The sequence below is a fragment of the Hylobates moloch genome, unplaced genomic scaffold, assembly GCF_009828535.3.
Source record: "Hylobates moloch isolate HMO894 unplaced genomic scaffold, HMol_V3 SCAFFOLD_45, whole genome shotgun sequence".
Taxonomy (NCBI): Eukaryota; Metazoa; Chordata; class Mammalia; order Primates; family Hylobatidae; genus Hylobates; species Hylobates moloch.
The window spans coordinates 1-136,718 of record NW_026652320.1 but is presented as its reverse complement, the minus strand read 5'-3'; the positions used below and the strand labels follow the sequence as shown (position 1 = coordinate 136,718).

The 136,718-nt window shown below is 41.8% G+C and overlaps 2 protein-coding genes and 1 pseudogene across 2 annotated transcripts; all 3 read right to left on the bottom strand.

The window, feature by feature from the left end:
* Positions 1 to 5,623: 5,623 nt before the first annotated feature.
* Positions 5,624 to 16,387, bottom strand: LOC116463619 (DNA-directed RNA polymerase II subunit GRINL1A-like). The gene is made up of 4 exons (XM_032146797.2): positions 16,146 to 16,387; positions 13,756 to 14,400; positions 10,948 to 11,152; positions 5,624 to 8,644 (listed from the first exon to the last, which is right to left on the bottom strand). The coding sequence occupies exons 1-4, from the start codon at positions 16,256 to 16,258 to the stop codon at positions 8,501 to 8,503; spliced, it is 1,107 nt and encodes a 368-aa protein (XP_032002688.1). The 5' UTR covers positions 16,259 to 16,387; the 3' UTR covers positions 5,624 to 8,500.
* A 16,527-nt stretch (positions 16,388 to 32,914) lies between these two features.
* Positions 32,915 to 126,929, bottom strand: LOC116463620 (myocardial zonula adherens protein-like). The gene is made up of 13 exons (XM_032146798.2): positions 126,749 to 126,929; positions 114,205 to 114,291; positions 100,339 to 100,494; positions 96,837 to 96,929; positions 92,655 to 92,768; positions 88,702 to 88,854; positions 85,990 to 86,115; positions 84,810 to 84,938; positions 80,563 to 80,642; positions 78,794 to 78,899; positions 56,646 to 56,729; positions 43,139 to 43,239; positions 32,915 to 33,551 (listed from the first exon to the last, which is right to left on the bottom strand). The coding sequence occupies exons 1-13, from the start codon at positions 126,821 to 126,823 to the stop codon at positions 33,455 to 33,457; spliced, it is 1,401 nt and encodes a 466-aa protein (XP_032002689.1). The 5' UTR covers positions 126,824 to 126,929; the 3' UTR covers positions 32,915 to 33,454.
* On the bottom strand, positions 49,671 to 49,727 carry LOC116463635 (U7 small nuclear RNA; annotated as a pseudogene).
* Positions 126,930 to 136,718: the final 9,789 nt, after the last annotated feature.

Sequence of the window (136,718 nt, the reverse complement as noted above, 5' to 3'; positions counted from 1 at the left end):
TTTCACCATGTTGGCCAGGCTGGTCTCGAACTCCTGACCTCAGGTGATCTGCCCGCCTCAGCCTCCCAAAGTGCTGGGATTACAGGCATGAGCCACCGTGCCCGGCCAGCTTAATCATTTCTAGCTTTTGATTTAAAGTGAGAGACGTGCAACTCTTCCTCTCACTTGAACACTTAGAGGCCATTGTAGGGTTATTAATTGGCCTACATTCAGTATTGTTGTGTCTCAGGGAATAGGAAGACCCATGGAGAGGGAAAGAGTTGGGGGAATGGCCAGTGGGTGGGGCAGTCAGAACATACACATGTATTTATTTCTCAATTAAATTCCCTATCTGATAGGGGAATGGTTCATGGCACCTCAAAACAATTACAAAGGTAACATCAAAGATCATGGACAGACATAATGATAATAATGAAAACATTTGAAATATTGCAAGAATTACCAAAATGTGACAATGTGACACAGATACATGAAGTGAGCACATGTTGTTGGAAGAACTGGTGCCAATGTACTTGCTCGACCCAGGGTTGCCACAAACCTTCAATTGGTTTAAAAAAAAAAAAGCCTTATCTGAGAAGCACAATCAAGGGAAGTACAATAAAATGAAAGTATGCCTGTACCTCCCAGAAGTGGTTTTCCAGAAACCAGGGAAAAAAAAATGTTTCATGGAAGAGGGGGATATCACCTACACCAAAAACTGCTGAAGGGTTAAGAAAAATGACTGGAAATTGATTATTGAACTTAGCGGCATGAAGGTCACTGGTGACCTTGACAAAAGCTTTTTCAGGAAAATGTTTGGAGCAAATACTTAAAATTTAAGTAGATGAGAGAGAAAATGGGAAGGGAGGAGCTGACAGTGTGATAGACAACTCTTCCAAATTATGCTTTCTTGCTACCCTTTGGCCGTTCAGGGCCCCTCCAGGCTGCTTCCTATCCTTGTCCTTCTCCTCTTTCATTTTCCATTTTCTCTCTTCTCTCCTACCAACCTCCAACCCGCAAAAAACTTGCCTGTTCCATTTACCATTGCTTTAAGCCCTACCTTCCTTCAGGAAAAAAATCATCTAATAAACTGATATGCACCGAGATATTGCTAAGAGTTGATTGATGCTAATTAGCCAGCTATACTGTTCAGACCCCAAGACTCTTGTTACCCTTGGATGCTGATAAAAGACTAAGACGTCTCAGAAGGACGGGTGAGAAGTTTCTGTAGGCTGATGGAAGCAGAACTGCCGAAGACGGAAAGGAAGAGGTGTGAAAATGGGCACATTCGAAACAGACCAAGCCAGGAAGTGAAAAGGAAAAATGGGGTCATGCTTATAAATAATGGGCAGCACATTACCCATGTTGAAGAAAATTGTAGTACCGGACCTAGATGCAATGGTTATGACTATCTTTAAAAACATCTATAGTTTTAAAATTAGAAACTAGATTTCTGGCACTGCGCTTTTTCAGTCATTTTGTAAACATGTGTTAATTAATTATGAGATGACTCCATATTAATCAAAGAGCATTGAACTAGGAAAGAAAAAAATTGGCTGGTCGGAACCAGCTGCCCAACCATAGCAAGTCTCCGTGCTTCTCTGTGCCTCAGTTTCTTCACTTACAGGGTTTGGAACAAATAACTAAGTTTCCTTCCTTCCCTAAAAACTGAAGATGTTAATTCAATGTAAGATTTGTTTTCTGTTGCCAGTTACAGTGTTTCTAATGGTGCTTCATTTTTACCCCACTAAGAGTAACTAAAGGGGAGAAAAAAATCTTTTTTATTAAAAATCTAAATATCGACAGAAGATAGGCTTTCATTTTTACAACACAATCACTAGAAAAGCTATTTAATTCAATACAAATATATGTGGTACTGATTAGGAGAACGGATATATTTACTAGCAATATTTTCAGTCAAAATTTATAAGCACTGAGCTGAGTCTCCCTCTTTTAAGGAGTATTTCTGTATGCTCTAAATAAGGACTTGATTTACGACTCTAATTCTTTTGCCTTAATAATGTGAAATTTTTCCATATGAAGTCGGATCTCTCCTTAGCTCAATGTCCTAATTTCCCCTTGTCAAAATAGCTTTTTTAGGGAGTCCCTATTGTTCTCAGTTAATTTTAACACTAAATTAAAAGTTTCATATGGTGGTGATTTTAAAACATTTTACTTCATATGGCCAAATGTACCTTCTAAACTACTTCAATCATAATTGTTACCATCGTTACAATAAGGTTTTCATATAGAATCTCTTTTAGACCTCAAAATGCTCTATAAAGACCACACTTTGAAATTTTGTTCTCTTAAAACATACCTCATACATTAGATAAGGGGTCACTGACCTCATCTTACAGACTTAATAGTCATGAGAGTACATAACTTCCCACTGGATTCAAAGGAAATAGTGGTATTTAAATCCTAAATCTAATAATCTAATGCTATTCCAGTGGCTTACCTTCTTTTTTAAATTTTTTTGCCTTTTTTAAATTCCAAGTTTTCTAAAACCATCTGGGAAGTAATAGATCATATTTAATTGTTCAGGCTTTTATGCTGTACTTTCAGAATCGCGTCTGATTTGTGGTCTGGCTCTGGTTCAGTATTATCCAACGCTAGGTTTATTTCATCAGCCCAGTATCAAAGCTTCCTCACTTTAGCCAGAAATTAAAATAATAGCTTTAAGAAACTCCTCCACTCCACCCCCCTTTAGCAAGCAGCTAGCCAATAATGTGATTTGCCATATTTTTTAAATGACTATATGCTCCCCATAAAAGCTGGATATATAAACCTTTTATTTGGCACAGGCATTCCCAACTTTTTTTGTGCAAAGACAGAATTATTTTTGTCCTAACAACTTTAGTGTTACAAACTATGTCATTAAGCCTGGGAAGGCTAAGCTGCCAGATGGACCTGGTCCTCTGAGTAAAGCCTATGACACTTTACTTTTCCTTATATCTCTTCTCCTGAAAAGTTTTATGCAGCTGACCATCAAGTAAGGAGGGAGAAGTGAAGATTCCGGCAGAGACTGAAATGATCACACAGCCGTAAGATGATTAAAAACAAAACACTGCAAATAAAAAAAATCATCAGAAGCAAAAAGCTCTCTTGTAGAATGTCACGGAGACCTGACAAACACCCCCAGAGTAATTTGAGCTCTTGTCTGGCGTTAGCACGTGTTAACACCTGAATGCAGCCTTGATTTGTGGTATTCACCTGCAAGGCCATGCAGTCAAGGGCCTAAAACCTTGAGTGCTGGGTTCTTTTCTTGGCTGCCTCTGAGCGACCTTGAACAAATCACCTCAATCTCCCAGTTATAGGAAATGGAGATAATCCCACAAACTACCTTCCACATTAGCTCACAGCCTGGCTCCCCAGAGAATGCGATGTGGATTAGAGACAGGTCCTGTGAAAATGAAGAATTATCACTCCTATAGATAACTATTATATAATGAGATTAATCCTCATAACATCTTCCATGATTTAGATTAAGCCCCAAGCTTTAGCGCTTCCTTCCTTCCCTGGACATAGTCACTTGAAAATTGAAGGCAAGAGTTCACAACTACTGCATTCATTCCATTTTCCCAGTTTAAACCTAAATGTGACTTTTTAAAAAATCCTTTCTCTTCCGTTTTTCCTCAGTCAAAACTACACAATACTTCAGGTAGTCACACTAAAACAGCATTCTGAATTTTCTATTTAACTCAAAGCAACTAAAAATAGTCATCGGCATAGAAAGAGTAAGTCTAATGTACTTTAGTCAAGGGCAAAGTTCCAAATCCCCATCTCCTAAATTTCAATATATAGATTGTTAGAAAAGTTAATCAATGACAGAATATCAAACATATTTTTGAAAATGAATGAGAAAGAATTTGCACTACACCAAGGATTTTGTATGGAACATGACAAGCTGATTCTAAAATCTATATGAAAATCCAAAGGGCCAAAAATTCCCAAAGCACTTTGAAGAATAAGATGGCAGGCCTTGATCCAGCCTTATCATTAAGCTATCATAAACAAGGCAATGGAATATAAGCACAAATGGGTTAATGGAACTGAAGAATCCAGAAGGTAACGCAGACATATACAGATGCTTGATCTATGGCAGGAGTGCACGGAGGAGCAGCTGGGAATGACTGCGTTTGCACTCCGTAATGCTAGCACCAGGGCTGTCCAGAAGGACCCCTCCCTCACACACTCATGAATATCTTCCAGGTGGAATCAAAGACCTAACGTGAAAGGCAACATTATAAACCATTTTTTAATTATAAAGATTTTTAAAGATAAAAGATTATCTTCATGACTTCAGGAGAGGAAAAGTCCTTAAAACAAGCCACAAAAGGCACTAAACGTAAAAGATAGATTTGCCATTAAAATTAAGAATTTATCAATCATCAAGAAGAGAATGAGGGCTGGATGTGGTGGATCATGCCTGTAATCTCAGCACTTTAGGAGGCTGAGGTGGATCACTTGAGCTCAGGAGTTTAAGACCAGCCTGAGCAATATAGTGAGACCCCATCTCTGAAAAAAAAAAAGAGAATGAAAAATAATCCCCCAAAAGGAGAGGATATTTCCAACAAATATAGCCAACCAAATACCAATCTGATTGAATACCGAGGATCAGTCTCCAGAATATATCCTAAAAATCGGTGAGAAAAAAAACAGCTGACACAATTGAAAAAGAAAAAACTCGTATGGAGTCCAGTGCAATGGTTCCTGCCTGTAAGGTCAGCTACCCAGGAGGCTGAGGCAGAAGTATCCCTTGAGCCTAGGAGTTAGAGGTTGCAGTCAGCTGTGATCATGCCACTGCATTCCAGCCCAGACCGGGCAACAGAACAACTCTGTCTCTTTAAAAAAAAAAAAAGACTTGAGTGAGCACTTTTCAAAAGAAGAAATCCAGTGCCCAATAAACATAAAAAAATGCTCATATGCCATTTCTAATCAGGGAAAGGCAAAATAAAACCACAATGAGGCCGGGTGTGGTGGTACACACTTGTAAGCCCAGTACTTTGGGAGGCTGAGGCAGGCGGATCATGAGGTCAGGAGATTGAGACCATCCTGGCTAACACGGTGAAACCCCGTCTCTACTAAAAATACAAAAAATTAGCTGGACGTGGTGGCATGCACCTGTAGTCCCAGCTACTCGGGAGGCTGAGGTAGGAGAATCGTTTGAACACAGGAGGCGGAGGTTGCAGTGAGCCAAGATCACACCACTGAGCTCCAGCCTGGGTGACAGAGTGAGACTCCATCTCAGAAGACAGAGAAAAAAAAAAAAAAAAAAAAAAACCACACACACACACAATGAACATCTACTATATAAACATCATATTGGCTAAAATTAAAATCTGGCCATACCAAGTGTTGATGAATAAGCACTCTCATACATCATGGAAGCAGATGTGGGAATATAAAATTTTAAAGGTGTGCATACAACTGAGCAATTCCACTCCTAGGTACACATCGTATGGAAACATGTTTATGTACACAAAGATGCTCACTGAAGCATTACTTACAATAGCCAAAAAGTGAAAATCTCAAAGTACTCATCAAAGTGGAGTAATAGCAGTATTAATGAAATGGCACACTATACAGCAATGAATATGAATGAAACACACCAATGTTGAAAGACACCAAACACAACATATAGTATTATTCTATTTTTATGTAAGTCAAAAGTGAGCAAAACGTAAACCATATTGTTATACACATAACTGGTAAAATAATTATTAAAAGGACAGAGGGAGAATTACCATTAAGTCAGGATAGTTACCTGTGGGGGAAACAGAGTGTCAAGAGGGGACACACAGAGATTTTGGAGTGCTGGCAAGACCTCCTCTGCATCTAGTTTATGATTACACAGCTGTTGCTTTACCCATTAAACTCTGTTTTAAGTACTTATTTGTAAGTTATATTTCACAAAATTTAAAAGAACAAGGGAGAACCTGTGTACTACCAAATATTAACACCAATTAAAGCGGTAATTATTGACAGTGTGGAAAAAACCCAGAAGGCCCAGAAATTGGCCTAAGACACAAAAGACACATAAGAATTTAATATTCTATAAAAATAGCATTACGAATCAGAGGGGAAATAGTTTCCCATACTGAACCAATTGGTAAACTCTTTGAAATAAAATCAAATCTCTACCTTATATAATATACCCAAATACATTTGAGATGGATTAAAAATTTCCTTTTCACCCCACACTTGTATTGATTTAGTTAATGTATATAAATAAAATTTAAATTCCTTTTAAAGACAGGTGTAAAAGTGAAATAAGAAAATACTAGAAGAAAATAAGGACATTTATCCATTCTTGGATTACAAAAATAGTTTCAAGCACATACACAAAGGTAGACTCCTAAAGAAAACAACTTCTACACTGAAATATCACAAACTATGTTAAATGACAAGGCTAAAAAAAGTTACAATATATGACAAAGGACGGACATTCTTAAGAACTTATAAGCCACAAAAAGAGCAAATTCTCTAAGCAAGTAACAGAAAAAATATGAATAAGCAATTCTCAAAAGAATGAATATAGCATGGCCAATAAACATGAAAAAAAACACAACCTTCACTAAGTAATAAAAACAAATACAAATTTTAAATGTAGTCCTTTTCTGTAATTATTCAACTTGCAAAGATTTTAAGTAGTAATTTTCAATTCTGAGCGTTGGATATATTGCTAATGGGAATGTAAATGAACATGATCTCTGCAGTAATATATATAAAGATTCTGAAAAACACTTTCACCTAACAATTTCATTTCTAGAGTGGTATCTTCTGGAAATAAGTCATTTTGTACAGATGTGATTAAGATGTTAATCATATCACCATTTACAGATTACATTATAATAAATAATCAAATTGCTGAATAGGAAATCAATCTTAAAGTTATGGTATACCCATGAAATAAAATATCCTACAGCTGTCTAAAAAGCAAAATATTTAATATGGGAACATGTTGACAATATATAGAGCAGACTACAAAGCAATGTACATTACGATTTCATTTTTGAGAATATAAATGTATAACTATGCATAGAAAAATACGCAAAAACACAACATCAAAATGTTAACAGAGGTTATCTCCCTAGATGGTAGGATTACAGGGAACTGTGTGTCCAGGCACATGAACTCTTCCATATCACCCAGCTTTCCAGAAATAACATCAAATTTTACGCTGTGAAATCATTTACTATTCGTTTTAAGAACTAAAATTAATGAGAATCTTAGGTCAGTATACTTTTCACATTTGCTTGAGGGGGGTAAGGAATGAAAGCAATAACTACACCTGGAAGCAAATGTGAACAGTCTTTTTCAAAAAGAAAAAGTTGTATTTAATTAAGTCCCGGTAAAACACCACCTTACCATTTGAAGTTGTTCTAATTAGTATTTTATTCTTCAACACTTTTAAAGACTCCAATATATTAGGCAAAGAATTTTTTGATAATGTAAGTTAATTTCTCTGGAGACAACCATATAATCCTCTAAAATGACATGAACGTTTATATATGAGACTGAAGTTTCTGCAGTCTATATATGCCTCTTTGGGGGGAAAAAGTAAAGTACTGACAATTCAATTGTAACAAAAAAAAAAAATGCTTTCCTTACCAAACATTAATGTTCTGTACATGAACCTATCATCCGTGACAGCAAGGAACTCAAGCCAGGTGATGCACAAGCCTTCACCCAGCTCAGTTAGCTTGGGCTTCTCCTGTACCAGATTTGCCTGAAGTAACATGAGGTTATTTAAAAAGACCTCCACCTAGGTTGCAGTGAGCCGAGATCGTGCACTGCACTCCAGCCTGGACGACAGAGCAAGACTCCGTCTCAAAAAAAAAACAAAAAAACACAAAACCAAACAAACAAACCAACAAAAAAAACCTCCACCTTCCAGCATCTACTCAAAAGGGAAGTCCTTCCTAATCAGAAGAGAGATAACATTCTTTCTCAGGGAAGACAGAAAAAGGAGAAGAGCATTTGTTAAGCATTCTCCATGCATGTCTTCCTAGGTATTTCACATCCAATGTCTCAATAACCCCATGCAAACATACACACAATTCTTTAGACTGCTCCCTTCATTACCCAAAAAAGAAGGGAACTATGTCTTCCTAATTGATTTTAGGTGCCTGGAACAACTAAGTATTTCACTGAAAGACATGTAATAAATGCTATTTGATAGGTAAGAATAAGGAAAAAAGCAAAGTTACCTCTTTTCATTTGGCTTAAAGAAAAAAAGTATGTTCTACTATATACTAAAATATCAGACCAATACACAATATATTGCAAAATTTTAATACCATGTGGTTAAACACATTACTCAAATATTAAACTTTTCAAGCACATGACAGTCATCTTCTGAAAGACAAACTGGGCTTTTTTTTTTTTATAACTACCTTTGTGTAACTTTATAAAATTACTTCCCTCAACAATATCTGACACTGATCTTGATACTAGTTAGAAAGTCTGATGTAAGATGATGACATCTCAACGTCAGTGATTTAGGAGATTATCTTCAGAATTCATCAGAGGACCAATCGTCATCTTCATCCCTTACTTCTCGGTATCTCCCTGAAGACTTCCCTTCTGGATTATAATTCCGCATTTTAATATTCAGTCTTTCAGCTAATTTTTGCGCTGCGAGCTTTGCTTGCATCTCCTTTAAAACAAAGAGCAAAGCAAAAAGTTACACGTTCACATCTCTTCCTTACAATTTTTCAATGGGAAGTTACCTAGAATCAGCAACAAGAGGGGTCACTGAGTGCTCCCTTGGGCAATACGAGCCTGATGGCTGTGCCCTATCAGATACAACTGGGTAATGCTTCTGACAGCCACCAGCCTGCTACAGTTGAAGCTACTGAACTCCATTAATATACAACACTGCACTGAAATACACTCCTCTATATAAGAAACTGAGTAATGAGCTTAGCACTACAATACTTATAAATACAGATGCATTAAATATGTGGGCACATGCACATGTATACACACTCACATAAAATTTGACCTATCAAATGTCAAAAATGACTAATGCTGGGGCCAGGCACGGTGGCTCACGCCTGTAATCCCAGCACTTTGGGAGGCTGAGGCAGGCGGATCACGAGGTCAGGAGATTGAGACCATCCTGGCTAACATGGTGAAACGTCTCTACTAAAAATACAAAAAATTAGCCGGGCGTGGTGGCGGGTGCCTGTAGTCCCAGCTACTCGGGAGGCTGAGGCAGGAGAATGGCATGAACCCGGGAGGCGGAGCTTGCAGTGAGCCGAGATTGCGCCACTGCACTCCAGCCTGGGTGACAGAATGAGACTCCGTCTCAAAAAAAAAAAAAAAAAAAAAAAAATGACTAATGCTGTCTAGATTTCTACAACTGACAGAACCTTCTTCCCTAATAACAATCATGACTTCCAGACTTGGGAATTACATTTCAATTGCAAAATGAAAATCAAGAAATTAATACTAAAAAGCTGACTAGTCCTCTCCAAATAAAGTCCTACAGCAACTAGTATCCAATAAAAAGTCCAAGTAAATTTCAGACACCGGCAATGTATTTAAAAACTCCCAAGGACTTTACCACCAACTGATGGTAGGTGGCAATGTCATTCCTAATTCAGTTCTTCCCTTTTCTCATGCTTTCTTGAACTTCTTGATGTCCTCCTCTTCAAGCAATGAATATGGGTCAGTAAAAGTGGGAGCTATTACCACTACAACTTCTCTGCCAAAAAAAAAAATTTTTAAATGAAGGGTTTAATTCAACCTAAAAATATCTTAGGACGGGCATTTAAGAGCTCAGAGACAATAAACACTTCCTCAATGCCACAGTCATAACTAGACAGTAATTTTAATGCACTGAGAGAAAGAAAAATGGTTTTTTCAAAAAAAGCACCTTGAAAATGCCAATCCATGCCAAGGCTTTTATGAAAAGCCAAGGCAGATTAACGGCCTGTTTTGTTGTTTTTTTTGAGACAGGGTCTCACTCTGTCACCCAGGTTATATAGAGTGCAGTGGTGCGACTGCAGCTCACTGCAGCCTCGACCTCCTGAGCTCAAGCAATCCTCCTACCTCAGCCCCACGGGTAGCTGAGACCACAGGTGCATGCCCAATGCCCGGCTAATTTTTTGGTAAAGATGGAGTCTAGCTATGTTGCCCAGGCTGGTCTCGAACTCCTGAACAGCCTGGTGTTATACTAGTTGGTACACTAGTACCTGACTAAAATCTAGCTAATCAATACATAGGAAGTGAGACAGGATACTGTTCTCCTGGAGGCTAAAATTATTACTAAATACTTCTAAACTTTTCTATTCCCCTATGGTCCTTCACACTTATTTTCTCCCATCCCATTATTCTGTATACAAACTCTCAACATACATGTTTAAAGTTCAATGCAAAACACATGGAAACAAGTGCTATGCAAAATTGATTAAGTTGCCAAAAGCAGGAGATATTTCTCTCTTCACATGGGCCTGCAGATTATGCTCTGAAGCAGTGTCTCACTGTCTGCTGGCTACACAACATTATCCTCCCACTCCTATGCTCTCCCCTGTACTGCAGGAGATGGAAGCCTGGGAACTACATTCTCCTCATTCTCTAACAAGGGGTCTGGGTTAGAGTCCACCACTGAGAAGCTGTCACATGAGTTTTACAAGGTGAAAGGGAGATGCGATGCTACTACTATCCTAACAGGAACAGGCAGGTACATGAGCTTTAAGACATGAAATTCTACAAGTCTCCCCACATTTCCTGGCAAATCACCACTTTAATGTTGAAGGTAGCTGTGATCATCTCTAGCTACTTCCTGCAGTTCTAGCAACTTTGTGACTCTCTGAAAACTAGTGGCATAGATCTGAGCTCATGGAAGCACCTAATCCCCTCTATTCCATTCCTTCCTCCTTGAACCTGGAGTAAATTCTAGCTTACGTAAGCAGCACACAACAAACAGACAAGAAAAGAAAATACTCTAAATACCTCATAATTCTGTTTCTGCTGTTTCTGAAGTGCCAAGGATTCTTCTATGGAGAGCAGCTGCGTGGGCATATGGTGAAGTGGTAGAAGCCGAGCTGCTGTGATGTCATCAAGATGCTGCTTATCCCTGCGCCGCCGCTCTTCTGAGGAAATAGGAGACCCGCTCTTCTGACAATGACTAGATGAATCATTTTGTCGAGAAGGTAACCTGATGAAAGGAAAACTTGTGTTATACAATCAGACTATTTCATCTGTAGACACATTTAAAACATTCACACAAATGGCCTTTACCTTATCAATTAATTCTCCTCCAAAGGTAATAGTAAGTAATTTACCAGTATTCATTGCTCTAACAAATACGGGTGTGTTTGTGTGCATACAGGCTCTTTGCCTTTTCCTTCCTTATTCAAATCTTGTATTTCATCTGGAGTTTTTTTTTTTTTTTCATTTATTCAAAGAACATTCACAAGAGGGCTTATTGCCCAGTAGAAAGAAATACACACGTAAAGTTTCAGTGCAATATAATACCAAAGGTACTGTGGCAGATAGCTCAACAAGATACACTGGAATATAAGGAAATGGCCAGTTCTAGTGGGAGACAGGGAGACTGTAAGAAAAGCTTCGAAAAAGCTTTGAACAGTCTTGGAATAATAACTGCTTACCATGTAAATAAGGACAGAAGTGCATCCCAGCAAGGGGAGTGAGAGAAAGTACAGAAGGTAGACAGACTCAGCTTTTCTGGCTACACAGAAAAGACAGCTAGAAAGAGGGCTGGGAAGTAGGCTGGGCCCAGACTGCAATGAAGAGTTCTCCGTAACAAGTTCAGATTTCCATCTTACAAATTTCACTCTGGCAGCAGTGGAGATAGACTGGTAGTTAAGACTAGAGGTAGAAGGGGCCACAATTACAGCCCGAGAGAGATGACAGTTTTCACTTCGACAGCAGATGAAGAACAATTATAGAGATGAAGATCAAAGAAATAAGTAGGTCTTCATGGCTAGCAGATATGGAGATGAGAAAAATGGAAGACACCTTAGGGGAAGAAAACCACGAAGGTGGTGACACTATTAGGGAATATGGAAATTACCTTGGAAAGAAACAGCAGTTCCACTTTGTACATGATTAAGCTGAGGTACCTGGGAACACCCAAGTGATCAAGTTTCATGGTTAACTGGCTATGCAAACCTAAAGTTCTGGGAAGATGTGGGATAGAGGTGGACAGGGGTCAGCCTCCAGCATCCAGGTGATACATGAAGCCAGAAGAGTATGCAGAAGGAAGAGCAGAAAGGACCCAAAGGACACTACCTGACCCCACCTTCCAACCTCCAAGCCACTTCTCACATGGAACCCTCTCAATCCCTATCTGTCTATGGCCTAAGAACTCCTCAAAGCCCTGCCTTTCCTGTTCTCCTCTAACTTATACAGGAGGTTCCCTGTCTCTTAAACTTCCTGAATTCTTGGTAGCCCTCATCACTATTCCCTTACCTCTCTCCCACTCCCAGCTAAATGAACATAATACAGAACTGAGATTAATGTATTCTTTGTTTTATTTATTGACTAGATGATGGTTCTAGTTTTCTAAAATGTCATCCTGGAAGTGAAGAAAGATACCCCACTGTACACAAGAGATTACTTGATCACATTAGTGTAGTATAATCCTGATTTTCTATACAGCAGAAATAAAATGTTTTGAGGTTAAAATGAATGCTGGGGTAGAATTAAAGTCTAACAAAAAAGAAGCATGTTTTAGGTACTTTTCACTAGAGGTTTTCTGTTTTTCAAAGAAAGGTAGTAGTGATTTAACTTTGATGTTACATACTTGTAAATACAGTATAGGAAGGTACCAGTTACCTGAGTTGAATGTTACATTTGCTGGATGTAAATAGCAATTATTTTCAAAAAGATTTTACTTTTCCTGAAATTTCAGAAACAAATTTATGGCAAGGAACTGGTAAGCAGAGTTTTTGCCTATCCTGCCTGAATCTATTTTCACAGTTTTTCAAACCTCTTCTCAGCTTCCTTCCCCCTGAAACTGTTATTATTATGTAGCTTAACTCTTTTCCAAGTGTGTAAACCTTGGGTCCTCATCTAGCTCTTAAACTCCTTGAAGAACATGGTATTGTATTACATTATATGTATACATTACAGTCATTTTTTAAACTTGAGATTTAACATCAAAAAGGCAAAGGAGTTTAAGAATCTTGACTTAATTGTGTCCCCACAACACCTACTGCCTGCTTACATACAGTGAGCATGCAAATAATTTTTGCTGGAAACTCATCAGCTCCTACAATTGCTTTACCCTTACTTCACAGACTAATCAGAGAGAGTACACTTTAATAGTACACTGTACACTAAAAAATGGTTCTGAAAAAAAGAAGTCATAATAAATTCTCTCCAACTCTGCTTATTATGAAATATTGGCTAAGCATCCTGAAATTTAATACTCCCCCATGCGCTATTTAAGATCTTGTCGATTATTTGGTTTCAAAACTAAATATTTTTCAACATGAATCTTCTACTCCAGCCAGGCTGGTCTCAGTGTTTCCACAACATGTTCTTTCCTAACTACAAGTAGTTCTCATACAAAGCCCACAGAACTTAGAGCATTCTCCTGACTTATTTAAGAGAAAAGGTCTTATTATATTGCCCAAGCTGGTCTACAACTCCTGGACTCAAGCTGTCTTCCCACCTCAGCCTCCTGAGTAGCCTGGGACTACAGGCAAGCACCACCACACTCAGTTTCTCATAACTTTTTGAGTTTAACAAATATCATGTTCCTGTTACAGGCCTGTTTCCGATGGTACTTACACATTGGTTTTAAATTTATGCAGCTGGGGCACTGGGTTTTTGGCTCGCATTTCTAGCACTTCCATGTAATGAGGTTTCTTCTGAGTCCCACTAGAAAGGCCTGTCAAGTTCTTAGTACTTGAGTTTTCTTCTGACTGTTGTTCACCTTGGTCTGCAATGGTGATCCTCTGTAACCTGTCAATAAACAGGTTGTCAAAGCTGCTGGAGGTATCTTCTGCTTGACTTGAAACACGATGCTGCGGGTGATGCTTACTAGCTTCAGATGAAGGTGGTACCCTGTCTCTGCTGCTGGAAGCTGGGCGCTTATTCACTGTGTACTCAACCTCTGAAGTCTCTTCATCACCTTCAAGAGCAGGACGTCCAAGTCCCTGGTTTTGTGAGGTTTGAGATGACTTGATGTTATCTACAGAGGAACACCCAGGAACTAGTGATGAAGTATCAAGTATCGGGTCAGAATTCTGGGCCTTATCTGTACCCACATGAACTTCTGCAATTGCTTTTTGCCTTAGCTTACAGTCTAAACTAACAGGATGGAACAGTTCACTTTTTCTTCTAACTTCTTCACATTCTGCAATGGCAGCTTTCAGTTTGGCAAAAGAGTCAAAGATCTTTTTACCTTTGTCGGGCAATTTGCAAATGAATTTTCTGTCAAATGGAAAAGAATACTATTACATTACAGCCATTTTTTTAACTTGAAATATAACATTAAAAAGACAAAGCATTGTCTTCAAAGAAAAGCTGATTTTTAAGTCAAATATCTGATTTCTAACTGCACCAAAATAGGAATAAAACAAATAAAATGGTCATTATCCAAATAGCCCAAAAAACAAGGCAAATGCAGGAAGAATAGGGAATATATGCCTCATTTGTCTCAGCAAATTAGAATTTCGGCAAAAGTATTTTAAGCATATAATAATCACATAAGACATTCCAAGAACCAGAGTCATTAAAGTGCAATCTCCAAAATTTGGGAATGGGGTGGAGTGTGGGGATGGGCCTATTAGGTCAAAACTACTTTCATAATAATATTAAGATGTTATTTCCCTCTCATTTTCTCACATGGGTACAGTGGAGTTTTCCAGAGGCTACATGACATGTGATAACATCATTGTTCTAGAATAGAATGTGTGCTTGTGTATGCTTATGTTTTAAAGACTTCAGCTGTATTTCTGATAAGTAAATACATTTTGCTAGATAAAACACATAAAATAGCTCTTTGGGATGTCAATAATTCTTAAAGTACAAAGGAGTCCTGAGACCAAAAAGTTAATTCACTGCTATACATTCAAAACCTGTTCTCACAAGGTCAAAACACGTGTCTTCATCTCAACCAATTATTTATTTGTCCCTTTTGCTGGATGACAGAGTTCCTTTTCTGATTCCCTTTTCTTTAACTATACAATAAATGGAGAGAAAAAATTACACCTTACGTCCTGTTTTTTGACACTACATTCATCCCCACAATTTCAACTATTAACAACACTCTACAGCTGAAATTCCTGTTTTCCATATTTTTCCAGGGTTCTCTCTTTCTTGAGCCTCATGACTACTTCTCCAGCTTTTAAGTGTTTGGTTTTCGATTAACCAAATGTCTGTCCTGCTCTCAACTCTGCACACCCTAAGTAAAATCAACCTTGGATCTATTCTTCTCCCTGAATTTTCCTATTTTTGCTAGTGGTCTTCCATATAGATTGGAAACTTCAGCCATCTCTGTCAACTACATTTAAATTAGTCCATGATTAAAAATTCTCCCAATCCCTTCCTAGCTCACTTTCTTATAACTGTCTCGTGGGGAGCCTCTCTGAAAATATCCTTCTACTGTCTTCTGCTTTTTATTCCTTCAAACCATCTTTTGCAACAAGCTGCTGAACAAAGCTGCCTAAAAAACAAAATCACTTTTATCACGTGGCTCCCTTGCTAAAATCCGTTAAATCAGCCAGCTGAATAAAGGTCGAACTTTCCCGGCCTAATAAACCCCTCTTCATATCCCACTCTTCCCATTTCCTACGGTGCCTGTAAGCATAGGACCCAGAGATGAAGCTGACAATTTGTTATGGGTTAGGGGTGCGGGCGACAAAAGGGTTTAGAATGCAGACTCATGGAACCACCACAGTCCCCGGGTAAATAAAACCAACGAGGGGCTACTAACTCCCTGCAACGTTAGGTAGCCGTTCAGTCCGAGCCATCCTCGCAGGCATACGTGACTGGCCAGGAAGAGGCACAGCTCTGCGGCAGCAAGCCCTCCGTCCACTCGCCCGCAGGACTGAAGCGAATATGACTGAGTCAAGGTCACCTTCCAGGGAAGGGAACAGAGTGCGGGAGGGGAGGGGAGCGCCCAGGGAGCTCGAGCTGAAGGAGCCTGGCGGAGACTCCGCGGGACGCCAGCTTACTCGTTGCGCAAAAGTCTCTCCTGGCGCTTCAACATTTCCCGCAGCTCCACCAAACTCCGCTGCCCCAAGTCCTCGGGAGCTTGGGGCTCGAAGCCGCGGGGCAGCGAGGACATTCTGCGCGGGCTGAGGCTGGCGCGGCGGCGGGCACTCGGCTTCCTCGGCAGGCCTCGCTGCTAGCGCCGGATCCGCGGACGGCGGTGACTCCGGGGCACGAGCGGGAGTCGCCATTTTCCCGGAAGAACGAGGTCTTCTTCGAGCCGAATCGAGCTTTATTGAAATACCGGAAACAAACACGGACAGGGAGAAGGGGGAGTCCGCAGGAGCGCTAAAGGACGGAAGTTACGTCAGATGACGCCGGCGCCTCGGGTTGGCGCCTTTTCTCCTTGTGTGAGCATTCATGCGGTCATCTGCTGTTCATCGGTTTATACACAGTGTTCAGGGCCGGCGTGACTTCACCAAGCACTATGTGTTAGTCAACAAATAGCCACGTCCTCTGATATACTTGGGGTTTACAGAGTTGGCGGGGGGACGGGGGGAGGGAGAATCAAATTATAATATAATAGTAACGTTGGGATGGGCACCTGGGAAGGTATCTCTGAGAAGTGAAATTCAAGTCGAAACTTGAAAGATGAGTTGGCCATTAATAAGGTAGAGGAGAGTGTGGGACAGGATTTGGTAGACTCTGGCCTGTGCGTGGTGCCTTCTAACTCAGCTTAGCGATGTCCTGAAATTGTTAAAGTTGGAAGATTCCTTAGAATCAGCTATTCTTCTTGGGGCTCAATGCATTTGGAGAAGGACCTCATTTGTGGCACTGCCTCAAGCATTGTTAAGACATTTGGTGTTTCTGGCTTCTGCCTGCTTGGTGCTATGGCACTCCCAAGTCATTGCAACGATCCAAAATGTCTCCTCCAACATAACATTTCCAAAGGCCCACAAGAGGTGATGAGGGAGTGGGAGCAGCTGTACAAACTGGTTGAGGACCTTTTCTAATTTTCTACTTTGCCTATAGAAAAACAGAGGCATGAAAACTGAAATAAATATTCCCAGCACACAAAACCAGTAAGTGACAGCACCAGATTTCAAACCCAAAAGCCCAGCCCCTTTGCCAACACACCAATTTGAAAATCCCCTTCTTCACTTTAGGCCTATTTCCAAATGTGTAAAATTGTTGAAAAGACTTCCCCCTTCCTCCCCCAGCTGTTGAGAAGAAGGCAGCTTAATAGGTATTGGACACAGCTTTTACCTTCTTGTTATAGTTCAGCTACCAGAGGTGCATCCCAATGGAAAGAGTAGGAAGACATGCAGTCACAGCAGATGTCACTTGGGAGGTTTGAACACCCCCATAACCTCCAAAACCACCGCCCTCCCTCGATTTTTTGATATAGGAAATTGAAGTTGTCTCAATCCTGTGTAAGATGCTATATAAACACAAGCAGCTCTGTCCCAAAGAGACAGAAGATCTAGGTAAACTCCAAAGCTATTCCAGGGAGCACAATTGCAACCATTTATCTATCCCCCCAATCTGGTCCATTCTGATCAGATTCATTAATATATCAAAATAAGTTTTCTCTGTATAAGACTTGCTTTCAAGGATGTTAATAACCCTCTCCAGCATTGGCTGAATGAGAAATAGGTAAGGTCCTCGAGTCAGGTGGTTGTCTGTGGTACTGACAAAAAAAAAAGACTCCGTAAAATGTTGAAGAGATGTATACTGTGCCAAATATGAGTGACCATGGCCCATGACACAGCCCTCAGGAGATCCTGAGAACACGTGCCTAAGGTGGTCGGTGCACAGCTTGGTTTTATACATTTTAGGGAGACATGAGAAATCAATCAAATACATTTAAGATAAACATTGGCTTAATCCAGAAAGGTGGGACAACTCAAAGCAGAGCGGGTATGGGGCAAGATGGGCTCCCAAGTTATAGGTAAATTTAATTTTTTTTCTGATTGGCAATTGATTTAAAGGAATGTCTAGGTTACCATAAGGAGTTGTGGAGACCGAAGTTTTATCATGCAGATGAAGCCTCCAATTAGCAGGCTTCAGAGAAAAGAAGCTGTAAGTGTTTATTATCAGACTCAAGGTATGTGTTGATATTAAATGCTATGCAGCTTTTCCTGGACTCTAAAAGAAAGAAGGGCATAATGAGGCATGTCTGACCTCCCCTTCCCATGATGGCCTAAGCCAGTCTTTTAGGTTAAATTTGGAGGACCCTGGACTAGAGGAGGAAGTCCAGCTCATCATGTTCAAATAACAAAAAAAGGCAATGTGGAAGGCTGGGGCTAGATCTAGCAGGGCTTTGTAGACCAGGATATGGAGTTTGGATTTTACCCTAAAAGAAATGGGAAGGCACACGTGGTAGACAGCCTCTAGGATGGCCCCCAGTGTCCCACTCCAATGTAATCCTCTCCCATGGAATGTTGACTGGACTTAACTGACTCACTTCTAATAAATATGGTAGAAGTGATGAGCACCGCTTCCCAGATTAGGGAATAAAAGATTTGAAAAGACAGTTTGCCAAAGAAGATATATAAGTGAAAAATAAGCACATGAAAGAGGACCAGTGTTATTAGCCATTAGGAAAATGCAAATTAAAAACACATGGAGAAGCTGGGCATGGTGGTTCATGCCTGTAATCCCAGTTACTCAGGAGGCTGAGGTGGGAGGATTGCTTCTGCCCAGAAGTTCAAGACCAGCCTGGGCACCAAAGCAAGGTTCTACATCCAAGAAAAAAGAAATAATAAAATCACAATGAGATATTAGTACATGCCTACCAGAAAGACTGACCATTCCAAGTGTTGTAAAGGATGTAGAGCAACTGGAACTTTGATACACTGCTAATGGGAATGCAAAATAGTACAACCTCTTTGGAAACCAGTTTGGCAGTTTCTTAAAATATACCATTTGACCCAGCCATTCTTCTGCTAGGTATTTACCTAAGAGAAACAGGTAAATGAAAGCATATATTAATAGAAAGGCTTGCACATAAGTGTCATTACAGCTTTATTTGTAATAGCCCAAAACTTGACACAATCCATTAGTAGGTAAATGGATAAACACGTTGTAGTCTGTCTATATAATTGAATACTCTGGTACATGCAACAACTCTGATGAATCTCAATTATACTGAGAAAGAGGCCAAGAAAAAATTACATGCTGTATGACTCCATTTATATAAAATTGTAAAAAATACTAACTCATCTATAGTGACAGAAAGCAGATCAGTGATTATCGGATGTTGTGAGGTGGCAGGGATAGGCTGGGAGGAAGGATGACAAAGAGGCAGGAGGAAACATTTGGGAGTGACAGGGATGCTCAGTACCTTAATTGTGGTGATGGTTATATGGGTGTATTCATTTGATAAGTCAAAACTTACTTCTAGAGATAAAAAGAGAAAATTTAAAAAACTTATTGCACTGTATACTTTAAATATGTCCAGTGTATGGCATGTCAGTTATACCCCAATAAAGCAGTTAAAAGCTGCCCCTAGCTTCCACCTGCCTTCTTTTTTCAGACATACGCTTCCTAAAAGAATTGTCCACATTCTCTGACTCCATTTCTTCACCATCTTGCAAGCACCATGGATCCCTTCATGGCTGTCAGATTCAAGGAATATGTCTTAGTCCTTCCCCTTCTCACAGCATCTGACCCTGTTGAGAACTTTCTCCTTCTTAAAACTCTCTCTTACCATAAATTCCAAGGTACCAATCTCTCCAGGCTTTTAAGCACAGGAGTCTTTTGGGGTTTTGCTCTGGGACTAGAATTAGAGTTGGGGTAAAGGCCTTACCACCTGAATGTCTCAAAGGTTTCTCAGTCTCAACCTGTCCAAAACTGAATTTGTATTTCTCTCCTTCAACCCTCTCTTCCTCTCTTAAATTCTGACCTTTTTTTTCTTTTTTGAGACGGGTCTTGCTCTGTTGCACAGGCTGGAGTGCAGTGGTATGATGTCGGCACACTGTAACCTCAGCCTTCTTGGCTCAAACAATCCTTCCACCTCAGCCTCCATCCCAGGTAGCTGGGACTACAGGTGTGTGTCCCACACCCTGCTAAATTTTTTTAAAATTTTTTTGTAGGGACAGGGTTTTGCCACGTTGCCGATGCTAGTCTTGAACTCCTGGGTTCAAGCGATCCGCCCGCCTCGGCCTCCCAAACTGTTGAGATTACAGGCATGAGCCACCACGCCCAGCCTTTTTTTCTTTAAGAAATTTAATTTTGCTTCCTTCACTTGGATTACTAATGTGGGAGACATTAGTGTCAATGTACAAAGTCTGAAAGTGTTCAACTTCACACTTGTTGGGCCTCTCAGCATGAGAGATGGCCTGACCCCCCACATGGGGATTGCTGGAGGATGAGGGGGTGGGGCTGTTATGGGGCAATGCAGAAGCATGTCCAGCCTCTATGCCTAGACTTGGCCATAGTGACAGTGGGCCAAGTGGGGGGTATGCAGGCAGCAGAGTGATGATTAGTGGGGAGTTAGTACCAAAAGGGCATTTAAAGGAGAGGCTACCCAGAGATTTGGACCATATGAAGTCAGTGGGAATAAAGATCACCAACAAGGGAGCCCAACAGCATCATTCTTTTGGAAAAACTAAGACTTCATTGATGACCAGACTTTAGGGTTACAGAGCTGACTGAGGAGGGGAGGAAGCTAGCTTTTGCTTTGGCCCTACTGTGTGCCTGGCCTTTTAATTACATTTTATTAATTTTATATAATTGTTGCAACAAATGGACCAATAGAACAAAATACAGAACACCAAAATAGACCCATGCATGTATGGGAACTTGATTTAAGATTTAAGATTAGTGAGGAAAGAGTGAATTTTCATAAATAGTGCTAGAGAGATTGGTTGTGTATATGGGAAAAAGTATTAATATAAATAGTTTCCTACTTCCAACAGACATGAGGATTAATTCGAGAGGAATTAACTACTATTTAAAATTGAAAAATAATGTTTACAGAAAAACATTTTAATGATCACAAGTTTAGGAAGGATTTCTTAAGACACATTTTACAAACTTTACAGGAAATAATTTGTAAATTAACTACATTAAGGCAAAAACTTCTGTAGTGTAGAAGGGTAAAGGCTATTATACATATAAACAGCAAGCTGGCATCCAGAATACAAAAACTCACACTTTACAAAAAGAATTCTTAAACATCAATAAGCAAAACAAGTCAGAAAAAAAAAAGGAAAAATACAAATAGTTCACAGAAGAGGAAACTGGAAAAACCAGAAAACATGCTTTACAAAAGGAACCTCAACTTCAGGGAAATGCAAAGTAAAAAAATCTAAAAAATTCCAAACTCTTTCTGATTGGAGAAACAGGAGCTCATGTGTTACAGAGACTGAACTGGCAGAAACACTTAGGAAAGATATGCAGTCACATCTAGTAAATTGGAAGACGTGCCTACTCTGCAATCCAACACACAGCCTTTATGTACTAGCCTTCCTAAGGAAACTCTGTGTATGTACCAAAGAAGACGTGTGTCAGAACATTCATTGCCACATTGTTTATAGTGGTAGCAAAAATTGAAAACTATATCAACTAAAATGAAGGAACAAAACCTACAGATATCAACAAGGTTTAATCTCCAAAACTTAAGGCTAAGTGAAAAAAGCAAGTTGCAGAACAATACCATTTATTTTAAGATGAATAACATGCAAATTGATACTGTATATTTCTTTTCTTTGTCAGATTTATTGATACAGTTTACATGTAGTAAAATCCCCCTTTTTTAGTGTACAGGTCTGAGTTTCGACAAATGCATACAGTTCTGCGACGACCACCATAATCATGATATAGAACAGTTCTATCATCCCCCGCAAAATGTAGTCAGCCTCTCCACTGAACCCCTATCCCTGGCAACTACTGGTTTGCCCTCTGTCCTAGAGTTTTGCCTTTTCCAGAATGTCATATAAGTAGAATCATACAGTAGCCTTTTGAATCTGGCTTCTTTCACTTAGCATAATGGTTTTGAGATTCATCTATGCCACTGCAGGTATCAGTAACCTGATCCTTTTTATTGCTAAGTAGTGTTGTATTCTATAGGTGCAGTACTCCATTATAGGGGTTTGTTTATACATTAAACAGTTGAAGGGTATTTTAGTTGCTTTAAGTTATTGCTGATTATGAATCAAGTCACTATAAACTTTGTGTATAGATTTTTGCATGAACATAAGCTTCCGTTTCACTTGGGAGTGGGATAACTAGGTCATAGGGTAAATGAATGTTTCTAAGAATCTACCAAATTGTTTACAAAGTATCTATACCATTTTGCACTCCACCAGCAATGTCTGAGGGTTCCAGTTGCTCAACATCTTCATTGACACTTGGGTTTTGTTTTTGTTCTTTGCATTTTTTTTTTTTTTTTTTTTTTTTTTTTTTGAGATGTAGTCTTGCTCTGTCACCCAGTCTGGAGTGCAGTGGCATGATCTTGGCTCACTGCAACCTCCACTTCCTGGGTTTAAGTGATTGTCCTGCCTCAGCCTCCCGAGTAGCTAGGACTATAGGTGCGCACCACCACCGCCGGCTAATTTTTTGTAATTTTAGTAGAGACAGGGTTTTGCCATGTTGGCCAGGCTGGTCTTAAACTCCTGGCCTCAAGGGATCTGCCCACCTCATCCTCCCAGAGTGCTGGGATTACAGGTGTGATCCACCACGCCCAGCCTGTTTTTGGTTTTGTTATGTTTTGTTTAATTTTAGCCACCAGCCTTGTTGCTCAAGTGCTCAGGCTGGGCTATTTAAGAAAGATTACAGAACTTGCACCAAACATTTTTTATGGTATCAATCATGTTTGTAAAGGAGTGTGGAGAACATTTTCTCCATGAACAAGTGATATGATCTATGAGAGTTGAGAGGAGTTGGCTGGAAAGGAAGAGATGGGAACCAAGGGTCATAAAGAAGTATGAAGCAAATTCTATTTTCTTTCATGATTTTTCTTGGAAGCATCCATTTGAGAATGGGACACACTGATTTTTTTCTCTTTTTTGAGACAGAGTCTCCCTCTGTCACCCAGGCTGAAGTGCAGTGGCACGATCATAGCTCACTGCAGTCTCAAACTCCTGGGCTCAAAGGTTACTCCTGCTTCAACCTCCCAAGTAGCTGGGACTACTGGTGTGCACCACCATGCCCGGCTGATTTGTGTGTGTGTGTGTAGAGAGAGATGGGGTCTGGCTATGTCGCCCAGGGCTGGTCTGGAACTCCTGGGCTCATATGATCCTCCCATCTTGGCCTCCCAAAGTGCTGAGATGACAGATGTAAGCCTCCATGCCTAGTCACATTCTGAATTTTTAAACAAACCAAAACAATGGCTATAGCTAATGAAAAATTACTTATGAATGGTACACAGAGGACTTTATTGAACAATAATGGCTGACATCTGTGTGTCATTTTACAAAACCATCTCTTCTAATCAGTCCCCCAAACTGCCTTCTCACACTTTGCAGGGGAAGAGACAAGAGCTAGGGCCTCCTGACTTGTTTGCCTAGGGGCTACATTCACCACACTACCCCATGTGCCCCTCAGTGCAGAGCTTCACAGAGAAGTGACAGGAGCCTGGCTGGTGAGGAATGAGGAACCAAGGGAAGGAACCGGAATTGGGTATGAGAAAAACAGTGAAAAAAAGGAAAGAGAAAGGAATTGGTAAAGAGGGAGACGAAAAAGCGGAAGGGGCAATAAGAGGAATCACGTTTCTCTGCACAGAAATCAGAAACATAAAGCTGTAAACATAAGTCCTTAGGAAGTCACAGATACATTTTTTGTTTCCCTTCCAGCTCTAAAATTCTATACTTCTACAAAATGCCACATTTCCCCTCTTTATATTTCACTGTGATCCCATGGCAACAAAAGATTTTCCTCAGTTACCCAAGGATTTAGGCCGTAAAGTGCCTGCACTCCACACTAAAAGTAAATTCTTGCATTAGTTATCCAAGTTGTTTGAAATGAGGAACCAAATTTTCAGCTCGTATCTCCCTTTTTATCAGCAAATAGTAATTTAAAGCCATTTGCCTGGGCTATGGTTCCCGGGTGACAGACTATGGCCTATTAAAATTAATCCTGACAGAAGATCCTTGCTGCTTTCTCCAAGCCCATTCAGGCCATTGGTTTATGAACAGGATGAACAGACGGCCCATCCCAGAGGGCTTGAGGGAGGAAGCACGTTAAAATGGCTGCCTGCATCTTTGTTTGCTCAGCTGCCTGGAAAAACTAGGACTAAGGGAAATGGGATTAATCAAGGGGGCAGTTGCCCATGGGAAAAAAAAAAATACAAAGACTGTGGTGAGAAAATCTCAGCCAAGTAAGGTTCAAGTTGGTGGAAAAGAACCCTTTTCTGTTAATACCGTCACATGGCTGAAGTGTTTTTTAGTGACGAATCTCCCATTTCAGGCCACCACTGTGTTTTATGATCTTGATAGTGTGGGAAGACATAGTTTTATAAATTATTAAATGTTTGGTACTCTGAAATTTCATGTAAGTTTACTTTTTAATGAATAAATTTAATGAAGATTGCTGGTTAGATATGTGACCAACTGAAATTTGATTAATAAAACTTTGTAAGATTTTTAAATATGAAAAAACTCACAAATTGGGAAAAAAAATCCTTGAAAGAGCACATGATCTTTGACACAGACTATATAGACATTGTAGCTAAGGCCCCTCCTCTCAGTTAAAGACATAAAATCTTAAACAAGATTAAAAATATCTTCCCCTCTCCTTGACTTATTTTCCTTCCCTTTGACACATTGAGTGAAATTCCACCAATAAGAAGATTATATGGTGAACAAAGATCTTCCTTTGAGAACATGAATGATCTATTAGTCATTTACTTGTGAGTATTGTTTAGTTCCAAAAGGCTTCCTCATAACAGCCTAGCTGAGGTGATGACCTACACTCAAACAGTGAAATTTGTTCAGAAGGGAAAGGGAGAAAATGGAGAGAATTTTGAGTAATCTGAGAAGAACACACCAGACAGACTATTACATCAGTGAGTTTAGGATAATAGGAAGACCCCAGAGTACTCATCTCTAGGATTTGGAGAGTATGTAGGGCAGGAACGTAGGAGGATATCAAAGCCAAACTTTGCTTAGAATTGGTTCAAATTCTATGCTGGAGGGCAGAGTGTCCTACACTTAAGTGGGCCTCACTGAATGTAAGTCTGGCTATAAAAATTATTTAATTCATAAAATATCAGATAAACTATGTTTACACTTCCTTTGTGGTTGAAGAAAGATAGTCTGCACATATATTTATAAGAAAACAGAAAAGGAGGAGTGAGGTAATTTGCAAAGTCACTATAGGATGAGATTTCATAAGATCCTTTCAGGTTTCACCAAGGAGGTAGTTGTATTTTTAGTGGATGGAAAGAACCGATTTCTGCTACAGTGTCAGCACACCATGGCTCTCACTATTTGGAGTCTGATGTACATCAGAGGCCATGAAATAAATAAACCAGTGATCAGCAGCAAGCTAGAGTTAGAGAAAACCAACTAACCCCTCTCCTCTCACTAGACCTGGCCAAAGGCAGTGTCTGGTCACCTTTAATTTCCATCTTACATGAGAAAGAACACAGCTCTGAAAATCATCAACATTGGGGATATGGAGAGGAGTAAGGGATGCCCATGAAATATATAGAAGAATTATTCAGGAAAAAAAAATCCTCAGTAATTTTCTTCTTGAAAATTGGGAGGAGATAATAGTCAAGCATAGTGTATAGGACAATAAAAGCAATCCAGATGAGAGAATAGAGGTGGTGGTAGTAAAATTTGTCAACCCTCAACAATGTTTTTATGGGGCAGGGTTTGTGGACCACTAACTTTGTGGCAAGTCAGTTAACTCTTCTGAACCTCAGCTTCCTCCTATTTAAAATGAGAGTATTGAACCAAAGTCCAAAATGCCTCTCAACACTTAAGTTATATGATTCTAGGATGATGAATGTTATAATACATTCTCTGGCAACATCTGCATCTATTTAAGCTCATAAATGTTGAGAAGAAATATTTGGTATGCAGTCAAACCAGGAAGCAAGTAGCTGCCTTTAAATAAATGCTCACCCAACATTGCTGGAGCCCCAGGCTTATCAGCCTTTGCTGGACTCCCATAGTTGTGCATGTCTTGCAGCCCTGGATAATGTTTCCCATCACCTAGAATTCTTGGGCTCCATTTAATTTTTATATCTAATGGATGGCAGCTCTGAGTAATTTAAAATTGTTTATAAGGTTAAAAAAGTGAAGTTGTCAAAATAGTAGAAGACAGGCAAACTATTGTGAATGATGTGGAAGGGCATCACCTCAAGCAGACTGAAGAAAGTTAGTATGAAGGAATAAATATCCTCTTCATAATATACAGAAAGAAAAACATTAGATAATGCAAGTCAGGGGTGGCAAATTGTGGGTCTTTGGCCACATTCAAACTACAGATGGGTGTGTTTGGCAGCACAGTGTTTTTCAGACTTAGCAATTTGAGTGACTTTAGGATAGGCATGTTCTTATAGCCCAGGGAAGCATCCTCCCCTGCTCACATCAGCTACTGGCCCCATTATCCTACCCTTCTCACCTGTAGGCAAACTTCTTGGGTACCAGGGCATTTGAATTTGGGTGCAGGAGGCAAGTGTAAATAAAACACTTAGCCCAACTCTTTTATTTTCTGAGGCTGCAATTAATACCATAGAAACTTCTTAGATTACTAGTAGAAGATACATACTTGTTACAGGAAAGCATTCTTTACTTCTCTATCTCAAAGTTTTTATAAGGCCTTCTGTGTTTTAAGAATCCTCGCAAAAAATAAAAACTTTCACATTTAAAGCAATTTTAAAAAGAATCCTCACAAATGGTTCTCAGATAATTCATGGAATTAATGTTCCTCCAGATTATAAACATCATCAAGATTACAACTTTTTTTTAGAATCAACTGTAAAAATTGAATTTTTTTTTTATTTCTACCTTAGCATGCCCTTCTGTGAGGACTCAGTCTTTTTGGAGGAAATAATTCCTTTGTTTTATAGTCAGAGATTCTCTAGTCAAAAGATATAATCCTGTCATTTGGAACAATTCCTAAAGAATTGTTTGCAACCATCTCAAACCACATATAGGCATAGTTTTCAAAGCTTGATTAAACACTTTTATCTATTTTTAAAAAGCCATTTTAAAAACATCAAAGAAAATTATGAATCTTTATGATTATCATAGAAAAATTAGCATCTTTACAGCTACATTTTATGCTCTAAATTTCATATTGGGGATTTTGTAACAAAAAAAGGATCAACTTAAGACAGCTCTATTTTCCTTCCCTTTAACACCCCAAAAATGTTTACATAAATTTGTGGGCACCATAAAGATATTTTGTTTTAAGGTTGGGCTACAAAGTGATCAGTTAAGTTTTTTTTGTTGTTGTTTTTTGTTTTTCAGTCTGAGTGTGCTTTGTTTAGGAGGTAGCAAGTTAAGAGGAAAGGGGAGAATTAAAATATTTGCAAGATGTCATTAATCTCCAGCAAGAGCCTAGAGTTGTTTTTTTTCCCCCCACTTCATTTCAGAACTAATCCAGCTTTCTGTTATTTGGCTCAGAAAAGTCTTAAATCTGTAACAAGAGAGTAACTTCCTGTTCTCAAGAGTATGGCTGCCAAAGAAAACATTTACAAGAAAAGTCCCAGGGCCAAAAAATTGCCTACTAATTATTTCTCAACCCCCCTCCCATCCCTAAATCAGGAAGGTGAATCCTGTAAATGCTCTATGTTAAAACTTGAAAAATTAAGAGAAAACCGTCAAGAACCGTTTGCCATTTATTTATAATTTATTGCATTCAGATTACATCAAGTTTATGGCCCTTGGGCACAAATGAATGTTTCTTATAATATTTTGTTTGGAATCCCACAAAGATTATACTATACCTTTACCAAAATACACTATGGAGGTTTTTCCCAGTCCCTTTAAAGCTAAGGAAGAGAAGAGCAGTCGCTGACATCCAGGAGCCAACCTAGTGCTCCCAGCTTGGGCTGCAGTGTTGCTAGGAGCTGGCCTGACACAGCAAGGGCTTGATGTTATCCTTGGTGACCTGTCTATTCAATGCAGTCCCAAGGAAAATCCCAACAGCCCTTTTGTAGAAATTGACAGACTGTAAAATTCATATAGAAATGCAAAGGACCTAGAATAGCCCAATCAACTTAGAAAAACATAATTAGAGAGCCTATGCTACCTGACTTCATGGCCGATGATAAAGCTACAGCAAACAAGACAGCACAGTATTAGTGTCAAGATAAGCAACTAGATCCCAATATAACAGTATAGAGAGTACAGAAATAGATTTATGCATATATGGCCAATTTATTTTCAACAATGGTACAAGGGCAATTCAGTGGAAAATGGGTAGTCTTTTCAACAAACAGTGCTAAAACAATTAGATATCTGCATGCAAAAACAAAAGGCAACTATATTTTTCACACCATGTATTAGGTATCTAATCCTGCCTAACGAATTACCCCAAGCTTTAGCAGCACTCACCTTCTGGTCTCTTTGCTTCTGTTCTCTCTTTTTTAGCAACACATCTTTAGTCTCCCTTTTAGGCCTTTCTTTCCCTGACAAAGTAAAATAGATTATTCTTAAATTCACATCTAAACGAAAGGAAATACAGTTTATTTAACCTCCTGCTTATCCAGTGGCATTTCCCTCACTCCTGTTGGTCTTCTGCACAATTCCATTCGCTAGTATTCATTAAATCTCTGTGTCCAATAAGAAGAAATCCTTGGGTTTGCAAATATTCTTGGTGCAATACTGGCTTCCCAATAATTACTAGTAATAGTAGCAGGGATCAATTATTGGCATGTCTCTGATGAACTGCTAGGAAATTTGTCAATGCTATCCCATGATCTGTGCAGCAAGCCTGGGTGGGGGATGCAATTCCATTTACTTCATCGAAAAGGCTGCATCCTGGGGCACGGAGCCGCAGAGTGCTATAGTGACCTGACCAAGGAGGTATTGTGATTTAATGGCAGACCTGGGATTGACTCCAGGCCTCCCACCTGTGTTCTGAAATCAGACAAGTCTGAGTGGTTTCAGACAATTTTCACATCTTTTTGAGTTTCAATTTCCTTATCCATGAAATGGTGGTGATAACATCTTCCAGGCAGGACTGTTGTAAAGACTCAGTGTATGTGTGCTGTGTCCAGCTCAGTAACTCCTGGTATTCTTTACTTCCCCAAAGCCGAGGCTTTTTCTGGAATACTACTCATTTGTAGGTTTCTTCATGCTTATCAAGGTTTACAATGGCTTCCCTCCAAATGACTAGTGTACCCCTTATGGGACATGGCCCCTGAGGAGTTTATGTCACTGGAGAGATAATAAATGTACACAAAGATTGGTCATGAGATGTAAAATTAAAGAAGGGGCTGAAAATAAGTTCCCCTGGGATTCAGAGATGGGGAAGATCAGGAGGGCCTGGACTTGCTGGAAAAGATTTTGGAGACAGCAAGGGTCTCGAGGTGCATGTCTTTGTCTTCCAAGCACCTGGCATGTGCTGGGTGAACTGGACTGGCCCTCTCAGTCTGGCTGTCAAGAAGAGCACCATGGCCCAGTGGGGCCTGAGCCAGGACCCATTCCTGTCACCCCCACTTCTTGCCCTGGTGACCACCCTAGAGTTCCTGGAGTAGGCAGATGGCATTCACTGGGAAGAAAGTGGGTGCTCAGAGTGGACACATGGACCGGCTCAGGAGTCAGCCTTGGTTGGTGCACCCTCCAAGCACTTCCCAAATGTTGATCCTCTCTCCCAGGCTATCCCTGAAATAGGGGGCATGCCCCACTCAGAGTCAAACTGCATCTTAGGCATGTGGCCTGAGTGACAGGCTCTTGATGCTGGCTCACTAAGTGGCAGGCCTTCTCTGATTCCTCGATCCTGAGAACACTTGCTCCTTCTGAGTCCATCCAGTTTCCTGTCGGCTGCCCAGGCACTCTCTGGGCCCTAGGGACACCTCCAGGTCCACAGCTCACACCTGCATGTCCCTGAGTTCTGATACCCACAGGCAGTATGCTGAAGGAACTTTGTTCACCACCTGTTTAGGGGGCAGATCTGCCTAAAGAAAGCCATGTTATACACTCTGTTTCTCATTCATGTTGGCAAAAGAGTCAGGAAGTCACATTCTCAGCCTGTTAGTGAGAATTTCAATGAATTCAAATTTCCATAGGCCATACTGGGCCATATGCACCAAAAGACTTAAAGTGTGCACACCTTTTGACCAGACAATTCCTCTAGGAATTGATCCTGAGAAAATAATCAGGCAAGTGTGCAAAAACGTGTGCACAAGATGGTTCATCAGAGGACTGCTGAAGAAAAGTAAAGACAACATCCAAAATTCCAACACTAAGGGATGGGTCAAATAAGTTATGGCACATCAAAAAATGGAATCCAATTACCTATAAGAAGCAATGGTGTAGATTATATATATAGTATATATATACTTTTTGCTTACTTTATGTATATGTGTATATTTCTATGTATAATACATATATATACTTTTTGCTTACTTTATATGTGTATATATATACTTTATACATATACATATAGTATATATACATATACATATATATACACATATATACATATATATGTGTATATATAAAGTAAGCAAACTTGCTATATATATAAAGTAAGCAAACTTACTATATATAAAGTATATATATAAAGTAAGCAAACACTATATATATAAAGTATATATATAAAGCAAACTATATAAAATGTGTGTATATATTTGTATATATATTTATATATATATATATATAAAGTAAGCAAAAAGTGGCTACAAAAGTATGTAATGATAATGGGTAGCATATATTAAGTGCTTATCATGTGCCAAGCACTATTCTAAGAACCATGCAGGCATTAACTCATTTACTCTTCACACCAACCCCATTAGGAAAGAACTCTCACAGTTCCAATTTTACAGGCCCTCACACAGGTTTGTGACTTACTCACATGCACACTAGTGACTAAGCTCAGGTAGCTGACTCGAGTGTTCCCACGTGCTTAAAAATCACACGATTCCGCTTCTCAGTATAGGGTTATATTTATTTTAAAAATAAAATGGGGGGGGTGTGTTTTAAAAGTCTGGAAGCACTGGAATGAAAATATTAATTGGAAGATTATAGGATGTTGTTTTTATTTTTTAAAAACCCTTTACATACACTGCTGCTTTCCATTTCAGGGAGATAAATTTACTATGAAATGTTAGAGTTCATTCTCCCAATTTTATGTAATACCCCTGCTCATGAAGAGGTTGATGAATGTCAGTCCTTTAGATGGAGGGTTGGGGGGCACTAGAGTTAATGTTAACAAAGGATCTGGAAGGATTATCTCTCAGTTTCTTTCAGTTTCAGTCTGTACAATTTAGGAACTCTCTTTAATAGTCTTCCTGAGTAGTTCAAATCATGTTTAGAGTTTTCCATATGTTGAAGATATATTTTAAAATACAAAGGCCCGAGCTGTAGAATGGTCCCTGGTATTCTTTAAATTTAAAATTACTAAGTTTTTCTTTTCCTTGCTTGTTTTAAGAGAGAGAGAAAGAAGTGAATGTGGAAGTATTGGCAGAGTAGTTTTCATTTCTACCTTGGTCTCATTAAAATTGACATTTTTTAAGTCATTGCATTTCACTTAGAAACTACTTCCAGACCAGTTTCTCCAGGGGGATGGGCTCCCAGAACCCTCTGCCTCTCTCTGAGTCCAGCTTCCCTATCTCCTGGTCCTAAGGACAGCTTTTTCTCTAAGTGCTCCTCCTTGGTGGCTGCCACAGAGCATGGTTTTTTGCTGCTAGAATACCTCCAGTGGTGAGACTCAACCAGCAATCAGCAGTGCTCTAAAACCTCCAGAATGACAGCAATCACTGCCTATGTGCCTGGCAGTGCCCAGTCCCTGTGTGGGAATGACCTCATGTGGCACTCACATCAGCCTATCAAGTAGGTGTGATGATCCGAGGTTTTTAAAGGATGAAACTAACATTCAGAGAGTTTTGATGACTTGCCCAAGGTCCCACAGACAGTGTTTAAATACAAATTTGGCTCCCAAATGCACATTTTCCTCTTGGCATGATTCTGACTCACAGTGATTTATCTAACTGAGTTGCTTTGCTTTCTTACTTTTTTATTTCTTTGGTTTTTTGGAAGAGGAGACAGTAAGGGGTGGGAGGTGTGAGGAAAGGTTTAAAAGTAAAATCTATTTTTGTACTTTGTGATCATTAATGTACCTTGCTTTTTCCACATGATGTATTAACTAAATTTCAGGAATTAAAAGGACAGGCCCCCCGCCCTCCCCGTGACACACAGAGTCAATCTTATGGCTTACAGATGCTTGTATGGATTATACTGTCTGGAAGATCATGTGATCTGACTTTGACACTCATTCCAGAGCCTGATCTGCTCTCTGCCCCTTCTACATGGTCATGGATGAAACACAGAGACAACATTAGTAGAACAAAATATATGGTATTTATTAAACACATGTGACATAGGTTATAATATCAAAGTAGAGCATGCATGAACAGATGATTCATTCGTTTAACAAAAACACCAATTGATACTGAAATCATTAAATGATTAAATTTCCATGACATATAAAATTCTCTTTAAGTTAAAGTGAGAAAGAAAAAAAAAATCGCAAGTTGAATAAATACAGTGATTTCAGCTGGTCCAATGAAAGCATAAGGCACAAATTAAACCAAGGGACTAGCGCATTGGAATGAAGCTTGTCTGGCCCACACAAGTCTCTCACTGTGGCTCCCACGACCCTGCACAGATGCTTGGGACCAAGAGGAAAGAGCACCTGCAGGCTGGGAACCCTCCCTTCCAGGTTCAAGTTTTGGCTGGGTGCCCATGCTCCTTGTGGACAGGCCTCTCTGTACTAGAGAAACGCTGCCTCTAATACTTTTACGGGTAAACAAAACCTTCATGCTCTATCAAACGATCCTGGCATGAATAACATGAAACTTCAAATTAATGTCCTTTTCCCTCCCAACCAACATCTAGCAAATAAAATACATTGTGAGGGAATCCTCCTGATAGGATTTCAGTGTCTACAAAGAAAACAAATGATGACGCAGTACAGCAGGGTATGCCGGGTGGGTGTCTGAAATATGACCTTGTATATCCCTCTCTTACCTGCTCACTCCGCCTTCACTTTCCTTCCTGTCTTAGAAGTGGATCAGAGCCTCAGCGATTTCCATTCCGGCTTACACTGTGTATAGGGGAAACAACAGTCACCCTTCCCAAAGGATTTGAAGCCACAGGGTTCCAGAGCTTTTGTCCATCTGTAAAAAGTATATGCCTCTGAGTGCCTAAGTCAGAGTTTTCTTCATGGTTAACTCCAGGACTCTTGTGTATGGGGTGTAGTTCCTAGAAGGCATCACAGTTTCACGAGTCCTGCCTGTTTGGCTGAGAAATGAGAAAAGACAGGTCAGCAAAATGAAACAAAACCCCCCATATGCTTCACATGGTAAGACAACTCTAGAAAATGGTGTTTAAGTGCTTAAAAATAAAAAGACAGGCCGGGCGCGGTGGCTCACGCTTGTAATCCCAGCACTATGGGAGGCCGAGGCGGGCGGATCACGAGGTCAGGAGATCGAGACCACGGTGAAACCCCGTCTCTACTAAAAAAATACAAAAAATTAGCTGGGCGTGGTGGCGGGCGCCTGTAGTCCCAGCTACTCGGAGAGGCTGAGACAGGAGAATGGCATGAACCCGGGAGGCGGAGCTTGCAGTGAGCCGAGATTGCGCCACTGCACTCCAGCCTGGGCGACAGAGCGAGACTCCGTCTCAAAAAAATAAAATAAAATAAAATAAAATAAAATAAAATAAAAAAATAAAAAGACAATAATGCAGCTTAATATTTCATTTAAATATTACAAACAGGCCCGGCAATGGACTTTATGTTTTCCCAAATTCATATTTTGAAATCCTAACCTCTAAGGTGATGTATTAGGAGGTGGGGCCTTTGGGAGGTGATTAGGTCATGAGGGTGGAGCCCTCATGAATGGGATTAGTGGCCTTATAAGAGAGGCCCCAGGCCCAGCGTGGTGGCTCACGCCTGTAATCCCAGCACTTTGGAAGGCCGAGGCAGGGGGATCAACTGAAGTCGGGAATTCATGACCAGCCTGACCAACATGGAGAAACCCTGTCTCTACTAAAAATACAACATTAGCCGGGCATGGTGGCACATGCCTGTAATCCCAGCTACTCAGGAGGCTGAGGCAGAAGAATCGCTTGAACCCGGGAGGCAGAGTTTGCAGTGAGCCAAGTTCATGCCACTGCACTCCAGCCTGGGCAACAAGAGCTAAATTCCGTCTCAAAAAAAAAAAAAAAAAGAAAAGGAGAGAGGCCCCAGAAATATTCATCATCATCTCTTCTGCTATGTGAGGACATAGCAAGAAGATACTATACATGAACCAGAAAGCAAGTCCTCGCCAGACACTGGATCTGCTGGCACCTTGGTCTTAGACATCCCAGCCTTCGGAACTGTGAGAAATAAATTTCTGTTGTTTATAAGCTAACTAGTTTATGGTACTTTGTTATGGCAGCTGGAACAGACTACAACAGGTTAAAAATAAAAAAGTTATTTTTAACAACCTGTAAAGGTTGTACTAGGCATCCATCGTTCAGAAAAATATGAAACATGCATTCAAGGGACTTGTCACCTGGTGGGAAAGATATGTACATAAAAAATTTTCACGTACTGTGTTAGGAACTATAACAGAGACATAACAGCTGTGCTGGGCATTCTTCTTTTGTCATTCAGCCTTTCTCTCCCCCTTCTCCACCCTACTCTGTGGCCCGGAAAGGTCAGCATCAAGGGGCTCCCTTGCCCTTCAAATTCAGTTCCTTTTGGCCTACTGCAAGGTGGTAGCAGGGCATCAGGGAATGAGAGGACAAAGAGGTCAGGACATTTTCCCCTTCCCAGCCAGGCTGCAGCTTGGTAGTTGGCGGCATCCCTCTACCAGGGCCCATAGCTACAGCTCCCCAACTTGTTCTCTTCCCCAGCTTTCTCCCGTGCCTCCTCAGGCAAGGGTGGTAACAGCTTCCACTGTCGCTAGCTCCAGAGCTTACCACTGTCCCTTGTTTATTTCCCTTAAAGTTGCTCAAACATCCACAACAGTCCCTTCATCTAACTCTCAAGCCTCCCTTCCTGCCATGACCTGAACAAAATAAGCATAAACACATGGTGGGAAAATTGAGGGCAGAACAATTTAGCACCACCAGGAAATTCACATCGGGAAATTCACACAGAGAAGGTGAATCTTGAAGGATGCCTAGCATTCATCAAGTGGACAAAGCGGGGATGGGAACTCCAGGAAGAAGGGGCAGTATGTGTAAGGCAGAGATGGGTGAGCACACAGTTTGTGGATGTGGAACTGCAAACCGTGTGCTCCTTTGGAACGACTGGAAAAAAGAGTTCACAATGGAGAGTGGCAGAAGATGAGGCCTGGTGGAGAAGGGTTCCATGTCCCTGGCTAAGGAGTTCAGAAGGGGACAGGGAACTACAGCATGTTTTTAAGGAGGGCCATGATCTGCTCATATTTTTATTCTAGCAAGATTCCTCTGGTACTATCGAGGGTTGACTAGGGAAGGATTATTCTGAAAGCAGGTCAGTTAGAAAATTCTTACTCTTCAGGAGGTGAAAGAGAGATCATGAGAACTTGAATTCTGATGGAAGCACTTGATGGGAAGTGGCAGGGAGATTTTAGGGAGACATTTGGGAGTTATAGTTAACAGGATTGGGTGACTAAGACATCCCATTTCTTTTTCCTCCTGGACACATAACTCAACTACATTTCCCAGCTTCTCTTGCCATTAGGTGGACCATGTGGCTAAACAGGCAGAAATGACTTCTACTACTTCCAGATTTAACCCATAAAAATCTACATAATCCCCCATGCTGTCTTTCTCTGTCTTCCCTTTTATGTAGAGCATACAGTTGGAGAATCCAGGAGGACTCCAAAGCTCAGGCAGGGTCGCTAGATGGAGGAATTCCTGGGCTCCTGAAAGACTGTGTGGAGTGAAACGTATACCAAACGGCCTTAAACTGTGACATGGGAAATTAATCTTTACCATGCTAAGCCACCAAGATCTATGGGTTCTTTCAAATATCTACATTCCTTATCCCAATCAACACAATGACAAAATGTGTACATGAAGCCTAAGAGTCGAATCTCTTTCCCCTAACTTCCCATATCCAGTCATTCACCAGGTGATAGAGGATGTATTAAAAGGGTGGCAGGGGGTGTATTTTAAACTTTCCATGTCTCCCCCCGGGAGATTCTCCATATTCTCCACCCAATCCCCATATACACCTTGTACATCACTATTATAGAGGCTTCTGACACCTCCATAGCTTTTTTTTTTTTTTGAGACCAAATCTCTCTCTCTTGCCCAGGCTGGAGTGCAATGGCATGATCTCAGCTCATTGCAACCTCTGCCTCCCAGGCTCAAGCAATTCTCCTGCCTCAGCCTCCCAAGTAGCTGGGATTACAGGCGTGTGCCATGACCACCGGGCTAATTTTTGTATTTTTAGTAGAGACACAGTTTCACCATGTTGGCCAGTCTGGTCTTGAACTCCTGGCCTCAAATGATCCACCCAACTAGGCCTCCCAAAGTGCTGGGATTACAGGCGTGAGCCATTGCACCAAGCCTCTATAGCATCTTACTGCACTTATTGGTCTACACATTTGTGTCCACTGCTAGGTATAATTTCTTTAAGAGTGAAAGCCACATCTCCATCATCTCCATGAATCCAGCAGCTCACAGAAGCCAGCCACAGAGCTATTACCCCACATATGAATTACAAAGGAAACCAAAGGTTGGAGGAGTTTCAAGAAGTGGTCCCAGTGTCACCTGCCACAGAGAGCAATCCATGAGACCTGGTGATCCAGGAAGCCCCAGTGACCTGACCAGGCAGTTTACTAGAGTGCCAGGGGCAGAAGCCAGATGGCTATTTGTGCCAACTCCTATGAAAATTCCACATAACAGAAACAGTCTCCAGTGACGATATCCTGAAACCCCATAAAATGCAGAAATATTTATAAAGGTGAACCTTCTAGGGTTCAAAAACAGGCTCTCATATCCCGATCTTTTAAAAAAGAAGTGGGATATTTTATTTTGTTGATCACTAGGAAACAACAGGATTTCAAGAACACAAATAACCTCAACCACAAAACTGAAACCCAACCATTTGCCTTAACACATTTAGGCTATTGTTAACCTTTTATTAATCAATAAAGGGGCAGTTCCCCTGGGGAAAACAATAGCAGAATCAGCAAATAAAGCTTTGAGAAAAAGCTACTTTGTGTTCTGGTCTTTGCACAGAAATACGAAAATATAAGCATTTTAAAGCACTTACTACGTGCTGAGCACTTATGACCATGGGGAATATTTTTCATCAAATTGTACCTATTAAGACATAATTGATGAAAACCAAGTTTGCTGGTTTGCTGGAAACCAAGTTTCACTACAGGGAAGAAGAAAGAAAAGTCACTTTTTCTTTCGTTTTTGTTTTTTCATTTTTCTTTGAAAATGAAGGCTAGATGACCTGAACTTGTTCTCAATGGCTTTAATTAACATATATCAAAGTTTTCAAACTAAACTCCTGAGTCTTTAAATACACACATCCATTTGTGTGTGTGTGTATGTGTGTGTGTGTAAACTCCTGAACCGACAGTGAGTCCCCTCTCACCCCTTCCCTTTCCCTCTCTCTTTACGAAGAGATCCTTGGTCACTAGAAATTTATGGAAAACAAAGATTAGATGAAGGAGGGGAAGAATTTGAGGAGGAGAAAGTGAGGCAGAGAGATGGTACTGGGTAGATTAGACAGTCTCAGGCAGGCTGGCAGCAGGAGGAATGGGAAAGAAGGAGTCAAGTCATGAAAGAAAAGAACAGCACAGTATGAGTGAGTGAGTCAAGGAGCAAAACAATTCTCTGACTCAGAAGTGACTGCAATATACTGAGTTTAGGTAGCTGGGAAAGCAGTGGCTCTAGCCACAGAAATATGAAAAGGCGGGGCACTTCCACTGGACATTCTATGCCTGTTACTTCACTTAATCCTCTCGACAAGCTTCCAAAGGGATTGCCACCAAAATCATCCTTTTCAAGATGAGGGTAGGAATTTGCCAAAGCTGCAGATACAGCAGGAGGCAGACTCAGGACCCAAACCCAGGTCTAACTTCCAAGCCAGTATTCTTACTCACTCCTAAGAGGAGTGACTTTGAAGAAAGAGATGGCGCACTCGGCCATGCAACGGCAAGTATGAAGACCAAGCAGACACCAGCTGGGAGTGCCCAGAAGGCTGTGGGAAACAAGGACTTGTATTCAAGAGAAAGGTTCACACTTCTGTGGCTCAGCCACAGAGAGGAGAAGTGAAGCTGTGAGACTGGATGCAATCTTTGCAGGAAGTACTGGAACCAAGATAGAGCCATGTGGACTACCATGGGAGGGTCCTGGAGGAGGAAAAGAAGCCATCAAAGAAGCTGGAGAAGGACAGAGCAGGGAGATAGGTGGAGAACCAGGAGAGAAAAGTCCTGCAAGGGTAAGAAATAGGCTGAGGAATCCGTCCTTTCTTCTTAGGAAGGATTGCCGAATGCTACAGAGAGATGGCTCCATTCAACAAATATTGAGTGCCTAGTATGTGCCAAGCATTGCTCTAAGGAGGTCCCAGGGAGAATGCAATTAGTGAAACAGATGAAAATCCCTGCCCTCATGGAGCTCATATTCTAGTGAAGAGACAGAGAGAGAGAGAAAAAACACACACACTCACACAAAAAGAGGTAAAACATAAGCAGGAATCACTTCATCCAAGGCCTTTATTAAATAAATCATGTGATAACACTGATCACCTGCCTACGTTCCTCACTTGGTATGTATCTTTCACTTATTCACCCAACAAATGTTTATTGAGCATCAACTAAATGCATTTATTTTTTGAGATGGAGTTTCACTCTTGTTGGCCAGGATGGAGTACAATGGTGCGATCTCAGCTCAACACAACCTCCGCCTCTTGGGTTCAAGCGATTCTCCTGCCTCAGCTTCCTGAGTAGCTGGGATTACAGGCATGTGTCACCACACCTGGCTAATTTTTTATTTTTAGTAGAGACGGGGTTTCTCCATGTTGGTCAGGCTGGTCTCAAACTCCCGACCTCAGGTGATCCGCCCGCCTCAGCCTCCCAAAGTGCTGGGATTACAGGTGTGAGGCACCACACCCGGCAACTAAATGCAATTTTTTTTTCCACGCAAGACAAAAAAAAAGTAGAGCAGCTCTAAAAATGCTATTAGTAGTAGCACAGCATGTAACACTTGCAGTTGTACAGATGAGTGAGTAGGAGAAGCCATGCTATTCTACAATGAGACAAGTGCCCCATGCCTGCAGCACGCAGGGGCCGTTCTCAGGTCTTCACTGACAGAGACCTTATCAATCACTGGGCCTCCCAGAGTTTTACACAGTGTCTAGAAGGGGTGTCTAGAGAGTTTAACTGAAGAGCCCAATGCATACTGAAGCACTATATACTTGATCAGGCTATCAATCCATTTCATAAAATCAATGATTACCACCAATAAAAAGTTAATGAAATCATCTTAGCATACTCAAATTTATTTATATTTTATACAGTGTTCTACACAAAAAATCAGTTTGGGTTTAGTTAATATTAATAGTAATAGCTATTAGTTATTAAGTGCTTAACTCTGGTCCAGTTACCATGCTAAAATGCTTTCATTTTTATTTTTATTTATTTGAGATGGGGTCTCATTCTGTCGCCCAGGCCCAGGCTGGAGTGCAGGGGTGTGATCTTGGCTCACTGCAACCTTCGCCTCCCGGGTTCAAGCTATTCTCCTGTCTCAGCCTCCCGAGTAGCTGGGATTACAGGTGCACACCACCACACCCGGCTAATTTTTTGTATTTTAGTAGAGACAGGGTTTCACCAAGTTGCCCAGGCTGGTCTTGAACTCCGGAGCTCAGGCAATCCACCGCCTTGGCCTCCCAAAGTGCTTAGGATTACAGGTGTGAGCCACCACGCCTGGCCTATTTTTTATTTATTTCTTTTTTTTTTTTGGTAGAGATAAGGTCTTGCTATGTGGCTTAGGCTGGTCTTGAACTCCTAGCTTCAAGGGATTCTCCCGCCTTGGCCTCCCAAAGTGCTGGCAATACAGGTGTGACCCACCATGCCCAGTCTCTAAATGCTTTATGTACACATTTTCATTTAATCTTCAAAGCAACCCAATGAGGTTTGATATTATCCTCTTCATTCTTATTTTAAAGATGAAAGAGTTGAGGCTTTAGAGAGATGAAGTAACTTGCCCAAGGCTGAGCTCAGCTAGCAGCTGGCTGCGCAGGGAACTGGACAGCCTGAGCGTCCCTGACTGTCCCACACTGATGAATTCCTTGTAGGAGAAGAACAGGGAGTAAGAACAAAACACTTCTGCATAACTCAGGCTTAATTCAATGCTTGTATTGGTCTAAAATATTCTAGAGAAAAAAATCTAAAAAATATTCTGGACAATACCATGAATCTTTTATTAATTAGATGCAAATTTGAGGTCCAAGTATGACCCAGGAATTTTGTTAGAACATACACACCACCATTTAGTAGCTCTCCATTTATTACATATTTTCAAACTACACATGTACTGCACCAAGACTCAAGAAGGCCTGGTTCTAATTCTGGCTATGTGGCTTCCAGTGAATCACTTAATCTCTCTGAGCTCCAATTCTGGTATCCATAAAACATGGGGATTAACTAGACCGGGAGTTCCAATTTGTTTTTGCCCATAGAGCTATTTATTCAAACAGAATCTTACTTGGAATCCAACAGACAAAACAAACTAAAAGTTGACTTTCTCAGGTTGTTTTGGGGAGGAAGAAGGGTCCCACGGGCCAGCCCCTCACTAACCCTCCTCATCCCCCCGGGCATCCAGAGGCCTCTCCAGGAGTCCCAGCTCAGAGTAAGGCAGTTCCAAGAAGTGCAGGTGGAAGGGCACTGCCCTGAGTTACCGAAAGATCCTGGGCTCCTCCCCACCCAGACTTGCCTGGCGCCTTTCACATAGTAGGCACTTAATAAATATTTGCGAGGAAACGAATGAAATATTATTCTGCCTTTTCGGAAACAAGGATATGTAGTTTTCATTTCCTCTGCTGATTGACCTAGGTAGTTAAACTGCTAAGATGGATCCTGGGGGAAACCAAATGCTACATTTATGGAAAAGCTGCTTTTAGATACTGAAGTGGCTTCCAAGTTCACCATGGCCATAAGTTAAGGGTCTGTCAGCACTTCCATTATGAAAACCGCTTTGTGGTTTCATAACTTAGCCATAAAAGTTTGCTTCAGGCTATACTTGGGCATTCAAGTTGAAAAGCTTGTTTTAAGCCAAAATGTGGGAATTAGAAAACAAACAATTTATTGGTTTCAGACATAGTTTTGTACCGTCTTAGCCAAACAAGATTTATTATGTGGGCAATTAGAGTGGACTAGGCCACTTGGCTTTTAAAAAATACAAAAAGGGGGGAAATGGCCAAATTTTTTATATTTCAAAAAGGTCTCTGAACACAATTGATCATTCTTTTTGGTTATATTTTCATATATGAAAATATATCTCATTATGATGAGATCCAGAGTCTATATATATTCAACATTTTCTGCTAATTATATCAGAAAGATAAAAAATGCCTTTTTACTAGAAGGCAAGCAATGTAATTGAGGACATTATCAAAGAAAGAACCTAATGCTGCTTTTTGTAAATTCTTTGAGAATGGCAAGTGATTCATTTTAATTAACAAAAATGACAATGCCAGTAATAAATAAAAATTAATAAAGTAAGGAAAGGAAGCCTTATTGTACAATGTTAGAGCTGGTGGAGACCTGAGAAGTTACCTAGTCAAATCACTGACTTTACAAGTTGAGAAACTGAGGCCCCATTGAAGACCTGTCTGAAGGCATCCTGCTGCTGGCTGGTAGGACAAGAACCAGGTATTCCACACCCCAGCTTGGTGATCGGCTCATCACTACTTCCCACCAGCTGTAACCACTCAAGATTCCAGGATTCGACATTTTTCTAGACTACTATATCCAGCAAAGCACACACAAGTGCCCCTGTTCACACAAGAATCCACCCTCCTGCACACAGGATACCAGGCATTTTGTGACTTTGATTACCTAAATCACAAGTCACATGTCATTAGCATCTTTGCTGTAAACTTGTTTTATGTCCTCTTGAGGCCAGGCACAGTTGTGAGCACCTGGAAATGGTGAGTTAGTTATCAGAGGCAGGTTACTGTGTTACAGGCTCTAATGTCACCAGGAAGAGACACAAGCGTGGAAGCAGCTTAACAATGAACAGGTCAGTCCTCTAGCTCAGGAATGTAACTGAACAAACCAGGTTATAGTTATCACATATCTGCTGATGACTCAAGCAGATCAGGTATTTATGAACTGGATCCAGTGCTTGACAATACCCTGTTACAGTACTGAGGAACAGATGAATTTTGTTCAAGGTTTAGATCCTCCCTTTTGTATATCACTAAAGCACCTTGGATGCCCCTCTCACACCGTTATAAATGTCTACCTACGTACCTGTCTCTCCCTCCAGACTATACTCTGGGGCAAGAACCAAATCTCATTCCTCTCTGTGTCATAACTGTCTGGCACAGGGAAGGTACTAACAGCATTAGTTGAAGGAAGGAACGAAGGAAGGAAGGAAGGAAGGAAGGAAGGAAGGAAGGAAGGAAGGAACAAATGTATGCACTCACTGACAGGGCCCATCTCTCTCTAAATGGCTTCCCCAGGTCTCTCCTTTGCTGACCCCTCCACCCTGCACAATGCCTCTGTTCCTACAGAAACCAGTCAAGCCCCTCAGCAGCCACCACTTGGCTTTGCAGAAATATTTTTTATAGGAAGAATGCAATTCTGCTAAGAACAGCCCAGTAAAGTATTTTCTTCAGACAAAGAGGAATTTAAATAAAAAAAAATCAGGAAATTCCTAAATACCTGGGTAGAAGATCACAGCCCACTCCAATCTCTCTGGTTTCCACTTCGGTCTTGGCCTGGGTTTCTATTAAATAGTCCAACCTGCTTTGTAGTTCATTATTCTGGAGACGAGGAAAAAAAGGTACTTTCAGTAAGTCAAATATGTTCCCCCCAAATATGCATGATACAATTTATATGTATTATCTGATTTTGCCCCATGACATGGGCAACTATCACAATGTATTTACAGAGCATCACTTACACAATAGTTGTTGAAGAAATAGATTGACCAAATGCATACAAATGGCTTTCTATGCATGTACAGACATGTGCATCCAGTTTTACATAAATGAAAACAAAATATTGTAATCTATGTTATAATCTGCTTTTTCAGCTACTAATTTGTTGTAGCTATCTTTCCATCTTTATTAGTTTTCTTTTTATGTCAACAAACTATTTTAACTCATTAATAGTATTCCATTGTATGGATACATTATTTATTTAACTAGTCTCTTATTGATGGGCATTTAGATATTTATCACGTTTTTGCCATTATAAATAAGGTGCAGCCCAACTTTTAACACCTCCTCATTAAACTATAAAATGAGCAAGTCTGTTAATTTAAGAGTGGGAAATACCTCTATAACTTAATTAGTATTTCGTAGGTGTGGAAAATTCAGAATCTCACACATATAAAGTAGAACAAGCTCCTTGGGATTAAAATTCGCATTCTGAAAAGTTTTTTTTCTTTCGGGCCAGAGCCAAACATTACATAAGTTAAAGATTAGATGCTCAGCAATTGGAAATTTGCCTTATGGGGGAAATGAAGGACAAAGAAGCAAGAGATACTGAAATGAACATAGACAAAGAAGTCAAAGATACTGAAATGAAAATAGACAAAGTGCTGGTGCCTGAAATCTGAAGGGCAAAAACACCAAAAAAAAAAATATTTCAGAAAGAAGTGAACAGTAGTTATCTCTGCGTATTGAGATTCTGGGATGCTTTTTAAAAAGTCCTTCTATATATTTTTCAGTAACACCAGACTAAATGTTCATGAAGCAGTGATCGATCATATCTATCTTCCTGGTTGTATTCTGAAAGCATGGCATGCAGCAGATACAAAATAAATATTTGCTGAATAAATAAATTTATAAATGATTTTACAATGAGCATTTTATTTGCGTAACTAGAAATGAAACCGTTTGTTCTTTTCTTCTTTAAGTTGGAGCTGAAGCTGAGGCACTATTCTAAGACACTAGGTAACACAAGTAAGTTTAAAAGTTCTATGGAGACAGAAGCTCATTTGTTTTGAAAGAAAGAATGTGGGTTAAACATTCAGTAGCTCCCACTCTGAAAGGTTGATACCAAGGAGCAAAGTATCAGTTCTTGTGAAAATTCATGTTCTGTACAATCTAAAAGTCAATGAATCCCTTCTGATAAATAAGAAATGGTGTAAAGGAAGAGAATGCTTTCCAGATTCCTTAGCAGATGACACGCTATGACAGATCGATGGGCTCTGAATCTATCACCTCATCCCCAGTATGGAAGAACGGTGCTGGCTTATTCCCAGAGAGTCAGCAGCATTCACACACACACACACACACACACACACACACACACACACACACATATGCATGCACACATGTGCAGAGAGAGAGAGACAGAGAGAGAGAGAGAGAGAGAGAGCTTTCCCAGCAATGTCTGAACTCTCCAATTTATAAGAAAAGAGAAAGGCAGAAGATGCCTGCCTTTGCCGGATGCTCCAGTAATACCATCGCCTTATCCCTTCTTAGTGTAAAGACTTTAATCATAAGGATTTCACAGCATGCTGGGTCTAATACCTATAGGTAGGGGGCCTAAAAGACAAGGTTAGCAAATATGCCGCAACTGATACACAGTGAATAGTGGACTTTGTTCTATTTCCTGGGAACTCTGTGTGTGCACAACACCCATAGAAACAGAAATAAAAAATGTATACTCATGAGAATATAATGCAATCAGTAGAAAAATTATTGTATATCTACTATATATCAGGCAGTGAAATTAGGTGAGGGAAGAGTTAGAAGTTAGAGAAATATGGCATGATTTGCAACCCTTGAGGAGCTCGGTCTTGGGGGAATACAGATAACTGAGCAGCAAATAATAGAACGATGTGCTAAGTAACATTATAGGGGGATCCACAGAATATTAAGAGGGAACTCAGAGGGGACATCTGACTCAAAATGGGGAGAGGGGTGGAGTTTCTGGAGTTAGGCAAGGGAAAGAGAGTAAGAAAAAGCAAATGAGATGAGTATTCCAGAACTGTGGAAACACACTAGGTTGAGAAAAGGCACCTTATTGCATTACACAGGTGTGTAGAAGTTAGTTAGGAAAGGCTATGTATGCCACTACAAGAAGTTAGAAATCAATCTTACAATAGCAAGGTCAGCACCAGAATTTATTTTAATCACCTGGCTCCCAAGTGAAAGTTGGATTGGAGGAAAATAAGACTAAAGACAGCAGGAAGGCCACTGCAATTATTCAGCTAAAGAGTGGGGGCTGCACTTGCAGTAGAGAGGAGTATGCACTCAACACGCTGATCCTGCTGCAAGTCACAGCTGTACATTCTGAATAACAGATTAAAAACAACTAATGAGATCTCTAGAGAAGTGAACAAAGACAGGCAAGTTTTGGAGATGAGGTGAAACTTGAAGCATGTGGCAAGTAGTTCTCTGTATTCTCTGTGTTTTATTATTTTTCTTTTTGCTGGCAGCTTTGCCCTGAGAGCAGCACAGTCATGGTGGTGGCAGTACAGATATAGTAAAATATTAACAGAAAGATCATCTTTCTGGGGGAAGAAACCAGGAGAAGGATGCCAGGGCTACAAACAGTAGGGAAGAAGGCAAAAGAGGAGAGTCAGAGTTGGGGGAAAACACTAAATTCTTGTATATAGACTCAGTTCAAGTCTCTGGTAGACCACTGAACCATGCATGTCTGGAGAAAACTGAAAGAAGTTTGCAGCTAATGTTTAAAGAACTGATCTGAGATCTGCCATCACCGTCACAGACAAGCAGGATGTAGTTGGGTCTGGCTAAATTCATTGCCTTTTAAAACAAGAACCCAACAAAGCACTCACAATGTCCAGCTTATAATCCAAAATTATGTGACATATAAAGAGTCAGGAAAATATTACCCATTCCTAAGGGAAAAGAGAATCAACAGACACCAGTCCTGATATAATTCTGATGTTGGAATTTTCAGACAAAGACTTTAATGCAGCCATCATAACAATGATCAGTGAGACAAAGAAAAATATGCTTACAATTAACGAAGTAGTAAAAAAGAAATAGAGAACATAAAAAAGAACTAAATGAAAATTTTAGAACAGGAAAGTACAATACCTGAATTTTTTTTTAAAAAAGTCACTAGACGGACTTAAGACTGAAGATGGTAAAGGAAAAAGTAAACTTTAAGATACATTAATATAAATTATCCAATTGAAAGTAGATGAACAAAAGACTGAAAATAATAAATGGAGCACTGTGGAACTGTGAAGCAATTTGAAAAGCCTAACATACGGGTTTTTTAATCAAAGAAAGAGAGGAGAGGAAAACTAAAGCAGAAAATTACTGTAAAACATAATAGCTGATAACTCCCCAAATTTAGTGAAAGACATAAATTTACAAATTCAAGAAGCTCAGTAAACCCCAAACAGGACAAATTCAAAGAAAAACACATTACAGTCAAACTTCTGAAAACCACAAATGAAGAAAAATCTTGAAAGCAACCTGTTACATATAGGGGCATAATCATTTGAATTACTACAGACATCTCATTAAAAACCATGGAACCCAGAAACAATGAGTACCAAGAGAAATAAACTGGCAACTTAGAGCTCTATATGAAGGTGAAATAAAAACCTTACTTTTAGACAAAAAAAAGCTAAGAGAATGTTTTACCACCTGGCCTGCACTACACAAAATTCTAAATAAAAGTTCTTCAGGCTGAAGAGAGACAACATCAGAGAGAAACTCAGACCTTCAGAAATAGAGTATATATGAAAGAATCTAGTTTCTCTTAATTTCTTTAAAGTACATATGATCGTTAAAGCAAAAATGATAACAACGTATCACGGTTTTATAATGTATACAGATACAATACATATAAAAATTATAACCACAGGCACAGCAGTAAATGAACATATATCATTGCAAGACTTCTACATTTTACAAGAAATGGTACAATATTATCTCTAGGTGGACAGTGAACAGCTAATGATGTATACTGCAATACCCAGAGTAACCACCAACATATTAGAGAAAAGAGATACAGCAAAAATGCCAATGGATAACTTAAAATGATATTTTTAAAAAACTGAAATAATCCAAAAGGCAAAAAGGAAGAACAAAACAAACAAGCAAGCAAAATAAGCAAAACAAACCAGAAGGAACAGACAGAAAACAAATAATGAAATGGTAGCTCTAATCCAATCATATAAATATAATTAAATATTAGTAAACTACATACTCCAATTAAATGGCAGAGACTATAACAATGTATAAAAAAGCAAGTCCCAACTATTGTCTATAAGAGACGTACTTTAAATACAGAGATACAAATCAGTTGAAAGTAAGTGGCTGGAATAATATATATCACGTAAACAGTAATGGCTACATTAATATCAGTTAAAATAGATATCAAGACAAAGAGTATTAACAAAGGTAGGGACCAACATTTCATATTGTAAAGATCAATTCATCATCAAGACATAACAAAAATGTGTATATACCTAGTAACAGAGTTTCAAAATACATAAAGTAAAAACAAAGAAAGAAAGAGACAGTCTAAAACCATGGTAAGGGATTATAACACCTTTCTCTTGGCAATTGATAGGACAATTACACAAAATCCAAGAAAAATGTCAGTTATCTAAACAATATTATCAAACACCTAAACCCAATTGGTGTTTGTAGAACATACACAACAGCAAAATATATATTTTTTCACAAAAATTTAATTAAAACTATATGCTGAGCCATAAAATAAGTCCCAATAAATTAAAAGTTAAAACCATACAAGCTGTGTTCTCTGACTATAAAAGTATTAAATTAGAAATAAAAATAAGATATGAACAAAAATTTCAACTATTTGGAAATTAAATAACCTGCTCCTAAATAATCCATAAATCAAAGAAAAATCTCAAGGGAAATTAGGAAATATTTTGAACTGGATGATAATAAAAGTACAGTATATCAAAGCTTGTGGGATGCAGGTGAAGCAGAAATTAGAAGGACATTTATAGCTTTAAAGGTTTATATTAAAAAAGAAGAAAGGTCTAAAATCAATGACCTAAGTTCTACCTCAAGAAGCTACAAAAAGAAGAGCAAAGTAATCCCGAAATAATTAGAAGGAAGTAATGAACATCAGGGCAAAAGCCAATAAAATAGAAAGCAGACACTCAATGGAGAAAATCACCAAAGCCAAAAGCTATTTTAATTATTTTTAAACATCAACAAAAATTGATAACCCACTATCTGGTCAAAGAAGAGAAAGAGAAAGACAGACAGAGACACAGTGCATTAAATAGGGAGAGAAAGAGGGTACAAATAATCAATATCAGAAATTAAAGAGACATTAAAAGTAAAGAACTGGGCATCTGTGTAGAAAAAAAGAGTATTGATACCTTTACTTCACACAAAACCCAAAAATCAACTTAAAATGGATCACCTAAATGAAAAAGTAAAAACTATAAAATTCTTAGGGGAAACCACAGGAGAAAATATTTGTGACCTTGTAGTAGGCTAATATTTCTTAGGACATAAAACACACAAATCATAAAAGAAATAAATGGTTAATTGAAAACCAAAAATAAAAAATCTCTTCAACAGGGCCTGGCATGGTGGCTTATGTCTATAATCCCAGTACTTTGGGAGCCCGAGATGGGCAGATCACTTGAGCTCAGGAGTTTGAGACCAGCCCGGGCAATGTGGTGAAACCCATCTCTACTAAAAACACAAAAATTAGCCAAGCATGGTGGCATGCACCTGCAGTCCCAGCTACTCAGGATGCTGAGAGGTAGGAGGATAGCTTAAACCCAGGAGGTCGAGGCTGCATTGAGCCAAGATTGCACCACTGTACTCCAGCTTGGGTGACTGCACAAGACCCCACTGCAAACAACAACAACAACAACAACAACAAAAAATATATATATATATATGTGTATGTATCTTCAACAGATATCAAGAAAACAAAAAAGTAAGTCACAGGATGGGAGAAAATGTTCATAGTACATATATCTGACAAAGGACCTGAATCCAGAATATATAAAGAACTCTTCCAACTCAATAGTAAGAAAACTAAAAGCTCAATAAAATAATGGACTAAAGATTGGAACAGACACTTCAAAAGATGAAACTTATAAATGGCAAAAAGCATATGAAAAGATTCTCGAAAAGAAGAAAAGATGCTCGGCATCACCAGTTGACAAGGAAATGCACATTAAAACCACATGAGACAGCACTCTATATCCCCTAGCGTGGCTCAATTTATTTTCTTTTGTTTTTATTTTTATTTTGGGGGCTTTCAAAGCCAGAAAACCTGCTAGACAAATTCTAAAAGAGCTATAACACTGAATGGCTAAATTTAAAAGGTTGGCAATACTAGGTCTGGGTTAGGATATGGAGACACTGGTACACTCAAACTGCTGGAAAATTAAAATACTACAACCCCTTTGAAAAACTGACGGTCTCTTAAAAAGTTAAACTTACACCTCCTCTTACAACCCAGCTATTCCACTACCAGGAATTCACCCAAGAGGAATTAAAACTATGTTCACATAATGAGTTGTACTGTAATGCTCACTGCATTCACAATAGCCCCGAGCTGGAAACAACTCAAATGTATTTTGTCAGCTGAATGAATAAACTGCGATATATTCATACAATGGAATACCACTCTGCAACAAAATGGAAGGCATACAACTTAGATGAGCCTCAAATCGTTATGCTGAGTGAAAGAAGCTGGATACAGAAGAGGGCATGCTATATGATTCCATTTCTAGAAATGGAAATCATACAGTGGATTCCCACTAAATGGAAATCTGTAGTGACCAAAAGTGATAAAAAGTGACTCACCACCTCCAAAAAAAAAAAGATGAGGAATTGCCTAGGGATGAATGGAAAGCTAGATTGCAAAGTGAAACAGAGAATCTTTGGTGGGGTGATAGAAATTCTATCTCGATTGCAGTGGTTATTTCATGGGTATAAACACTGTCAAAACTCCGTGGATTATACGCTTAAACAGAAACACTTACTTATGTAAGTTAATAAATAACAGAAACTTATTTATGTAAGTTAATAAATAACTAAGTTGATAAGGTAAAAAATAAATGATGATGAGAGCCTGAACATGGGCAGTAAGAGGAGAGTTAGAGAGTGTGGGGCAGATTTAAGAAAAACCTTTAAAAATTAAATTAACGGATTTGATACAATAAATCAAGACTATCTGCTTCTTAGTCTTGCAGAATATGACTACAGTGGAACGACAAAGAATAGCCTCAGACTGCTGCCTGGACTGTGCTACAAAAAAGATTGCTTCTGGGATTGAGAAGCAAATTCCATGGTTCTCCTGCTTTCAAACACCACCCCCTTGTGTTTATATGTGTAACAAATACCAACCCGATGGCTTGGGAGGCACATGTGCCTTTCACGAAGGGAGAAAATGTGCAGCACCTCTGGACATTTTTTGGAAATTATGTCATGAATGTTTGGCGGTCACCTCCCCCACCATTTCCCTCAGGCCCAGAGGTGTGGGCAGCTTGGGGGCTGTAGCACATACACTGAACGTGTGTTCCATAAAATGCATGTGGGGAGCCCAGTGCCTGGTGCTGCCCCTCCAACATTACACAGAAAAATTAATAATAGTTCCAGGAATGCATAACAGACACACTGAGAGGCTCAGGTGCTACACAACACACATTAAATGAAGGACGGACAAAACCAAGATATTTGACTCCTTTCCTCTGACTTTTGAATTGAGCTGTAAGTGTAGTATATCCGACAGAGAAAAGTGTAACGAAATCTGTTCAGAGTTTCAGAAAGCTTATGAAGATAAATGCTTGCAATGTTATTTTAAGAATAGTTTCTATATTGGAAATGGAGAATATTTCTTCTTCTCCAGAAGTTGAGCTAATAAAAAAAATTGTTTGAAAAAAAGAAAAAGAAAATAGAATGGGCATATTTTTGTTATCAGGAAGATTTTCTTTTTCACCTTTATTTTAGAATCAGAGGGCACATGTGCAGGTTGGTGACAAAGGTATATTGTGGGATGCTGAGGTGTGGGGTATGACTGAGCCCATCACCCAGGTAATAAGCATAGTACCTAGTAGGTAGTTTTTCAGACCCTTTCCCCCTCCCTCTTTCCTGCATCTAGTAATCCCCAGTGTTTATGGTTCCCATGTTTATGTCCACTGAACACCGCATGTTCTCACTTATCAGCGGAATCAGGAAGATTTTAAATTGGTAGATGAAAATATAGTCTGACAGGGCCAGGCTAGAGCAAGCTTTCAGGAGTCTGCTGTGTCGTTTGGATTTGGGGCAGCGGGAGGAGGGAGTTCAAAATCTAATGAGTTTAAACCCAGGTAAGCACAAATGATGAATCCAGGGACTAAAATAATCCATATTCTCTGTTTTAAAAGAAAAGAAGGGTTCTAGAGTGTCAGCCGTGACCTAGGAAAGGGTCTGTCCTTTTCTCTGAGCCAAGGATCAGGTAGAGGGTATTCCCTTAACTGTTTGTCTAGGATCCTAATATGATTTCAACATTTCAACAAAGTTTTCAAACATTAAAAATGGTAATAATCTGAGTTGATCTAAGCCTTCTCCCTTTTTTAAAGATGAAGTAACTGAGCCCAGGTTGTTGGTGGCATGATTTGCCCAAGGTCATGCACAGATAAAGGCAGAATGTGAGTCAGAACCGAAGTCTCCAAAAGGTTGAGTAATTAAGAAACAATTAACATTTGTCCATCTTTTGCACTGTGCCAAGCACAATTCTAAGTGTTTTGTATCTATTATTTAATCATAAAAAATTTCTTTCAAGTGGGAGGGATTATCCCCATTTCACAAATGCTGAAACTGATGCTCAGAGGGGTAGAATTACCTGCCCAGAGTTACTATGCTTGTAAGCAGAGGTGTCAGGGTAAAAACGCAAAGCCCTTAGGTATAACTGCAGGGTTATATAATACTAATGGTGCGCTAGTAGATTTTTGACAATAAAATCCCTAGGTTAAAAAGCTCTGATTGTGACATATGTCAATTTCTGTGGTGTAAAGACCTCCTCCATAGCTAATTGCAAGCGACCAACATGACATTCCCGAATGGAGACCTGAGAAGTGATGCATGGCTTCCGCTTTCATTAACCAGTATGAAGCAGCTCCAGCACAGCGCTGGATATGTCATGCAGTCCTGAACCGTAGCTCAAGAAGGAGAACAGCTAAAATGTTCTTGGGGAACAGCTAGGAACTGGACTAACTGAGGACATGTGTAAGAGCCAAGGCTCTTCAGTCTGAAACTAAGGGTTCCTTCTTTAAAACTAACAGCATTGTGGCTAAGAGGAGCACAGGCATGATCAATAAATCCCCAAATACTGCCTGGGCATGGAGCCAGAACAAATAATAGGAGTAATGACATCATACAAGATCATCAGCTTATGACACTTAAACTCTAAGACTTGATATGAATCCCAAACACCTATGAATTCTGGAAATATCAGGGGCAACTGCTAAAAGAAGCTGAAATATTGCCAGCCTATAAGATTCACATCCAGCCTCACCCTCCCAGGATGAACCTTTCAGGTTGCTGCAGGCAAAGGACTTTTGGGCCCTACGGCCTGCTAGTAGGACCTGGCCTATCCAAGCCCTGCCCATGTTCACCTAAAGGTGAAATTCTCTTTGTTAAATTATCACACAGCTGAGTTTGATGACAGTCTCCAACTTTGAGGATGAGCAAAAGAGAAAGAGTGATTCATTATGGGACATAGCTATAAATCTAAAATATTTATCAATGACAATAAAAGAGTCCCTGGGACCCAGGCAATTAAAGAAACAGTAACACATATGGCATTTACCAGGAGCCAGGTACTTTTCTAATCACTTAAGCATTAACAAATTTAATCATCATAACAACTCTATGGAGAGGATGCCATTTCACAGAGAGAGTTCCTGTTTACCAATAAGCCAACTAAGGCATAGGACAACTAACTTGCTCAATATCACATCACTACTAAGTGGCAGACCTGAGATTTGTACGCAGGTAGTCTGAGTCCGGAGTCTGCAATTGAGCTCTTAACAAATGTAGCTACTTATTAATAAGATGGGGAGCTACCAGATTTACCTACCAAAACTTTTGTGGTTTCTTTTAGGAGGTATTAATTAGTTATCTATTTAAAAGTTTTCTGTGTTATGTTAGAAAGAATAACAAAAGAACATGTAAGTTAGGCCACCCCAGGACTTCAGGGCCTGGAGAAGGACTGCTCAGCATCCGTGCCGTAGGGCAATCAGGTGGAGAGTTGGGAAGCAACGTGGCAGCATTAGCGATCATCCACAATTAGCAAGGAACAGCGTCAGCAGAGTGTGTGTAAATGATCAACTAGTCTGAGAGCCAAAGAGGAAAACCAAGTATTTGAATGTCACCTCTGATCTCCTAGGAGAGGAGATCTCTACATGGCCTAGCTGTGTATGATGAAATATTGATAAAGAATGCATATGTTTTTAATAGTGCTAAAGACAGTGATAAGGAGTCCTGTGTTTGAATCACCTTGGAAGAAGCCACTGAGGGTCCTGTGACCCAACCAAGAACCTATGTAACCCGCATCCTCTAATCTTAGCAATTTGGAGAAGGTATCCTTTCTCTTTTGGATCTGAAAGATGACTGCACCTGTCTGAAAGGTGTCAAAATGATGTTAGCCCTAAGAAAATATTGAAAGAAGTAAAACAATGGCCTCAGGAAGGTTTAAGAAAAAAAAAACAAGAACAGAAACAATGACAAAATAAATTAAAACCCATGATATTTAGTATTTTAGAATAGGTTTTAAGTCTAAATGTATTATTAAATCTTGTCATTATGCAACTTATTTTGTATATATTGTCTGCTGTTTAAGGTGGATGTGTGAAGTGGCCAAAAGCAATTAGCCATAATAAATTTGTATTGGAATTTAAATAGTTTCAGGGAATTTAATCAATCAAATTGATAATCATTACTGATATGCTCAAAAAAACTGGTTTTCAAAGTCTTGCTTATTAGATAGACATAGCTGACACTGCCACCCACCCCCCTACATCCTCTGGGCATTCCTGTTTCCTAACAGGCCACTGGTGATTCTTCATCTGGGGGCTTCCTTTGACCACTAGAGTCTAACTGGCTCTGCCAAGGGCAGGCTACAACTGCCACAATCCCCCAGAGCAGGTCTCAGCCAATGACTAATGGCGAGTTAGTGGATAAATGCCCCAGCTTTCTGGCCTTTCAGTAAGGAAAGCTCAGGCCCACTTCCACACCATCTCCCAGAGATCCCCAGCAGGAGTGAGCTTCAGCTGTCCTCAGGGCAACCTCCTTGATATGGCACTGCTGTTGGCTCTCTTCCCTTCCCTGTCTCATTTTCCCCATTCCCCTAGTGGGGCTTCCTGAGATCGCCTCCCAGATAAACTATCTGGACTCCACATTTCAAGGTCTGGAGCAATCCACACTAAGGTAAGAGATGAGTTTAATACACTGAGCATAAACAAACACAGCTATTTCTAAGATTACTCCCCATGTGCAATATTCCCTTGGACATTTAAGAATCTGCCAGCAGGAGAGCTTGCTTTAGCAGCACAGCCAGAGGTGGGGGTGGGGGGCACTGTCTTGGGGGACCTTCTGCCTCTCCTGTCAGTCTGTCTTTCCTCTCTCCTGTGACTGCCCTCTCTTTGGACACGTGGGCTTCCACTAGGGCACTCATTTTCTGACTCTTACTGGGGAAGGTGTGCTTCCTCCCAAAGGGAGCTGCGATTTCAGAAAGGCATCTTAGAAACAGAAATGTTCATTCACAAGGCTGGCACTGAGCCAATGACTGTGGAGGGGAAGACAGGAGTGGAAATGGGGAAAATACCCATTTACTTAGCTTCAAAAGACAGAGATTCTTGGGCTTTGAATCTGGTACCAGGCCCCTATGGGCCACGAGGGACTTCCGATTATCACTGCTGTAAGGCACCCCCTAAAAAACAGAGTAAACGAAGGCTCAGCTCACCACCCACTCAAACGTGGTGGTTCAGAGCTTAGGCTCTGGATCTGGGCTTACCCATCTCTACTGTAACCTTGGGCAGACTTCCTAATGTCCTCGAACCTCAGTTTCCCTATCTATAAAAGGGGGAAAATATCATCTAACTCAGAGGGTGTCCTTTTCAATAAAGAGGGAACAACAATAATATGTTTAAAATTATTGAGTGCTTAGTACATGCCAGGCACCTTCTATACATTCTCATTTCACTGTCACCCACACATAGCACAGTTATGATCCCTCCTTTATAATGATAAGAAACTTCCCCCACATCACCCAGCTGATAAGAAGCAGATCCAGGGTTCACACTTGGGTAAGTTGGATTCCACTCTTAACTTCTGTGTTACACAGAACATATCCAAAGTAACTAACAGTGCCCAACACACAGCAGGGCTTAATCAAAGTTTTTTCTCTTTCCTCTTACTTTATCATTGTCTGCTGGGCTCTCTCACTGGGGAAGGGCTATAATGAGGAACACAGACAAGGACAAGTGCTTGGCAAACCAGCTTTTCACGAGTCTCAAAAGGCAAAGGCTCAATGCCAAGCTCTTAATAAAAAACCTTCAGAGTAAATAGACTTTGACTTCTCCTTGTAAGGTTCTTCCAACCCCATAATTTTCTCTCTGGAACCTATACAAAATCCCCAAATGACTTTCTAAAAGCCAGAAAGTCAAGAATACTAAGCATCTGAAAGTTTCAGGTAAAATTAAGTCTCCTCTAACACATCTTCACTCACTGTGATAGGAGAGCACTGGATTTAGGAGTCTTTCAGCCTGGCTCTGACATTTATTAAGCTGGGCAACCTTGAGCAAAACCACCTGTCTTCTCTGTGCCTCTGTTTTCTCATGTATTAATACAGAGATAATAATCTTAGTCTTGCCTTTCTTAAAGTTGCAGAGAGAATAGTGTAAGGAATGTATATGAACATATCTCACAAATTATAAAGCACTGGACAAATGTGGGGAATTATTAATGCTAATCAACAGCTTATCAGGCTTGCTAGGATGATTCTTTAATAAGAAAAACTAGAGCCAAAAAGCAGAAGTCAGCAGCAAGTGGAATGAGGGGAGTCCGATGGTAAAGGAAAAACAGCTGTCAGAACCTCATTTTCAAGGCTGGCACTTAACCCTCAATCAATTTTATAAGGCTGGGAAATAGCCATATTTTTAATTAAGTGTCAGTGGTAGGCTTAGCAACGTAAAATTTAATGGTAGGGAAGACACCAACTTAAAGAAACAGATTCTTACCTCTCCTTCTAAGAAAGATATCTTTTCTAAAAGCTGCAGTATTAAGAGCTGTTTCTGTTGCAACTTTTTCTTTAATGATTCAATCTAGAAAGAAAGGGATGGAAAATTGTTAATCAAAAATGTACAATTGTATAAGTACAGGTTTATCAACTGGAATAGATGCCCTTGGTTTTCATTTACTTTTATTTCTATTTCTATTTTTCCTCATTTCCAGTGGGGCTGGATGGTTTTCACTGAAACAGCCTGCATACTGATTCTCTGTGTTTCATGGAACAGTATTAACACGAGACGCTCCATGACAGGGGGATTCTGTGAACAGGTGAGCTTGGGGCACCAGACATGATTTTGGAGTTACAGCTCATTAGCTTTGATTAATCCAACATTTCCACACTGATTTTGCTGTGTAACCCTTTAAAACATCCAGTAGATCTTCCAGAGAACATGCTTTGGGAAATGTAGATACAACTCTCCAAAAAATGATTATTCAGCTTGAATTTATAGGGCAGGCTGCATTTCAAACATTTAGCTGTGTTATTCAATGCAGTCATGTTTATTCAACCAAGTGTCAAAAGTTGGTTTGAAAAAAGGATCATTAGAAGTCTCATTAAAAGTGTTGAAATTCAGAGAACCAAAGACTCACGTGGCCCAGAGTAAGCAAGAAAGGCTTCCTAAAGAGACCCATCTTTGTTTTTATAATATATTATATCTTAGACTACTCTTTGTTTTCCAATCATACATCATGTCTCCCTAAACAAACCATAGCTTCCCTGAAGGCAGGAACCACAGTACTCTGTACCAGGCCATGTTATGCATAATAGTGGGAACAGTATATAGGATCATTAATAACACATTAACTTTCCAAAAATCCTGTATATTAAATTTGTGTGCTCACAAAATTATTTTAAAAAATCACTCTGAGGCCGAGCACAGTAGTTCACTCCTATAATCCCAGCACTTTGGGAGGCCAAGGGAGGGCGATTGCTTGAGCCTAGGAGTTCAAGACCAGTCTGGGCAACATAGTGAGACCCTGTCTCTACAAAAAATCAAAAACTTAGCTGGGTGTGGTGGTGTGTCCCTGTAGTCCCAGCCACTTGGGAGACTGAGGTGGGAGGATTGCTTGAGCCCACGAGGTCAAGGTAGAAGTCAGCTATGATGGTGCCACTGCACCCTAGCCTGGGTGACAAAGTGAGACCCTGTCTCAAAACAAAACAAATTTTAAAATCCTTCTCAGTGCAAAATGACACCATTCCTATGGAAGTGAATCTAGCAGTATCTAGAAAAAGTACATATGCATTAACCCTTTGACTCAGCAATTCCATTTTTAGGAATAGATGCCAAAGATACACTGGCCAAAATATGAAATGATATGAACAAAGGATTTTTGTTATTTTAGGAAACACAAAACGGAACTCCATCAATAAGTGACTGGTTATACAAACCATGGTATGATGGAGGTCTATGTAACCTTCCAAAAAATGCGGAAGATCTCAAAAAACACTGACGAAGTGTATGGCAAGGTAGACAGTATACTCGCTTTGATGTAAAACAGGTGGGGACACATGAATGCATATGTATTTGCAAAAGAAACACTGCAAAGACAAAATAAACCCTAATTATTAATAAACAGTTACCAATAGGGAAAGGGAAGAACTTAGGTGAAGGAGACAGAATAACATAAGTTATTACATAGGTTTAACTTTGAAACCTTGTTACATAGGTTTAACTTTGAAAGCATATTTTATAGATTCAAAAAATAAAATGAAGTCAAAAAGAAAAAAGTGAACCCTAAAATCTGAGAACAAACTGAATTGAAGAAACGATGTATATCAAATTGGTGCGAATTTTGTTTTTATTTTTATTATACTTTAGGTTCTAGGGTATGTGTGCACAACGTTCAGGTTTGTTACATATGTATACATGTGCCATGTTGGTGTGCTGCATCCCTTAACTCGTCATTTACATTAGGTATATCTCCTAATGCTATCCCTCCCCCCTCCCCCAACCCCATGACAGGCCATGGTGTGTGATGTCCCCCTTCCTCTGTGGTGAGAAGTATTAATCCAAGTGTTGTTAGAATACAGTAATTTGACTCAATATTCTTAGTGGATTATTAAAGATAAATAGAGCTACAAAGTAATCTCATTCACTGAGAAGATTGTTAGTAGTAATACTGAAGTTATTTTGAAACCGTTTGATATATATTGTAGTATCACCATGTTTGGAACCAAGATTTTTACTGTAAGAGAAAGCAGTACAAGTATGAAATCAAAGAAGTAAAGTTTTGTTCAATTTAAAATGACAATATTAGTATGAATTCATAATTTTTATTTTCTTTTGTAAAATATGTATCCCTATTCTATCTACTGAGAAAACTTGGAAACAATAAGAACATAATATGTGCAGATTGTGGTCTCTAAATAGCATTCCCCACTAAAAAAACACAGGACATCTTGGTGGAATGGCTTATTTCAGGGGACAAAAAAATAAACTAGATGGACCCGAGATACCTTGTTATGCCTGAAAACAAGGACATGAGGTGTCTCCCCTTGGGCCAAGGATGGAACATTCTGAACATCAAAAATAATAATGAGTGTAATTGAGTAAAACACATGAAATAGATAGATATTAAAGAACATGAGTATTATATTTCTTTAAAAAAAAACAGTAACAGCTCACTGGACTCCAATGGATGTAAAAAAAGGCATCAACTCCTTACTTGGAAAGCTGTTTGGAGGAAAAAATAAAGCATCTGTCTTGCCTTCTTTGTTCAGACTGCATTTTGAGATTCTAAAAAGCCCTAGTTTTACTTGACAGAATAATTCCAGTTAATCAATGGCCAAGGAATGACAGAATTAGAAAATCACAATTTTGCAATTTCTATGAAATAATGGCTTCAAGCATCCATCATCAGTAGATTAAACCGTGATGGTAAAAGCTGATGAAAAAAACATTCGATCATGTTTTGGGCTGTCACCACTTGACTCCATTATCAGCCTTGGCATCACCCAAGGTGGAACAACCAGGCATTATACACCCCAGAAGTGATACACGATGAAACACATAGCATCACCCATGAAGTGTTCTTGCCTTTCCGAAAAGTTGAAAGTTGATCTAATCAAGCTTCGAGAGCTAACAAGGACAAAAAAAGTCGATTCCAGAATGTGAACATTTTTACAAGACAACTGATTCAGTTCTTAGGTAGGAATAAAAGTAGTCGGGAGAGATGGGGGTAGCAATGCTCTAGATTAGGAGACTTTAGAAACATAACTAAATGTAAACACCATGTATGCTGATTGGAAGAAAGCATCAGAAGAAAAGACACTTTGGAACATGTTATTGCAGGTTGGTATTTAATAATAGCAAGGAATTATCATTAATATTGTTAGGTGTGAGGATGGTGTTATAAGTATGTAAGAAAAAGTCCATATGTTCAGAGATGCACGGTGAAGTGTATAGGAAACATATGCAGAATGTCTGGGATTTGCTTTAAAATACTGCACAAGAGGGGAAAAAGGAGGTAAGGAGTAGCTAAAGCAAGTATGGCCAAATCTTGCTATTTGCTGAACCTGGGTAATGTAGAGGGCTCCATCAATTATTCTCTCTGTTCTGCGTGCATTTGGCATTTTCATTATCAAATATTTTAAATTTTACATGGTTTCAAAAAGTGTAATCCTCTGACATGAAAAGTAAACCATACAAAATAGAACAGAAACACTCGTAAGAAAAAATGTCCAATGTTAATAATAATTAAAGACATTACCAATTAAAAACAGCAATGGTTACCCTTGACTACATATTAAATTTGCCTAAAACTATTGACTAAAGAAATGAGTGTTGGCAGGGCTGGGAGGGACAGCTCCTCTCCTGTGTTGCAGGTGGCATTGTGAATTAGTATGACCCTTCAGGCAATTTAGCAATAAATATTAAGAGCCATAAAGCTGTTCATACCCTTTGATCCACTAATCCCTCTCCTGGGAATTTATCCTAAGGATATAATTCAAACATAGGAAAAAGCTCTATATATAAAGATGTTCTTGCTCCCATTATTTATAATAGAGAGAAAATGGAAATAACCTTAATGTCTAGCACTAAAGGAATGGGTAATAAATTATGAAATATCAATTTGACGGAGTATATTACACAAACACTAAAAACAAATATACTGCAAAATGGAAAGTTTACAAAAAGCCTCAAGGGATAGAAAAGCAAAAGTTTACAATGATGAAAGTAAAAGCTGGAAGAGAAATTGGATAAATGAAATACTTCTGGGGTTGTGGTTGGGTTAAAGTTTGTTTTGTGTAAACTTCCTTCCATTTTTGTAGAAATAGTTTCCAAAAATTACTGTCATGGTGTGCCTTTTTCATTCCTTTTTATAGTATTAAGATTGTTACAGTTAACTTTTAAAATCTTTAAATGAAAGGCAAAATGGAACTAAAAGGTTCCAAGAAAGTCAGGGGTAATATTTAATCAAATGATGTAAAAAGTGATTTCAAATACACTCGTTTCGCTATCTCTGAAGAAATCAGAATGGCTTGTGAGGCAAGGAAAGCAAGAGAGGTGGTTTTAAAACACCTTAATGAGCAGCTCATAGTAAGATATTGAGAGGATCCTACTGGTCACTGTCCCCTAGATTGTAGTTTAAAAAATAAATCAGTGAATGGTTAATACATCACCTAGAGAGAGTGCTGTAGGGAGAAGGTCTCTAGAATTCTCATGAGAGAGCAGAGGGCTGATGGCAGTCTGGAGAGACACTTGGTTCTGGGGAGAAGGAGCTGGACAGGAGTAGGACTTGAGGGTGCTGCAGCTTCTAACAAGGCTCATGGTTTTCAGCAATGGTGCCCCAAGAAGCAAATATGCTACTGTGCTAAATGAATGCTGTCTGTGCAGATTTGCTTTTATCCTGGAACATCCTTACAGAAACATCTTTTCTAGTATATCCTGTGATCTGAATTGACTTGTTCAGTTAAGAGCACAAAGGATGCTAAGGCTGGCAGAGTCAGTGCACTGCTGGCCCCAAGGGGTGCCAACCTTGAATCCCAACTTAGTCTCCCCAGTGGTCTCCCCTGAAGAACCTTCCACGCCTTTCCAAAGTGACGCACTCAGCTTCTAAAATAAGTAGACTCACATGATCCTGGGTTTGATAGCCTCCTAGGAACATCTGACTCTCAAGCCTTTGGTTCTTTTTTTACAATCTTTATGTCACACACTTGCGTGGCTGGTATTATTTCTGACTACTAACTTCAAAGAACTTTGAAATATTGTCTCTTGTAGCACCTAGCACATGACAAACACTCAAAAGGTAGCTACTGTTATATGATTACTGATGTTTCTCCTTCCCCAGACTGTGAGCTTCCCAAGAGTAAAGACCTTGATCATCTTTATATTCTCAGATAACGAATGAATCAACAAATCCATCCAGCCATTCCTAAACAATCCATCCCATAGACTTCAGAGGAAAAATTGTCTGGATCAGATGCTTGGAGGCCCAGTTGGGCCAAGATGATCTTGCTAAACACATGTCCCCAGAGCAACCCCCAAATGAGGAGCTACTCCAAAATCCAGGGTACCATATAGCTGGTATGCAAGAAATCCATTAGGCACCTTTGCTCTCACTTCTTGATGCATTAAATGTTTAAGTTTGACCTTCAATTTACCCTTCACAAAGCTGCATTTAGTTCTAGCTGTCACCAGGTGGTGGTAAATGACGCAAGTTACTAGGCTCAAATCAGGGCATTAAGAACTGAGAAATTAGAAGCACTCATTTTCTGGATCTCACCTATTTGATTTATACAAGAACAGAATCTTGCAACAGCTAAATTTAAATATGAAATAGTAGGCCCCCTTATAGAACAAGGGGAAAAACACATTTTCATAAAATCTGGGACCTTTTAACTGATGTTAATAGAATTTTTTCTAATTTTTGTTTTGATGAGTATGTTTCTTTGTAACTCAGACTAAATATGTGAATATGTGCCTTGCAGCCTGATCAATCATGTAGGATGTTAGTCTCTTAGAATGCAGGCCAGTTTGATATTTAAGGAGGGAGGGGAAATAAAAGTTCTTTTAGTTTCTTAAAACTCATCATGGCTTTTTTTTTTTTTTTTTTTTTTTTTTTTTCACATTAGCTACAATCGAGTTACCTGCATAGGTGGTTTGAGCTAAGTAATCATCCTTAACCATAGCCACACGCTGGAATTCCATGGAGGGAGCTTTTACAAAATACAGATGCTCTGGCACCAGAAATGCAGAATATCTCACTCTCCCAATTAAAAACCCCCTACACTTTCAATGTTCAAACTCACTAGCATGGCATGGGAGGCCCTTCTGCTGTGCTCCCTATTTTCCCACTTTAATTTCATGCCCATCCTGTCCCTGCAATGAACCCTATATTCAGGACACTCCATCCTCTCAGCACTGCATGAACACACTATGGTCCCGCCTCCACGACTTTGCACACACAGGCTGGTGGCTCCATTAGGAATGCCTCCCCACCCTTCATCCCCGTTTCCACCAGAAAAACTGCTGCTGTCACAATCTACTCACAGTCACCTAGGCCAGCGCTTTCCAAGTCCTCCAGGCTGGCCTTGTGTCCCCCTCCTCTGTGATAGCTCAGCCTTTGAACCACCCCTGTTACGACACATCACAGTTACTGCCATCCTTGGTTGACTTTTTTCCATTGTAGTAGACTCCAAACCCACAGGGAACAAGTGTTTAGTGCATCAATTATCTCATATAAAAGATAACTTCTCTCAGGAACTAAAATCACCTTTGCCAATCTGCACATTTAAATAAAAACTGCTTTAGAAACAGATCACTATAGTTAAAAAAAAAAAAGTCCCCCCAATATGTTTTGAAAAGAGCTTATATGTCAACCAGACCAAAGTGAAATTGTACAAAAATGTAGTATGGTTCTGTTATGGAGTCAGTGAGGAATCCACAGCTGGAAGTTGTGAGGCTTCTCAACTTCCTGGAATTTCTTCCCATTAGTAACATGTAGGACACTGTCTATTTCACATCAGAGGACAGAAAATGAGATGGCTCTAGCATTGTAGTCATGTGAGTAGCACTCAATTGTGCAAGACTCATGAAACATAACTCAGTATTGAACTTGGAGAGAAATTAATGAAGAAAACACAGCAGCAAGTAAGTATTAAATACCAGACAGCGCTTGACATGGGCTGTTGGGGTATTTTCTTTCACCAGCTGGAAAAGGATAACAAACATGAAAAATGCCATATGTAAAACAGGAAACACACCAATACAGAGCACACAAAAGGTGCACATCACTTTGATTATGTTCTGGGAGTGTCATATGTATAATCAACTCCTCCTCCTGCCCCCTCTTACTGATAATAGGAGGTAGGTTAAAACTGACGACACACTTAGCAGTTTCCCACTAAAACAAAGGAAAACCAGCCATGATGGTAACAGAAGATGTCACACTAAAACTTGATCAATCTCTCACAAATGAAAGGCTAGCCAAAGGAGGGGAACCATTAAAATAATTAACTGGGAGGCCATTAGGCTGAGGTGGCTCCAGTGCCTTGGGTTCTGACCTAAGCAAACTGAAACCCATCTCAGAATGAATCGTCACAGCTTAGGAAAATGAAATTTAAATTTAACCAATCAGAAAACACCAACTAACCTCTAAATAGGGACTTTTTTTTTTTTTAGACAGTGTCTCCCTCTGTAACCCAGGCTGTAGCATAGTGGTACAATCATAGCTCACTGCAGCCTCAAACTCCTGGGCTCAATGAGTCCTCCCACCTCAGCCTCCCAAGGAGCTAGGACTACAGGTGTGATCAACTGTGCCTGGCTAATTTTTTAATCTTTTGTAGAGACAGGGTCTCGCTATGTTACTTAGGCTGTTTTCAAACCCCTGGCCTCAATCAATCCTCTTGCCTCAGCCTCCCGAAGTGCTGGGATTACAGGTGTGGCCTAAGTAGGGACTTTCTGCTTTAACCAATCAAATATTTTCCTTGTCTTGCTTCCATAAACGCCTATTAAAGTTTTTCTCTCAAGCCCCTTAGGTGAAGCCCTCAATTGCATGTGGCCTGGTGCTGCCTGCTCAAATAAACTCTTCAAAAATAGAAAACAAAAAACAAAACTGATGGTCACATTTAATCAAACTGTTTAAATCTTATAAGGAAAATGGAATTCAGTATTTTAAATCCACATTAAGTTTATTTTATTTGAACATTTATTTGACATTATTGTTTATTTTATTTAAAATTTGTTTTATTTTGTTTTCATTTTACATAAATGAAGCCCGAGTGAGCTCTAGAAAATTCCATCCCTGACCTAGTCAGTTCACCATTTCCCTGGATTTCTATGGGGGAACTTCAAGCTATTTCCTTGTGAAATTGTCAAATTTTCAAATAATGTAATGGCATAAACTTCCCCTGAAATAAACATTTTAAATTATTTTATTTGAAATTTGTTTATAATGTTTTCATTTCATTTTCATTTCATTGTTTTCAAAATCAGAGTGTCGGGGCTGTGTGTGCTTGCACACATCGCAAAACTCAACCATAGGTTAATAAATATACCAAAGCTCCCCAGCCAGCCACCATCCCCAACACCCCTGCTTTGTTATTCCTTCTCGTGGGCCCTCATTTATAGACATTCTGCTTAAAACGGCTTTAACGAAAGAATACTTCATTTTCACATTGAAAATGTTATCAAAGATGTATAACTGCCAATCAAAGCATCTAATCAAAACGAGATTACTAGGGCTATGAATTCTAGGTCAAAATAGAGGAATATGATACTTTATTGTGAGTTCTTACAGCCTTTTCAGGGGAAATTGATGCCATCACATTATTTGAAAATTTGAAAATTTTCAAGGAAATACTTTGAAGATCCCCATTATTGTTTTCAAAACCCCTAGAAATCCAGGGAAATGGTGAACTGACTGGGTCAGGGACAGAACCTTCTAGAGCTCACTCGGGCTTCAGCCGTTGTCTCCCTCTGCCTGCTCTTTTCCTGACAGTGCCGTGTCTTTAACCCAGTCTCTTGGTCCCTCTATGATCTGGCAAACCATTGTTTCCATTTCCCTTAACAAAAGAGGAATTATGTCTGATCCCCACATACCCACTGTGACTATGAGAATAATTGATATTTTACACTCTTCCTCAGAAAAAGTGTTTTATTTTTGCATAGCATTCCTTAATTCTATTTTGGAAGTCCTGCAACATTGTAATTTCATAGTTACCATATTTTTTAAAGTGCATTCTCTTTGATAAAACCACCACAAAATGTAAGAATAAAAAGAATAAAGCTCAGCCTCTTTTTAACAAAAAAAAATAATGTATAGAGAAATATGACAAGATCAGAATCTGCCCTGCACTAATGCAGCATGAAAGAAGAGTTTAATAAGGATGAAGAAAATGGTACATTATCTCATTTGGGGGGATGTAAAGGAAATGAATTAAGGCCACAACAAAATGAAACTGAAAAATTGCTAAATGAAGCACTGAGTAGGGAAAATGAAAAATCAATGAAGGAATGGAGGGAAAAAGGTACATTTTTCATCTTCATGATGCTTGATTGGGTTTGTGGAAATTCATTTTCAATTAATGTGTCTTGTGGCATTCAGCCAGGCTAGATATGAACATGGCACATATTTTGATCAATTTTTTCCTATTAAGTTTGAAGTAATATATAATAATAGAACTATACCATTCAAAAGGATTGGTTGCAACTGGGTTCTGAGGTAAAATAATGTAATTTGGTTTGATTTCTATCTTATATTAAAGATAACTCAACTTCTCCAAAAGGAGAGGAGGAGCACTCTGGCTCCCCCGGGTACCTAAACATGACTTGGCTGTACAAATGTCAGGGAAGGACAGTTAAACTGCTTCCCAATCTGAGCACATTCTCTGAGAAGGAAGAAAGGAGGAGTGTGCAAGCTACCAGGAACTTTGCTGGCTTAGCTCATGATTCTCAGAAACAACCCTATGTGGTTATCCCCACCAGACCATGAAACTGAGGTGCCAAGACTTTCATCATTCATTCATTCCCTTCACAATCATCCGGATGCTCATAGGGCTGAGATTAAGACCCAAGTAAGCATCTGTGAGGGCAAGGCCCAGGCTGTCCTATTCACACCACACCCTGTTCAGAGGTTTGCTTGCTTCCATCCTCCCAGTGATGACAACCTATGGCTGCAAAGCTGCCCTGGAGAGTTGGCAGGGCTGGGAGGAAGGTTGACATGTGATATCTTCTGTCACAAAGGATCTGCTGGGGCCCTAATTCTTTAGGCTGTTCTTTTTTTTCCTCTATGATTCAAGAGGAGGCAGATGGAATGGAGATGGGGGAGAAGCTTATTTACCCCTGTGCTTTTCTTGATGAATTCAGTTTCAGAGACAAAACACCAAATCCTGAACAGGAGTGTCCAGGGAGAGAACTGCTTCAAAATCATGTAATACATATATATGGAAGCCCCTAGCTCCACATCTGGCACAAAGCTGATGCTAAAAAATTGCATTTTGGAAGCTCTTCCTAAAGTTCAAGTGCATGGAAAGTGAACACTCTCTAGCACTAGCCAGGGCTCTCCTTGGAGCCTTCTTGCTGTCCTCCGTGCTCCTCTCCCCTCCTATTCACCCAGCACCCCCTGGCCAGAGGTACCACTCTGGAGCTCAGATCTGATCAGGCAATGGGGAGCCATTGAGGAATTATGAGCAGAGTGATGAAAGACATCCTTCTTGGCTTGGTGCTAATAAACCATCACAATTGGTGTCAAACTATATTTCTACCCTCTTCATTTCTCACTCCCTCATACCATCCAAACTAGATGAATGCTCTGTGAACTCACCCTATACTTTCTGGTCTGCATGTTTTTGCTTTTATTTATTCCATATCTTGTCTGACATGTCCACCCATTCAATCTCTGCCTAGAAAAATTCAACCCATCCTACAAGGCCTGGTCAAACACTACCTCCTCCCTAAAGACTCTCCACCCACATCAGAATTAGTTTGTACTGGCAGGAACTGTGCTAAGCATTTAGCACACATCACATCAGTCAATCCTTATAACTACCTCTTGAGGAGGTAATGTTATGACCATTCCCGTATTATTGATAAGGAAACTGAATCTTGGAGAGGATAATTTGCTCAAGATACAAAGCCTAGTCAGTAGCAGAGGCAGGATGCAAAAGCAGACTGAATTTACTCAAAGCCTATGAACTTAACACTAAGTTTCCCAGCTTCTGTGTTTCCAGCACTTATGACATTCTGCCTCAAGTTCAAATGAGTTTAAATGTCAGCCAGAAGGTCCTCTGAGAGCAGGAAATCATGTCCATTTTTGCACTCAGGCTCATAAGAGGCTCTTCTTAAATGTGTACCAACTGTCCCATAAGCTCCCCATAAATTGTACCTGGCTCCTCCTCATCCTTATTCCCACTCTTAAGCCCAAGGAATGGGTTTCCTTCAGTCTTCAGCAGAGGGGCAGGAAAACAGCATTGTTCAAAGACAATGGCACAGGGGAAACAACTCCAGCTTAACGAAAGTGACATGAAAAAAATCAGTATGGCAATGCTATTAGAGAAAGAAGCTTTCCGTGAGCCAAAAATAAAAGGAGTCCTATTCATATGATACACAAAAATAAATTCTACACGGATCATTATTTGTCCAACAAATATTTATTGAGCAACTATCATTTGCCAGTGACTATCCCAGGTGTTAGAGATACAACCACAAACAAAATAGATACAAGTCCCTGCCCTCATGGGACTTACATTCTAGTGGAAGGAAACAGGCAACAGACAAAATATACATGCAAAACAGATAAATAAAGTGCAAGACATATTATTGGATGATAAGTGCTATGGAGAAAAACAGAGTAAGAAAGAGGATAGAGGGGACGGATGTGCAGGTTGTAATTGAAGACCTAAAGATGAACAATCAAACTTCAAAACTATTACAGAAACTATCTTTACGTCAAAAAAGACACACAACACAGCCAAAAAGATTAACTTTACTTCTGCCAACATTAAAAACTTATATATTATAAAAGATACCACAAACAAAAAACATTGACTAGGAGAAGATAATGGCACCCAAATAGTTTTCGATAAATGATTAATATTGATAAGATGTAGAGTTCCTAAAAGTCAGCTGGAAAAAAGAAAAACAGCCTAATATAAAAATGAGCAAATGATATGAACAACCATTTCATAAAGGAGGAAACTTGAATGGCCAATAAGCTTAAGAAAAGTTTCTCAACCTCACAAGTTTCAATAAGTAGTAATCAGACTGACGCAAATTAAGATGAAAACAATGAGATGCCATTTCCTAACTGGCCAAAATTATAGTCCACACAGTGCCAAGTGGTGGTGAGCATTTGGAAAATCTGCCCTCTCACATGTGACTGGTGGAAAGGTATGTGCACTGTGGGCAGCGATTGGGCAATATCTAGAAAAGGTGAAATTGTGCCAATCCCATGCCCTAGCAATTCCTCCTCTAAGTATACTTCCTAGTTAGAGAAGCCTGGAGACATGTTGGTATTGTTTGTAAAAGAATAAAAATGTCTATGAATAGGATAAATAAGTTACAATATATTCAAATAAAAGAATATTAGCCATTGAAATGAATAATCCAGATCTATATGGAATAACAGCAAAAAGAAAACTGAGAAATAAGTTGCAAAATATGTACAATTTATTTTTAATATTATAAATTAAAATTTATGTAAAATTTAAAACACAAACTAAGCCATATACTAATTTTATATATATATATACACACAGTAAAATCATCAAGGCATGGCCTAGAGACCAAATTGCCTCTGAAGAAGAAGAGAGGGTGAAAGAAGGAAAAGGAACAGAATCAGGGACAGGTAAAAAGAAAACCTCTTCTTTATCTGTGATGTGTTCTTTTATTTAAAAAAAAAAAATCAGAAACAAATGTGCCAAAATGGCAACATTGGTTAATCCTAGAAGAGCGTACGTGGATTTTTTGTTTTTATCATTCTCTACAACTTTTTGCAATTTAAATTTTTTTCCAATTAAAAGTAACAAGAAGAAAACAACAAAGGCTGGCTTTGGAGTCACAGATCTGGGTATGTAGTGCAGCACCATCATTATTTGCTGAGAGACTGCCAGCTACTTATTTTTTAAGACTCTAAGCCTCAGCTTCCCATGCTTAAAAAACTGGGCAAATAATACCTTCCAGAGATGATTGACATGGGAATGTGACATCCATATGCATAGCCTTGGAATGAGAGAAGCATTTGTGACTGGTAGTGACCCAAACATGAATTACTTAGCCTCACATAGTTTCTATGGCCAGAAACTGGGCACCAGTTGTCTGAGAAACAGTTTAAAGTCAATTAGAACAACTTCAATAAAGAGAACATAGGTTCAATGACATTTCCGAAGAAAATAGCTTTTCCCTTGAAAAGACAATTTGTATTGTAAATACAGTAACGAATACCTGTCATAGAATGAACCTGCTTTTTTTAATAATACATGTAATACATACAGGAAAAAGGCTGCCACAATTGTGCTCTGATACCTTCTAAAAATTGACATTTTAGATAAAGTGTCTAAGATTTTAAAATAAATAAGTGAATAATACCATGCTAAACACTAGAATTAGAAACTATAACATTGTCATTTATGATAAATCGCTCCTGCCTCAAACTTTTGAGTAGCACCTCCTTTGGGTGGGGCGTGAGTGGCCATGAGACAGAGCTGTAGCCTTGGAGTCCAAGGCTAAGGATCCAGTTAAGGGAGGAAAGCGGTGGCGGGGCAGGATTTGAGCACATGACTCAGGTTCGACAAGCAGTAAGTCAAGTTCACACCATATCACAGTACAGGCAGGAAAGAGGTGAATTGAGGGGCACCAGCAAAGGCAGACAAGAGCAGGTTGAGGTAGGTCCTGCAATGCAAGGAACCCAGATCTAAGAAGATCAACAATGAGCCTAGGACCCAGGCCCAGGGCCAAGTGCAGGAGGCGTGGAGGGCATCCACTTAGGAGGCACTCTCAGGCTATGCAGTACTCTAGGAACCTCACTCACTATCTGCTCCAGAATAAGGCCTGCCTGGCCTCCAGGTACTGTTCATAGCCCAAAAGAGAAAAGAAACTCTAAAAGCAGAAGAAAGCACACCACCTTGAAAGTGGGACTCACAGGAGTGACCCATTTTCTCTAAAGGTCATTGCATTCTCTTAATTATTTCCTTTTTTAAAACTTGGCAATGAATCAATGCTGCTAGAACAAATGCCAGTGACTTTTCCACCAGAGACTTAAAAAAACATTACAGCAATAAAGGTATCCCTGAAAAACAGTGTAGGTAAAAACACTAAGCTAACATCCAGATGAGATTCTCAAATCTGCCTCTGTCTCCCTAGTGGAAGTCTGAATATCCAGCATCGTATCTGGGGATCTGTGGCTAAACACAGCACCATGCACAGGTGAACAATATTAACAGTTAATTACCAATGTGGAAAAGTATTCATCTGCTTCTTTCCCATCCCCTGCCTCCTTGCTTAAGCTGGGCAGAAGCATCTAAATGAAAGCCAAGGCAAGTATTAGCAAGAAAGCATCTTCATGCCTGCTTTGCCATGAAGGAGTGATAGGCGTGGAGAACTAGCCAATGTCTGAAGTACACTGGGCCTCTGAACGCACTCACTCCACGAGCCCAGTCTCCCAGCTTATGTAGACTCATGCCACCCATTGCTATGACTGCAGCTACTACTGCTAGTTCTCAGCAAAACTGTCATGTTCTAATAAAACACCAATGCCTGCAGCAATCTCAAGAAAGACCTCTATAAAAATAAAACATACATGAAGGATGTTTCAGTTCAACATATTTCAGCCAAATAGATTTCTCTTTATCAGATACACTCCTTTTCGTGAAGTTGGTTGAACCAATTCAGGCAAAATGCTGATGGTGACAGAAGCAAGCTAAACTCCTCTTAGAAGAGTCCTAAGATGAGTATTGATATCCATTCAGGAAGGACACCTTCAGGGCCACCTCCCATATACAAATAGAACCAAACCACATAGACACCTGGCTGCTCCTGTACTTTCTGGGGGGTGATCTAGTGGGAGCACCTCCTGCCCAGAGCACTAACATTCTTCCAGCTCTCTTCCCATCTCCTTAGCAGATGTCTTTGGCAGCTTTTCCATAAGTAAGGATTCATCTTTCAAGCCTCCACCTGGAACTTTCTGAATGGGTTTTTCAGTAGTCTTTTTCATTGCAGTTCCTTCTTCGATGTCTACTCAAGTTCCTAAAAATACTCTGTGGATCTGTGAGTTCTCTTGACTCTGCAGTTTGAGGCTGTACAAGTCAGGGTGACAGTGTGTGGGTGTTTTCACAAACAAGAGCCCCACATGGTCAAATTTTCCTTTCAATAGTATGTCCTTCCCGTTTTGTTCATTGGCTCATCATTGGCTCATCATACCACCTCTTCCCAGCAGAGAGCGTACAAGTGTTCTTCTAATCACGAACAAGAAACGAATCGCTTCCAACCCAGAGCAGACTACCAATTTATCATCTTCCAAAGAGCCGGAGACTAAATCTGGAGAAGAGCTCGTGCGACATGATCTGGAGACAGTTCAATTGAGTGGATTAGGTTTGTGGGCTCGGTGCTATGGCTCTTTCCCCTACCCCCATTTGGCTAATTACCAATTATGAGAAGTACGTGAAATCCTCTAAACATAGGGCATTTAGCAAAATGTACTTTTGTGTGTTGCACATTTCAGCACACCACACAACAGTTTTGAATTAAATTGTGTGCCAGCAAATGACTGAACCATGTAAAAAGGGAAGATACTTGCAATGAAGCAAATTTAAATTTTAAAAATTGCTTTTTATATAAATGTTCTTGTGAAGAGACTGATGGCGAAGCTAGAAAACAGCACAGAGCACAAAAGAGAAGAGAGAAGTATACCCAAAGATTGAATGTGGCCAACAAGACTCCCAAAGGGAAAGATGAAGGGCAGCCCTGTGCATTGCTCAGGAAATCAACATAGCTACTTTTGCTTTTAGTTCACTTAACTTTAGGTATACACAGCAGAGTCCATTTACAGGGGGTAATAATAACAGCCACTAATATTTATTATTTCTTATGATCCAATTAACATGCTGTGCATTTTATACATGTCATCTCATTTAACTCTTACAAAAAATTGGGTAGATACTATTATTAACCCTATTTTATAGACAAGGAAACTAGTAACTTTTCAAAGGTCCACAACTAGTAGATGCAGGTTTGTCTGATGCTAAAGTCCATGCTCATTGCTATTTTTCTAGGCCATCTTTTGTTGTAGACACATAAAGGTCTCTAACTGGGTGCATGTGGATTTAGGGACTAGTAATGTAAAGCCTTGTTTGGCCAACTGGCTAGAGAGCCAGATACTCAAAGCTTCAACTCTCTGAAGAGTTATTACTCATCTATTATTCTCCCTGATCCAGTTTGTTTCCCCCAAGGAACTGCTGCATTATGACTACAGCATCACTCTTTAAAAAAAACCTAAGAGATGACCATTAAATACTTTCAAAATCATTCCTTAGGAATCACAATTAATATTCTGCTTTGCCTTGAACTTGAGAAGTGGTCATTGCTAATATAATTATTTCACCAAGATTTTTTTTCTTCTCTTTCTAAAGAGGTACCATATGGCCAAGTGTAACGTCTTCTGTATAGACAGAAGTGAATAATTTAAAGCAGGGCGAGGCAGACACGTGCATACACGCACAGTTGGAAGACGATCCATGAGAATCGCTCTTAGTCTCTGTTAGTGGTAGTCCAGCTTTCAAGGACTTAGGTGGATTGGATTCTGTCCCTTTAAGTTTCTATTATCTATTTAACAAGCATACCTCCTCCCACCTTAGTAACATCTCTCTAGATGGGTCTAAATAGCCTTTGGGAAGTTTGTATTATCTGTATACCACCAGGCCAGTACAGCTATTAAGATTAGGCTGTCAGGCCAGGTGTAGTGGCTCACACCTGTAATCCCAACACTTTGAGAGGCCAAGATGGGAAGATTTCTAGAGGCCAGGAGTTGGAAGACCAGCTGAACAACATAGCAAAATCCTGTCTCTATAAATAATAATAATAATAATAATACAAAAATTAGCTGGGCGTGGGTGCACGTGCCTATAGTCCCATCTACTTGGGAGGTTGAGTGGGGAGGATCACTTGAGCCCAGGAGTTGGAGGCTGCGGGAAGGTATGATTGCACCACTGCACTCCAGCCTGAGAAACAGGGCAAGACTTTGTCTCTAAAACAAAATAAAAAACAAAAAAAGAGTGAGCTGTCACAGAATCCTCCCAGGACCAGGGGCTGGCAAGAAGTGAAGTTCCCCTGACAGTGCCCAGAGAGTCACAGACTTGGGTGCTCCTGGTCCCTGGTGACTGTCTCCCTGGCTTGCTTTCTGTTGAGCCCTTCCTATTGAGTTCACCAGCAGCTTCCCGCCTCAGGCATAGGAGCTTCTGAGGGATGCTGGCCAAATGCATGAACACGAAACCCAGCAAGGAGAGTCAGGCCACTGCTCTGATAATCCAGGACGGCGATTCTCAATCCTGGATGCATATTAGAATCACTTGTAGAGTTTTTAAAATGAAACAAAACCCAGTGCTCAGTCTGCCTCCATCCCATCTGCCAGGTTCAGGCAAGTCTTAAAGCTCCCCAGGTGATTCCAATGTGCAGCTTGGGTGGAGAAGCACTAATGAGAAAATCAATTCCTTGCACCTTTGCACTTATTAAACATCTCAATTATAGCAAAGTGGGGTAGAGTGCAATTGCTTTCAGCAAAAGAAGTCTAAAGAAAATGCCTCCTCTGCAAATGAAAAGAAACTCCCTTCAGACCCTGTTGGAAGAAACATTTCCTATATCACAAATGGCAAAGGGAAATCAAAAGAAAGACATGATAAAATGAAAGGATGCCTAATGGCTGCACTGGGAAATAGCTAAAAAAAAAAAAAAAAAAAAAAAAACCTCTTAAGAAATTACTGTTTATTCAGCTGAACAATATCCCTGCCCATTGGCAAAAATGTAAACCCACCCTCTTGGAAGGCAAATAATTTATTTTTTCCTTCAGATCACTTTCCCCTTGGCAGGAGAGCTGCTTTGGTTGGCAGCAGGTGAGCCATGGTGAGAGCAGGTAAAGAGGGTGTGAATGACTCTGTGGACTGAAGAAGTCACACTCAAAGATGTGTAAGCAGAGGGGCACTGTGGGGGCCTCAGGATGCTCTCTTACTTTTTACACTCCTCCCAGCTCTCCCAGTGCCTTTCCTGGCAATCTAAAGAATGCAGCTTGATTCAGGACCAAAGACCAATCCCAACAAAGCTTTTCAACAGGATAATAAAGGCCAAAGGCAAGACTACCCTGGAACTCGGGTGACACCAGTGGGTAAGATCCGTGCCCGCAGGGCCCATGTCTGCATGACTCCCCACTGTGTACCCAGCCCCAGCATGAAGCAGGTGCTGGTGGGTATCTGCTGAATGGATGAATGAATGAATTTCCCCTTTAGGGCTTTTTATTTCCAATCCCTTGGCATTTTTCTGTATTTTCTGGCTATAAGAGGCACACGTGGGGCTTTTTTGGCTTTGTTTTTTCATTTTTATCAAAGCCAGAATCAGCTGGAAGAACTAGTGATGGGGGAGATACCCAACCCCCTGACATCCATAACAGGAGACTTAATTCAGAAGAAAGACCTAGCCTAGTGAGAGGTACTTGGTCCCATATTTCACAGAAGACGTTTTGTGTTGTCTTTTCTCAATGAACTTGACCACGTAAGATAGGTACTAATCCTTCATTTCAAAAGGGCTCACCCCACCATGAGCCCTTCTTGCATAGTACAAGTCCTACTGTCTTCCACCATGGAAATCAAGTCATTATTAAGCTAAGGATGACAAAACTTGGGCCAGTTACTTTTTATTATTTGTTATTTTATTATTTATTATTACTATGATAGAATGATACTCCACTAAGGTGAGAAGAAACATGTTGCTTAACATTTTAGGATTCCCAAGGATCTCAGTAGTAATACCTGGATATTTTGAGCTAAACAAAAGAAGCTCATCATTTAAAAAAACTAAGCTTCCTCATGGACATTATGGCCAAAATGATACCAACAATGGATGGAGATGAGACTCTCATCCATGGTGAAAGTGAGGCTATGATGAAGACGAGCTTCCAGACCCATGTGAGGGAAGAAAAAGGGTCCCTAACATCTGCTACACTTAAAGGCTGCCTATATGCCTGGGGAGCCAGAGTTCACAGATGAAAACATACTTCTCTTCTAGAGTCAGAGTTCAAGATTCATTTCACAAGTGGCCAGTTCAGTAGTCTGGATTTTTCAAAATTTGCTCCAAGTGATCTGAAGTGATTTAGTTACGACTTTGCTGATTTTGCTCATTATGTAACATAATGATAAGGCTGAGCTCACAAAAATAGGCACAGCATAGTAAACAATAGAGAATTCTTTATATGATGAACAGTTCACTGAAGTCACCAGACTTCCTCCACACAGTCTTTAAGGTTACAGAACACAGAATTTGAGGAGGAACACTAGAGAACTTCTAAATCAACTTCTTACTTTGTAAAGAATGTACCCATGATGAAGGGCTAAATGCCTTACCAGTGCAGCCAGTATTAGAAATGTTTTGTTTTGAATGAAGAGCTGCAATTTGCCTTTGAAAGTGACACTTTGAAAGTGTCACCCAGTGGTTCTGGCCTGGCCTTGCTTCACAATACAAAATAAAGACATATTCCCTCATGTTTTCTAAGATGTGAATTCAGCTCCCATCTCTCCCTGGGCATGACTTCCCCAGTTCCCTGAATTATTCGGGTTCTCAACTCCTTTCCAACGTGGTCTTGTTCTTCTGAATGTGCTCATCTGTCCATGCCCCTTGACCATGTTTCTAACTTTTAAAAAAATATATTCACATAAATGGCTATGGCAATTGAGATTTTAAGCTATCCTTTTCTTATGTAAGTTAATGTAGTATGCTGGGCAAACACAAACTTTCTAAATCAGGCAGTAAAAATTATTAGGAATAAAAAGTGTCTCTCTCTCTATTTGTTGTTGTTGTTGTTGGTGGTGGTCTACATTCACTGTTGAAACCCAGCCAGCCCCTATGGGGTGCTAACTCTGATGGCATCCTAAATTTTAGCTGGTGATTTCTTTCCAATGACTGGGCCTTCCAGACCACAGACCACATCAAAGCTTAGAGAAGCTTATCTGGAAGATATGAAATCACAGGTAGAAAAAAGCAAAGCATGGACAGTGATCTTTATATGCATCCCTACACACACACATATACATATGTATACACATATGTATATATGTATGCACATATGTATGTGTGTGTGTATGTATGTGTACTCCTTCACTCCCTTCAAATTGGTATGTTTGTTATATTCTGGAAGTAAGTTAGGAAACAGAGAATTCTAAACTTCTTTGAAAGTGTCTTCTAAAAAAACAATGTCTCTGATTCTGGTACAGCCTTAACCTCTTACAGGTAAGGGTTTAAATGAATCAGAAGCCAACCAGTATGAGGTTTTGTTCAATAGTTCCCTAATGATTAGATACAAGAATGACACAGACACCCCCCTGTGGTGAGGTGAGAGAAATGTAGTGCTCACAGTTAAGAGACTCACATGGGGGAAAATAAGGGATGCCCTTGCCCCAGACTTCGTGGGTGTGAAATTCAAAAGCAGAAAAACTATGCCCCAACAGCCAAGGCTCACTGAGATGCTAATTGTGGCAAAGTGATGCTTTTCCTTGGAAAACACACTCCTGACATCTACCTAGTGTTGACGATAGGGCAGGATCTCCCTCCCCATTACTGTCATGGGCAGTGCTCCTGCCTGGATGCACAAAAGGATTGCAAAGGTGTGTGCATGGCTTCCTCTGCTATTCCACTGCTCCCCAGAAACTTGTGTGTGAACCAATATAAGATGTACATGATTCAACACAGTATAACTGCACTTCTCGTTTGCGGACAAACTTTTATCTAATGTATATGTTTATCCTACACACAATAAAAAAAGATGTCCCTTCCCATACTCACAATTCTCTGATCTTAACCCCACAACATTAATATCCCCAATATCTTAGAGACTAATAAAATAGATACATTTTAAATCTTCCATTTGTCTGTCATGTACATGAATTATTTATTAGAAGTAGATATGCTTTTAATTTTAATAATTCATTAATAAAACATAACTTTTTAAAGTAGTACTTTAATATAAGTAATATAAGGAAAATGTTTTTTCATTTTTCCACTGCCAACCAAATGTTTAATTAAATTGAAACCTTTTCTTTTCTTTGCAAGTTAGAGAATTAGACTCAAGGGAATTCTTATAACCCTGTTAGTACTAACTGCTCTTTTTCTATCAGATTTTTCCATCGGGTTTTTTTAATTGAGCAAGAAGAAAACTACAATAATATGTGATTAGCTTTACAGAGCACGGACTTTCTTCTTTGGAACATCACCACAAGAGAGGCAGATTATATTGACACAAATTAAAAAAAAATTTGTTCCTCTTAGAGAAATAGAAATGTTCAACTTACCCGTTTTTTCATTTAGAAAAGAATAGTAAACTATGCCCATACAGTAAATGTATAGCTTGGTTTCCTGTTACAGAGATAGTTAGGAGAGAAAGGATGGTGGCAAAGGAAAAGGAAGAAGAAACAGGAATGGGAGAAGAGAATGAGGAAGGAGGGAGAAAAAAAGAGAGAAACAGACAAGGAAAGGGAATGAAAGACAAACCCAGAAAAGGATAAAGGACAAGAATGGTAGCCGAGAGAGACAGACAGACGGCTGTGGAGACAGTGCGGGGACCTGGGCTAAGTTCACCCTTCCCATCACCCCCTTGGGTCCCCCTGAGCTGTGGGTACCCACTCAGGCTATCACTGTCCTTTCACAGTGGGTGAGCTTATGAACTGTACTTTCCAGCTTTCTTAACTGTAACCTTTTGACCTGAGGAAACCCCTCTTTTAGGGGCATCATCGTCATCAGTCCATGGGGGACATGTGGGGAAATCCCACTCTGGGCCTAGATGGCAGTGGCCTGAGCACCTCGGCTTGTGAGCCACAGGAAATGGAGAGGCAAGGCAGACTTGTTCTGGGGATGCTTCCCCACCACAGGAAGCAATCCCAGGCCTGTGGCCTTTTGCAGATGCTTACCTCCTCGACCATCTTCTTGACTTTCTTCTGCTGGCAATGCACCATGTCATCTAGGTGTCTGATCCGCTCACGGAGGCTGGCTGATGCCTCCTCCAACTGCTGATACCTAACACAAATAGGAGAAAAAAGCAAATGAGTCCTAAACCAAAGCAGCAACAGCAGTAGCAACAGTCACAGCTTTAAAGAATATTGCCAAGAAGGCCAGGCATGGCGGCTCATGCCTGTAATCCCAACACTTCAAGAGGCCAAGGCAGGAGGACTGCTTGAGACCAGGAGTTTGAGACCAGCCTGGGCAACATGCCGAGACCCCCATCTCCACAAAAATAAATAAATAAAAATAGAAAACATGTATCTTTTGGGGAAGGTTTGGTAAAAAAAAAAACTGTAAATTTAAAAAAAATTTAAAAATACTGCCAAGAACAAGAAATCAAACCCTAAGATCCATTCTTCTTACTTTATGTGATGACCACACAAAGTAGTGTGATTACTAACAAACTACCACACCAGAGGAGCACAGGACTATTTTTCAAGTTCCCATTTGCAAGTTTTATCCCATATAAGGATGATTATTTTCCAGGGACTGAGAGATAATTTTTTTGCACCATTTACAGATCTGAGAAGCTCTCTGTTTTTGGGGGTTAGTAACATATTGGAACATCCAGTAAATTACTTTGATGGGGGTACGGGGAAGAAGGAGTCTAGCAACACAATAAAATATCTGAAATCAATGGCAGGGTACCGAAAAGTCTAGAATCACTGTTGCTCTCCATATCCTTTATTTTTGGCAAATGTGGGACAAGCTGAAAGACCTTCTCTACATCCAAACAGAGCAAGCCACATCACAAAACATTTCATACTTTTGTTTTACAACAGCACAACTTATTCTCCAACATTGCTTGGACTCTTCAGTTCTCTGGGGCCGCTGGGGCTGGGCACCAGAGGAAAGGTCTGGTGGTCTAGTTCCCGTGCCCCATCTCTGCCTCAGCACTATGTTAATGACTAGCAAGCCTCCTATAACTTTGAAAACTCTGAAATTGCAAATGAGGAAGGAAAAATGGGTATTTTTTCAGCACATACTATTTGGCAGGCAGCAAGCCCAACAGTTCTCTTAACAATAGCAACCTAGTGAGATGGGCACTGTTATCACCATCATACCCATCTCCACCGTTTAAAGATGAATTTCCATGTGGCACAAGCATGACTCAGGGAGGTTAAGTCACTTGCCCAAAACACTCAAATCATCTCAACCTTGTTTTCCTTCACTAGAGACCCCTGAATGGCCTCTCTGCATTTTGATTTCCAGAAGAGACAGCATACTATTCCGTGTTTTTCATGTAGGGCTTTATATACTCACTGCCATAGGATAATGCAAGGTTTTACTAAGCAAAGTTTGGAAACAAAGAAAGATGTTTTAAAACTGGTTTCCAAAGCAAATGGTATTAGTCACAGTTGATGAGTTTTCTCATCAACAAGGTGTATCCTGTGGAGTTCAAGGCGATGGAGAACATTAATAGACTGAACTTTTGCACTTGTGAAAGTATTTGACGTGTTCCACTACACTAACAACCAGCCATGATCTGCAAGATGTGGCTGGAGGCTTCCAAAGAAACTTGTTCCATATTGGAAACTCTCAGCCCAATGTTATGTATGCTTAAGTCTGTAATAAGGGACAACCACACCAATGAAAATGCAAGGGTCAAATGAGGTCATAAAAACACAGCGTGTCCACAACCTAAATCCATTACAAGACCAAAGGCATTACATCTCACCTTTCCTTGTCAGAATCAGTTAACTCCCCAGACATTTCTGTTTCATGTTCTAGGAGTTGAAGTTGCAGTTGATGACGTTCCTAAAACAAACAGAAACTGATATTTTAATCAATGGATCCCAAGTTTGACAGAGAATGTCTATTTAGCAATTCTAGCACTAGGGAGTCCAAGTCTACATGACAGCCCCTAGGTTTTACACACTTGCTCAGCAAAGTCCAAACAAGGCTCAAAACTACCAAGTCTGTTGTTGTGTATTTATAGATATATTTATGGGTCAGAGACAAACATCCCAAATAAAACCATTCGAGATTCATTTTCCAAAGTATTCCATCAGCCCAGGCACAGTGAAAATTTATAGCTCCAAATAATGATAATCAATACTTTAAATTGGTGGCTTGTGATACTGCAAAATTCTTTATTATTTTCTGAATCATCAAGAAAAGAGGCTCTGGAATTCTGGCAATATCCTATATTCTAACCTGTGGTGTTTACACAGGTGTATTCACTTGTAAAAATATGTTGTGATCAGAAAAATGGCCCTCCAAAGATGTCCATGTCCTGATTCCTGAATCCTATGTGTTATCTTACATGGAGAAAGGAACTCTGCAGATGTGATTAAGTTAAGGATCTTAAAATGGGGAGATCCTGGGTTATCCAGTTGGGCCCTTCTAAGGAGGAGGCAGCAGGGTTAGAATCAGAGGGAAGGAGCCTGGAAGATGCTCTGCTACTGCCTCTGAAGCTGCAGGAGGGGGCCACAAGCTGAGGAGTACAGGTGGCCTCCAGAAGTTAGAGAAAGCGGGAAGTGCATTCCCTTCTAGAGCTTCCAAAAGGAATCCAGCTCTGCCAACACCGGGATTTTAGGACTTCTGACCTCCAGGAATGTAACATAACATATTTGTGTTGTTTTAAGCCACTAACCTTGTGGAAATTTGCTATGGTAGCAATAGGAAACATACGTGCACCAAGCTGTGCACTTTGTACACTTTGCTATATATATGTATATTTAGAGGTTTGCCCAAAAAAGGAATCTGGAATTATTTCTTTGGACAAAGCTGAAAAATGTTCATAAAAACATGGTTCCCGTCATAACTGAAATTGCACTAAAAATACATTACAGATGTTAGCATTAACAAATTTCCTTAAAATGGAAGTTTATCAAATCCCGCTCACTAACTGGGAGATTATTTTACTTTAGGTCCTTCTCTAAGAACTAATGTTCCTCATCTTTATGTTCAGAAATTCCACCCAGCAAACTCTTACTAGCTACATAGATTCCAAACCTCTTTTCTACCAAATTATTAAAAGCAAATCTTTGAAAATTTAACTGCCACAACTTCTGAAGCTGTAAGCAGTGGTATATCAAGAGGTAGGCCAAAGGGGTGGGGAAGCAGTCCACCTTGAGCAGGAAGAATATATTATCTCTGAAATATTTTAAATAACAAAGGTGATCAACTTTGACTGGGGTTTTGTTACTGTTTTTAAATCTCTACAGCAAATGCATTCTTATGGCCTGGCCTGAGCAGAACATTCCTCCTGCCCCTATGTGGTTGGAAGTTTTACATTAAGCCCTGAAATAACAGTGATAAAAGCTTTCACAAGTGAATGCCTCCCTCCAAAAAAAAAAAGAAAGAAAAAGGCTGTCATAAAGTAGAGCAAGTTCTAACTTACAGCACACTTTTAAAATTTGTTTTAAATTGAGGTACAATAAATCTTAAGTGCACACTGCACAATTATTTCTTACATTTGTAAACACCTGTGAAACCACTGCCCAGATTAAGGCATAGACTATTTTCTGTTCCCCAGAAGGGTGCCTGGTAGAGAACACTCCTTAAAAGATTTTTACTGATCAGAAAAAAAAGGTGTTTGAAATAAAATGCTCAACAAGAGAAACAGTAAACTAAGGTATATGGCAGAGAAGCCATTCAAAAGCACATGGTTTGTCCTTGAGCAAAATCCAAAACTGACAGCAGGATACGTACACTGCCACAGCCCTGCCTAGGGACATGCCGTTCACGTAGTGTGAGACAGGGATTTGGCCAGATTCCTGCTCTCAAAGATTTATCCCTGAAAAGGAAACAGCGTAAATTGGCCTATCTAATCTCAGTTCAATAAATAGAGCATTTCTCTAGCCTAAATGGAAAGGAAAATTTAGAGAAAGGACAATAAATTTCCAATCACTAAAGAAGAAGCCAACACCACTTGGGGAAGGTTTTGTGTTTCCTAAATGCTGGCAGGGAGGGCTGGCCTTACCAGCTTCCTGGCTCTACCTGTTCACCCCACATGAGGGTTCCATATGAAAATCAGTTGTGAACGACAAGAAACTTTCAGAACCTCAAGAGTACAATGAAGATAAGCATAAAATGGGTTGAGCTAAAGACAACCTGACTCTGAGGGCAGACACCCAGGCAACCTCGTAACAAAGTAAAAATCATAGCCACAAATGATTGAACCCTTACTATAAACGAGGAACCATGCTTAGCACTTGGCGTGGATTTTTCTCATTTATTGCCCACAAAAGCCCTAAGAATAAGAAGTTACCATTATCAGCATTTTATAGAAGTGGAGACTGAGTTTGGAAAAATCAAGTAACTGCAAAAAAACTAGAAAGAGACACGAGATTCAAACCCCCAGGCTGTCTGATTCTAAAGCCTATGTTCGTAACTACCACCTGTGGTCTCTCTGTATGATGGCGTCTCCCCAGACCACCCCGCTATGCTGCCTGCTCACCTTGCTTCTTTATGCTGCAGGAAAACCTGCCGCCCAGAGAGACAGCATCTGAGTTAAGTGGCATCTTCTGCTGTTATAGGAGGTCAGTAATGTGGGAGGAAGCTCACCCAAGTTCTTTTTTTTTTTTTTTGAGATGGAGTTTCACTCTTGTTGCCCAGGCTGAAGTGCAATGGCACGATCTTGGCTCACTGCAACCTCCACCTCTCAGGTTCAAGCAATTCTACTGCCTCAGCCTCTTGAGTAGCTGGGATTACAGGCAAGCCACCACACCAGGCTAATTTTTTATATTTGTAGCAGAGATGGGTTTTCACCATGTTGGCCAGGCTGGTTTCGAACTAGTTCACCCAATTCTAGAAAGCCCCCTTGTTGCCCAAACTTCTCCACCACCCGCTCTGGTCAATACTAATGTTAGTCCTGACTAAGCCAATCATCTACTCTTCAATAAAAGATGGAATTCTGTTTTCCCAGGGAGTAGAAGTGAGATTGTAATTGACTCTTTAGTTTGCCCAAGTCTCTCCCAAGTAAAAAGCTAAAGAGCTAAAAAGAAGCACCCAGTGAGCTCTGAAGCTCCAGAGAACTGAATTTAATGCAGTTCCCATAGTGGTGACACCTCACCTTGTGAGGGGACAGTAGAGGGGCTTATGCTGCAAACACCTGAGGTAAAGCGACCTCTTCTCAGCATCGCATGAAGCCTGATAGTGACCTTGCTCTCACTGTCCCTCCTCTGCCTCCATCATCAGATTGGAGATTCTCGGCATCCCGAATGAGTCACAGGGTGCTAATAATGTCAGGGTCTTGGCAGGTCACTGCTCTCTGCAACTCATATGCAGCCAGGGAGCCCCAGAAATCAGCCACAGCCTTGGCCCTGAACTCCTGGGTCCAGAAGTCAGCCGTCACCTGCTAAAGGTCACCCATCCTTTCTCTTCCTTCTGTTCCTTCCTTTCCTCTTTCGTTTCTCCCACCACTTCCTCCCTTTCCTCCACTTCCTACTTAATTCCTGGCTGCTTCTCTTTCTCTAGACAGGCTTCATTATCCTAGCTGAGCTCCTGCCTTCCTCAGGTCCCCCCACCCCACTCATCAGCCTGCTTACGACACCTAGAGAAATGGGGCCTCCCCACTCCCTCAAGTCCCCAGCGTGTCAAGGAAAAGCCAACCCTTGAGACACAAGCCCCAGAAACAACAGGGTTGCTGTGTTGATGTAACACCTAAATAGGGCTTGATAATTCAGTGGATAAACTAAGTTTATGCCTGGGGCACCAGCAAAGCCAGGCTGCTAAAATATTAATTTTTCTAAAGAATCTCAAAAGTAATATTTTTAAAAGCATTAAAATAGTTACCATGGGAAAAATGAGAACTTTGTTGGACTTTCTTATACTTTATTTTATAGCTTTGTCTTTTTTTTTTTTTAATCACAAATTTGGGAGGTGAGAGGAATCCATATCCAGGGCTTCTCGTATCTCAGATGGACCTGCAGGGAAAAGTTTGGGCAAGTGGGCAATAGGCCCAACGCTGTGTCCTACCTTTTCCATGCGCTCAATCAGCCTGTCCAGCTCCCCGATCCTCTGGTCTTTCTCCTCTAGGCTGATCTCTGCCGCTTGCATCTTTTTATTGGCTTCTTCAATTGCTTTCAGAAAACTATTGGTTTCCTCCTGCAAAAGAAATATACTCTCCTAAGTACAGGCATGGAGTACCGAGGCTACTCACCGGGATCCAAGCAGCTCTGGCCTTGCTAGATCATGATTTCTCTTTAAAACATGACCTTGGAACCTGAAAGTGTCTCACAGATCATGAACTCAACCTCATGGTTCTGGTTCTCACCTATGAATAAAGATATATCGTGTGACTGGTTAATGGGCCTCACTACTTTTTTTTTCTATTTTTTCCCTTGAGTTTTTATAGCCAAAAGGTGTAAAAGAGGCCTACAAATGTTTGATAACATTGAGTAGGTGCTCAGAATGTCATTGTATTAACCAGAAGTGTTAAGGGAATTAGAACCAGATCTGGAATCGAATGCAGAATTCCCAGATCCTTCTCCCATAATGCAATGCATCAGCTCATTACTAACAAGAAAATCTTGTCAATCATCAGAACATGTATTAAGCCTCTAAGGACACAGATGAACCAGACATGGAGTCCCTGCCTTCAGGAACTTATAATCTCCTGGAAAAGACAAGATGTGAGATGCACAGCCCCACTCTAATGGCAGGTATAAAAGAATTCCACAGTAAAAGCAGAGAGAGAGTGAGCTTCCTAAGGACAGCTAATACTTTTGGCTCCATGACCGGGAGAAACTGCCTGCATGGAGAGGGTGGCATTTAAGGTTTTTAGGGAGCTTAGGCAAGAGCAAGGACAGGGAAGGAGGAAATTTCAGGTAGAGAGAAGCAAATGGAGGGAGGGAGGGCACAGCTGTGGGCAAGCCCAGGGTTTGCTTAGATGCTGGCAAATTGTCAGATGAGCTAGAAAAAGGTGTGTATTTGGAGACAGAGACAAGGGGCTATTCTGAGCAGGGACAGGGATGAATAAAGGCAGAGGGGAAGAGGGGAGGGGAGTGAATGAGCAGAGGAATAATTCCTTGATCCCTTACCCACGGCCGAGTCCACTAACCCACCTCTAAGAATAAACACTACTACGTAAACATCACCAATAATAATGAACCAACAACTCCCTGTTAGTTAACATCGGCAGCTACAACACACACACCAGAAGAGCCTCCTTCTCGGCACTGTGCTTCCTCTGTTCTTCCTGCAGCTTCTCTTCATACTGGCTGTACAGCTTCTTGGTCATCTCTCGCATCACCTCGGCATTGGCTTCTTGGGAAGATTCCACCTACAAAGAGACTCATTTCAGAATGACAGCTTTTGCAGGGCCCAGGAGAATTGGCAGCTTCCAGTCTGTGCATTTCATGTGGGGACTCAGAGAGGCAGTGAGCCCATCCACTGGGTTCTGCAGCAGAGAGACGCAGCAGGACCTAACAGGGAAAGGGAGGAAGAGAGGTGAGCAGAGCCACAGAAAAATAAAAAGTGGCATTTCACATGAATTTTGGGGGCATTCTCAGGACAAAGGTATGCTCCACATGAGTGACTTTTTCAAAAGGTAGAAACTTATTTCTCTAAGCAATCTCATCAGTTGCATTGGCCAAGGCAATTTCTAGGTAAGACCAGCTAAGCTCAAAGGAGAAATCTGGACTCACCCTTTCCACACCTTTGTCCTTTCCTAAACGTTGCTTTTGGAAACATTCCAACCTAGCGTGGGGAACACTAAGCTGGCACCCCTAGTGCTGAAGCAGGCCTGGCTTAGGAGGTGAGAAAAAGTCAGTGGAGTTGCAGGTGGGCAGGGCTTAGGTTGGTGGTGGCTGGTGCTTCCTGTTTGCCAGGCCACGTCCTCACACAGACTTCCTGCTATTGATTTTATGCTGAGGAAGGTTTGCAGTCATCCCCTCCTTCCAGGTTATTGCCTATTGCAGAGAGCTGAGTTTGCTGCATACCTAAACTCTGGAAAAGGGAGGCATTCTTCAAACTCAATAGGTTACATGATGTTTATTTCCAAGATGTGACAGGTCTCTCTTGACACCCTTGACTTCTCCCTTCTCATCAGTGGGCAAGTGTTGGCACCATTTAGTCCCAAAGTGGAAAATCCTGAGCAGAGCTTATGACCAGCTGAGAGAGACCCTGTGTGCTGTGAGCTCCATTTGCAGTGCGTGCACAGCTTGCTGGAAGGGCTCTGTCCCTGGAGGCCCATTCACTCTGCATCCAGGTCATGTAACATACCCTGAGTTCCTGAAGCTTTTTTTTTTTTTTTTCAATTTGGGGAGTAAAATATGAGGAGTAGGAAAAATCTGTTTAACTCCACTGTCAGGATGAAAACAAGCATCAGTCTCTTAAACAGGCAACTGTGGGCTGGAGTTAAAGCCCTGGACTCCAGGGAAGCAGCCAGATTGCCAAGCAGCCTAATGATGTCCCCAGATGCCTGGTGACAGGCCACCTCTGGAACCAAAACGACTGAACAGGACACTCACATAGAGTAGACACTCAATAAATATTTGTGGAATGAATGATTGAATAAATCCCCTAAGCTGAAAAAAAAATACTTAAATCAGCAATTTCAGGCTTTTTTAGTAATATAAACTTTTTTCACCCCCAAAGTAACTCTTACTGAGAAAGGCAATATATAGAAAAGAAGAACTGCCCTATTAGAAGTGAACATAGAGAGGAGATGATCTGTTCCATGTCTGTGGCAGGTCAGGTGAACTGGCAGCAGATCCCCAGGGCGGCAATACAGAGACTGGGCGGCGGACTGGCAGCCCCTCCTCCCCACCCAGCCCACCCCTGTGAAGGGGCCCACACTTCCCAGTTTGTCTCCCTAACTAAATTACCAATGGTATGAACTTTCACTCCCTCACATATTCTGCTTTGAGCAATAAACTATGTGGATACGCTACCCATAAGATAGCCTAAGTCTCTGCAGAGCAAAATTTTCAAACCACAGACTTACATAAAAAGGAATTCATCCAAGATACAATTTATTAAGTGCCCTCCAGGAGCCATTCATGGATCTGCTCCTGTCACCGGGTAAGAAGTCTATCCAGGGTTTAAATTTGGGAGGTCCACTAATGCCTCTAGGGCATTAGAAGTCCAGCTAAGGAATGCTCCCAGCCTAGGAGGCCAAATGGGACATTCCCCAGTGCCCCTAGTCACCCACCAATTTTCTTCTTGAGAAAATTGTACTTGGGGTACAGCCCAAGTACCAGCTAATTGTGTGCCCCTCAGCTCTTTATTGTCAAGCCAAACAGAAAGGCCTTGAGACCTCAAAGAAAATCTATACAGTGAAGAGAGAGATCTCCAAGCCTTCTGACATCCCAGATCTGTGGGCATCCCAAGCGTCTTCTCAGTAACATAACAACAGCACCACGGTGAGTGTCTAAAGAGCCCTTGAGGCCACCGGAGGCCAAGAAAGGCATGCCCAATAGGGGCATTTATGGAGCAGCCCCAATCTGGGCCAAGCATGGTGGCTCATGCCTATAATCCCAGCACTTTGGGAGGCCAAGGCAGGTGGATCACCTGAGGTCAGGAGTTCAAGACCAGCCTGGCCAACATGGTGAAACCCCTTCTGTATTAAAAATACAAAAATTAGCTGGGTATGGTGTCACATGCCTGTAATTCCAGCTACTCAGGAGGCTGAGACACAAGAATTGCTTGAACCCGGGAGGCGGAGGTTGCAGTGAGCCATGATTGTGCCACTGCACTCCAGCCTGGGTGACAGAGCGAAACTCTGTCTCAAAAAAAAAAAAAAAAAAAATCCAATGAAGAAGAGAATGGAGAAAAGGAAATGGAAAGGTTGAAGATGGGAAGAGAAAAGGGAGAAGTGAAGAGGAGAAAGGTTCATAGAAAATAAATCTAGGCTTTCATACTCCACCTTCATTTTCAGCAGCTGGTTTTCAACTTGTGCTACCTCCAACTGCCTCTGCTTTTCCCTCAGCTTGTCCATGGATGCTTCATACGTCTGCTGCAGATTTCTGATTTGATCCTTAATGTTGCTGTTTTCCAAAGTCACATCCACAAGAGTTTTCTGTGAGGATAAAAATAAAAACAAAACCAGATCGGGTGGCGTGAAAACACATGGGCTGCGCCATGCGCTGGGGCATCCCCTTATCATTAACCACTGGGGTAGCTGTCCTAGGCTACAGCAGCTGCCAGTCTGGGACCCTGTGTTATGAGGGACTGCGGGTCTCCCATGGTGGCCAAGAGGTCTGCCCCTGTAGCTTGGTGGGACTGAAAGCCTCTCCCATACCATCCCATAGCTGCTGTCAACACCACTTGCCACTGCTTAGGATGGATGGAAATGGATTAAAATGAAGTCCTTCCAAGGAAAAGTGTTATAATACATCATTTCACATGGGAAAAAAAACAGATTTGAAAATAGTAAATATAGTACAATCCCATTTTGAAAAATATGTATAAGCATTGGTTCAAATATATGTTTATGCACTGCGGGGAAAAGACTAGGAGGAAATCCGAATGATAGTTTTCACTATGTGACAGGGCTATGGATATCTATTTTCTTATTTATTTTTTCTGTATTTTCCAAATTGCCACAATGAAATCAGAAAACAACATATGAGCTTTATAGAATAGAAATATTCCTCTTTTTATTCTTTTTCTTTTTTGTTGTTGTTTTTGAGACAGATCCTCACTCTGTCGCCCAGACTGGAGTGCAGTGGCCCGATCTCGGCTCACTGCAACCTCCGCCTCCCAGGTTCAAGCGATTCTCCTGCCTCAGCCTCTCAGGTAGCTGGGACTACAGGTGCCTGCCACCACACCTGGCTAATTTTTGTATTTTTAGTGGAGATGGGGTTTCACCATATTGGCCAGGCTGGTCTCAAACTCCTGACCTTGTGATCCACCTGATTCGGCCTCCCAAAGTGCTGGGATTCCAGGTGTGAGCCACCACCCCTGGCCTCCTCTTTTTCTTAAAAGAGCTATCCCTCTGCGCTTCTAGACCGCCTGCCAGGATAGTGACAACATGACTGAGAATACTCGCATACCTGCAAACATTTCACCTTCCTCCCTTAGGCAGAGAAGGGAAGTAATAAAGAAGTACTAAGGAACAGAATTTGGTAATGCAGACAAGTGATTTTTGCTCCAGGCCACACTGAAGCAAGGATATTTAAATCAATAGTGTTGGCCATGCGTGATGGCTCATGACTGTAATCCCAGCACTTTGGGAGGCCGAAGTGGGAGGAGCACCTGAGCCTGGAGTTCAAGACTAGCCTGGGCAACTACAAAAAAAATTTAAAAACCAGCTAGACATAGTTGTGTGTACCTGTAGCCCCAGCTCCCCAGGAGGCTGAGGCATGAGTATCACTTGAGCCTAGGAGGTTGAGGCTGTAGTGAACTATGATCACACTGCTGCACTCCAGCCTGGACAACAGAGAAAGACCCCATCTCTAAAAATATAATAAAAAAGAAAAAAAAATGGTGTTGCTATTTACTGCTGTGGTTTCTACTTGGGTAACTCTCCTTAGAGATAAATGGCCTCCACAGAATCCCTGCCGTTGGAAAGGCATCTTCTACTATGTCCTCAGTCATCTACAACTTCACATTAGAAGATGTGAAAACCCTGGTGTTGGGCACTGTTTCTAACGCCTCTGTGCTCTTATCTAGATGATCAGTCTCTGAAGCTTCTTCAATTCCTCAGCCTCTACTTTGGACAATATAAGCCTTTCACTCCTAAACCTACTTGAATCAAGAAAAAGAATTTCTGAAGGAGGTGATTAGATACTAAAGGAAATACTGAAGCCATTTGGAAGCATGGAGGCACAGAACATTTGAGCTTCAAGGGGCTTTAGAAACCACCTAGGCCAGCCACCCACTCCCCCAGCCCCACTGGCTTCACAGATTCTACTCTTGTATCCATACAAAAACCTACACTCTGGCCCAAGAGACCAGGATTCTTCTAATCCTGGCTCTGTCACTAGGTAGGCATCTTGCTCATGTCATTTTTCTCTGTTGGCCTCAGTTTGTTGATTCATAAAACAAAGGGATTAGAGATCCTCTCAGTTCTTTCTAGCTCTGACATTCTATGGAATCAAACCAAGGGTCTGGTCTCCCTGTCAGTAATAATGAAAGTGGATAGAGTGGGCCAGCAGAAGAGGCTGGGATCTTGCATAAGGAAGAAGCCAGCTCTCTTCAGACTCGGTCCACCAGGTACCCGAGTGGTCCTCAGCATCAGTGCCTAACACCATGCATCAGCACCTAACACCATGCATCAGCCCTCTTCCTCTAGCAGGTTGAGTTTCCTGCTGTGACATGGCTTCTCCTTCTCCTTCTCCTCCTCCTCCCCCCGCACCTCCCCTCCCCCTCCCCTTCCCCTCCCCCTCCCTCTCCCTCTCTCTTTGTCTCTCTCTTTCTCTTTCTCTGAGCGGTTTTAGCTATAAGGCTCCTTTGGCTGTCTAGGACTAAGAGTCTGCACGATAACTAGGAACCAGTCAAGGTGCCTGGGTCAGAGCTGGCCCAGCTCAAACAGCTGACCTCTGCAGTAAATGCCAGAGTGTTGCCAGATGGCAAAGCAGAAGAATTGCCAGAAAATACTGGCAAATATATTTTTTTTTCTGGGAAGAAAAACCAGAGATGTAGTACAAATACCAACTAAGTCTGTACTCAGGTGAGATAAAGCCCTCGCTGGTGGGCTGGGAATGAGACGGCGTCCAAAAGGGGAGGAAGGGAGCCTTGGCAAGCCCCCCCGACCACAGGAGGAAGGAAAACAAGGGCTACTGAGCAAACTAGACCCAGTGGGGCTTGGCCTGAGGCCAGGGGAAAGCTGGCATACACTCAAGAGAGCCAGGAAAAGGGTGGGACTCAGAGGCCCCACCAGAAATGGGCATCGCAGACAAACCCAAACACGAGGCCACCCGGACCCACTCCAGGACAGTGGCCGAGACTTGCTGTTGTCATTGCTGCCATACCAACTGTTATCAGAGAATTAGGGGAAGTGGAGAATCCCAACATGAAAATGTATTTATCTAATAAATTACTTATATAGAACCAGAAAGGATTTGAAATAGCTTTTGGAACTTTTGAGAGGAGGGTAAAAAGATAAGAGCCAAATAAATTTGGAGGAGAGGTAAAAACTATTGTTCATATATTTGGAAATGAAGACCAAGGGAAGCTATTTCAAATACATATAATGCTTTGTTTTGAACATATTCAAGTTAATTTGCATGCAGGGGACTTGTAAGAGTAAGAATGGGAAGCACCTGAATGGTTAGCTCCTAGTAAATCAAATCAACCAAGAAAACAATCCCTCAAAGTGAGATAACAACACACATTTTCACAAATAGAAGATACTGGGTCTTTCTGTTTCCCTGTCTGCTACTACAAGATGTGGAATATCCACGATTCTTTCTGCTACAAAATAATTTCTAATTATAAAAAAGTGTTTACAGGCCTTTTTTATATTGCTTGCCATGAAGGAGTACAGATTGTCTTTGGTGAAGTCTGTGTTATTCTGTGATTAGGTGGCACTTCCTGTGGCACTGGGGCTGGAGGAAGAGGGCTGATGTGCAGGGTTAGGCACTGATGCTGAGGACCACTCGGGTATATGGTGGAGCAAGCGACATCTCTCACACTAAACTCAGGGTCTAAATTCCCTTTTCAGTGAGAGCAAAAACAAAGCCTTAGAGTCTCAGCTTGGAAATGCTTCCTTCAGTTTCCTTCACTGTCTTCTGGGCACAGTCTTCACAGTGGTTCTGCTTAAAGAATTCTAAATGATGAGATGAGGATGTTCTGTGACTTATTTTTCTACAAAGGCACAGGCCCCACTCTTGATTAAGCTGGGTTGCCCCGTCACAGCAGTAAGCAGATGAGTACCTGCAGGCCAATGGAATCCGACGCCAAGGCTGAGTTCATGGCATTAAAACTATCCAGGGCAGATGACTGGGTTTGGATGTGATTCTCCAGATACTCCTGCTGAGCATGGGAAACCTGGACAGATCGAGGAGACAGTCACACAAAATCAATCCCTACACGTTCATGACAATCTTCAGCTAGGCTGGAACTTTCTTCTGTTAGAAGCCACATATACTTCAACAATATCTAAAGTAAAGCTTTAAATTAAAAGTCAACATCTGCATGACCCAGAGAGAAGGGCAAGAATCATCTTCCTTTGGATAGTGTTTACTCACAGACCCTCGCTTAGCCCTCTCAACAACACTGTGCAGGAGTCAGAACCTTGTCCTCTGCAAGGAAGAAAACAATCAGAGAGGTTATGTGATTTGCTCACTGTCAAACAGCTCAGAAGTGGCACTCCTAGAACTAGAACCCAGTTGAAATAACTTCCGCAACCACCTTGCTCTTTGAGGTCACCATGGAGAGAATATGCTTTGGTCTCACTCAATTCTCAAGAGTTGTTTTTGTAATTCCACCACTTTGGGAGGCCAAGGCAGTCGGATCACCTGAGGTCAAGAGTTCGAGACCAGCCTGGCCAACGTGGTGAAACTCTATCTCTACTAAAAATACAAAAATTAGCCAGGCATGGTGGTGCACGCTTGTAATCCCAGCTTCATGGAAGGCTGAGGCAGGCAAATCGCTTGAACCCGGGAGGCTGAGGTTGCAGTGAGCCAAGGTTGCAGTGAGCCAAGGTTGCAGTGAGCTGAGATGGCGCCATTGCACTCCAGCCTAGGTGACAACAGTGAAACTCTGTCTCATTAAAAAAAAAAAAAAAAAAAAAAAAAAAAAGTTGTTTTGTTGCTGCTGTTGTTGCTGCTGTCTTTGTTGGGTGTGTGTGTTTAACATGTCTGAGTCAGAAGCCAGTCTTGACCTAGATACTGGCAAGAGGCTAGATACAATTAGGACTGAGGATAGAAGTCCCCAGGAAGGCCCCCGATGTGGCCTCTGGGAGCAGCAGAAAGCAGCCCCGGCACAGCAGAGCAGGAGGTGTACTCTGGGGAGTGGAGACAAAATCGAAGCAGCAAGCCAGGCCCAGGAGCATGTGGCAGCTTTGTGTTCAGCAGTGTGTTTCAATAGCAATAATTTAGCAATCTTAATCTGGCTGCAGTAGGTAGGATGGCATGGAGAAGGAGGAGACCTGTAGGCAGAGAGACATGGTTTCTGGGACAATTCTAGCATGAGAAAATGAGGATGTGTAGGAGATGGTGATGGAAAGCAAGGAGCAGAGTCTTGTTTATGCATCTATTGCAAATCCAATTCTTTGGCTTTGATGACAGTCGTTGGTGTCTGACAGTCATGGCAGAATGACTTTCCATAAGCAGGTGAGAATTTCACAAATGTCCTCCCACATGCCAGTGGGAATGGGCTGGGTAGATATGTTTATGTAGCCCCACTCCTATAATCAAGAAAGGGGGAAGGGAGACACATTTACATAGCCCCACTCTATAATCAAGGTAGTAGGTGTTACTTAAGCACTCAATCTCACAGCCCAGCCATAAATTGAACTCTAATGCATGACTGTTGTAACTGCCCTTCTTTCCCACAGATATTAATTCTCATGGAAGGTATGTCATATAGACAGGGACTTTTATCTTTGGGATTATTAATAACAAATTTTTTTAAATGTCCACAAGCTTTAGCTTGGCTAAACTAGAGGAAGGTTATTTTTCTTAAATTTTTGAGTAGGTAATACACTCACATGGTGCAAACATTTAAAAAGTATAAAGTTACTTTATATTTTTATAAAAAGTTACCACCGTGCTCAGTTACCACCCTGCCCATCCCTGCCTCCCAATTAGAAACAGTTGTTAGTTACTTTCTGCATTATCCTTTTAGTAACTTTTTGTGCACACACAGAACAATCCTAATATGTTTATCTTCTCTTCCTGTTTTATACAAATGGTAGCAAAATTTTCCTACATATTTTCTTGCATCTTGCTTTTTTTCACCATCTACATCTTTCTGTATCTCCCCTTCAAGGGCTTACTTGCTTTTTTTGTTTTTTGTTTTTTTAAACTGCATATATTCTATTGTAGAGATACATAATTTATCTCACTTTCCCCTTTTTTTTTTTTAAAACAGGATCTCACTCTGTCACCCAGACTGGAGTGCAATGGCACAATCTCAGCTCACTGCAACCTGTGCCTCCCAGGCTCAAGTGGTTCTCCTGCCTCAGCCTACTGAGTAGCTAGGATTACAGGCCTGCACCACCATACCCGGCTAATTTTTGTATTTTTAGTAGAGACAGGGTTTCACCACATTGGCCAGGCTGGTCTCGAACTCCTGACCTCAAGTGATCCACCTGCCTCGGCCTCCCAAAGTGCTGGGATTATAAGCGTGAGCCACCATGCCTGGCCGCTTTCCCCTTCTTGATAGACATTTAGGTTTCCATTTGTTTTACTATTACAAACAATGCTGCAATAATTAAGTCTATCCCTATGTCTTTCCTCATATGTGAGAGTCTATCTGTAGAATAAATGCTAGGAATAGAATTGCTGGGTCAAAGGATCTAAGATCTGTAATTTTGATCGATAATGCTGAATTGTTCTCTATAAGAGTAATAGCAAATTGCATTTTCATCAGCAACCCCCTTGTTTGCCCACAGGCCTGTGAACAATGTCCTGACCCACTCTTGCACTTTGGTGGGTCTAATAGATAAAAATTATATCATGGGATGGTTTTAACCTGCGTTTCTCTTATGATGAGGTGAGGCAGAGCATCCTGTCATACACAAAAGAGCTCTCCATCTTTCCTTTAGTATACATTACCTGTTACAAATCTTTCGCCTATTTTTATGAGTTGTAGCCTTTTTCTTCTTGATTCGTGGGGGATCTTTCAATATTCAGAAAATGAGCCTATTATCTATGATATGAAGGACAAATAATTTTTCCTAGTCATTTGACTTTGACATTTTTACCAGCAGGAGTTTCTCATTTTAAAGTTGTCAAAGTTACCAGTCTTTCTTTTCATGGTTTTGGGATTTTATGTCATAATAAGAAAAGGCATTCCCTTACCCCAAGGGTATAAATGAATTCACACATATTTTTCTTCTGGCACTTTTGGGTTTTATTTTTCACATTTAAATCTTTGATACATTTGGAATTTAGCCAGGTATAAGACTTCCAACAGCACATAAGTTTTCCCAATAGCACATATTGACTAGTCCATTTTCCTTCCTTTTTTGAGATGCTACATTTATCATGTATAGGGGTACATTTCTGGAGTACTTTTTATTGATGTTTGTCTATTTATGTGCCACTATGATACTGTTTCATTGTCTGAGGCTTTTTCACTTTCTTTCAACATTTAATAAGGCTACTCCCTCTCATTGCTCTTTTTTCCCATTATTTTCCCAATCTTTTTATTTATTTTCTATATAAACCTTAGAATCACCTACTCCACTTATAAAAAACAAAATCTGTTGGTCTTTTTATTGTGTCATATTACATTGGTACAGTAATGTGAATCTTATGATGCTGAATCTTCCTTTCTAAGCACACGGTGTTTCTTTCCGCTTATTATAGTTGACTCCTAGGTATGTAGTATTTTTCTGTTGATGATATTTTGGGAATTTTTTGTATATTGAAACCTCTTTGTATATTATATATTAATTTTATATCCTCTGTGTGTGTGCGTATAACATTTTACACCCTGCTACAAATAACAAATTCTTTATTTGTTTCTAGTAGTTTTTCTTTCATCATTTCATGTTCACTTGAGCTTTCCAGGTATACAATCATATAGTTTGTAAACAGTGATAGTTTTACATCTACCTATGCCATTTTAAACCTATATGTTTATTTCTTTTGTTTGGCTAGTATGTCAAGAACAATGTTAAATAAGAATAGTGATAGCTGGCATCCTTGTTTTGCTCCTGACTTTGGTGAGAATGCTTTGAATATGAATAAGATTATTCTTACCATAAAAATTTCCCTTTAGGTAATAAAGTTCATTCTGTGATAAAATTTTCTCAGTTTATTTAAAATACAATTCTATTGATAAAGAACATGAGATACTCTAATATCTTTAGGCACTAGCCGCTGAGGGACCACTCTGAGCTCTGCCATGCCTCCCTATCTCCAAGCAACTGAGATAATGACTTACTGATAGCTCCTGGGTGAGCTGTCGAATCTTCTGTCTCATCTCATCATAGTCTCCATACATTCGCTTTCTCACCTTTTCCAAAGTGGCTCTCACCTGTAGCCCACAAAGATAGTAGTTAGAGATCAAGCCACAACATCTTCATACAAGATTTCTAAAACTTTTAAGAAACTCTAAAGAAAGAAGGAACCCAGCTGGGCGCGGTGGCTCAAGCCTGTAATCCCAGCACTTTGGGAGGCCAGGGCAGGCGGATCACAAGGTCAGGAGATCGAGACCACCCTGGCTGACATGGTGAAACCCCGTCTCTACTAAAAATACAGAAAATTAGCCAGGCATGGTGGTGGGCACCTGTAGTCCCAGCTACTTGGGAGGCTGAGGCAGGAGAATTACGTGAACCCACGAGGCGGAGCTTGCAGTGAGCCGAGATCATGCCACTGCACTCCAGCCTGGATGACAGAGCAAGACTCCATCTCAAAAAACAAAAACAAAAAAAAAAGAAAAAGAAAGAAGGACCCCACATAAAAATAATCTTAAGAACAAGACAGGAAATTAAGGGAGAAGGTCACCCCCAACAACTAGTTAGAAACTAGTTAGGAATTATCCAAATAATTTATATATATATATATAATTTTATTATGTATATATTTTATATACATAATAAAATATATAGGCATATATTAATATAGAATATATTAATATATGCTAATATTATATATTAATTACATAAAATTATGTATAATTACACATAACTATCATAATAAATATTAATTAGCCAAATTAACTCTGAAGAAAAAATGGTTTGTTGAAATTCACCTATCACCCTCAAATGACATTTGGGCAGTTTTGCCCTTTTCCCATCACGTGTTTTTACAAGTAGAATGTGTTTTAACACTTATGGCTAAGAGGACCAAAGAAACCAAAAAGCAACCTCTAACTTTCCCTCTATCTGCTCTGACTGCCAAAGAGCAACTAAATATCTGGAATGGAAGCAAGTAAAATATGAACCCTGGGGAGCCCATAAATTTGAAAGTCAGCTCCTCAGTAATCACCAATAACACGCAAGGCAGTAAATATAACAAAAGTTCAAGTGATCCCCAAAACCCTTGTTTACACAAACGCTGTTCAAGTTTCTCTACAGTACTACTTTCAGAGGGCTAGCAGGACCTTAAAAACTTTAAAAACACAACAAAAGACCTTACAAACAGTCCCTGTCTCCTCCCTTCTTCTGGTGTCCCTAGGATGGGGAAAGTACTCAGGAATCCTCAGATAGGGCAGGAAGTCTCAAGGGAGTTTTCTCCAGCACACTCCAGAATTTCTGTTTTAGGAAGGGCCTAAAGATAGCAGTTTGGTTAGAATGTAAGTGTTTAAGACATAGTATTGGAAGGCTTAATTTTGAAGCACATTGTTTTAAATTAGACAGCATGTTTATTAGGGGTTACCAGATATTGGTGGAGATTTGAGGGAAGGGAGAGTCAAGACCCCCAGACTTCCCCATATGAATTCTAAAAATAGAGTCTACTTTCTTGCCATGAAGTACAAACATTTTGGGAAAATGAGGTTAAAAGTACAACTTTTCATTCTAGGCAGGCAGAACGGCTTTCATGTGTGGCCCTGAGCTGGCTCTTGTGCTGCTCCCAGTGGTGAGTGGGTGGAATCTTGAGCTGCGTGTCCCTCCCAAAGGCAAATACTGCAACGACCAGGCCAGGGATGGAACTGAAGCCACCTATGGCAGGAGGGACCTGAAAGTTAGTTTTAAGTTGCAGATCACAGTAGAGGGTGGTAATTCCAGGTCACGTGACTTTGGCACATGTCATCCACGGCTCAGGATTAGCCAACATCTCCTCCTGTCTTTGTATTGAGCAATTTGGAACTCTGGACTCTGTTTAGAAGGTTACTAAGGGAGGAGCCATGCCTCTGGAGCATTTAAATGAGGAAGGTCTATGTATTTCCTTGAGAAAAAAATACAAGAAAGTTAAAATGTCTGAGCTATTCTTAACAGGAAATTCAGGAATTGAATATTCTGAATGGTTAAAAATTATGTCTGGAGGCCAGGCACAGTGGCTTACACCTGTAATCCCAGGACTTTGGGAAACTGAGGTGGGAGGTTCACTTGAGTCCAGGAGTTTCAGACCAGCCTGGGCATCATGGCAAAATCCCATCTCTACAAAAAATTATCTGAGGGGTGGCACGCACCTGCAGTCCCAGATGCTTGGGAAGCTGAGGCAGGAGGATCACTTGAGGCTGGGGAGGTAGAGGCTGCAATGAGCTGTGATTGTGCCGCTGCAGTGAGCTGTGATTGTGCCACTGCACTCCAGCCTGGATGACAGAGTGAGACCCTGTCTCAAAAATATACAATAAAATAAATTTTAAAAATTATGTTTGAAAGGTGGGATAACTAGGAGTTTGAGGTTGGTGGCTGTCATATACATTATGTATATGCATGTTAATTTTTCTGGCTTTTCCTCATATTTTCTGCTAAGCATTTATTATTTTTTAAATTCAACAAGAAATGTTACTTTTAAAAACTCACACAAAAGCGAAGACATCGTGAATTTGCATCTTATCTGAAAACCCACAAAATAAAATGGGGCTCACAGAGCTATGTTTCTAACCTTAGGTATCAAAGCCCAGCCAACCCCCACAATCTCAACATGAGGACTGAAGCCTGCACAGAGCAAAACTGACTTGCTGGGCCAGACACAGAGCTGGAGCTCGAAGCAAGGTCTGTGAGCTCACAGGCCTGGGTTGACTCCCTGGCCCCACACTGCTTCTTACAAGCACTTTCTAAGCCACGGGTCTATAATGTGAGCCCATTAGTGTCAGAGCAGCCCATCTCCTCTTCCATATAAGCTGGGTGGTTTGGTCAAGAGCGGAATCAGTCAATCTAGTGGAACACAGGATGGAATGAAAAGAAATGGAGAGAGAGAGAAGAAGAAAATACTCCAAAATGTTAACAATTGCTCTAGTTGAATGGTGAGATTATGAGTGATTTTCTTCATACATGTTTGTATTTCCCAAATTTTTTCAAAAGAACATGTAATTTAAAAGACAGGAAATAAACTATTAAATACAAGGAAATGGCATTGATTGGCTTGGTTGGACAAAGTCTATTGTGGTTGACTTCCTAGCATTTGTGATTGATCTGAATCAGCCACAGTCTTCCTATTCCTCTTGCCCGGGATGAATTTGGGACTGTTAAGTGTAATATAGAAAAACCACTCAAGAGCCTCCAAACCCTACATGGAAGGAGGAAGCCATCTGCTCTCGTGAGTATACTTACCTAGTAACATCCATCCAGCAGAAGCTCAACCTTTCCTTCCTTGCAGATTTACATCTGTACTTTAACATTACCATGAAGATACACAGAAACATTTCCAGCCAAAATGATAACACTAAGAATTCTCTCAAAATGCCTTATTACATTCACTTCAATGCTTCCAACTCCATCCTCTTGCATGCTACAAAAGGAATACAGATGGGGGGCAAAAACTCTTAAATGGCTCACATCTTTGATGTAGTTCATCTCTTCTTTCAGCTGACTGGTGGACCACCCATACACCACCATTTCTTTCTGCTGATTTTGATCTGATCTTCGCACCACACCATAAACAACACCCTGAGGAAGTTTCCTGGTAGGTTCTCCATTGCTCAGGTCAAGATGCTAAAAGAAAGTAGGAAAAGAGAAAAAGAAAAATGACTCTTTAGGCCTCATGCAAACAGTTGTAATAATGGGCCCACTGTGTATGATTATGCAAATTGTGCCCAGCACTCATTGCCTGGCAGTGGAGATGGAGGGAGCAAAAATCCCACCTGGTCTCTGTTCGCCAAGGTGATTTAGCATAGGCTTGGGCTGCATTTACCCCAGAGGAAGAGCACCCTTTGCTAATGTCTATAAGGGCCTGCCCACTCATCTAGGAGTAATTCCCACAAAGATACCAGATGGACTTGCGTTGTCCTAGTAAGAAGAGCAAGCATTTGAAACCTCATGCTCTTAATAATGCTGTCTTTCCCCTTATCCCAGTTTCTCCATATGACTTCAACCTCATCACTAAATACAATGCACAAAGTTGAGGCTGGCAGTCAACTAGTAGCCAAACTGTCCTCTGAGGGTAAGGCTGGTCCTGGGGCTAAGTTCTGAGAAAAGGGGGTAGTGTTAGTACATAACTTGTTGTGACCATTCATGAAATATTTCTGAAAAGCCAGGAAGAGGTGGTGTGACTTCAGCCCAAAAGGATCCTCCCAGTCCTGTTGGCTGGTTCTTAATTCTTTCAGTTAAAGTTTTGGTCATTGCTGAAATGCAAATACCCTTGAGAAACAGTAACATGTCCAAGCCTTAACACGCTTTTATAGAATGAAGGCTTAGCAAGCAGGAAAGGGGGAAATTAAGATTTGTTGAGCACCTACTATAGGCTAGAAATATTCCTAAGCACATTTAATGTTCACAACCACTCTATGACACAGCAATTGTCCTTTCTGTCCTTTCCACTTCATAGCTGAGAAAACTGAAGTTCAGAGAGGTTAGGCAACTAGCTTATGGACACACACCTACATTTAAGCCTGGCTCTGTGATTCTGTCTGACATTAGGCACCTCCCCATACTGCAGGCTATGTTTAGATGCAGGGGGACAGAGTAGGGGCCTCCACAACACGGAAGGGACAGAAGTAAGAAAAAATCCAAGATCAAGGACTGAGACTTCAGACAAACTGGCCTTCTCCCCGTTTTCCCTGGGGCTGACCCAGGTACCTCGACAATCCCACAGCACAGAAACCCAAATTCCATAAGGGTAATTCTGCTGTCCTGCTAACTTTTCAACTGCCTTTACAAAGAGATTCTTGCCATGTATTCACACACACACACACACACACACACACACAAAACAAAACAAAACAAAACAAAAAAACACTTTTTTTTTTGAGATGGAGTTTCACTCTGTCACCCAGGCTGGAATGTAGTGGCGTGATCTTGGCTCACTGCAACCTCCACCTCCCAGGTTCAAGTGATTCTCCTGCCTCAGTCTTCCAAGTAGCTGCAATTACAAGTGTATACCACCACATGGGCTAATTTTTGTATTTTGTTTGTTTGTTTTTGAGACAGAGTCTCACTCTGTCGCCAGGTTGGAGCGCAGTGGCGCAATCTCGGCTCACTGCAACTTCCACCTCCCAGATTCAACCAATTCTCCTACCTCAGCCTCCTGAGTAGCTGGGACTAGAAGCACGCCACCACGCCCAACTAATTTTTGTATTTTCAGTAGAGACGGGGTTTCACCATGTTGGCCAGGATGGTCTCGATCTCTTGACCTTGTGATCCGCCCACCTCGGCCCCCCAAAGTGCTGGGATCACAGGCGTGAGCCACTGTGCCCAGCCAATTTTTGTATTTTTAGTACAGACAAGGTTTCACCATCTTGGCCAGATTGGTCTCAAATTCCTGACCTCAAGTGATCTGCCTGCTTTGGCCTCCCCAAGTGGTGGGATTACAAGCATGAGCCACCTTGCCTGGCCCACAAAATATTTTTTAACACGCAAAACTTTAATTTGCATTTGAAAATCATTCATTGTGGCAAAACAGTAAGTACTTTATGATCCCATTCATTCAAAGTTTGCAAAATCAAAGAAAGGTCTACAAAGCTATGTGATGATGATTAACCTTACAGGTCTCTAAGGAAGGAACCGTGGGTGGGGTAGGGGAGCCAGAGATCAGGATGACTTTTGCCTTTTTCTTTATACCTTTCTGTATTGCTTGTTTTTTGTTTTGTTTTGCTTTGTTTCAATGTAAGCTTTTTAAAAAGTAAGAAAATACTACAACCATGGCTTCTTGTTCTTCTTCCCACACTTGGGAAGAGATGGGATGCAAGGGGCTGTGATTCCTTGTACTTGCTTCTGGTAAACGCTTTCCCCTGAGTCCCTTACAGCTGGGTCCCAAAGGCACTGATGTAATCCTTACATTTGTGCTTAAGTTTGGGTAACTGAGCTGTTAAATGGTTTGCAGCAGAGTCACAAGCTGGCATTAAGTTATCCCCAATTTACTGGACATATAACCAGGAAGAGGAAAAGCTCTAATGAAACGCCCCAAATACCAGGAAACAAAAGCAAGATCTTTCAGTCATGGACTCCACCCAGTTGCTAAAAAACAAGCCGATGACAACACAAGGCTTTGGTGAAATGCATTTCTGCAAAGCAAAGGCTTTCAGAGGTGGACTGGCTTGCAGGAAAACTCAGGTGGCCGGACACAGAGGATCCTGCCCCTGGCCCAGGCAGGGAGATGAGGCCGCCACGGAGTGGGGAAAACACAAGCAATGCCAGGAACAATGAGGTCTGTGGAACACTCCCGAGTGGCCCAGGTCTCAAAGTTGTACACACAGAAAGAGATCAAGATACACTGAGTGAAAAATCGTAAATTTCAAATTTTCATTTTTTGTTTTAAGACTGTGTGTTTGTGTATGTAAAACATCTAGAAGGATGGAATCCAGATCCCTAACGACAGTTTCCTCAGGAAAATGAGATTTCACTTTTTCCTTTATGTTCTTTTGTAGACTTCGAATGTTTTTTGGCCAAAAGAAAAAAGCATTATGTTTGAATTGATCATTTGTGTACATGTCAGGGTCTAAATAAAAGGCCCCCAGGAAGGGCATGGCCCCAGGACTCTACCCACTGGGGAGCAGGGCCATCAGCACTGGCCACGCCAGGGCAGAGGACTCCTGAGGCAGCCCAGGGAGCTGATGGTCCCTGACAGGAAAAGTGAAGAAGAAAGTTACTGAAGAAAGAGGAGGGGGAAGAAATTTGTTGTCAGGTGATTTTATTATATATAATATATAGTAAAAGATATGTTTTCTTTAATCCTCACAATGACCCTACTGTGTAAATAGTATGACTTCTCTTATTCCAGGGTAACAGCCTGCAAGTGCCTGCCTATGTCTTTCCAAAATGGAGTTCTTTTTTCACTACAATGCTACAGTCAGGAGAGGAACTGGAACTCACGTCTCCATGTAGCATCCCAGGGTCTCCAGCCGTAGGAAGCCAAGAGCCTGCCTTCAGGTCCCAGGGCCATTTGGAAGAGGCAGGCCCAGGATGGGGGGCTCTTTCCACTTCCCCCGCCCATCCCCAACCCCACACCTGCCTCACTGCCTCCCTTCTGTTCCTTTAAGAGCCAGTCTCCTTCTTGTTTCAAGGTAGTCACACGTGCTATTCCCTCGATCTGCACTGCTGGGCTGAAATGTCGCTTCCTCAAGAATCAAGAACGCCTTCCCTGACCCTTCAGACCCCTGAGGCCTTCTCGGTCCACTCTCACAGCACTTCCCCACGACACTCACCACAGCTGCAGCCCAGCGACTGTCGTTGTATGTCAGTATCCTTGTGTAGGGAAGGCCTGCTTCCCTATCAACTGTAAATTCCAGCAAGTCCAGGGCCTACTTTGTCTTCTTTTCCACCGTAATTCCCAGATCTAACAGTGACTGACGTGCAATGAGTCTCTCAATAAATATTTGCTGAATGAATAGGGAACTTTAGAAGTTGGGAGAGGTCTGGGAATTACTCAGGGTACATAAATATGGTCCAAATGAAGCAATTACCTGTTATTCTTCTTAGATGGAGGAACAGACAGTTAATGTTTACCCCAGTCACAGCATGTATACCCAGAAAAGCTGCTAGGAGCAGAGATGGCTGTCATTTTTATAAAATGTCAGTATGCTTTTGGTCAAAAACTGAACACAGGGAAAAAAGAAAAAAGCTGATAGGTTGAGCAAGATGTTTGTGGCTAAATTTCTCTCCTCTTGTATCCTTTAAAATACCTCCCAATAAGAAGAGTATTGATGTTTAGGCAGAAGAGCATTATGATGATATTAAGAAACAGTCTCTTTTTAGAGAAACATGATGAGATACAAATGATGTATATTTATTTCCTTATACAGCGTGGATGTAGATGAGGCAGGATTGGCTATGTATTGAGGTTGCCGGTGCTGGAGAAATGATCAATGACTCATTACACGATCCAGTCCCATTTTGTATGTTTGAAACTCTCCAAAATCAAGTTTTTTAAAACCTCCTTATGGCCAGACACGGTGGCTCATGCTTACAATCCCAGCACTTTGGGAGGCCAAGGCAGGCAGATTGCTTGAGCCCAAGCATTTGAGACCAGCCTGGGCAACATGGTGAAAATCCATCTCTGCAAAAAATGCAAATTAGCTGGGTGTGGTGGTGTGTGCCTGTAGTCCCAGCTTCTTGGGAGGCTAAGGTGGGAAGATCGCTTGAGCCCAGGAGGTTGAGGCTACAGTAAGCCATGATCATACCACTACACTCCAGCCTGGGTGACAGAGCAAGACCCTATCTCAAGAAAATTAAATTAAATTTAAATAAAAAATCAAAAGCCTCTTTATAATGCTACTTGGTATTAAAAAAACAAATTTTAAAAAATGTACTCTAGACCTATTAAAAGCCTCCTGGGCAAGAAACAATACTAGACAAAATCTGCTTGAAAATAAAAGGCCTGGCCAGGTGTGGTGGCTCACGACTATAATCCCAGTACTTTGGGAGGCCAAGGCAGGTGGATCACAAGGTCAGGAGATCAAGACCATCCTAGCTAACACAGTGAAATGCCATCTCTACTAAAAATACAAAAAAATTAGCCAGGCGTGGTGGCGGGCGCCTGCAGTCCTAGCTACTCGGGAGGCTGAGGCAGGAGAATGGCAGGAACCCAGGAGGTGGAGCTTGCAGTGAGCTGAGATCACGCCATTGCACTCCAGCCTGGGCGACAGAGCGAGACTCTGTCTCAAAAAAAAAAAAAAAAAGAAAAAAGAAAAGGCTTAATAAATGTGTAGAATAAAAAGAAAGTTATTACAAAGAAGGAAAATTGACTGAAAGGGCATTCCATACTCCCAACACATACGCAGAATCTCTGGATTAAGCTGTTCCCTGTGAGTACTCACAGCTTAAAATCTACCTACAGGCCCCATACTATGGCTGACCTCCCTAAAGATACATCTGGCAGCCAGTGTCTTAGAAAGAAAGAGCAGCTACAGAAAACTAACTCCAGCCTAAATTCCTCTCCTAAGGGATTTACTGGCCATTGAAGAGTCTGGGTTAACAAGGCCAATGATATTGTCCAAACCTTAAATGAGAAGATAGGATCCTACAATGCAACAAGCTCCACAAAGCCAGGGACTACCTGTGCCTTATTCACTGCTCTATCTCTGGTACCCAGCATAAATAGATGCTCCATAAATACATTTTGAAGGGAAAAAGAAAGATGGAATATTTGGAGTATACAGTCATCCTTGACATTGAGGATTAATCTGTGCAAAAAAAGAAAATCCCTTGGTCAATCAGCGTTCTTAGGGGAAACAAGAGCAGAAACGCAGCTCAACATACATCAAATTGACAATAGCAGACTAACACAGCCAGTCCCCTGCCCCACCGGCCAGGAGGGGCAGCTGCTCACACATCCTGGCTGCCAATATGATTGAGAAGGGCCATAATGTGACTCGTGTGACTCCCAGACTGGAAGCCAAGTTATTTCCAAAACTTCTTACTTCAGACTTCTTTTCTCCAGCCAGAGGGCAGCAGCTAACCTAGGACTGCTGAGCACAGAGCCACTGGGTTCCCTGCCCATCTTGCAGGCAGAGGCTGGCACTTCAGGAATGTGCTCTGGCTTGTCCAACCTGTGTGTCTATCTCAGCAAATTATTTGGCCCAGGTCATTACTCATACTTGACACTGTTTTGTTTTCTTGGACAAAAATGAACATTACCTCTGAGCCCGAAGGGCCTTTCCACAGCCTGGGAAATAAATATTCTCAGAAAAACTGAAACCTTTGGCTTATCAAAATACTTGGCCAGGCACAGTTGTGTATGCTTGTAGTCCCAGCTACTTGAGAGGCTGAGACAGGAGGAATACTTGAGCCCAGGTGTTCAAGGCAATCATGTGCTATGATTGCACCTGGGAATAGCCACTGTGCTCCAGCCTGGATGACATAGTGAGACCCTGTTTCTAAAAAATAAAACTAATTTAGTTGTTTCTGACAGTCTCACAGACTGAGTAGTGCCTACTTCCTAAGTAAACTCAGGAGAAAAGATCACTTTCAAAGCTTAAGATGAGAAGGAAAAGGAAAGCTTCTAGCCAAGCAGAAGTCCCAAAGACAGTGGCATTTGTAATGATAGCAGCCTGATAGGAGTGCTAGTGTACAGCTAGTGTACAGCTTCGATGCAGACTAGTGTGCAGCTAGTGTACAGCTTCAACGCAGACAATAGTTGCTTAGGCCTAATAACCCCCGCGGAAAAGGGAAGAATACATGGGAGAAAAAAAAATCAGGAACTGCTTTTCTGGAACCCAGGGGTATAGTACACACCTTAGGTAACCTTGACTGATAAAATGTAAATATCCTAAACAGAGTTTCTCTGATAGGAGAAAGCATGCAAGTCAATGTTCCCATGGCAACATGGCCCGTCACAGACCTGAGTTGGAATTGCAAATCCACTATCTACTAGCTGTGTGCCCCTAAGAAAGTTATTTTCTGTACTTTAAAGAGCTTCAGGGTCCTTAACAGTAAAATGGGGATCATACCACCAATTTCAGTGGGCAGTCTAAGGAACACACGGAATAAAATACACAAAACACCTAGTGTGCTAATAGCATACTAGTAGATATGGGGAGTTTCTAGTATTGGTGGTGTAGTTTCTTTACGTTTTTGAGTACATGGGTTCCTACTCAACTCTACATGTCTACCTGAATGAGTCTGTCTGTCTGTCCACCCTCTTCTTGGTCTTTTTGCTGTTCTCATTACAGTTGTCAAATTGGCTCTGACAGCGAAATAGTCACCCCCAAAGTGGCCTTGGTTTCTCTTCATGGGGAGTGAATCACAAAGTCTCAGAAGGTTAGAAAAATGGAAAAGAGTTGTATAGTCCAGTGGGTTTTCAGACACTATTCCCAGTTCCTCCTCCGTGTCTGACAAGGTTGTAGGGTGAAGAGTTGGGGGCCTGCTGGAGGCAGCCAACATAGCCCTGATCTTATTTCACCTCCACCCACTGCACCTTGACTGCTTTACCAATAGAACTTCCACATTTACCAACGTGAATAAAGGAATGTTTGGAAAAACGCTGGCTCTAGACTAACATTTCTATTTGCTAGAAGAAGCAACAAAGACCCCTAGAGATGACCTGACTGGCCCAATCACCACAGGGGTTCATGAGGAAGCCGGGACTCAAACCCTAGGTCTCTCCCCATCCTCCAGGGGCTGTTATCTCTGAGGGGCACGCGGAGTCCCTGGTGTGCTGTCACAAAGGGCAGCCCGGCCCCCACCTGAAGCTCTGAATCATGGCAGCACACTCGCTCACTTGGCAACAGCCCGCGAGGTTGTATAAACAGTCACGCCAAGGACGAGAACTCAGCAGGCTTATTCATCCAAGGCTTTTAAAGGAAAGAGGACTATAAAACCTACTGGCAAGGACTTCCTCCTTTTCAACATTTTATTGGGTTATGAAAGTTCCCAACTCTACATCCATACCCACGCATCTGCTCTCTCTCTCACTCAGCATTCAAAGATCTAGAGAGAAAACAACTTCTTTAAAAACAACAGGTCACAGGAAGGGGAACATCACATTCCAGGTACTGTTGTGGGGTGGGGGGGGGGGGGGGCGGGGACAGCATTAGGAGATATACCTAATGCTAAATGACGAGCTAATGGGTGCAGGAAATCAACATGGCACATGGATACATATGTAACAAACCTGCACATTGTGCACATGTACCCGAAAACCTAAAGTATAATAAAAAAAAAAAAAAAAAAAACAGGTCACTGAAGGACACCTCCAAAGCTGGGATGTTAATAGCTATTTAAAACAGTATCTGCCTCAAGCTATTTTATCTATTTGCAAAGGACTTTACCATCATAAAGACTCAGAATCAACTCAAATCAGATTCCCTAAAATTCAAGTGTGCAGTGAGGCCCTGATTCAATATGCTAAGTCTGCAATAGCTGGTGTGGGTTCTGTCTCTGTGTATGTGTGTCCCTGCATATACACATAGGAATCTGTTGCACATGACTATGGATGAGAATATGGATACATAAATTCACAGAGTTCTTTGAAAACAATAGGTACTTAATTTCAAAACTATTACCAATTTTAATTTGAATGCTCAGCATGTTTATAAACATTATATTCTACATTTATCAATTTCTTAACACGTAATTTGTGCCCACAAACTAATCAACATCCTCTCTCCCATATTATTAATGATTTTTAATGTTCAATATTCAAATAAAAGCCCACGGCTAATTCATCTGAGTTGTTACAATAATTCAAGGTGATTTCCTCAGAGAACCTGTTATGGGTTGAATAGTGTCCCCCAAAAAGATATGCTGGAGTCCTAACCCCCAGTACCCAGGAATTTGACCTTATATGGAGAGCAGGTCAAGTTAAGATAAAGCCATTAGACTGGGCCCTATTGGTGTCTCTATAAAAAGGGGAAAATCTGGACACAGAGACATGAAAATGCCATGTGAAGATTGGAGTGATGCTGCCACAAGGCAAGGATTACCAAGAGCTACCAGCAGCTGGAAGAGGCAAAGAAGAATTCTCCCCCTGGAGCCTTCAGAGCGGGCACCACCAGCACCTTGATCCCAGATGTCTGAACTCCAGAACTGTGACAGAATACATTCTTGAAGCCATCTCGTTTTTCATGCTTTGTTGTGGCAGCCCTAGGAAGCTAATATAAAACTCAATCATCGTAATCAACAAGCATTCATTAAGCACCTACTATGTGCAAGGCGGAGACCTAGGCTTTGGGAAGAGAGAATAAAAAGACTCAATCTCATTTTTCTCTGTGTGTGTATGTGCCTACATATATGTTATACACAAATTTTGCAAAAATATATATCTATGCCTATGTGGAGTTCTTAGCAGCACATGGCTAGGTGCCAAGTGAAAGGGGCAGCCTGGGTGTCCTGTAGGTTAAGGGAAGAGTGACCACCACAGCACATGGAAGTCAGGGAAGTTATCAGAAGGGAAGTGGGCCTTTAGCTGAGCCTTGAAGGACAGGGAAGACTTGGATAAACTGAGACATGGCAGGGAAGGGACTCCAAGCATGGCTAGGGCCTCAGCAAGGGTTATGAGGAGGGAAGAGATGCTATGTGCTTGGAAAATAAAGACAGGCAGCTTCAGGCAGGAGAATAACTCCAGAAGGTCTAAGGGGGTAAAAACAAAGACCCAGGGCCACTGGGTTTGGCATTCAAAGGGAAGAGATTCAGCGTTTAGTCATTACCTCTTTATTCCATATTACAAACCAGACACTGTGGTGCACATTTTGCATATATTAGCTCATTTACAATTTGAAACCAGGCATCGTCATGTCTACTTTAAAGATGAGGAAGCTGTGCATTTGGGAGCTCATCTGTGGTCAGCATAAAGCAGTCTCGGGGCAGTTGATGTCTCCTGAAGGACTAAAAGGAACAGGCAGCCAGGACATCTTCCTTAGGGCTAGGAAACCTCCAAATACACCCCACAAACCCTTGACTCCATAAGAAGGTGCTGACTCTGTTGTAATTGCATCAAGCAGCCTCCAAACACACCTTTGTGGAAATGGGCAAAATACGCCATCCACAACACACCCACATTGGGAGTAATTCCTTTCTCCAATGACTGGAGAACAGCAGACGGAAGAATGGCCCAACTGGCAGCAGCCTCTATGCATGGCCAGCTGTCCCATGGCATCATGGCATCCCCGCAATATTAAACACCTTCCACAACAGTGTGAAAGACTAAGGAAGGCCCAGGCTGCCCTCAGTCATGTGCAGCTCTAACAGGGCCCTGGAAATCCTTGAGAAGTCTCACTTCAACAGAAGTCAGTCGGGCCATTTACAACTTTCTACTCACATATCTGAGCCAGCTCCAATCCCCTGGCCTTTGCACACAGAAGACGCCCCTTCAAAGGAACCAAGGTCATGTGATCAGGGAGGGTCATCCAGAGTTTTGGCGTCTTGCAATTCCATGGGTTCCAAGGAGGGGAAGCCATGTTGAAACCACATCCAAGGAAGTGGCCCCTACAGAGTCTCCTCACCGGTGCATGGCCCTGGCCCTCAGTGACTCATGCCAGGAACCTGGTCAGGACATGGTGATGAAATCACTCAGAGCAGCCTCCCAGTTACCCCTAGAAACTTCAAGGGCTGCCACCACCCAAGGACTTTATCCCTAGGGAAACAACAGCCCCACCCTCCTCCCCTCTACTCCAGTTCTTCTGCAGTGAGTCACCAATGTGCCACACAGAGGCACTTAGACTGCATGCCTAGTTCATCTGGTGTAAGAAGTATCCTGGTGCATATGCTATCCCAGCAGTGCCTGTCCTGTGCTCCTCAGGGCCTTGGAGTTCTCAAGCAACCACAGGAGGGTGTCTGGGGGCTGAGGGGCAAAGGGAGACTGGGAGGACTTGGGCCCCCGTTAGCACCACTTTTGCTTGGTTTGCATATGAGGGCTCAGTAAAACATTTTGATTTTTTTTAAAAAAGAGGGTCCTATTGACAAGTTTGAAAAGCACTATTCAGGACAAATAGGCAAACTGGCACACAATTTGTTGACTCCACTCGACACAGCTAAACACACGAGGCTCCTTCCTTGGGATTACTTGATTCTTCTTCAGTGGTTACGGACCCTCCAGGGTCCTCCAGCCCCTACCGCCCCAGTTTTGGCACTCAGAAACCTTTCACAAACATCTCCTAAGGCACGAAGCTTGGGTCTAACTCCAAAAGACCATATTCCCCAATTCCTCTACCGTCTGTACCAAAAGGCACAGCCACCAGGCCCTTGTCCTATCCCTCACTCCAGTTTAGGCCACTTCTTCAAAAAGTGTTCTAAGCAGCTCTGAGCACCTGGACACAGCCAAGGCCCATGTCTTGGACCAAGCCATCAACTCTAAAAGGGACAGGCAGGGAGAGGAGCAGTGAGGACAGAAGGGGACACTCCCTAGTGACAGATGGCCCCACTCAATCCTGCTCATCAGCAGGGGTGCAGTGGCTGAAGCCTGACCACTTCCACTCTCTGCTTAGGACTTTTACTCCCAAACTTTGTCTTTGGAGAATGTTCAAAGCTACAGAGAAGCTGAAAGAGCCACTCAACTACATGACCATAGCACCATTATCACAAGAAAATTAACATTTATTCAACAATATGTAATATATAGTTCATATACAAAATTGTATAGTCATCCCAGTGTATCTTTTATATAATTTTTTTTGCCAAGATCTAATCCAGGTTCACTCATTACATTTAATGTTATGTCTCTTTAGTCTCTTATCTGCAACAAATTCTCATCTTTTTTAAAAATAACATTGAATTTACGAAAAATTCAGGCCAATTGTTTTGTAGAATGTCTCACATTTTGGTTTTCTGTTTCCTTATTATCAGATTCAGTTAAACAAGTTTGGCATGAATATTACATATGTGATGTTGTGCACCTCTTAGCTGAATCACCTCAGAAGTCATGTAACATCAGCTCGTCCCACTGTTGGTGAAGTTAGGTTGGATCACTTGGTTGAAATGCTGGCTGCCTGCCTACTCCACTGTGAAGGTACTGTCCCTTTAGAATCAGTAATCCATTGGAGTGATACTTTGAGAATATCCTACAATAATCTTTCATCAATTTATTTTTGCATCTATTGATGAGTATACCTGGAGGTTACAAAACAAAGATTTTCTGAACTTATTAGCTAGTGTTCTGTAAAAAAAAAAAGGAGCCTTCCCTTTTTTATCCTCTCATCTTGCACCTCTCCTCCTCTTCTCCAATTATTACTATAAATGTATGGATTTTTTAAAATATTCAATGTGTTATAACCCACGACTGTCATTATTCTTTTTGATGCTCCAGTTGGTCCCATTTTGGCCAGTGAAAGCCCATTCAAACTGGCTGCTAGGTCCTTTACTAGGACCCCATTCGTCTCTGAGTGGCACCTTATTTTCCAGAGGTCCCATGTCCCCCTCATCTTTTCCCTTCTGCAACCCAGAACTAGCTGTTTTTCTGGATCTTTTTGGTGGAACTCATCCACTCTTTTTAGGCAGATCGGCAATTTTACTTCTTCTCACCTTTCTCTAGTCAGAACTTCATTTTACTTTCTCTTTACTTCCTTTCCCTGGCATTCATCATTTGCATCAGCACAGGCAGCTCTCTGTCCTTGGTAGAAAGTGGGGAGGAGAGGGCAAGGAGAGACAGAGACCTACGGTAAACTTAGGGACATTATCAAACACTTAGCAGTCGATGAGAAGCTTTTTTATAGTTGACCACATTAGTGTTTAACTCCAAAGCAAGGCTTGTATTTCAAGAGGTCACTATGTCATGACTCCACTTATGAAATTTATATCATTTTATTTTGTTTTATTTTATAATCATATAAAATACATGCTCAAGAAAAAGTACTGCCTACTTCCTGGCACCCCTACCCCTTCTTTTACTTTGTCTCCATCAGCACTTACCAGCTCCTAACCTCTATAAAATGTACTTAATTATTTCATTTACTTCCATTCTTGTCCCACTAGAATATAAGTTCCGTGGATGACAGATTTGGTTTACTGCTTTGTTCACTACTATACTCCTACTGTCTGCAACAGTGCCTGGAATACAGTAGGTGCCCCATAATTATGAATGAGTAAAATGGGTCGGCCAGGACCACAGGCCTAGAGGTCAGCAGGACCTCCTCTTTATCCTTTGGGCCTCCAACTTCACTGTCACCTCCCAAGCAGTCAGTTATTCCCTTCTCTGTGTTGCCAGATTCCATCTTACAGGGCTGGATCCTAACACCTGAAATATCACATCATCATTGTCTCACCCAGAAAACTGCAAATTCCTCCAAGGCAAGGACATACTTATCTTCATGGCCTCAGCACTTAGCACAGGAGCTGGCACAAAAATGTTTGCCGAATGCCTCCTACCCCCAGCCAAGAAAGTGCCCTTTCCCCACACCATGCTGCCTGCCAGCCTTCCCTCTCTTCTGCGGGAGCAGGGCCCCCAGCTGCTGCTCCAAGCTGCTGAGAAAGGTTTCAACCCCGCCAGCTGCTCACAATAGGCCCTTTGACGCAACTGGATTGGGCTGTTTCAGGAAAACCCACGTTCCCCACCACAGCACCTGTCACTAAGGCCAGTGTCCCTGCAGCTTGAAGGCAACACAAAGCCATAGTGTTCACCAAGAAACAAGAGCAGGGCACGTCGCTGGCAGAGCCGGCTAGGGAGAGCTCTCTGTCTTCTGGGAAGATGGGAGATGAGGTGGGAAGGTTGAGAGGGCCTTCTCCTCAACAGAAGTGCAGACACTCAGCCTCTGGGAATGGCCTGGTTAGGAGATGGGAGAGTGGGTTAAGGGTATAGAGGCTGGAACTTGTTGGGGCTTTGCCTCAGAGATACCTTACCTGCTCTTTTCTCTCAATCTTCTTTTCACTTTGCTCAGGAACTGGACTCTCAGGAGGTACGGTCAGCCGTAGTCTGCAAACATTTGCCTAGAAGAGAGGGAAAGGAGAAGCCAGTTAGGAATCGGCATTTGGGGCAGAAAGAACCAGATGACCTTGGGCTTCTCACAGCCCATTTCCCCTACTTCCAATGGGGAACACTGCCCTGATCATACAAGAGCCATACAGGAGATAAGGCCAGCCTTATCTTCACAGTACCAGGCCAGCCTGGTACAGCACAGGCACCCACCACCCTGGGGCTCAAAGAAGGAAACTACGAAATCACTTGATCTATTTCAAACATTTCTTTACCAATGGCTCAGGTTCCATAACAATATATATAGAATGATCTCATTTCATAAGTATAGGCAAAAATATAGTTAGAAGGAAAGAAGCCAAAATAAACACAGTGGATATCTCTATTGGGAAGGGAGGGTGCTTTCTACTTGCCTATATATTTAATTTTTCTACAATATACATGTACATGTTTAATCATAACCTTTTTCAAAAAAGTCCATATACCCACGTTCATAGCAGCATTATCCACAATAGCCAAAAGGTGGAAGCAACCCAAATGTCCATTGACAGATGAATGGATAAACAAAATATGATTTATACATACAATGGAATATTACCCAATATTAAAAAGGAAGGAAATTCTGACACATGCTACAACATGGAGAAACCTTGAAGACACTATGCTAAGTGAAATAAGTCAGTGGCAAAAAGACAAATACTGCATGATTCCACTTAGATGAGGTACCAGGAGTAATCAAAATCATAGAGACAGAAAGTGGAACTGTGGTGGACAGGGGGTAAGGATACAGGGAAAGTTAGTATTTAATGGGAATGGAATCCCAGTTTGGGAAGATGAAAAAAATCCTCAAGATAGATGGTGGTGCCAGTTGCACAACAGTGTGGATGCACTTAATGCCATTGAACTATACACTTAAAAGGGGTCAAAATGGTAAATCTCACAAGTACATTGCCACAATTTAAAAAAAAAAGCTGTCCTTGTTTGTTGGATACAGACTAAAAGTAAGACAGTTAGCTGGAAAGGCATAGGAGAAGAAAATATAATGCTTATGAGTTTTGGTAAGACATCTGACTCTTTAATTAGCTATGCCACCATGAATATTTGTCACTAGTCACTGAGATTCTCATGTCAGTTTATTAAAGGCTGCCAAAAAAGTTCACTGAAATATTAGATAAAGGTTCCTAAATGATTTTTTAAAGTCTAAATTGCACCATTTCTGTTAAAAATAAAAAAGCATTATACCATTCAGTGAGAGAAGCTACAACTTGTGTGATTTATCATATTCTGTTGACAAAGGGTGACTAGGAACAAAGTCATTTTCCTACTCAACAGAGGGAAAAATGGACTACTATAATCCGTAGTATGAGGGGACAATAACAGTAATAATAGTAATAGCTAACCATGTATAGGCACCTTCTAAGTGTTTTACAGTTATTTATTCATTTAACCCTCACCACAAACCTACGGTAAGAGATTCTCTTACCTGCCCCGTTTTTCAGATGAGGAAGCTAAGCCTCTGAAGGGTTACATGGCTGGGAAATGACAGAGCTGAGATTTGAACCCAGGCAGTCTCCTGGGCTTGCATTCTTAGCTCTTATACTCATGGCCCCCATCACATGTCTGCAATGCCATATGGGCTCGATTCGCGGGAGTGCTGTTTGCTCCCTAGTATGGGTTGAATTGCATTCCCCTAAAATTCATCCACTGAAGTCCTGACTGCTTTCCTGGCATCTCAGAATGTGATCTTATTTGAAGACAGGGTCTTTATAGAGGTAATCAAGTAAAAATGAGATCATAAGTGTGGCCCTAAATCAAAATGACTGGTGTCCTTATAAGAGTGGGAAATTTGGGGACAGACACACATACAGGGTGATCATCATATAAACATTAAGACGACCCATCAACAGCCAAGGAGAAGGGCCTGGAACAGACAGTTCCTTCATAGACCTCAGAAGAAACTAACCTTGCCAACACCTTAATTTTGGGCCACTAACCTCCAGAACTGTGAGACAAGAAATTTCTGTTGTTTAACCCACTGGTGTTGTGGTACTTTTCATGGCACCCCTAGCAAACAAATCTTCTCCACCCCAACCCCAGTCTGGTTGGCAGGTTCACAGATCTGTACTGGTCCACAGGGTGGCCTCTGAGCAAAACCACCCTGCAGCCTAGAAGCCCAGGGCTGGAGGGAATGTCAAAAATCTCTTGAGTTCAACCTGCCCACCTATGAAGAAACCCAACACCCAAAAATGTACCTGACAGGTGGCACCAGCCTGTTCATTTTCCATGAACAGGTTAGGGAGCCCAGGTTTGGGACCCATGTTAGCACTTCCACATATACCGTTGCTGCCCTCCAAGGTATTGCATTTTGCTACCAGGCACCTCTAACTTCCTGATCTGAGCTTACACCAGAATTTCTACCTAATGGACCCAGGGTTGTCCTCGGACTGCAAAATAATTCGTCTTTCTCTAGACAGTCCTCCTGTCCCTTGAACCTCCTTTCTTCTGGACGAAACAACCCCAGTTCTTTAAATCACATGACTTGGTTTCAAGATCCCTCTCCATCCTCATCCTCCTCTTGGCAAGCATCATCCCCCAGGGACCCCAGAATCAGATGTGGCCTGACCCCCAGGGCTATCATTGCCTCTTGTGTGGCCAATTTTGCAAGCAACCTTCAAAGCTCACTGTCAGTCATGTTGGCCAAAAAGAAACCAAGCCATACTACCAGGTATCTCTCTTTCCTGGTGGGCAACAACACTGATGGGAATCTTGAGTCCCTCCAGAGAAAGGCAGCTCTCTGGCTCCAGGCCCGTCAGACTGGTTGAAACCAGTCTGACATTTGCACAAGCATCAAAGTGTAACTCAGACCACATAGACAATCCAAACCTGTGGTGCTTATCAGTCTCCTATTATGCTGGGTCTAGTCCATGCATAATTCTGCAAGGAAAAGGAAGTCCTTTTCTCCTGCACCACGCCCCCCACACACACACACAGACACACACGAGTGTGCACACACGTACATATATGCCTATGCACACACACACACATACACAGGCTCCAACATCTACTAGCTGTGTGTCTATGGGAAAGTTACTTAATCTCTCTGAATCTCAAGGGTAAAATGGGATAAAAGGAGAGTGTCACATAGTAAGCCTCTATGAATATTAGATATTTTTATTTTTATTTGATTATTTATTTATTTTGAGACGGGGTCTTGCTCTGTCGCCCAGGCTGGAGTGCAGTGGTGCAATCATAGCACTGCAGCCTCAATCTCCTGGGCTCCAGTGATTCTCCAACCTCAGACCCCCAAATAGCTGGGACCACAGGCATGCGTCACCATGCCTGGCTTATTTTTTATTTTTTGTAGACACAGAGTCTTACCATGTTGCCCACGTGGGTCTCAGACACCTGGGCTCAAGCAATACTCCTGTCTCGGCCTCCAAATGTGTTGGGATTACAGGCATGAGCCACCGCATCCAGCCAGATATTTTTACTATTATCTAGATATTATCATCATTCTATATGCTTCAAAATGAAACAGACCTGCTTAGCCTCACAGCCCTGTTTCCATGAAAATAACAATTTGGTCAATGAATCAGAGACATTAACACTGTAAGTGATGACTTTCAGTTGGTTGATTATTTTAGAGGGGTAATCCTTAATGGTCATAATTTTCAGAAAGGGGGTCCCATGGGTCCAATCACTCAAAAGTGAGATGGTCCCTCCCCTGGCTTGAGCCCATTCTTCATCTGCCCATCTACATTCCTCAACACACTTCCTATGATGAGCTGGGCAACCCTTATATGAAGCTCTCATACTGAGCAATACCCTGAGGTATACAAAGCCACAAGGTAAACAGAATGCATAAAATAAAATGCATTGTAACTTGTAAAATAAAACATGCAACTTCAAAGACATTTGGCAGTTGCAGCAGGTGCTTGAGGCTACTGCAGCACCCTGTCTAAAGTTTACTCTTGTCAACAGAGGTGCTTTGATCAAAACATTAAGGAGCACAGCTAGTTTTTCTTTAATAAATACTGACCCACTGACGGACTGGCTGTTCAGGAGCAATTTAAACCCAGCTTAGAACAGAATCACACATCTTCCTTACAAGATAGCCAAATCTATGGTCACGGGGAAAAAAGAAAGTTGCAGAACAAAACATTAAGAATAATCCCATTTTTATTTTTTAAATATACCCTGATAACTTGTGTAGATGTAGGGGGAAAACATTCTTAAGGAAACAGATTTCTGTGTTGGTGGCAATGATGTTAAGTATATGTAAGTTTTTGATTAAAATAATAATAGTAGTAATAGTAATAACAAAGACTGGGAGAAAATATGTCGGAAAGAGACAGATCCAGAAAGAGACTAATCCTTCCACAGGACTGCTTCAGGAGCGGCAAGGGGTACATTCTAAAGGTCTAAAAGGTACTCCGAATCCCTAACAGAAGCACTAAGGACAGTAACCCCTGAACCACCCATAAAGTAGTCCGAGTACGGTCTACCTCCCTCCATTCATTCACCTTCCGCAATCTCTCCATGGGAAAATCTCCCCCTGAGTAACATCAAAGCAGCACTCCTTACCTCCGAGCATTTGATGAGGCTGATCTCCATGGTCTCCTGAAACTCAGATACACAATCTCCAGAGCTGCCCCAGGCTTGGCAGTGCCTGAAAGGCAGGTAGGGCACTTTATTCCCAGGGGTTCCCAAAGCAGCTGGTTCAGGGCTTGTGTTATGAACAATGCGAAGAACTGCATCCTACCCTGAACACCACTGCTAGCGAACCAGCTGTCCCTGGGGGCAAGGGTCCCTTCCAGGAGATCAAAGCAGGAAGCTGGACTCAGCATACTTTATTACTCAGTTACTGAGCACCCACTACTTGCGAAATATTTTAGGGACTATGAGGGTACCACAATGGCAAAAAAAAAAAAAAAAAAAAAAAAAAAAAAATAGCTGTGCCTCCAAGGAGTACATCATCTAGGAATATACCCAAACAAGGCAATCAAGAACACTTGGAATAACCAATACAAGGTGTAGAGAGACAGGATACTTTGTGGTTAAATCATAGTGGAAATGTACTTCCTGGCTTCCAATATTGGTTCTGACACCTACTAGCTTTGAGATCTTTGGAAAGCCACTTAGTCTTCAGTGCTTCCATTACCCTAGTTGTAAAACAGAGCTAACAATACTGTACCCACTTAGGAATGTTGTGAGGATTAAATTAGCTAATGTGTGTAAAGAGCTTAGGACAATTTCTGGCATGCATTAAGCACTCTGTAAGCATTCTTTATTATCATGGGAATATAGGAAGAAGAACACTAATCTTAATGGGAGGTGGGAGTATATGGGAAAGTCCCTCAGGAAGGACCCTCAGGATACCATCTGAGCTGGGTATAGAAGGACAGAAAGGACTTTACAGGTCAGTGAGGTTTGGAGAACCCACCATCATAACAACAACAGACAGCTATCAGGCAAGGCGTTCCAGTCTGTGCCAAACGCACAGATGTTGGAAAGTTCCAAGAATAAGAACCTGCAGCCTAAGCCTGGGTAGGAATGGCAAACGGACAACCAGATAGGGGCTGAACTATCAATCTACGAATGCATGATAGAGAAGCACTGGCTCTAGTCAGAAGACAATGAGGAGCCATTCAAATCTTTGGAGGAAGAGACTAACATTCAAATCTGAGTACATTTCAATAATCCAACTGGTCATTTTTCAGTGCCTCCTGTGTTCCATGCACCACACAATGGATGGAAGGGAAAACACAGGGGGAGTGATCAAGTAAGCTTTGTACTGTCACCACTTTCAGAGCCCCTACAGTGCTTAGCATAGTATCAACACATGATGGGCGCTCGCTCAGTGTTGGGTTTTGTAGTTTTTTTAGGTTGAACTAAAACAAAGTAAGAATATACCTGAAACTCCCTGGAGTGCCTTGTACTTTCTTGAAACCAACCCCGCTGGGAGGGATAGCAAGGGAGGGACAGGTAGCATTCAGGTTTCCTCCACAAGAAAAAGCACAACAAAACCCTTTTTGGCAACTCAGGGCCCCTGGGGAGCTACATGGGTCCCCTCGGGCCCTGTTTCTGACCCTTTTGTGGAGACGAGGGCCTGGGTCTCACTTAGGGGGTACTCTGCGGATCCAGTATCATCATGCTCTCAACTTTGGGCACCTTGGCTCACCCAGGGGAAAAATATCTATCTCAAATAAAAAGGGAGTGGAGAAGATGATTCAGGGAGGTGACAGGGGTTTGCCAAACAGTTTACAAACATGGATTTCCCTAAGGAAATTAGCCAAGTGCATTTACATTTCTCTCAGGCCTGTTCCACTTTGTGACTGTGGGTCCCTGCCCAGCTCCCCTTAATGATAAAAGGTGGGGCCCTTGTAAGTGTGGCTGGGGGGAACAGACCCCACACTCTCTGCTCAGCACAAGTATCAAATCCCAGGAGCCTGCAGCAGGCTGCATGCGGAACGGTGTATGCCCCATCTAGATTAGACCTCTTGGCTCTGCTGTGGCCCTGAACTTGCAGCCCAATTATCTACATCAGGGTGGGGCAAACTTTTTCTGTAGAGAGCCAGACAGTAAATATTTAGGTTTTGCAGGCCCCTGCAAAAACCATTCTTAGCTCAGAGGCATACAAAACATTCCTGCTCTCTGTGGCTGTGTTCTGTACCAGGCACACAATGTGCCCCAAACGCCAAGATCCAGAGAGAAAACACAGGTGGATGAAGGCACACAAAGATGCCAGTGTGACTTGGAGTGTGAGGACTCCCCCGCCCTGCCCCACCACCACTCTGCCCTTCATCCCACAAGGCCCAAGGGACCTTTCTGCAACACTGTCCCAGGAGTGTCTACATTTCCAAGAAAGCTATAGAAGGGAGTAATGCTTAAAGAAATATTCTTAGCCTTGCTGCACATTAGAATCGCCTGGGAAGCTTCCTAAAAAATACTCATGCTTTTCTGTACTTTAAGATGTTCCCATTTAATTGGTTTGGGATGAGGCCTCGACATGGCTATTTTAAGCCTCCCAGTGGTTCTGCGTATAACCGGTTGAGAACCACTGACTGAACCAAAGGGATGAAGCTCCAACCGTGCAGCAGGATGAGGCAACTCGAATATTTGGAGGACTTCCCAGAACTGTCAAATTCCTCACCTGGGCCAGCATTCCCATGTATTTGTCACCCGTTTCCTGCCCAGGTGGGTCAGAGGTGATGGGATGGATTTAACCCAAAGCTTCTCTTCCTGTTTTTCTATTTGCCAATTCAATGTTAACCGTGGCTCCTCTAAGTAGGACCTGGTGATATTTCTGTTTTTGAGTGCCTATTCCACCAGGCCTGGGGAGGGGTGGTTCCTAAGCCCTGTCTTCCTGTAGGTAATCATAGGTAACGCAAGTAATGGTGGCATGCACAGGCCTCTAGGGGAACACGAGAAGGAGGGTTGAGGTTTCAGGGCAGGCTTCCTAGAGGAGACAACCCTTATCAGAGGAGAAACATGAAGAAAAGCAAAGAGGCAAGGAACAGCATTGAAAGCTCGGGGGAATGGCAAACAATTCAGAATATTTGAGAAGAGTACATATAGAGAGGGGAAACAGGACAGGAACGGGCCAAACCAGAGGGCCTAGATGCTACACTAAGGAGTGTGAACTTTTTCCTGGCAGTACTGAGGAGGCTCTTGAAGCAGACAAGTCAGGAGACTAGATTTAGCATTTTAGAAAGATCACCCTGGCCTTTAAGAGTGAAAAAGAGCCAGGAGTGTGGTTGACACTTAGGAACTATCACTCACCAAAGAGGGAAAGAGGTAAACACCACTGTATTGCTCTTCTATGTGCTGCAGAAGTACTGGAACTCCGTAAGACCATAAGGCATGATAAGTGCTGAGAAGTATCTTGGGTTGAAATATTTAACATGGTCTCTAGTTAGTCAGCCCTGGGCCCACAGCTCCTTGAACTCAATTAGACAAGAACATTTGAGGCTAATTGACTTCAAAGTCTTCCCCAGTGACCAGGGCTTAGTGACACCAGCCTCCAGGTCTCTGGTTCAGATATGGATGCACAGCATAGGTAAACTACAACAGGGACCTCATATGCAGTGCTCTATCAATGCTCCCAGAGACAAATGGGTCAAAATCACATTCCATATCCTTTGTAGAAGAGCCATGGGATCTCCATAAATGTCTAGGGGAAATCAAGTTTCCTTACGAGTCTCCAGAATTCAGGTCTGTTCATCCTATATCAAACAAGGCAAGGTGAAAGATCAAAAGCATAGAGCTGGGCACTTCTTTTTCTGAGCCCATAACCATCATTTTTGACTGGCAGAGGTTTAAGCCCTGCCCTTAGCCCAGAGGACACCATGGTTCCAAACCCTCACAACTTAGCCCATCGGGGGCTGGCTCAGGAGGGCCCTGTGAGCAGCCAGCCTGTTTTCTGGGTGCAGCAGGATCCACCTCCCCTTCCCCAGTGGATGCTGCAGCCAGCTTCCTTCCACCAGATGTCAAGGGTCCCACAACATCTGGGTCCCTTCCTCAGGACCCACGGGATGATAGAGAGCTTATGTGCACAGATGTTCCTGTCTCCTGGGAAAGGGAAGTGCGGTAAACACCTGTCTATCATTTACAGGCCAGCTAAGGAGAATTCTTTACTTTCAGCCAGTCAGGCAGCAATGGGACATAGGAGAGGGACACATTAGCCAAGGAACAATGACTAGCAGGCCCATTCCAGTGTTCAACAGAGGAAGCCTTTGCCAAATAGAAATAAATATCAGCAAGGGCAGGCTAGGAGATAGTCCTATCCTGTGACCTTGTTGGGTTTTGTTTTTTTTCTGTGCCAGTGAGGGGTCACGATACCAGCAACACCAGCCAACAGTCTTTTATTATCAAGAGAGCAAGGTGCTGGAGAATATCCTTGACAGATCTATCATTCCACAGCCCGGGATCAGATCAGCTTAGCCAAAAATACTCGGCAGTAAGTATTGTGCCGAAAGGTCGGTTGTGTGGCCCGGTTGTGTGCTTTGTGGGGAAGCCACAAAGCAACACATGCCTTCCCCACAAAGCACACAACCCAGCCACACAACCAACCTTCCATTTCAAAGGCCCATTTAGCAAGACTAACTGGCATTTATAAAATTCCTTTCAAAAGCAAGAAGCAAGGTCAATATTTTTAAAATCGTTTCCCCCCATTCCCCAAGGTCATCTTCTGGCTGTGGTTATTCTCCAGTCAATTTGTCTTCCTGCTGTTGCCATAGATAAAACTATTTTTAGTGCACAACTGGTTTGAAGGGAGTTTTTTAAATTTCACAACTTCTGCTGGTTGGCATCCATAAATGCCTTTCAGAGCTTTGTTTATCAGCTGACAGAAATTACTCTCTCCACCTGTTTGTTTTTTTTTCCTTGAGAGATGATTTCAGATAAGAAGGAAATACAAATTGCAGGTGGCAGCCACCGAACAAAGGCTAACTGGTGGCAGTCCAGCCAGCCACATAACCCTTGGCAGCTGGCTTGCAGGAGTCTCTGCTCAGTGTCAGCTGTCACCACCACTTCTGGTTGGCTTGAATATCTGGACCCACATAGACTGGTTTCCCCTGCAGTTTCCAATTTGATGAGCTCTTTGGATGAACCAGAAATACAATTTTAATGGCTAACATGTTCAAGACCATCAGTTGTCCACCACCAGAGAGGAATAACAGAACAATACAGTATTTACTGAACAACTTTCAATGAAAGGTACACTTCCAATGATTATTTGGTCTACAATTTTATTTTCAGGACATCCTGTTCCTGCATTTCTAAACAATAGGCATTTTGTCCCAAAGCAGGTCCAATTTACCATCATGATAAAGTAGTCATGTGTCACTTAACCGTGGAGATGCATTCTGAGAAATGCATCATTTGATGATTTCTGTCGTTGCGTAATCATCATAGAGTGCACTTACACAAACCTAGATGGTATAGCCTACCACACACCTAGGCGATATGATATAGCCTACCGTTCCAACCACCGTCATATATCCTGGCTGCTGTTGACCGAAATGTGTTTATGCAATACATGACTATATATGCCAAGTATTCCATTGAGATGGTTATTTCCTCCTTTCAGTATCCCAATAATGTCAATTCCCCTACAAATTCCACTCATCCTGCAAGATTAAACTCAAATATCACCAGTAGGCGGGGCGGGGTGGCTGATGCCTGTAATCCCAGCACTTTGGGAGGCCAAGGCAGTTGGATTACTTGAGGTCAGGAGTTCAAGACCAGGCTGGCCAACATGACAAAACCCTGTCTCCACTAAAAATACAAAAATTAGCCAAGCATGGTGGTGTGTGCCTGTAGTCCCAGCTACTCGGGAGGCTGAGGCAGGAGGACTGCTTGAACCTGGGAGGTGGAGGCTGCAGTGAGCCGAGATCGTGCCACGGCACTCCAGCCTGGATGACAAAGTGAGACTCTGTCTCAAAAAAACATACCTGTAGTGAGAGGCCTTCCCCTGATGCCTCAGGAAGAACCTTTATTTTAGCTTCTACAGAACTTTGTAAACTCTTCACCCCACTATAACCATCACCACTTTGTTTGATGTTAGTTTGGGACAATGTCTGCCTCTACAGGTAGGGCGGACCCCAATGCCAGCCCTTTACCACACAGAAAAAGGTTTATGAATATTCAATAAATCAATTAATCAACATCTCACAGCTTCCCACCACACACACGATCCCCAGCACACACACAGATAGTACCTGTAACATCTGCAAATCATGAGCAGAGCTAGAAACCATAAAGATGGGCAGAACCCTAGACCCTTTAGATACCTTCTTTCCAGAAACAAGTACCAGTGTACCCAGGACAGCCCTGCATGGCCTGATCCCGAGCCCTGAGTTCTCCAGTCCAAAATATGTCTGCCATTTTATTCAAAAGGCAAAGTCTTTTCAAGAGTGTCACAATGTGCCCGACACCAAAGCACCTACAATTAAAGAAATACTCCAAAGGAAATGGTTGACCCAAAATCTTCAGAAATGTTATTTGGTATACTAGTCACATTTGTATCAACCCACCGTATTAGGTTAGGTACCCCAACTAATCCCCACCTCTGGAAGGGAAGTTACAGAGAATTTCATGCAATTCATGCAGTCTGGTCACAGATATGATCCTCTCAGGGCTCAGGGTTAGCTTTTCAGTGACTTCATTCTTTTTCAGTTGCAATTGTGTTCAAATTGGGAAAGATTTCCATAGAAAAATACAAACACCCAACTTAGAGTAAGGCCAGGACTGTGGTTGGAAACCCCCTTGGATCCAATGTAGATCTTATTCTATGATGCTAATGATTGGACAACTGGAGTTCTGTCAACCTTGGGCATGAGCCAACTGATGGATTCTGGGGGGGAGTGTGCGCATGCACGTGTGTACACAACCTAAGTGTCTGGTAAGTGCACACACACACACACCCCTCAGAATCCATCAGTTGGCCCATGCCCAAGAGTAACACATCTTTCTTCTAGAGCTAAAGAAAGACAGCTTATAAGGTGACCACCACCACTCACTTAAGGCATGTAAAAGGAAACAAGCAGGTCCAAGACCTACACGCAGACAGGAGGACCAGCGAGGGTTTTGCTTTGGACTTAACCACCTGTTTAAATCTTGAGGAAACACGATAACTGAAGTCTCAATCAGAGCAAAGAGGTACCAAATGATAAGTATTGAATATCATGATAAATGGAAGAACTAAAAAGCCACAAGCCAAGCTCCTGGCAGTTGCTCTAAGGCGTTGACCCTGTTAGAAAGATGGAGCATTTCTTTTACAGAGCATCTGGAGAGATGGGAAAAGATGCCACAAAGATCAAAAAGAAACAGCACTTCCAAAGAGAAACCTTCCCTGGAGATGCTGTCCCGGGATTTCAGTGCTGCCATTGTCACTGTGCTAATATTTAAATCAGACAGAAGAAAGTGGTTTACATAAACCGGAGTCCCACACAGCCGGGCTCCTGGGCGGCCGGCTGCTGTTCTGGTTTGCACAGTGGTGCCCACCTTGGTTAACCCCACTCCAGAATTACCCTATCACTAGTGGATACCCTATCACTAGTGGACACAAGTGATCCCGTCTTTCTTTTAATTAATGGAAGAAGGAAAGTTTGAGTTTTAAATACACTCATTACTTTTGGGTCTCAAGGTAGGGACACTGCACAAATGTCTTCCTTGCTTTTTAAACTTGTGCCACCAATAAACTCGGCTTGACAGAGAGGCAGGAAGGAGAGGAAATCTCTGGGAATTCCATAAAGTCCCCTAAGCCCTCTCCTGCCAGCTGGTGGGCCCCCTGAAACCTCAAGAGGGAGGGTCACTGCCAGAGCCGGCACAGGACCTGGGAGTTGAGCCCAGGGTGGGGCGTCGGGGCCAGGTGCTGGTTCCCGAGCTTTCCCATCCCTAGTCCCCTCTAGAGGGGGCGGCCGGAATGGGGGAACGAGACGGCGGCAGCTCCCGCCTCCAGCTACTCACCCTCCTGCTGGGCGCCCCGGGCGTCCTGGCGGCGCCGCCCGAGAGCAGGGTGACCGTGGACGTGGAGCGCAGCATCCCGCAGCGGCGGTCGGTAGCGGGCTGGACGCCGGCGTTCCTCCAGGGCCGAATAAGCGTGCGGGGCCCGCCCTGAGCGGGGGCGACGCGGGACGGCGCCAGCTACTTGCAGCTCCAGCTGCACCGCGAAAGCCCGGGGGTGGGCCCGGGGGTGGGGCCGGGGGTGGGGCCGGGCCGGGCCGGGGCGGGGCGGGGCCGAGCGCGCTCACCCGACCCGTCAGGCTGCATTTTCTCCCGAGGGCGCCGACCGGGTTAAAGTTGAGCACCATCCTCTCCCAGGGCGCTGCGCCCTCCCAGGGTCAGTCCCAGGACAGACGCCCACGCTGTCTCTGTCCCCCGCAGAGTTGAAGTCCACCTGCCCATTCAGTCTCATGGGCAGGAGACCCCGGACTGCCCCCTACAGCCTCTGCACGCCCTCGGATCACTGGGACCCTCACCCCGTGTCATTCATTCAGTATTTCCTGAATGCCTATTATGCGGCACCGCCAGCAGCCAACCCAGTCGCCTGGCTCTTGGCCTCGGAGAGTTTGCAGTCTGGTGGGGATGACAGGTGCCGTGCTATGGTAGAAGAGAAAATACCGTGTACTACAGGAGCACACAGCCAACCTCAGAGGAGGTGATGACTAAGCTAAGACCTGAAATGCAAGTAGGAGTGGGCCACATTGCCCATATTTATTCAATGATTACTGTGGGCTTGCCTGGCGAGCACTTTGCGTGTGTTACCTCATTTAATCCTCACCAGTGCCCTTTGAGGGAGTCACTGTTGTTACCTTGTATCCCCATTTTGCAGATGAAGACGTTGACTCACCTAGGGATTGAGCAACACAGCAGGTGCTCCACTGGCCGCTCAGTGGCAAAGGTAGTATATGAATCCACCAGTCCAACCCTAGTGCCTTGCTTGTCCAGTCTGCTGTCCCCTAGCAGAGGGAGAAGGGAGTCCCAGGCCCAAAGAACAAGCATGCACAAAGATGGAAGGAAAGCAAGGGAAGGTATAAAATATGTTTCAAGAATTGGAAGTATCACAGTGCACAGGGAAAACAGTGGAAAGCAGAAGAAGGGAGCTGAGGACATCATGAGGAACCTGGGTGCTTAGCTGGAAATTTGGCCTTTATCTTGAAGACAAAGTGTTTTTCAGCAAGGAAAGACACAATCTCTGTCTACTGGTCCTTCAAAGCCCAGGTCAAGCACTGCCTCCCCACCGAGCTCTCCAGAAACCCCTTCCCCAAACACTCATGTTCAGGAACTTAGCAGCTCCGTGGGACCGTGTCTTCTGTTAGAGTTATCTATATGTGTGCCTGTACCCTGTCCTTCTGGAGGGCAGAGGCCAGGCCTTGACCCTCTCTGAATGCCCAGTGGCACCAACAGGGAAGATGCTGAAAAAAAATGTTGCTAAACAGAATTACAGTTGATCCCGTGGAACTCACTCCATTTGCAGATGAGGAAACTGAGGCCAGTGTATACAAGTGACTTTCCCAAAGTTGCACAGCCTGTTCTTCACCATCCCCATCATCATCCTCACAGCAGCTGTGCCTGTGTCCTAAGTGCTTTATGTGCATTTTCTCAACCAATTCTCACAATGCCCCACAAGGTGGGCTACAGTTATCGCCCCTGTTTTGCAAATGAGGAAACTGAGGCCAGAGACATTAGGTTAATTGGTGAACAGCTGAGACTACACCTCTAGTCTTCTAACCCAAGTCCTTCTGCTTTTCTGCTACACTCCTCTCTGCATCCTCCCATCCACCTATCCCTTCCAAAAAGAAAATTGTTCATGAGAGGTTCCTTCCCATTCCACTTCCACGAAGCCCTCTAATCTACCCAAGTCTTTTTCATATTGTTAACATCCTATTCACACTGTTATAGTTCTTTACAAAAGCAGCAGACCGCTCACTAGCTTGTGAGCTCTGTGTAGAAGCTGGATCTTGTTAACATCTCTACCCGTCCAATATCTGGAGCAGGTCATTGACGTGTGGTATTGCACAGTAAATGTGGAAAGAATGAAGAAATTATATTACAGAGTAAGATTTCAACTCACTCATGGTCATGCAAAACAGAAACTAAGATCCTTGCCAACCCAGCTCCTAGGGTGGGCCAGGGACTCCAAGCAATTTGGCAGCTGAAGCAACAAGAATCCCAGGGTTGTCCCAGCCAGGCCATTTCCCCAAAGCTGGCTGACAATCGCCAAGGGCTGTGGGTGGTGTGTCCAAGCAGATGCCAGGCCCTGGCTTATGCCAGAGCTCCTCCCTAATAGGCCAGCACTAGGAATCTGGGGTCATAAGGAACTGCAAGACAGAGGAGAGTGGGGAGCCCAGAAAGTGGGAAAGAAGGAAAATGGGAAGACAAGTAGGACTGAAATCAATGGAAAAGTGGATCTAGAGTGGAGAGGAAAAAGTAAAAAGTGAAGTCACGGTCACTGGTTTCTATTAATAGTTCTGAGAGAAGATGATTTTTAAAAAAAGATTGACTCTTTTCAAAAGAGGAATCAAAAGCTGAGAACTTCTGCCCAGTCAGAAGTCCTCCGGAGTCTGGGGACAAGAGTGGGGAAGAGGGCCAATGAGAGGGGAACAGGGATAAGGGTCTGGTGTAGAAGTTCTCCACATTCCCTTGCAACATGCCTCATCTACTCCAGACCCTCTGAGCATTGGTGATGAAGGGGTTGCTAGTGTTTGGGCTGGAGAGAACAGGAGCTATGACAAAACTGTCTTAGCTGTCATCCTTTTCTATCCACAGAAATAGCCACATAGGCCTAAGAGCAGTCCTGAATTTCTCTGCTAAAGCACAGGTGTGTAGAAAATTCCAGAAGTCTGTATAAGCACCCTTCATTTTCTTGTAATCAGTTACTGAATTTTACCTCCTTCTCCCATCCCAGTTCCTAGAATTATCTTTCATATCTTCTAGGTCTCTGCTTCTGAATTGTCTTTATTGCTTTCTGCTAAACCCTTTCCAAATTCCACTGGCATCTTTAGTTGAGAGGCTTATGATAGGACCGTTTTCTCCAGCAAAGTCCTGAGCAGCAATGACTCATTATTTCTTGCACAAATGATCAAGAGTTAAATCACTGGACAAGAGCACACAGTAGATGAACCCAAGCAATGCTGGCCTTCCTGATATTTCGTGCCCTCTTCACTCTTATATCTCTGAAGCTTCGCTTTCTTTCTCTCCCATTCAGCTGTGACAGCATCCCGAAGTCCTGGCATATTCTCCCATTCTGCATGCCAAACAGACCAAACTTTCACAATAGAAAAAGGACACATTTCCAACCAAGGACAAGGGTAATACATTACAAATCCCCTCTGGATAAAGTAGAACAAGAAACACCCCATATTCACAGGTTGTCCGAGAAACAGGGAATGGGGCCTAGAGATAAGGAAGGCAGGCTGAGAGGAACCGAAAACCCCAGCCAAGTCACCCAGATACACAGCAGTTATAAGCCTGTCTAGACACAAGGGCTGGAACTACTTGCTGATCCACCCTGGGGAATACAAGCTCACTGGAAATCATTCTGTTGGCTTGCCAGTTAACCCAATGAACCAAAAGGCAACTGGCAGAGTAATAATAAGCCAATTCATGGAACAAATATGTACCAAGCACCTACTATGTACTGAGCACTGGGTACTGAGGTGAGTAAGACAGCCCCTGTCTTCTAGGAGTTCACAATCAAACCAGGAAGAGAGATGTGCACTTAGCAAATAAAATGATAGCTAACACTTTTATATGGCACTTACTGTGTTCACAAAGCTTAAAATGCGTCAACACATTTAACTGTCGCAGCAACTCAGTGAGGAAAGTATTGTTATGTCCCTCACTTTGCAGATGAGAAAATGGAGCAGCAGGGAGGTTAAGTAACTTGCCCATGGTTCCAGCACTAGTAAGTGGTGTTGGGCTGTGGGGTCTGGGGTCCCTTCCTCTTAATAAGAGATTATCTTTTAATTGTTCTGAGGGGCTTTCTGGCTTACTAGGCTTTAGCGCACAGGTGCTGCATAGAGCTGGGTTTTGTTGTCAGGCCAGAAAGACTTGCACATAGGATACTTCAGACCATTTTCCCTGATTTCCACAGAAAAGATCTAGCTGTAGGATGGAGTTAAACTTCACAGTCTCATTCTCCAGCCATGTTTTCTCAGCTAATCTGTAGGGAGGATAAATAGTGTTACAAAAGAAGATAAAGTTTTCTAAGTTCACTTAGCCAAAAGCTGTTCTAATTTTTAGATATACATCCCAGGGGTGTTTCAGTGACAGTAGAGGATTCAACTCCCACGGTGCCAGAATCCTGCAATGACAGAACATTTACTGAAGTCCAGGAGGCTGTGGGCATCCCCACGGGCCAAGTGGTACCACCGAGTGTCCAGCGCATCCCCCCGAAACCCCATTAACTGAAGCTCTAGGCGGTCATAGGCATTTGCCATACACCGTCCTAGCTCTCCCCAGCGGTGGACATCTCCAGCCCTACCGAGATGACCCCCACTGCTGGCTGGGGGGCAGATGTCCGGGTGACAAGCCTTGCCCTAATTCACTAGCTTGCCATTTGTGATGTCCAATTATAACGCCTGGAAAGCTCAGATGCAATCCCTATGACCGGGCATCTACATGCCTGTGCATCTTTTGTTGGGCAAAGAAAGCCTGTTGAAGAACAATTTCAAAGAGCTGGGAAATGCATAAAGCCTGAAGGGACAGGGTTCTCTTAATGTGCTGCTCGAAACAAAACAAAAATTTTGTAAACAGAAAACCTGACCAGAAAATACATTACAATAGCCACTAGGTGGAGACAGAGTATTGCTGAAGGGACAGCAAACAATAAGCTGAGTCTGAACTGTGGCCAGAAAGATGTGAAACTAAGCGGCAAAGTAGCCCAAATATGAAATATTGAGGGCAACCCATGTGGTCAGTGTATTTATCGATACCACAGAAGCAGCAGCCAAAAGAAGAGCGGACATATATTCTCCCTCTAAAGAATACAGGTGACTTAAAAATGGTGCAGCAAACCAACATGGCACATGGATACGTATGTAACAAACCTGCACATTGTGCACATGTACCCTAAAACCTAAAGTATAATAATAAAAATAAATAAATAAAATAAATAAAATAAAATAAAAAAATAAAGCCACACACACAAAAAAACATTTCCCCCAGAACTTTACTGAAACAGCGCTGGAACAAGCAGCGCTAATTAACTAGGTAGTCTGGAACTGCCATAGTATTCACTGTAAGTAAAGGGAAACTGAAATTAATGAAGCAGACAAACCTCTCCCCAGGTCATGGCACCAGAAATGTTGATGGCTGATGTAATACCTTGGTTCTTATCTCCTTAGTTTAAAAGAATTTAAACAAGAAACACACAGTAAAAGAAGTACAGAATAATTTATTGCAAAAAGGAGAGGATATTTTGAAAATTAAGTGCAGAATAGACGACACAGTCTGAGAAAGAGATTCCAGGGCAGCCTGCTCATAAAAGTGAGACAGCATTAATTATTGCTGGAGAAACCCTCTTTATGGGAGTTTTGCATGATTATTCATAAGAAGGTGGAAAGAAGTGTCACAGTAAGCATGTTCTGACTGGTCTTCTGGGTGCACAAATGCAGTAGCTGTACACATCTGTGCATACATCATGTCTCATTAGCATCTTAAATCTCCACCCAGGAATGTGTTTTTTACTATTAAAATAAACAAAGGGTCAGCTTGAAGACAGATAAAATCAAAATGCAAATGCTTTCTAGAAGTAAAAGTCCCTACTGAAGATAGCGGGTTTCAAATGACCCCAAGTGCTCCACATCTTAAAAGTTGCTCCAGTAAAGCTGGAAAACTATCTGTTCCTGATGTAACAGGTCCCATTGGTGGCTCTGAGCCACTGGCAAGCCAGGCCTGACTTGAGATGAGACTACTGATTTCAAGTGTAAAATGCCTAAATAGTCAGCAGCTTCAGGTTGCATTTTGGAGCTTGTCCACTTAAACGGGTTGATGAAAATGGCTCACAAGACTCACGCCTCGGAAATGGGGTTTTCTCCTTTGCTCTTAGCAGATTTTGTGCAACCCAATAATTAACATTTCTGATGCCTAGACTTTCACATTCGTGAAAAAGGCGACTTTGAGAGTGACATTTCCAGGAAGCCACAGTCCTTGTCACAATCTGCAGAGCTCTGAAGCTGATCACAAGCAGGCCAGGTGGAATATTTCTCTCTAAAACGGTTGAGTGCGTGCTCTGGCTAGAGAAAAAAGAGGGCTGCGTCACAATGGACAGTGTCTCGGACATCAGGAAAGTTTCCACAGCAGTTTAGGAAAGAAGGCACTGCCCTGGGCTACAGAAGACGTAATGCTCTGGAAGGAACCCTGGGTGCAACGGAAAGAGGAACCTGAGAAGGATAGGGCCAATCGGGTGAGGACAACCCGCCCTATTTGGGAAAAGGTAAGGTATCTTCATAGGGTAATACCCTCCTCAATGGTCAGCCCAGACCTGCCCTCCAGGTGCACCTCTGTACTCACTATCCTTGCAAAGAGTCGGCATAGCATCAGAACTCAGCAGTGCTTTGGACTCTGGGAAGTCCACACCGCTCTGCCCCTCCCTCCAGGGCTAAGCACCCCGGATCCCGGTACATGCTGGGATTATAGTTCTGGAGCCTACCGACAAACAGGCTGAGAGTAGTTAACGGACTACAGCTCCCAGCATATCAGGTGGGGTGCATACCACTCTGACCCTTCTTCCAGGTCTGCGCCTCGCCCTGCAGCCTGGCGCATGCATGCTGGGACTGTAGTCCTGTAGCCCTTTGACCAAAGGGTTGAGAGTGTTTACGAGAATACATCTTCCAGCAATCCTAGGGAGGTGCACACAGCCCGGTCTCTTCCTCCAGTGACACGCATTGTCCCTGAGACTGGTGCATGCTAAGACTGTAGTCTTGCAGCTCTTTGAGGAAAGGGCTGGAAGTGTTTATGAGCATATATCTCCCAGCAAGCCTAGGGAGACGCACACAGCCCCGCCTCTTTTCCCAGTGACGTTCACTTTCCCTGACCCCGGTGCATACTGGTATGTATGGTAGTCCTGTGGCAACGGGACCGGAAAGTCTTGGAGTCTTTATGAAACTACATCTCCCAGCAAGTAGAAGGAGGCGCCCACGGTCCAGTCTCTTCCTCCAGTAATGCGCACTGTCCCCGAGCTGGGTGCATGCTGGGACTGTAGTCTTGCAGCTCGGTGATGAAAGGGCTGGGACTGGTTATGAGACTACATCTCCCAGCAAGCCCACTGAGGCGCGCACGACCCTGCCTCTTCCTCCAGTGACGCGCACTTTCCCTGAGCCCGGTGCATGCTAAGATTGTAGTGCTGCAGCCCTGTGACCAAAGGGCTGGGAGCGTTTATGAGACTGCATCTCCCAGCAAGACCAGCGAGACGTGCGGAGCCTCGTCCCTTCCTCCACTGATTGGCGCACGCTCCCTGAGCCTGGTGCATGCTGGGATTGCAGTGCCGCAGCCCTGCGTCCAAAGAGCTTTGTTATAGTTATCTGTGAAGTATTCAACAAACTACTTAATTATTACTGGAAGCCAGAACCTTAGTTGCTTTCACTTTTTGGATTTTATGTAAGTGAAATTTTATAATATGCATAGTTTTACATCTACTTTCTTCTATGCAATATTATAGTTATAGTATTAATTCATGATATTGCAGATAGCTATAGTTTGTTTATTTAAAAAAATTTTTTTTACTTTGTGGTAAAGTATACATAAAATTAACCATTTTAGCTATTGTAAGTGTGCAGCTCAGAAAAATTAACTACATTCACATTGTTTTGCAACTATCATTCCCATTCATAGGGACCTTCTTTCAACCTGCAGAAACAAAACTCTATACTCATTAAGTAAGCTCCTTTTTACTCCCCCTCAGTCTCCTAGGAACCACTCTTCTACTTGAGTTTCAGAATTTCATTATTCTAAGTATCTCATAATTGGAATGATTCAGTATTTGTCCTTTTATGACTGGCTAATGTCACTGCACAATGTCCTTAAGGTTCATGCATGAGACATATCATGTGTCAGAATTTCCTTATTTTACATAGCTGAATAATATTCCACTGTATGTATAAATCACATTTTATCTATTTTTTCATTGACGGTAATTCAAACAACACTTGAGTAATTCGAACAACTTTTTGGTGATGTGAGTAATGCTGCTGTGAACCTAGGTGTACGTGAATTATTTTCTGTCTTTGCTTTCCTATCTTTTGCTGCATACCCAGATGTGAAATTGCTGGATCGTATGGTGATATTATGTATAAATTTTGTAGTTACTATTTTGTTATTTTATAGCAGCTGCAACATTTTACATTTCCACCAACAATGTACAAGGGTTCTAATTGCTCCACGTCCTCACCAACACTTGTGATTTTCTGTTTTGTTTTCTTTCTTTTGGTAGTAGCTGTGCTGATGGGTATTAAGTGATATGTCATTTGGGGTTAGATTTGCATTTCATTAATGATGAATTTTGTTGAGCATCTTTTCATGTGCTTATTAGCTACTTTACATAATTTTTAGAGAAATGTCTGCTTAAGATTTTACCAATATTTTAAACAGGTAGTTTCTTTGATTGTTGCTGAATTGTTCTTTGCAAATTCCGGATAGAGTCCGATTCATCTATTTTTCTTTTGTTTCTTGTGTTTTGGGTGTCCTGTTAAAAAAAAAAAAAAAAAACACTGCCAGATACAGTGTATGACATGTTTCCCCTATATTTTGTTCTAAGAATTTTGTAGTTTTAGCTCTTATATTTAGGTATTTGATCCAGTTAGTTAATTTTTTCTTATGGTATAAGTCAAGGGCCCAGGTTCATTCTTTTACATGTGGGTACCCAATTTCCCCTGCACCGTTCTGCCTCCGACCATTGGTCCTGTGTGAGTTTACATGGAGGTGCTTTGCCTCTGAGAAAGGCGAGTGGACGGGGGGGCAATACAGCCCTGACAACGCCTTGACTCAAGCCCAGTAAGACACGCGAGCAATAGGCCCCCTTGCAGAGGGCAAAGCAACGTGGAATCCGAAACCACGCTTCAGTCGGCCTGAGTGTGACTCCTGTGTGGACGGGAGTATCTGCCTCGTGCTCCGTTGCAGGCTCAATGTGGGGCTATCTCATCTGTGAACCATGTGGTTGAAAAATGGACAACCACCCGGGTCTCGGCTCATTGCTCTCTGAGCAATTCGCTCATTCCTTGGGAGACGAAATTCGTCTGAATCGCTCCTGGATGAAGTAACCCAGGCTGGTGATCTGGAGGGCTGGTGAGCGCCTCGCAGGCCGATGGGGCTGTGGGCCGAGCACTTAGCCCCCACTGGACACCCAACATTTTCCTGGAGTGCGAGGTCCTGCTGGTCCTGGAGGTAGAAGACAGCTTTTCTCTCTGCCTTCCTTTCTCTGTCCCTTGATCCCTCCCTCCTTCTTTCCCTCCATCCCTCCCTCAGTTTCTCCCTTCATCCCTCCCTCCATCCCTCCCTCCCTTCTTCCCTATATCCCTCCCTCTATCCCTCCATCCCTTCCAAGGTCGCTCCATCCATCCGTTCTTTCCTCCCTCCATCGCTCCCATTCTCTCTGTCTCCCTTCCTCTCCTCCTCTCTGCCTGAGTTCCCTCGCATGTAGAAAGGGCAGCAACCTGGTTTGCATGGGGTCTCGGGTCTGCATTTAGCTGTCAGGCGCTCCACGGTGATGCCGAAGAAGCTGGCAGGGCACGGGTAGGTGAGTGACAGTGGCAGGGGGAGGAAGAGGAGGCGAGGTGAGGAAAGAAGAGCAGGCCTGGTGGCTGCCCGGGCCAGTGATTCCTGGGATGGAGGTCTCCGCCCGCCCCACTGAAGAACGCGGGTGGGTGGGGGAAAAAGGGATGAGAGCTCCGCCTGGGCTAGTTAGAAAACCTAGGCTGTTGCCTGCAAACCCACGCAT

Excerpts from the sequence above, each read along its gene's own strand:
- LOC116463619 (XM_032146797.2), bottom strand. The coding sequence starts at position 16,258 with ATGTCCTCGCTGCCCCGCGGCTTCGAGCCCCAAGCTCCCGAGGACTTG. Across the intron at positions 14,401-16,145 it reads GAGAGACTTTTGCGCAACGA|AAAATTCATTTGCAAATTGC; the intron begins GTAAGCTGGCGT and ends TCCATTTGACAG. Across the intron at positions 8,645-10,947 it reads AGCAGAAACAGAATTATGAG|GAGATGCAAGCAAAGCTCGC; the intron begins GTATTTAGAGTA and ends TTTGTTTTAAAG.
- LOC116463620 (XM_032146798.2), bottom strand. The coding sequence starts at position 126,823 with ATGCTGCGCTCCACGTCCACGGTCACCCTGCTCTCGGGCGGCGCCGCC. Across the intron at positions 88,855-92,654 it reads CGGATTCCATTGGCCTGCAG|AAAACTCTTGTGGATGTGAC; the intron begins GTACTCATCTGC and ends TTATCCTCACAG. Across the intron at positions 80,643-84,809 it reads TGATTGAGCGCATGGAAAAG|GAACGTCATCAACTGCAACT; the intron begins GTAGGACACAGC and ends TGTTTGTTTTAG.